This window comes from Ranitomeya variabilis, chromosome 1 (assembly GCF_051348905.1).
Source record: "Ranitomeya variabilis isolate aRanVar5 chromosome 1, aRanVar5.hap1, whole genome shotgun sequence".
NCBI lineage: Eukaryota > Metazoa > Chordata > Amphibia > Anura > Dendrobatidae > Ranitomeya > Ranitomeya variabilis.
This window is the reverse complement of record NC_135232.1, coordinates 595,880,852-596,025,030: the sequence shown is the minus strand read 5'-3', so window position 1 is coordinate 596,025,030 and position 144,179 is coordinate 595,880,852. Positions and strand designations below refer to the sequence as shown.

General features: G+C 46.0%; 1 protein-coding gene and 1 long non-coding RNA gene across 4 annotated transcripts; one reads left to right on the top strand and one right to left on the bottom strand.

Annotated features, from left to right (window-relative positions):
- Positions 1 to 33,195: 33,195 nt before the first annotated feature.
- LOC143807927 (uncharacterized) lies at positions 33,196 to 40,439 on the bottom strand. Its single transcript, XR_013221839.1, has 3 exons — positions 40,128 to 40,439; positions 39,358 to 39,481; positions 33,196 to 33,331 (listed from the first exon to the last, which is right to left on the bottom strand). It is a non-coding gene; the product is annotated as an uncharacterized LOC143807927 (long non-coding RNA).
- A 36,626-nt stretch (positions 40,440 to 77,065) lies between these two features.
- Positions 77,066 to 139,817, top strand: LOC143769864 (CD48 antigen-like). 3 transcript variants are annotated; one of them, XR_013214501.1, is made up of 7 exons: positions 77,080 to 77,232; positions 91,029 to 91,355; positions 102,988 to 103,266; positions 117,758 to 117,880; positions 119,952 to 120,436; positions 121,091 to 121,161; positions 135,086 to 135,143. XR_013214501.1 is itself a non-coding variant. In XM_077258874.1 (6 exons), exons 1-6 carry the CDS (start codon positions 77,181 to 77,183, stop codon positions 135,194 to 135,196), a joined length of 963 nt encoding a protein of 320 aa, XP_077114989.1. In that variant the 5' UTR covers positions 77,066 to 77,180; the 3' UTR covers positions 135,197 to 139,817. The 3 variants fall into 3 exon arrangements, 1 of the variants encoding a protein (XP_077114989.1); XM_077258874.1 differs by lacking the exon at positions 119,952 to 120,436 and having other exon boundaries at positions 77,066 to 77,232; positions 135,086 to 139,817; XR_013214500.1 differs by having other exon boundaries at positions 119,952 to 121,161; positions 135,086 to 135,163.
- The last annotated feature ends 4,362 nt before the right edge of the window (positions 139,818 to 144,179 follow it).

Below are 144,179 nucleotides of genomic sequence, written 5' to 3'. Positions count from 1 at the left end.
TGGTTCTTTTAAGAATCAGGTGCACTTGTCTAATCTGTTCTTGACCAATTACCAAGAGGCCTCCAGTATTTAGTGCAACTCCACCCAGTGGACTGGGCCTGTGCAATGTGTTAGCTCAGTTTGTGTTTAGTTTCTGAGTTGCCAGGCCTTGTTCTGTGTTACTTCCTCTCTAGAGGCTTTTCTCCTTGCCTTGCCTTGATCTTGTTTGTCTGCCCTCCAGGAGGCTGCATATCCTGGTCCCTGTCTCTTTGTTCTTGTTCCTTGTCTTGTTCCATTACCTTGTCTGAACTTTATCCTATCTCTGTCTCCTTGTCTGTGGCTTCCTTCCCTGCTGTGTCTTTCCTTGTGTTTCTCAGTCTGCTTATGCTCCTCACTCTTGCGGCTCTGCCTGCTCTGTACCCTTGTGACTTTGCCTGGGCTCCACAATCTTACAGCGCTGCCTCTGCTCTGCACTCCTGCGGTTCTGCTCCATTCTACTCTGCTCTGCTGCTGCAGAGACCTCTTGCTACAGCTCCTCTCCGCATTCCTTGCGGTTCCGCTCTGCTTAGCTTTTGCTGCTGCAGTAACCTCGTGCTGCAGCTCCACTCCACATTCCTGGCGGTTCCGCTCTGCTTAGCTTCTGTTTCTGCTCCATCTCCTGCTGCTCTACCATTCCTATCAGCAGCCTTGCGGTTCTCTTCCTGTGTGAAAAGGTCCCAACCTGTTCCTTCACACTCCATTCCTTCCTGCTTGTTTCCGTACCTGCATCTTCTGTGTGAACAGATCCCTACCTGTTCCTTCATACACCACACCTTCATACACCGCCAGCTTTGTGTCTCTGCCATTCCTGCCAGCCCTGTGTTCTCTGCCGTTCCTGCCAGCCCTGTGTTCTCTGCCGTTCCTGCCAGCCCTGTGTTCTCTGCCGTTCCTGCCAGCCCTGTGTTCTCTGCTGTTCCTGCCAGCCCTGTGTTCTCTGCCTTGCCTGCCAGTCCTGTGTTTTCTGCTGTGCCTGCCAGTCCTGTGTTCTCTGCCATTCCTACCAACCCTGTGTTCTCTGCCGTGCCTGCCAGCCCTGTGTTCTCTGCTGTGCCTGCCATCCCTGTGTTCTCTGCCGTGCCTGCCAGCCCTGTGTTCTCTGCCGTGCCTGCCAGCCCTGTGTTCTCTGCTGTGCCTGCCAGCCCTGTGTTCTCTGCCGTGCCTGCCAGCCCTGTGTTCTCTGCCGTGCCTGCCAGCCCTGTGTTCTCTGCTGTGCCTGCCAGCCCTGTGTTCTCTGCCGTGCCTGCCAGACCTGTGTTCTCTGCCGTGTCTCTGCCAGCCCTGTGTCTCAGCCATGCCAGCCTACTTGTTTGAGTTTCATTCATGCTCATCTGCTAGTCCTGCCTGATGCCCGCACCTGTCCCAGTGTTCCTGTTCTCCAAGTGGGATCAGCAGCCACAGCCAGACACCACCCTGGAGTAGCACCTGGCAGCTGCCTGCCACACAAGTCTGACCTCACCATTAGAGGCTCCAGCGAAAACCAAGGCAGCTGTCATAGTTACACCCCTTCCAGGGTAGTCTTGTTCGTGGCACAGTGGGGCCACAAACCTCCCGAGCTCACGCTCATCAGTCAGGGCATGAGCGTAACACCTACGGCTTTGGATTGGTGGTTTCTGCCTTTTTCTTCTGGCCCCCAGGTGCCTCCTCTGGTAAATCATCACCAAGATGGAAATTCTGAGGGCACACTGGGGACTTCAGGAGCTTAATCTCCACCATTAGCACTCCTCCCTGGCCGCTGTTATCACTGTCCTCCCCAGAGCCAGCAGAACTGCGACTAGATGTCAATGTCGCCTGTCCTGCAGGGATCTCGCTGCACGTGGCCTGAGGGTGACTGCGCAGGCAGCCAGGTGGGGCTGTCTGCTGGTCATCATTTTCCTAATCATCATCCACTTGGCTCTCAGGCTGCAGCCCCATCTACCTTTGCTCTCTGTTATCAGCCATTTCTCTGAATCGATCTTCATTCAGCAGTTTTTCTTTCAATGATCCACTTTTCTCTCTAATAAACGCTTCTCTTATTTCCAACTCATTAAGTTCAAGCTTAAGCCTCCTTATTAGGGTTGAGCGAAACGGATCGGTCATTTTCATAAGTCGCCGACTTTTGGCAAAGTCGTCGTCTCATGAAAACTGACCCGATCCCTGTGTGGGGTCGGCCATGCGGTACGCAACTTTCGCGCCAAAGTCGCGTTTTAATGACGCTAAAAGCGCCATTTCTCAGCCAATGAAGGTGGACGCAGAGTGTGGGCAGCGTGATGACATAGATCTCAGTCCCCACCATCTTAGAGAAGGGCATTGCAGTGATTGGCTTGCTTTCTGCGGTGTCACAGGGGCTATAAAGGGGCGTTCCCGCCGACCGCCATCTTACTGCTGCTGATCTGAGCGTAGGGAAAGGTTGCTGCCGCTTCGTCAGAAGCAGGGATAGTGTTAGGCAGGGTACATTCACCCCCAAACCGCTTGTGCTGTAGCGATTTCCACTGTCCAACACCACCTTTTGTTTGCAGGGACAGTGGAAGCTACATTTTTTTTTCCTCAGCGCTGTAGCTCATTGGGCTGCCCTAGAAGGCTCCCTGATAGCTGCGTTGCTGTGTGTGTACGCCGCTGTGCAAACCAACTGCTTTTTCAAAGCACAAATCCTGTTGTTCCTTCCTTTCTGCACAGCTATCTTGTTTGTTTGTCCACACTTTTGTGTGCAGCAGTCCTTTTTATAGCTGCCTGCCATACTTTTCTGAGATTACTGCAGGGAGATAAAGATTGGCAAGTCTGCCTGTGTGCCAGTGCTGTGTGTGGCATCTGTCTCTCATTGTGTGCCACAGAAAACCTAGTGTGTAATACTGGGCCATTTTTTTTTTTTTAATTCTCCCTGAAAAAAATAAATAAATAGTGGGAGATAAAGATTGGCAAGTCTGCCTCTGTGCCAGTGCTGTGTGTGGCATCTGTCTCTCATTGTGTGCCACAGAAAACCTAGTGTGTAATACTGGGCCATTTTTTATTTATTTTTTTATTCTCCCTGAAAAAAAAAAAAAATAGTGGGAGATAAAGATTGGCAAGTCTGCTTCTATGCCAGTGCTGTGTGTGGCATCTGTCTCTCACATTGTGTGCCACAGAAAATCTAGTGTGTAATACTGGGCCATTTTTTATTTTTTTTAATTCTCCCTGAAAAAAAAAAAAATAGTGGGAGATAAAGATTGGCAAGTCTGCCTGTGTGCCAGTGCTGTGTGTGGCATCTGTCTCTCATTGTGTGCCACAGAAAACCTAGTGTGTAATATTGGGCCATTTTTTTTTTTTATTATTCTCCCTGAAAAAAATAAATAAATAGTGGGAGATAAAGATTGGCAAGTCTGCCTCTGTGCCAGTGCTGTGTGTGGCATCTGTCTCTCATTGTGTGCCACAGAAAACCTAGTGTGTAATACTGGGCCATTTTTTTTTTTTAAATTATCCCTGAAAAAAAAAAAATAAATAGTGGGAGATAAAGATTGGCAAGTCTGCCTCTGTGCCAGTGCTGTGTGTGGCATCTGTCTCTCATTGTGTGCCACAGAAAACCTAGTGTGTAATACTGGGCCATTTTTTTTTTTTTATTATTCTCCCTGAAAAAAATAAACAAATAGTGGGAGATAAAGACTGGCAAGTCTGCCTCTGTGCCATTGCTGTGCGTGGCATCTGTCTCTCATTGTGTGCCACAGAAAACCTAATGTGTAATACTGGGCCATTTTTTTTTATTTTTTTATTCTCCCTGAAAAAAATAAATAAATAGTGGGAGATAAAGATTGGCAAGTCTGCTTGAGTGCCGGTCCTGTGTGTGCCATCTGTCTCAAATTATTGGGGCACAGAAAACCTAGTGTGTAACATTGGGCCTGGTTTTCCTTTCAGTGTCAGCCACCTATAAAGGTGTATATAAATCCTACAGAAGTTAGAGTTCACCTTATAAGTTGTTTTACAGTAACAAATACCGTTACTTTGGTTACGTTTTGCAAACAATGAGGAAGTCTGGTGGAAGAGGTCGTGGCCGTGGGCAGTCAATGTCAGCTGGTAATGATGGTAGTGGTGGTGGAGCATCAGGTGGTCGTGGTAAAAGCAGTACAGCACCTAAGTCTCGAGTTGTTGAGCCAGGTTCTTCGTCTGGCTACACAAGGCATCGAACGCTCCCTTTTCTGGGAGTAGGAAAACCGCTTTTAAAGCCGGAGCAGCAAGAACAAGTTTTGGCTTTCCTTGCTGACTCAGCCTCTAGCTCTTTTGCCTCCTCTTCTGAAAGTGCTAAATGTAAAAGCAGCGCGTCGTTAGTGGATGTTCACGGTCAGGGACAAGTCGCTTCCTTGTCTTCTTCACCCAGAACAAGAGAGAAGGATGCGTCAGGAGACACAACGGGTTACTCCATGGAGCTCTTTACACATACCGTTCCTGGGTTAGACAGTGAAACAGTTAACAGGCCATGCCCATTAGAAGTTGAATCGGACATGGAGTGCACTGATGCACAGCCACAGCCAGATTACTATGCTGTTCCTTTGACTCAGACCAGAACATTGCCCTCGCAGTGTACTGAGCCAGAATCAAACCCAGCTGAGACTTTGGTGCCCCGTCACGAACGCTATACCACCGGCTTACACAGTGACACAGACGAAGTTGCACACGAGATAGAAGAGGAGGTCATAGATGACCGAGTTGTTGACCCCGATTGGCAGCCATTGGGGGAACAGGGTGCAGGCAGCAGTAGTTCTGAAGTGGAGGAGGAGGAGGAGCCGCAGCAGGCATCAACATCACAACAGGTTCCATCTGCCGGGCCCGTATCTGGCCCAAAACACGTGGCAAAACCAAAACCAGTTGGAGGACAGCGTGGCCATCCGGTTAAAGAAGCTCAGTCTGCAATGCCTGAAAAGGTATTCGATAGTAGAAAGAGTGCAGTCTGGCATTTTTTTAAACAACATCCAAATGATCAGCGCAAAGTCATCTGTCAAAAATGTTCAACTACCTTAAGCAGAGGTCAGAATCTTAAAAGTCTAAATACAAGTTGCATGCATAGACATTTAACCACCATGCATTTGCAAGCCTGGACTAACTACCAAACGTGCCTAAAGGTTGCAGCACCCTCGGCCAATGAAGCTAGTCAGCAACGCTACATCCTTTCCCTCACTGTAAGCCCACCATTTCCCGCACCACCTGCAGTATCTGTGCAGCTTTTGTCTTCAGGCCAAAGCAGTCAGGGAATCACCAGGTTCGTAGTAGGAAACACTGCATGTAGGGCACCGGCAAGAATACCATCACCAACCCTCTCTCAATCTGCCATGTCCACCACCACCCCCGCTAGTTCCACGATCTCCAGCTCTCCAGTCCAGCTCACCCTACATGAGACTCTTGTTAGGAAAAGGAAGTACTGATCCTCGCATCCGCGTACACAGGGTTTGAACGCCCACATTGCTAGACTAATCTCATTAGAGATGATGCCCTACCGGTTAGTTGAAAGCGAAGCTTTCAAAGCGCTGATGGACTACGCTGTACCACGCTACGAGCTACCCAGTCGGCACTTCTTTTCTAGAAAAGCCATCCCAGCCCTCCAACAGCATGTTAAAGACCGCATCGTCCATGCACTCAGGCAGTCTGTGACTACAAAGGTGCACCTGACAACAGATGCATGGACCAGTAGGCATGGCCAGGGACATTACGTGTCCATCACGGCACACTGGGTGAATGTGGTGGATGCAGGGTCCACAGGGGACAGCAATATTGGGACAGTTCTGCCTAGCCCATGGTCAAGGAAACAGTTGGCTGTAGGCGTTCGCCCCCCCTCCTCCTCTTCCTCGTCCTCCTGCAGAAGCGAGAGCTCGTCCACAGACCGCAGTCGCACATCCACTCCATCCGCAGCTGCCACTGTTGCACACCAGGTGTGCCATTATGGGACAGCTAGTGGCAAGCATCAGCAGGCTGTATTGGCAATGAAGTGTTTGGGCGACAACAGACACACCACGGAAGTTCTGTCCGAGTTCTTGCAGAAAGAAACTCAGTCATGGCTGGGCACTGTACATCTTGAGGCAGGCAAGGTAGTGAGTGATAACGGAAGGAATTTCATGGCTGCCATAGCCCTTTCCCAACTGAAACACATTCCTTGCCTGGCTCACACCTTAAACCTGGTGGTGCAGTGCTTCCTGAAAAGTTATCCGGGGTTACCCGACCTGCTCCTCAAAGTGCGCAGACTTTGCTCGCATATCCGCCGTTCGCCGTACACTCCAGCCGTATGCAGAACTATCAGCGGTCTTTGAACCTTCCCCAGCATCGCCTAATCATCGACGTTGCAACAAGGTGGAACTCCACACTGCACATGCTTCAGAGACTGTGCGAACAGAGGCGTGCTGTTATGTATTTGTGGGAGGATACACGGGCAGGCAGTTGGATGGCAGACATGGAGTTGTCAGGTGTGCAGTGGTCGAAGCTACAAGACCTGTGTCAAGTCCTTCAGTGTTTTGAGGAATGCACACGGCTGGTTAGTGCAGACAACGCCATAATAAGCATGAGCATCCCCCTAATGCGTCTGCTGATGCAAAGTTTGACGCACATAAAGGAGCAGACGTCTGCAGCCGAGGAAGAGGAAAGCCTTGATGACAGTCAGCCATTGTCTGGTCAGGGCCGTGTAGAGGACGCGGTAGCGGGCGAAGAGGATGAGGAGGACGAGGAGGATGATGGGGATGTGTACTTTTTTAATGAGGAAGCTTCTCCTGGGCCAACAGAAATTAGTGGCGTTGCAAGGCCGGGTTCTGGTTTTTTAAGGGAGACAAGTGACGTAGATTTGCCTGTAACTGCCCCTCAAACCAGCACAACCGCAGATTTGACAACTGGAACTTTGGCCCACATGGCGGATTATGCCTTACGTATCCTCAAAAGGGACCCACGCATTATTAAAATGATGACCGATGACGATTACTGGTTGGTCTGCATCCTTGACCCTCGCTATAAAGGCAAATTGCAAAATATTATGCCACATAAGAACCTCGAACAAATATTAGCAACCAAACAAGCAACTCTTGTAGACCGTTTGATTCAGGCATTCCCAGCACACAGCGCCGGTGATGGTTCTCACACGAGCTGCAGGGGGCTACAGGGCAGAGGTGTTAGAGGTGCACAAATCAGAAGTGGCGTTGGACAGAGGGGTTTTCTGACCAGGTTGTGGAGTGATTTCGCAATGACCGCTGACAGGACAGGTACTGCAGCATCTATTCAAAGTGACAGGAGACAACATTTGTCCAGTATGGTTACTAACTATTTTTCATCCCTTATCGATGTTCTCCCTCAACCGTCATTCCCATTTGATTACTGGGCATCCAAATTAGACACCTGGCCTGAATTGGCAGAATATGCATTGCAGGAGCTTGCTTGCCCAGCAGCTAGTGTGCTATCAGAAAGAGTATTCAGTGCTGCTGGTTCAATATTAACCAAAAAAAGGACTCGTCTGGCTACCCAAAATGTGGATGATCTAACCTTCATTAAAATGAACCACTCCTGGATTTCAAATTATTTTGCCCCACCTTTCCCGGCTGACACCTAGCTTTCCTATAAAAAGGTCTTGCTTGTGGACTGGTCTTACTGAGTGTTCCAATCTCTTAATTTGCAGCAGCTGTTTGTCCAGCATACGACATGTTTACACCTCCCTCAATGGGAAAACTCCCCCCACGGGGCCGTGGTCTCGCCACTTGGCGCAAGCACCCGTTAGAGTGCCGTTTGTCTGAAGAGGTGGGTGTGCCCGCTTTTGGTCGACGGCACTGCCACTGGGTCCCTCATAGTACAATAAAGTGTCTCTGGCGGTGGTGGCGCGCACCCAACATCAGACAAACCGTTGTAACATGAGGGGCCCTGGGACGCTACCGCCGGCCACAAGAGAGTTCACCCCCCCCAGCTCAAACTGTGCTCTACCACGTGCAAAATTATCTCTCACAGCTCCACCAATGTTTAGTCTATGCGCTGACATCATTCAATGCCTGGCACTGACAATACCAATTTGTTGACATCTATGATGCTAGTTAAAATAGTCTGGGTCAGTGTCCTATATTGACACCAGTAAATACTTACTGCCAAATTACTATGTCAGAAACTCAGCAGATGAGCCCACCCCTGTACCTAAGTATGCCACACTTTTGTTTTTTTGTTTTGTTGTTTTGCGAGACATTAACATCTATTTATTTTTTGGGAGTACTAACTGTGTCAGACACTCCTTGCAATCGTCCTCCGCTGACCACACCAATGCTGCCTGTGTACCCATGTAACCTATTTAAAACTGCCTTGAGCCTATTTTTATTTATTTTAGGCCTAGTAAGCCTGTCTGCGGTCCCTCCTTGCAATCCTCCTCCACTGACCACAACAATGCTGCCTGTGTACCCATGTAACCTATTTAAAACTGCCTTGAGCCTATTTTTATTTATTTTAGGCCCAGTAAGCCTGTCTGCGGTCCCTCCTTGCAATCCTCCTCCACTGACCACAACAATGCTGCCTGTGTACCCATGTAACCTATTTAAAACTGCCTTGAGCCTATTTTTATTTATTTTAGGCCCAGTAAGCCTGTCTGCGGTCCCTCCTTGCAATCCTCCTCCACTGACCACAACAATGCTGCCTGTGTACCCATGTAACCTATTTAAAACTGCCTTGAGCCTATTTTAATTTATTTTAGGCCCAGTAAGCCTGTCTGCGGTCCCTCCTTGCAATCCTCCTCCACTGACCACAACAATGCTGCCTGTGTACCCATGTAACCTATTTAAAACTGCCTTGAGCCTATTTTTATTTATTTTAGGCCCAGTAAGCCTGTCTGCGGTCCCTCCTTGCAATCCTCCTCCACTGACCACAACAATGCTGCCTGTGTACCCATGTAACCTATTTAAAACTGCATAGAGCCTATTTTTATTTATTTTAGGCCCAGTAAGCCTGTCTGCGGTCCCTCCTTGCAATCCTCCTCCGCTGACCACACCAATGCTGCCTGTGTACCCCTGCGAGATAACTCTAAGTGCCTTGAGCCTATTTTTATTTATTTTAGGCCTAGTAAGCCTGTCTGCGGTCCCTCCTTGCAATCCTCCTCCACTGACCACAACAATGCTGCCTGTGTACCCATGTAACCTATTTAAAACTGCCTTGAGCCTATTTTTATTTATTTTAGGCCCAGTAAGCCTTTCTGCGGTCCCTCCTTGCAATCCTCCTCCGCTGACCACACCAATGCTGCCTGTGTACCCCTGCAAGATAACTCTAAGTGCCTTGAGCCTATTTTTATTTATTTTAGGCCTAGTAAGCCTGTCTGCCGCTCCCTGGTGTTGTCCTCCACTGTATAAATCTGAGCTTCAACCTTCTGGCTCTCATTAAGTATTTGTTGGTTAAAATTGGTGGTTGGGGCCTACTAATGGTGTCTGCCGCTCCCTGGTGTTGTCCTCCACTGTATAAATCTAAGCTTCAACCTTCTGGCTCTCATTAAGTATTTGTTGGTAAAAATTGGTGGTTGGGGCCTACTAACGGTGTCTGCCGCTCCATGGTGTTGTCCTCCACTGTATAAAGCTGAGCTTCAATCTTAAAGCTCTCGTTAAGTAGTTGTTTTTAAAATGTGTGGTTGGGCCCTTAAAACGGTGTCTGACACTACTGGGTTTTCTCCTGTTTTGTTGTCACGACCTTCAATGTTCAGGCTTTCGGCTTACATTTTAAATAATTAAACTGCAGTTGGCCTACTACTTTGGTTGGGCTTAGTAACGGTGTGTGCCGCACCTTGGTGTTGTCCTGTGTTATTTTCCTGACCTTTAATCTTCAGGCTTTCGGCCTTCATTTGTAATATTAAACTGCATAGGGCCTTCTAGTGTGGTTCGGCCCTACTAATGGTGTCTGTCTGCCGCTCCTGGGTTTTCTACTCCACTGAACTAAGCAATGCCACCTGGTTAGTCCTGTTACCAATTTTGACCTGCATTTTACCCACTTTATTATTTGTGCCTATATCAGTGTTTCCGCCTCATCCTGCTCATTGCCCAGCCGGTGCTAGATGAGTCTTGTGGTACTTTGACCCAGACCACTACATTCCCCTTGCACGCTACACAGCCACAATCTGACCCTGCTGAAAGTCAGGTTCCCCTTCCCGCATACTATACCACCTTACACAGGGACAAAGAGGAAGGTGCAGATGAAAGTGCAGGTTTCTTCAACAGGTAGGGGGGCATACTCATTGGCGACGTCACAGGCACAGGGCCCCTCAGAGTACGCAAAAGTGTCACTGCCGGTGGGAGGCGCCCCCGCCGTGCAAACACACCACCGTACTTTGAGGGGCCCTGTGCCAGTGCCAATGCGAACGAGTGGGCCTCCCTGCTTGCTCAGGATCACAACACTTGCAAAGTTGAAATACCTCTCACTGCTCCACCGCCGTGACGTATTCCACGTTTCCTGGGCCCACTAAAACCTTGAAGCAGCCCTACCCCCCACAACTTTTGCCAAATGACCCCCAATTTCCAATGCCCAACTATTATTATAAAGTTAATTAAGATTGACAAGCTTCAGAAACAAGAATGGATGTTTTTGGCATTAAAATGGGCACCGTAGGTGTTTTCCTGGCCTCCACTCACTGCCGACTATGCTTCCCCATTGATTTGCATTGGGTTTCATGTTTTGGTCGATACCCGACTTTTCGCGATAATCGGCCGACTTCACTCGACTCGACTTTGGACAAAGTGGGGTTTCGCAAAACCCGACTCGATCTTAAAAAAATGAAAGTCGCTCAACCCTACTCCTTATCTCTGCCTGGAGTTGCATCTTCCTCGGTTTGGAGGAGCCTGCAGCTTTGGTGCTTGTGCAGCACAGCTCTTAATGGTCTTACTCACCTCTTCATACTCACGGAGGTGGCTCATGACCCGGGAGCCATAGGTGAACACAGACTCCTGGGGTCTCTGCAGCCCCAACCTTCCTCAGTGAGCACTCACCTTTTCTCCGGAAGGACCGCCATCTCACACGTTTGCAGGCTTCTCTGAGTCACCGCAGACCAGGGGGAGTGGAAGAGGCATTGCTACGACTACTGGTGGAGCCTCTCATTCCCAAGTCCTCTGATGTGCAGGCTGGTTGCTGGTTTCTCCTGCCCCCCAGCGGCCTGGTCCAGGAAACAGAAGCCTGGGACTTGGCTCCGTCGCTCATCTTAGGAAACCCACTCCCTCCCTGGGTAGGAGAGAGAGCAGGTCCCCGGGTGGAGAGGTGTTCTCAGGAAAACACAGCAGGATCAGTAACGGCCACACCTCCAATCACCACAGTGAGCAACAGCTGAACAGAGCTGCATTCACTTTTCTGCTGGTGCAGTCACTGTGTAGGTACATTACATTACTGATCCTGTACTGATCCTGAGTTGCATAATGTAGATCTTTCATTATAAAAATGAAAAACATACCAATAATAATAATAACAGAAACAAAACAGAAATATCAGCCAGAAACCAGAACACTGGTCCAACAGCTCATTCTCTCCTCTCACACATATTATACATATATGCAGAATAATAACTAATAATAACTACTTTCATCTTCTGGTCCGGCCACAAAACAAAATAATAACAAACAAATAAAATAAACAATATCAAACAATACTATATACATAAACTTTTTCTTTTTTTTTTCCTTTTTTTTTATTTGTAATTTTTTTTTTATTATTATTATTTTTATTTTAAATAAAATAACCACAAACTAAACAAATATATACAATACTAAGCTAACCACCACGCAACACTCAAGGCCACCATTCCCCACCCCCACGCTGACCTGAGAGCTGGTCCTGCGTCTCATGCCTCAGTCCATGTCCAACGTCCATAGGCCAGATCAGGCAGTGCCAGTTTTCCCCCAAACACCCCAGTGTCCCATAGTCCCACAAGATAAACCCACCTCCCCCCTTTTCCCACCACCCAACCTAACACCTACACCCCAATCTATATCCCTATTTGCAATATATACAATATATACAGCAGCACACACTACAATAACCACAAATCACAAAGCCCAAGTTCGGCGCCTGCAGCCCTACATCACTGTATAATGGTCAAACAAATCAAAAATATAAAGTGTCAGCAGCAGCCCACCACAAGGAAAGGAGATGACCAGACTAGGGCACACTAAAAGAAAAGCCCCTCCAGAGGAGAGTGGCCCTAAGTGTGCCCAGTCTCCCATACTCCAGAGAGCGCACCTTCACTAGGTCACCGAGTATGATCCTAAACACATCGTCCACTGGGCGGGTTCTTCGTTGCGTCGATACTAAGCACCATGCATTCCACGTGTGATACCTAACCACTGCGCTAACTAGAAATAAGGTGCAGCGGTCCTGACCACCAAGGTCTCCGAATGCTCCATAGGCCCATTCCTCATAAGAGAGACCGGCCAGCCGAGTCCAGCCAATGGAGGCGACAACCCTGTTGTACACCTATATGTTGACAGAAAGTGGTCCATGCTTTCCAGCATGGTACCACAATGCCCCCCGAGGATAGTTCCTGTCCTCAGAACGCCTACAATTCAGCTTGTCCCTCACACACAGTTTACCATGGAAGAAGCGCCAAGTCCCAAAACTTCGAGGGGATCCTGATAGAATTCAAAAGATGCAAACCCACCCCAAGATCCCGACTTGGGCAATCCCTGAGCACCAGAGGCCTCTGGAAATGGGTCAACAGAACCCTATTTCCTTGGCAGAGTCCTGATCTCCTACATTCCCAGACCCCACCAAAGAATTACCTTCAGAACCAAGGTAGCGTAAGCCGGAAGATGTCCATGCGGTGTGCGAATATCCTTCATTTGCCCTCCTATCTCCCATTCCTGGAAGAAAGGTTGAAACCATCCCCTATAGGAGAATACCCATGGAGGAGCCCTCTATTTCCAGAGGTTTGCAATCTTGATCCGCAAGGAACACCACAGGGTTGACCATACCCAACCCTCCTAGTCTCCTCGTACGGTAAGTACCCTCCCTCTTGACCAGGTTTATTATATTCCCCCATAACAGTTGGAAGAACAAACTGTAGACTCGAGTCCAGAGAGATTCCAGCAAGATGCACACACTGCCCAGATAAATCAGTAAAGGGAGCCGTTAAGTTTTGATCAGGTTTACCCTTTCCCTTAGGGTCAAAGACAAACCCTTAGATTGGTTCATCTTCTGAGTGGCGATCTCTAGCCTGCTGTCCCAATTTTGTTTGGGGTCATCCCCCTGGCCAAATTCGATGCCAAGGACTTTTGCAGAGACTTTGGGTCCTGGAAGACTGTCCAGGAGATCAAAACAAGGAGCTTCCCTATAAGTTCTGACCTGGAGGTGGAGTTAGTTAGTCTGAGTCTGAGACAGGAGAGGAGGGAAGTCGAGGAGAACCTGGGGAGGGGAACTGTAACCAAGCTCATCCCAGAGCTGAGCGCCAGAAACCAGACACCGGAGTCCATAGTTGTTCGGGTACTGAAGTCCTGGCAGCTAAATCGGGAGGGCAGGAGACTGCAAGTCTCCTGGCCCAACTAAAACCCAGCAGCACAGCAGCATACCAGAGCCCAGAGCCGCCATGAAGGAGCTACACCCAAATAGGCTCAAGCGGCCTGCCATGCAGGTAGTTTTATTTTGAATGTCAGACAGTGAAAGGAACTTGAGCAGAGCTTAAAGCAGCAGGGACCTAACAGGACAGCGCAGTTGGGAAACCTCCGAACCTACCTGGCTAGGTGGATCCTAAATTGCTTTCAGGCTGCCCGGATCTCCATGACCACCTGTTACCTGTGCCATGGACTGCACCTTCAGCCATCAAGTAAAGGTAAAGAAAACTACATCCCTTGTGTGCTCCAGTCATTTCTCGCACCCTCAGTCCTGCACCCCGTCTACGATCACTTACACTTAAGTAGCGTTGGCCATCCATTGCCAAACACCACAGGTGGCGTCATATTAAGTCCCCTATAAACTTTTCCCTCATTTTATTGTGCGCCCAGGGCCACAGACCGTGTCACTGCTGCCGTAGCAACCCCCTGAAGAACTGCCCAACCTGGGCGGAGTACCGCACGGCCCTAGCGGGTATCGCAGCTGCACTCAGTATTCTCCTAATTGTCACTGTTGCATTATTGATCCTGTACAGATCCTGGATATCTGCAGATTTATGAACATCCATATAGTTGACCTTTTCTTCCTTGCATCCACATTTTTACCAGCAGTACAATCAGCAGAACAGTAAAAAAGGCTGAAGAGAGCTGACGTCCGTAAGGTAAATCTGTAAGAACAAGGAGAACATTATCTACATCTTGTGATATGTGCAGAGGTCACTGGGCAGAGACCGAGACAGAGACTGGAATACTGAGATTCTCCACACAAGCAGCTGGATCCAATCTTCCCTCTGGGTGGGACCTACCATTGAATCCCATTTTCTCTATGTTCCAGTCACAGTGGTCCAGGGAGCTGACATATATGTTATTTTGTGGGGTCCATACAGAAGCTTTTGAAGAATTAGTATTTTTCTCATTCTACAGAGCTGGTAATTTTCATAGTCAGGAGATGGACAGCACAAGTGACCACAGCGATGTCCCCATGTCGCTCACTTGCAGAGGGTCAGTTAAGAACTCCTCACCTCAACTTACTGGACCCCTGCAAAGATGTGATGTAGGGGATGTGCAGCACTGGGTTTTCACTGTAGTTACATCTCAATTTAAGGTTTTCCATTTGATTTAAATCTAATAGATCTCTCCATATATTACATGGGTTATCCGGCTGCTTTGACCCCCAGTGATCAGCTGTGATCGATGGTGGAATTTTTCCCAGCATCTGCTTAGTCGGATCTTAAGTTCTCAGGATCATCACTAATCTAATCTCTCATTTATAAAATAGTATTGTAATGATACTGGCAGCTTTATTTTAGCTCAACCCGATTCAAATAAATACAGTTGAGCTGCAATACTAAATGAAGCCTGTAAGCAAGAGTGGTGCTGTTTCTAGGAAAAAAATAAATAAAAACAGTACTTTTTCCTTATTTTATTCAACTTATTTTCAAAGGGTTGTTGTCTCAATAGGACTGGCGAGTAAACTGGGACCAGGGGCACCTTTAATGGCCCTATCACTAGGGGGCGCCCTAGCTCACCCTGTTCCCAGGAATACCTCAGATGGCCGGGGGCCTCCGCCCTTGCCCTGTCTCCCAGCTGCAGCCCTGCATCTGTCCCCCTCCCCCACTCGGGAGAAGAAAGGCGCTACCGTGTACAGCAGCACACTAACCCGACAGACAGGGGAACAAAGACAAGGGTAAAAGAAAATTCCACTCACACAAATTATACACTCACAAATAACAGGGGTATTTACCAGGGTGTGAAGAAAGGGGGAAGAAAATAAGGCAGGTAAGGATGAGGAATTTCCAAACATACAAACCAAGCAACAGTCGCACAACAAACTCCTCCAGCTCTCCAAAAGCCAGCTCCTCACTCTCCAGATCGATGTAGCAAGTGCTATCTCAGACAAGGACCTGCCCGGAAGGCCTAGCTTTTATAGGAGAGAGGAGTGGCTAACCGAGCACAGCTGAATGCAGCGATTTCCACATGGCCGATTAACCCCTATCCTGCTGAAAGACAAAAAACACATTTATACACCAGAGAATTGCTTCTTCTCAGCGGCGTAGCAGAAGCCATCAGGCGCTGTAGTCTTCTGGCACTGCTCTGTCGCGATAACTCCGTGACAGTTGTCCACTTCTAAGAAAAAACACAAAAGCATTAAAAGGGATGCTTACTCTTAGACCTTACGACTATTCCATTTCAAGTCTTCCCAAGTCCTCCAATTGTCCCTAGTTTCTGGTGTCTCTCGAAATACAGGAAATGACCATTCAGTTGATCCGTGGTCAAATTCTTAACCATCCTCAGACAGGGATTGTTTGCAGCTGGTCACATATTTTTTGGGACATGTGTGATGCAGTGACCCCTGTAACAGGTAGGGGGCGCTGCATGGTCTCCTCAGTATGCGCACGGAGGTGTATTGAGGCCGTGAGAGAGCATGGCAGTTGTAGGCATGGACGTGATAGTGAGGCAGTGTCCGGCATTCTGTTTAATGGGAGGTATGTATCCCAGGGATGGATGCTCCCTGCGATGCAACCCGGAGTATCTTGTCTTTAGAGCACGTAAGCACTGAAGATGTTGTTTAGTGAATCTGGGTCCGGGTTGCGGGTAGCTATGAGAGATGGGAGGGTTTGGCTACCCACATACCTCACCACTGGGTGAGGTCACTCACTGTACCTTTTTCCCTGCAGGAGTATGAGGACCTGCAGTGATGTCATGATCACGTGACCAGCCCATGGGATCCATACCTCACCTATGGGGTGTGGTTACAAGGTACATAATGTGACCAGGGTGTGGGTCACATGGCCCCTGTGTATGTTCCTGTAGGTCTGAGTGTGTAGACCTGAATGGTACAGGTGCAAGGAAGGTCCTGAGAGAAACCTCGGTGTTGGGTGTGCTAGCCCTGAAGAGCATGTGGTGGGACTTTGCTACTGTTGGCCTGGGTATTGGACGGTCCCAGCCGGGGATGGACATCCTGAATAGTACCCGGACAGGCCATCTGTGTGATCCCGAGTAACCTGGGTGTTGGGAGGCCCTGGGAGGAGGACTGGATCCCTGAACAGCATGAGGTGAGGACAGGGATCTGCAGAGACAGAAACAGGTCCCGTGTGGTACTGCCAGTGGAAAGCCTGCAGCACGGACAAGCAGGTAATACCAGACTGTGTGTTTGGCTCCAGAGCGAGCCTGAATATTGGACTCGACCAAGAGTGTATGGTCACAGTCCTGATGGAATAGAGTCACGCTGTGAACATTGTTACTTTGTTTTGCTGTGATATGAAGATTGTTGTTTTGTGCTTTCTGCCACTGGGGTTTATGGAGTAATAAACCCAGTTGAACTTTTGGAAGAAAATACGGACTTGTGTGTTAATACGCTGCCAAGCGAGTATTTCCCAAACCCGTAAGTAAGTGAAATCTTACATATGGTGCTCGAATGCGGGCAACGGTCCAGGAGGCACGTTCAGAGTTGTTTGCTGTTGCTCGGCGGGGCCACGAAGATTGTGTCTGGCTATAACTCAGTGGGGTTATGAAGCTGACAAGCGGCTTGCTGTGGATCGGCAGGTCCACGAAGGTGACAAGCAGCTGGCTGTGGATCGGCGGGTAAACGAAGTTTGCGGAGGAGCCGTGCAGAGCCTTGTGGAGCATAGCTGCAGTTGCAGCAAGAGGTTCCGCAGCAGGCGAAGCTGCAGTGGCGGTGGCTTGTGGTCGGCAGCCGGAGGTGCCGGTTGCATGTGACTGCAGCGGGAGCTGCGGCAGTACGAGCAGGAGCTGGTGAAGGGACATATAAAGAAAAAAAATATATATTTTTTTTCTCTCAAGTTGTGCAGACTCTTAAAGGGCCGGTACAAGCCCAGAGACATAGGGGTGTACTGTGCGAACTGAGGCCTGAGTGTCGTGGGGAAGTCCACAGGGAGTACCCCAGGGAAGGGGTGGTGTCCCTAAAAGGGGTGGTGTCCATAAAAGTGGGTGGTGACCCAAATGGGGATGATTGCCCAAAAGGGGGCGGAGTCCCAAAAAGGGGCGGTAGCCCGAAAAGCGGTACCGCAGACAAATGGGTGCCCAGGGCGTGTAAGTTATGTGTGTCCGGTATGTTGTGTGAACTATCCACCTGGTGAAAGTTTACGGGGGGGGGGTACCCTGCAGATGCATGATAAGGAAATGTGCGGACTGGTTGATTCTGGGAGCCCGGTGACTCTGGTGAGGGTTGCACCCAAGGGATTTGAAATACCCAGTAGGAAGGTCAGGGTCACCTGCATCCATGGCCACACTTTAATAAGGGCTATCCATTGGCCAGAGTGGTCCTCAAGACGGCCAAGGACAGTGCAATCCATGATGTGGCCATAGTCTCAACCTTACCCTGCCCAGTGATAATTGACCGGGACTCTGGGCTGTTCACAGACTTGTGGGAGAAGGGAGCTTCTTTACAGCAGGAGAATGGAGGGCTCTCAGCTGGTGGGGTTGCGTACCTTAAAACATGTATTCCTCCCAAAGTTGAAGGGTCAAATGTCGGTTTGACCAGTGGGGAGGGAGCGTCTGCCCAACTTACGGACATGTCACCTGATGTGTACCCCAAGAAGACTGTAAGTGACGTGGTTAATAAAGCCCCTGAAGCTGACACCCAGTTAGGGAGCAGCGGGAAGGTTCACCATGTTGTGGGGGCTGAGACTGACTCTGGGGGTGACTGTGACATGTCATGGCCAGTAACAAGCGCTAGAGCGGAGTATGACGCTGTGCTATCAGAGGTACTGACACAGAGAAATGACAGGGCTCCACAGGCTGAAGTCATGATAGCGGTGGCAGCCATTCCAGAAAATGTGACCTGTTTAGATGGGGAAGGCTGGTTCCTGGATGACCGATCGGGTGGTGGTGACTCCCATTCAGACGGTGACGAAAGCGGAAAAGAGGGCAGTAAGACTGACTCTGTTATAAATAGCAAAACTTCCTCCCGTCGCCGGAGACGTAAAAGAGGAAAAGGGGCTGAACAATTTGCACCCTCGGAGAAGAGTGTTAAAGAGGGGACAGGGACAGGTGCCAACAAAAATAATGTCCCTGAGATAGAATTTGCCAACTCCGCCCAGCTGGATCAGGTGCGTTACCTGAAGTCCGAGCTCTCAGCAGTCAATGGCTGGCTTGTAGCGAAGGAAGCACAGGGGTTCCAGGAACTCGCTAAAGGATTATCTCGTGAGAAGGAAAAGATGGCAGATCTACAGGCCAAAATAAAAACACTAAAAGGGCATGTTGAACGAGAAAAGGCACTGAGACAAATGGCAGAGCACAGGTTGGATGAGCTGGAGAAGGACATCTCTGAGCTCAGAAGTCACCTGACAGCGTGGCACAGTGAGAATAAGGCCTTAGGCGAAAATGTGGTAGTGCTACGAGAAGCAGTAAGAGATCTTCGGCCAGAGGAGAAGTTACGAGTCCGAGACGTACAGCTGTCAACCCCGAGTGATAACAAGGCGGAGCTGCCGATGCCTATCTTGGCAAAGGATGTTGAGAAGTTTAAAACTGAGGAAGAGCTCGCGCTAATGGCAGAACAAGACAGTCACCCGGTCGTGACAGATGTCTTGATGGAAGTTTCGGAGGTAAACCAGGAGCCATCTGTTCGTGAAGAAAATGAGACCTCATTCTTCAAGTGTGTGGTGGAGATACCCGAAGACATGCGAGAAGCATGCGCCAGGAAGGGTGTGCATGAGGCCTTTAGAAAGGCAGTAGAGGCATGTAGTTTGCACTGGGTGCCTGAGACTCAGCAATTGGTCATACTGTCGACTAGGGAAGTCACAGTGAAGCGGGTGGCTGTCCTGAGGGATATGCACCTACACTGCCTCCGTACAAAACAGAGGATCATTTTGAAGAATGATGAAGCCGTTCGACGTTTGGAGCATGAAAGGAAAGCTCTTAGTCGGCTGGGCTTAGTGGAAGACACAGTCCAAGTACCCAAAGTTCTGGTGGCGAAAGTCATTGGGAAACTTGGTAGAGTGATGCAGGAGATGGTGGATAAATCCGGTCTGAAGAGACTGAGGATACCGGCTGATGAAGAGGTCCAGGTCATGGGTGAAGATGGGATGGTTCCGTTCCTGGTTGTCGGATCCAGAGAGAGTCTTAGGAATATCCGCATGCTCCTGGAATATCGCATGGCATATCTAAGGGAGGAAGAGCAGCTGAGACTTGAGAGACTGCAAGCTAATAAACAGCTGCCAGAAAGGCGAAGAAGATGGCGGCCACTTTCAACCCGAAATGTGAACAAACAAAGGGGTGGAAGTACCCAGCCTGAAGGAAGAGTTAGAGGCAGTGTCTCCTCAGATAGCTCCGGGCTGAGTGACTTAGGGGGGAGACCCGGTGGCAGACGTGTTGACAGAGAGTCAGTTCAGACAGGTCGTATGGGTGCAAGGGGATTGCGACACCAGATTGACCATGATGCCTAAACCCAACTGAGAGAGCCATCTCGACTAGTAGGGCAAGGAGACTTGGGTACCCGGTCTCGAGTCCCCAGGTGTCTGACAGACGTTCAACCACACAAGTTTGAACAGAGGGGGGGATATGTGATGCAGTGACCCCTGTAACAGGTAGGGGGCATTGCATGGTCTCCTCAGTATGCACACGGAGGTGTATTGAGGCCGTGAGAGAGCATGGCAGTTGTAGGCATGGACGTGATAGTGAGACAGTGTCCGGCATTGTGGTTAATGGGAGGTATGTATCACAGGGATGGATGCTCCCTGCGATGCAACCCGGAGTATCTTGTCTTTAGAGCACGTAAGCACTGAAGATGTTGTTTAGTGAATCTGGGTCCGGGTTGCGGGTAGCTATGAGAGATGGGAGAGTCTGGCTACCCACATACCTCACCACTGGGTGAGGGCACTCACTGTACCTTTTTCCCTGCAGGAGTATGAGGACCTGCAGTGATGTCATGATCACGTGACCAGCCCATGGGATCCATACATCACCTATGGGGTGTGGTTACAAGGTACATAATGTGACCAGGGTGTGGGTCACATGGCCCCTGTGTATGTTCCTGTTTGGTTCCTGTAGGTCTGAGTGTGTAGACCTGAATGGTACAGGTGCAAGGTCCTGAGAGAAACCTCGGTGTTGGGTGTGCTAGCCCTGAAGAGCACGAGGTGGGACTTTGCTACTGTTGGCCTGGGTATTGGACGGTCCCAGCCGGGGATGGACGTCCTGAATAGTACCCGGACAGGCCATCTATGTGATCCCGAGTAACCTGGGTGTTGGGTGGTCCTGGGAGGAGGACTGGATCCCTGAACAGCACGAGGTGAGGACAGGGATCTGCAGAGCCAGAAACAGGTCCCATGTGGTACTGCTAGTGGAAATAACTGGTTGCAGTTGGTCACTTGTCCCTGTGTTGGGACATCATCAATGCCGTAGGAAGTAGAGATCAGCGAAAAATCACTTTTTTTTTTTAAGTGGACAACTTCTTTAACCCCTTAACGACCGCCGATACACCTTTTAACAGCGGCAGTTAAGGGTACTTAAACCACAGCGCCGTTAATTAACGGCGCTGTGGAAAAAGTGAATAGCGCCCCCCAGAGTTGGATTTTCTCTGGGGTCTCGGTTGCCGGGGGTAGCCGAGACCCCAGAGAACATGATTTGGGGGTTTTTTTACCGACCCCCGAGTTGCAATCGCCAGTAATTAACCGTTTACCGTCGGTCGCAAAAAAAAAAAAAAGCCATCTCCCTTTTAATTTCTCTGTCCTCCGATGTGATCGCACATCAGAGGACAGAGAAATGGGGTCCCCGATAGCCCCCCGATACTCACCTGTCTCCCCCGGTGCTCCTCGTGGCTCCCGATGGGCGCCGCCATCTTCTTCCGGCAAAAAAATGGCGGGCGCATGCGCAGTGCACCCGCCGGCTGGCACCCGGAAGATCTTTGGGGTCTCGGCTGCCGGGGGTAGCCGAGACCCCAAAGAACATGATCGGGGTCGGTTCTTACCGACCCCTGTTTTGCGATCGCCGGTAATTAACTGTTTACCGACGGTCGCAAAAAAATAAGCGATCAGTCATTCTATGTCCTCCCTGGGTCCTCCTGCGTCCCCTCCTGCCCGCCGGCTTCTTCCTATGGAAAGAAAATGGCGGGCGCATGCGCAGTGTGCCCGCTCTCTGCTGCCATCTACCGGCCGGCAGGAGATAGGAGTTGGTGCTAAAATTAGGGTTAGGGTTGGGGCTAAATTTAGGGTTAGGGTTAGGGTTGGGGCCAAATTTAGGGTTAGGGCTAGGGTTAGGGCTAGGGTTAGGCTTCTTTCACACTTGCGTCGGTACGGGGCCGTCGCAATGCGTCGGCCTGACGTACCGACGCACGTTGTGAAAATTGTGCACAACGTGGGCAGCGGATGCAGTTTCTCAATGCATGCGCTGCCCAGTCTATGTTCTGGGGAGGAGGGGGCAGAGTTACGGCCACGCATGAGCAGAAATGGCAGACGCGATGTACAAAAGAAAGGTTACATTGAACTTTTTTTTGTGACGACGGTCCGCCAAAACACAACGGTTCCAGTGCACGACGGACGCGACGTGTGGCCATCCATCGGCAATACAAGTCTATGGGCAAAAAAGGCATCCTGCGGGCACATTCTGCGGGCACATTTGCAGGATCTGTTTTTTGTCCAAAACAATGGATTGCGACGGATGCCACACGACGCAAGTGTGAAAGTAGCCTTAGGGCTAGGGTTAGGGTTGGGGCTAAAGTTAGGGCTAGGGTTAGGGTTAAATTTAGGGTTAGGGTTAGGGCTAAAGTTAGGGTTAGGGCTAGGGTTGGGGCTAAAATTAGGGTTAGGGTTGGGGCTAAAGTTAGGGTTAGCGCTTGGGTTGAGGCTAAAGTTAGGGTTAGGGCTAGGGTTAGGGTTGGAGTTAGTTAGGGCTAGGGTTGAGGCTAAAGTTAGGGTTAGAGTTGGGATTAGGGTTTGGATTAGGGTTGGTACTAGGGTTTGGGTTGGCATTAGGGTTACGTTTGGGATTAGGGTTAGGTTTGGGATTAGGGTTAAGGTTATGGTTGGGATTAGGGTTAGGGGTGTATTGGGATTAGGGTTAGGTTTGAGGTTAGGGTTGAGATTAGGATTAGGGGTGTGTTGGATTTAGGGTTTTGATTAGGGTTATGTTTAGGGTTGAGATTAGGGTTGTTTTGGGGTTAGGGTTGTGATTAGTGTTGTGAATTCCGTTCTCGGGCTCCCTCCTGTGGTCATGAGTGGTACTGTGTGAGTTTGTTCTTGGGCTCCCTCTGGTGGCCTTTAGCGATATGGCTGGTCTGTGGCTGGGTTCAGCTGCTTCATTTCCTGCTTTGCTGTTCCTATTTAACTCACCTGGACCTTCACTTGTTGCCTGCTGTCGTTGTATTCAGTCCTGATTCTGATCACTCCTGGATCTTCCTTGTAACCTGTCTCCTACTGGAGAAGCTAAGTCTTGCTTGTTCATTTTGCTCATTATTTCCTTGAAAAAGTTTCTCAGTATATGATGAGTTCAGTCCAGCTTGCTTTAATGTGATTTTTCGCTTGCTGGTTAGTTCTGGGGTGCAGAGTGCGCCCCTCACATCGTGAGTCGGTGTGGGGGTTCTTGTATTCTCTGCGTGGTTTGTTTTTGATAGTTTTTGTACTGACCGCACAGATTCCTAGCTATCTTCAGTCTGTCTAGTGTTAGCGGGCCTCATTTGCTAAACCTGTTTCATTTCTACGTTTGTATTTTCCCCTTATCTCACCGTTATTATTTGTGGGGGGGCTGTCTAAAACTTTGGGGTTATTTCTCTGAGGCAAGTGAGGTCTTTGCTTTCTCTCTAGGGGTAGCCAGTATCTCAGGCTGTGAAGAGGCGTCTAGGTTTTTAGGTAACGCTCCACGGCTGCCTTTAGTGTGTGTGGATAGGATCAGGATTGCGGTCAGTATAGCTTCCACATCCCCAGAACTTGTCCTAATATTCTGGTTTACAGGTCAGGTCAGTTTTGTGATCCTACCACCGGATCATAACAGTACAGCAGGCCCACAAAGTGTTCATGCAGCAGAAGAGGGAGAAGAGAAGTCCTGAGGTCATTTTTTTTTTTCCTCTGCACTGTGTTTAGCCTCTCTCCTCCCCTTAATCTCTGGGTGATTCTGAATTCAGCTGCAGATATGGACATTCAGAGTCTGTCTTCTAGTGTGGATCATCTCACTGCAAGGGTACAGGGCATTCAGGATTATGTAGTCCGCAGTCCTATGTCAGAGCCTAAAATACCAATTCCTGAGCTGTTCTCCGGAGATAGATCTAGGTTTTTGAACTTTAAGAATAATTGCAAGTTATTTCTTTCTCTGAGACCTCGCTCCTCTGGTGACTCTGTTCAGCAAGTTAAAATTGTTATTTCTTTGTTACGTGGTGACCCTCAAGATTGGGCATTCTCTCTGGCGCCAGGAGATCCTGCATTGCTAAATGTGGATGCGTTTTTTCTGGCACTTGGATTGCTTTATGAGGAACCTAATTTAGTAGACCAGGCAGAAAAGATTTTGCTGGCTCTCTCTCAGGGTCAGGATGAAGCAGAGGTTTACTGTCAGAAGTTTAGGAAGTGGTCTGTGCTCACTCAATGGAATGAGTGCGCCCTGGCAGCGATTTTCAGAAAGGGTCTTTCTGAAGCCCTTAAGGATGTTATGGTGGGGTTCCCCACGCCTGCTGGTCTGAATGAGTCAATGTTTTTGGCCATTCAGATTGATCGGCGTTTGCGGGAGCGCAAACCTGTGCACCATCTGGCGGTATTTTCTGAGCAGAAGCCTGAGCCTATGCAATGTGACAGGATTCTGACCAGAATTGAACGGCAAAATCACAGACGTCAGAATGGGTTGTGCTTTTACTGTGGTGATTCTGCTCATGTTATCTCAGAGTGTTCTAAGCGCACAAAAAGGTTCGCCAGGTCTGTCACCATTGGTACTGTACAACCAAAATTCATTTTGTCTGTTACTTTGATTTGCTCTCTGTCATCCTACTCAGTTATGGCTTTTGTGGAATCAGGTGCTGCCCTGAATTTGATGGATTTGTCATTTGCCAGGCGCTGTGGTTTTGTCTTGGAGCCTTTACAATTCCCTATCCCACTAAAGGGAATTGATGCTACGCCATTCGCCAAGAATAAGCCTCAGTACTGGACTCAATTGACCATGTGCATGGCTCCTGTACATCAGGAGGTGATTCGCTTTCTTGTGCTACATAATTTGCATGATGTTGTCGTGTTAGGTCTGCCATGGCTGCAGGCTCATAATCCAGTCCTGGATTGGAAAGCAATGTCTGTGTCAAGTTGGGGTTGCCAGGGGATTCATGGCGATGCTCCTTTGGTGTCAATTGCTTCTTCTACTCCTTCTGAAGTCCCTGAATTTTTGTCGGACTACCAGGATGTATTTGATGAGCCCAAATCCAGTGCACTACCTCCTCATAGGGATTGTGATTGTGCTATAAATTTGATTCCTGGTAGTAAGTTCCCTAAGGGACGACTTTTTTATTTATCTGTACCAGAACATTCCGCTATGCAGAGTTATATAAAGGAGTCTTTGGAGAAGGGGCATATTCGCCCATCCTCGTCCCCTTTGGGTGCGGGGTTCTTTTTTGTGGCCAAGAAGGATGCTTCTCTGAGACCCTGTATAGATTATCGCCTTCTAAATAAAATCACGGTCAAATTTCAGTACCCCTTGCCACTGTTGTCCGATCTGTTTGCCCGGATTAGGGGGGCCAGTTGGTTCACCAAGATAGATCTTCGAGGAGCGTATAATCTTGTGCGCATAAAGCAGGGCGATGAATGGAAAACAGCATTTAGTACGCCCGAAGGCCATTTTGAGTACTTGGTGATGCCTTTTGGGCTTTCTAATGCCCCCTCTGTGTTTCAGTCCTTCATGCACGACATCTTCCGAGAGTATCTGATAGATTTATGATTGTGTACCTGGACGATATTTTGGTCTTTTCTGATGATTGGGAATCTCATGTGAAGCAGGTCAGGCTGGTATTTCAGGTCCTGCGTGCCAATACCTTGTTTGTGAAGGGCTCTAAATGTCTCTTCGGAGTCCAGAAGGTTTCCTTTTTGGGCTTTATTTTTTCTCCTTCTACTATTGAGATGGATCCAGTCAAGGTCCAGGCTATTCATGACTGGACTCAACCTACATCTGTGAAGAGTCTTCAGAAGTTCTTGGGTTTTGCTAATTTTTACCGTCGCTTCATCACTAATTTTTCTAGTGTGGTTAAGCCTTTGACGGATTTGACCAAGAAGGGTTCTGATGTGACGAATTGGTCTCCTGCGGCCGTGGAGGCCTTTCAGGAGCTGAAACGTCGGTTTTCTTCGGCTCCTGTCTTGCGCCAGCCCGATGTCTCTCTTCCCTTTCAGGTCGAGGTTGATGCTTCTGAGATTGGAGCAGGGGCTGTCTTGTCGCAGAGAAGCTGTGATGGCTCTGTGATGAGACCATGTGCTTTCTTTTCAAGAAAGTTTTTGCCTGCTGAGCGGAATTATGATGTTGGTAATCGAGAGTTGTTGGCAATGAAGTGGGCATTTGAGGAGTGGCGACATTGGCTTGAGGGAGCCAAGCATCGTGTGGTGGTCTTGACGGATCACAAGAATTTGACTTATCTTGAGTCTGCCAAATGGTTAAATCCTAGACAGGCTCGATGGTCGCTGTTTTCCTCTCGTTTCGATTTCGTGGTTTCATATCTTCCGGGTTCGAAAAACGTGAAGGCTGATGCCCTTTCTAGGAGTTTTGTACCTGACTCCCCGGAAGTTTCTGAACCGGCTGGTGTCCTCAAAGAGGGGGTGATTTTGTCTGCCATCTCTCCTGATCTGCGACGGGTGTTGCAGGAGTTTCAGGCCAATAGACCTGACCGTTGTCCACCGGAGAGACTGTTTGTCCCGGACAGATGGACCAGTAGAGTTATTTCCGAGGTTCATTCTTCGGTGTTGGCGGGTCATCCTGGGATTTTTGGTACCAGGGATTTGGTGGCGAGGTCCTTTTGGTGGCCTTCCTTGTCGCGGGATGTGCGTTCCTTTGTGCAGTCCTGTGGGATTTGTGCTCGGGCCAAGCCTTGCTGTTCTCGTGCCAGTGGATTGCTTTTGCCTTTGCCTGTCCCGAAGAGGCCTTGGACGCATATTTCCATGGATTTTGTTTCGGATCTTCCTGTCTCTCAGAGGATGTCTGTCATCTGGGTGGTTTGTGATCGTTTTTCTAAAATGGTCCATTTGGTGCCCTTGCCTAAGCTGCCTTCCTCCTCCGATTTGGTGCCACTGTTTTTTCAGAATGTGGTTCGTTTGCATGGTATTCCGGAGAACATTGTGACTGACAGAGGATCCCAGTTTGTGTCCAGATTTTGGCGGTCCTTTTGTGCTAAGATGGGCATCAAATTGTCTTTTTCGTCTGCCTTCCATCCTCAGACGAATGGCCAAACCGAACGAACTAATCAGACCTTGAAAACTTATTTGAGATGTTTTGTTTCTGCTGATCAGGATGATTGGGTGACTTTTTTGCCATTGGCTGAGTTCGCCCTCAATAATCGGGCTAGTTCTGCTACTTTGGTTTCACCTTTCTTTTGCAATTCTGGTTTTCATCCTCGTTTTTCCTCGGGTCAGGTTGAGCCCTCTGACTGTCCTGGGGTGGATTCTGTGGTGGATAGGTTGCAGCAGATTTGGAACCACGTGGTGGACAATTTGACGTTGTCACAAGAGAAGGCTCAGCGCTTTGCTAACCGCCGTCGTTGTGTGGGTCCCCGACTTCGTGTGGGGGATTTGGTATGGTTGTCTTCTCGTTATGTCCCGATGAAGGTTCAAGCCTCGTTTCATATAAGATTTTGGAAATCCTCAACCCTGTGTCATTTCGTTTGGACCTCCCAACATCGTTTGCCATTCATAATGTGTTCCGTAGGTCATTGTTGCGGAGATATGTGGTGCCTGTGGTCCCTTCTGTTGATCCTCCTGCTCCGGTCTTGGTCGAGGGGGAGTTGGAGTATGTGGTGGAGAAGATCTTGGATTCTCGTATTTCGAGACGGAAGCTTCAGTACTTAGTTAAATGGAAGGGCTATGGTCAGGAGGATAATTCCTGGGTTGTCGCCTCCGATGTCCATGCGGCCGATTTGGTTCGTGCCTTTCATTCAGCTCGTCCTGATCGGCCTGGGAGCTCTGGTGAGGGTTCGGTGACCCCTCCTCAAGGGGGGGGGTACTGTTGTGAATTCCGTTCTCGGGCTCCCTCCTGTGGTCATGAGTGGTACTGTGTGAGTTTGTTCTTGGGCTCCCTCTGGTGGCCTTTAGCGATATGGCTGGTCTGTGGCTGGGTTCAGCTGCTTCATTTCCTGCTTTGCTGTTCCTATTTAACTCACCTGGACCTTCACTTGTTGCCTGCTGTCGTTGTATTCAGTCCTGATTCTGATCACTCCTGGATCTTCCTTGTGACCTGTCTCCTACTGGAGAAGCTAAGTCTTGCTTGTTCATTTTGCTCATTATTTCCTTGAAAACGTTTCTCAGTATATGATGAGTTCAGTCCAGCTTGCTTTAATGTGATTTTTCGCTTGCTGGTTAGTTCTGGGGTGCAGAGTGCGCCCCTCACATCGTGAGTCGGTGTGGGGGTTCTTGTATTCTCTGCGTGGTTTGTTTTTGATAGTTTTTGTACTGACCGCACAGATTCCTAGCTATCTTCAGTCTGTCTAGTGTTAGCGGGCCTCATTTGCTAAACCTGTTTCATTTCTACATTTGTATTTTCCCCTTATCTCACCGTTATTATTTGTGGGGGGCTGTCTAAAACTTTGGGGTTATTTCTCTGAGGCAAGTGAGGTCTTTGCTTTCTCTCTAGGGGTAGCCAGTTTCTCAGGCTGTGAAGAGGCGTCTAGGTTTTTAGGTAACGCTCCACGGCTGCCTTTAGTGTGTGTGGATAGGATCAGGATTGTGGTCAGTATAGCTTCCACATCCCCAGAACTTGTCCTAATATTCTGGTTTACAGGTCAGGTCAGTTTTGTGATCCTACCACCAGATCATAACAGATTAGGATTATGGATCGGGTTGGGATTACGGTTAGGGGTGTGTTGGGGTTAGGGTTGGAGTTAGAATTGGGGGGTTTCCACTGTTTAGGTACATCAGGGGGTCTCCAAACACGACAGCCAATTTTGCGCTCAAAAAGTCAAATGGTGCTCCCTCCCTTCTGAGCTCTGCCGTGCGCCCAAACAGTGGTTTACCCCCACATATGGGGTACCAGCGTACTCAAGACAAATTGGCAACAACTTTTGTGGTCCAATTTCTTTTGTTACCCTTGGGAAAATAAAAACTTGGGGGCTAAAAAATCTTTTTTGTGGAAAACAAAAATATTTTTTATTTTCACGACTCTGCATTATAAACTTCTGTGAAGCACATGGGCATTCAAAGTTCTCACCACATATCTAGATAAGTTCCTTGGGGGGTCTAGTTTCCAAAATCGTGTCACTTGTGGGGGGTTTCCACTGTTTAGGCACATCAGGGGCTCTCCAAACGCGACATGACGTCCGATCTCAATTCCAGCCAATTCTACATTGAAAAAGTAAAACGGCACTCCTTCTCTTCCAAGCTCTGCTGTGCGCACAAACCATGGTTTACCCCCACATATTGGGTATCGACGTACTCAGGAGAAATTGGACAACAAATTTTGTGGTCTAATTTTTCCTGTTACCCTTGTGAAAATAAGAATTTGTGGGCGAAAAGATCATTTTTGTGTAAACAAATGCGATTTTTTATTTTCACGGCTCTACGTTATAAACTTCTGTGAAGCACTTAGGAGTTCAAAGTGCTCAACACTCATCTAGATAAGTTCCTTAAGGGGTCTAGTTTCCAAAATGGTGTCACTTGTGGGGGGTTTCCACTGTTTAGGCACATCAGGGGCTCTCTAAACGTGACATGGCATCCAATCTCAATTCCAGCCAATTCTGCATTGAAAAAGTCAAACGGCGCTCATTCACTTCCAAGTTTTGCGGTGCGCTCAAACAGTGGTTTACCCCCACATATGGGGTATCGGCGTATTCAGGAGAAATTGCACAACAAAATTTATGGTTAAATTTCTGTTTTTACACTTGTGAAAATAAAAAAAAATGGTTCTGAAGTAAAATGTTTGCAAAAAAAAGTTCAATGTTCATTTTTTCCTTCCACATTGTTTCAGTTCCTGTGAAGCACGTAAAGGGTTAATAAACTTCTTGAATGTGATTTTGAGCACCTTGAGGGGTGCAGTTTTTAGAATGGTGTCACACTTGGTTATTTTCTATCATATAGACCCCTCAAAATGACTTTAAATGTGATGTGGTCTCAAAAAAAAATGGTGTTGTAAAATTGAGAAATTGCTGGTCAAGTTTTAACCCTTATAACTCCCTAACAAAAAAAAATTTTGTTTCCAAAATTGTGCTGATGTAAAGTAGACATGTGGGAAATGTTATTTATTAACTATTTTTCGTGACATATCTCTGTGATTTAAGGACATAAAAATAAAAATTTTGAAAATTGCAAAATTTTAAAAATTTTCGCCATATTTCTGTTTTTTTCATAAATAATCGCAAGTAATATCGAAGAAATGTTACCACTAACATGAAGTACAATATGTCACGAAAAAACAGTCTCAGAATCAGCGGGATCCGTTAAAGCGTTCCAGAGTTATAACCTCATAAAGTGACAGTGGTCAGAATTGTAAAAATTGGCTCGGTCATTAAGTACCAAATTTGCTCTGTCACTAAGGGGTTAACTAAAGTGAACTTGTCAGCAGTTTTGGCCGATATAAGATACGGCCACTGCCTTTCAGGGATTATCTTCAGCATTCTATAATGCTGTAGATAAGCCACTGATCCGACCTGCAAGATAAGAAAAAAAAGTTTTATTATGTTCACCTGAGGGGGGGCAGTCCAGTGTGGTCCGGTCCAGTCTCTCTGACCTTTCCCAGCATCTGCGCACTGCAGTACTTTGGTATGCTCTCAATAATCAGATAAGTGCGCCTGTGCAGGAGCTCGATGCCGGAGAGTGATGAAACAAGCAGGAGGGTGGCATCGCAAGAAGATGGGAGGCGCCGGACTTGGACCTGCGCCACCCATAAGATAGGACCGCACCAGACTGCCCCCCGGTTGAGTATAATAAAACTTATTTTTCTTATCTTGCAGGTCGGATCGGGGGCTTATCTACAGCATTATAGAATGCTATAGATAAGCCCTGAAAGGCAGTGGCTATATCTTATATCGACCAAAACTGCTGACAGTAGTTTTAGGTGTTTAGACAAGCCTGCTTGATGATAATTTCTAGATAATCGGCATCTTGAAACAAACAGCAGGGGATCATTTGGGTATGACTTTTTATGCAATTTAAATTTTTAATTTGTTGGACAGCCCTACCTTTGGCCTCTTTCACACGTCCAGATAATTCCGGTACTGGAGAAATCGGTACCGGAGTTATCCGTGTCCGTGTGTCCGTGTGCTCAAGTGGCACATCAGTGTGGCACACGTGTGGCATCCGTGTGCCGCCTGAGGACCACACGGACCATGCAGGAGAGACAGCGCTACACTAAGCGCTGTCTCTCCTGTGTGGTGCTGAAGGCAGCATTCATCTCTTCTCCCCCAGCGTTCGCTGGAGAGAAGAGATAAAAGATCATTTTTTTCTTCTTTTCTGTTAAAAAAAATATAGTGAATATTCCCTGACTGTAATGAGCGGTACCACGTGACCGCTCACACAGGAGAAGCTGCCAGCGCTGAGAGGAGAGAGGAGACATCGTGGGAGCTAGGTGAGTATTTTTCTGCATCTGCAAGGGGCCGGGCGGCGCACTGGGGAGGAAGGACACCAGCAAAGTTTTTTTTTAACAAAAAGGAAGAAAAAATGATCTTTTATCTCTTCTCTCCAGCGAACGCTGGGGAAGAAGAGATGAATTCTGCCTTCAGCACCACATGCGGGGGGGACAGCGCTTAGTGTAGCGCTGTCTCTCCTGCGGGCGGTACGTGCACATGGAGGAGAATGCACACTGTTCTCCGTGTGCACGTGTGCTGTCCGTATTGTGGTCCGTGCTGCCAGTAAAAAACGGACATGTAGACGTGTTTTCCACACGGACACACGGTCCGTGTGAAAACACGCACATGTGCAGAAACACATAGATTCTAATGGGTCTACGTGTGTCAGTGTCTCCGGTACGTGAGAAAACTGTCAATACACGTACTGGAGACACTGACGTCTGAAAGAGGCCTTAGGCCGGTTTCACACGTCAGTGATTCCGGTACGTGAGGTGACAGTTTCCTCACGTACCGGAGCCACTGACACACGTAGACCCATTAAAATCAATGCATCTGTGCAGATGTAATTGATTTTTTGCGGACCGTGTCTCCGTGTGCCAAACACGGAGACATGTCAGTGTTTGTGGGAGCGCACGGATTACACGGACCCAATAAAGTCAATGGGTCCATGTAAAACAGGGACCGCACACGGACGTTGTCCGTCTGCAGTCCGTGTGCCGTGCAGGAGACAGCGCTACAGTAAGCGCTGTCCCCCCCACATGGTGCTGAAGCCGCGATTCATATCTTCTGTGCAGCAGCGTTTGCTGCATAGAAGATATGAATAATAGTGTTTAAATGAAAGATCTATGTGTCCGCTGCCCCCCACCCCCTGTGCGCCCCCCCGCTGTTCAGAAAATACTCACCCGCGTCCCTCGTTGGCTGTCGCTGCTTCCTGTCCTGGCCGCGGCTTCTACTGTATGCGGTCACGTGGGGCCGCTCATTTACATTCATGAATAGTCGGCTCATCCCTATGGGAGGTGGAGCCGCCTATTCATGACTGTAAATGAGCGGCCCCACGTGACCGCATACAGTGGAAGCCGCGGCCAGGACAGGAAGCAGCGACAGCCAACGAGGGACGCCGGTGAGTATTTTCTGAACAGTGGGGGGGTGCACAGGGGGTGGGGGGGCAGCGGACACATAGATCTTTCATTTAAACACTATTATTCATATCTTCTATGCAGCAAACGCTGCTGCACAGAAGATATGAATTGCGGCTTCAGCACGATGCAGGGGACAGCGCTAAACTTTAGCGCTGTCTCCTGCACGCTCCGTGTGGTACCCACTCGCCACACGGGCGGCACACGTGTGCCGCACGTATGGCCTACGTGAGCTCACGGGCACACGGATAACTCCGGTACCGATGTTTTCTGGTACCGGAATTATCTGGACGTGTGGGACAGCCCTTATGTACTAAGAGAAGCCTGCTCGATGATAGTTTCCAAATAAGTTGATGCAGGTGGTCACCTGTCCCTTCGTTGGGACATGATGACTGCAAGAGAGCAATGGAGAACCAGGCAGTGTTGAAGCAAAAATGGTAGGAGGTTATTTAGTTACCAATTTTTTATGCCATTCTTATTTTTAATTTTTTGGGAGTGTCCTACATTATGTATTTAGACAGGCCTGATGATAGTTTCCAAATATTTGTCTGCAGTTGGTCCCATGTTGTTCTGCTGGGACATCATCACTACAGTAGTAAGTAGAGACCAGCAGGGAACCGGGTAGTGTTAAAACAGTATCAGTGGGGGATACTTCAATTAAGTATCACTTTATTAGATTCTGATCTCTATTTCTTAAGTTGACAACCCCTTTATTTATATAGGTAGGCCTATGCATTTAGAAAAGCCTCCTTGATTATGGTTTCCAAGTAAGTATAAAATAAGTGAATCAGCAAAAGTATAAAATAAGTGAAATAGCAATAAGTGATATCAGGGTGGTGTGTCCATCATTATTTAGCTTATATGTAGAGTCCTGGTGTCTGGATTTCCAGGCGTAGGAGAGATCTGATGTGTGTGATGGGACACAACAATGGAGGGTGATGTTACATCGCTCTGTGAGGTTTGCTTTCTCAGTAATATATGCAGGATGGGCGCTGTAATTAAAAAGGAACAAAAAAGAAAATTTATAATGGTGCAGTGTTAGTATTGTGATCCTAAAGTGACCATGCTTTGATAAACATGGGGCGGTATACTGACAGTGACGTCCATTAAGCATCCCAATCTCATCATACCCCACCCTCTTGTACAACTTATGTAGAGGTTAATACATTACACACAGACATTCATAGAACACCCATGCATATATAAAATATGCACAAACACATATAATATGAACATACATGTGAACATTTTCGGATGCAACTCCAGAAGAGTGTTTGGTTTTCATTTTCCCACAAAGTTAGAACATAAACAACCGGTAGGGACACATTGACGTGTGAACGCAACCCAAGTTTTGTGATGATGATCATAGCAGGAGCGCTGCTCATTCCATATTTTTTAATTTTCACGTGTTTCAGCTTATGATGCATTTTTTTGCCAATTTTTCTTCTTTTTTGCTACTTTTTCTTTTGCCTTTTTTTCTTACATTATTTCTGCCACGTGTTTTTGCAAATATCGTTTATTTTTGTGCTGTCAAAACTGGTAGTTGCTCTGTAATGTCTGAACGTAGACCTAATTTTATGGCAATCATAACAGGGGTGTTACACACTTTCAAGATTTTCCTGTGATCTCTTTTTTTGTAAATGTATATATTTTTGATTATTTTTTTTTTTAAATGTCATTCTGTCCCAATCAAAGTGAAAGCGCTGTGTGTTTTTGCAATTATTTTAGAAAAAAATTTAAATTTTATTTTTTCCTCTTTCACAGTGGAACTTCTACGTGTTTTACATTATTATTTTTTATTATTTTAATTATTATTTTATTTTTTATTTTTGCGCAGCCTAGACTTGGAACTGCAGAGCAGAGTGTGAATGCAGACTTAATTTTATGATAATCATAGGAAACATTTTATGCATACTATAGGCTGCAATTATCATGTGATACATTTAAAAAAAAATAATAGTAATTTGCCATCCAGGTGAAACCTCTGCATGTTGCGCCATTCTGACAATTGTGTAGGATGACTTAATAATATTATGTTTCCCTTTTTGCTCATGTTTTTATCATTATATGAGTATGTGGAATTGAATATAAACTATTTCCTTGTATTTGTCTTGACTATTATTCAACTCTCAAGGTCCGGCACTAAAATGGTTAATTAAATGCTACCTACACCCTACTGATGGAGACCGTGTGTGATCTTGTAGTTAAGGAAGAGGTTTGGTTATTTTGTGCATGTAGCATGTAGCAATGCCTGAGAAATGTTGGGTAATGCAGTGGTTTCTTTCTGAAATCCTTCCTATCTGGATTATAGTGTCTGATTTTTTTTAAACAAAGCTGCCAAAATAATTAGACTCTAGAGATGATCGATCTGCTGAGGTTTGAATTGTAATGTACCCACACATTACACACAGAAGGGGCCGCTCACTACAGGATAGACTGGTACATGGTCACTTTGTAAGGCCAAAGTCAGAGACCTGGTTAAAATCTAACATAAAGGGTTGTTTTGGCTGTGGGAATTGAGTACTGTGTCTATTTATCTAGAAATGTAAAACTTTTGATCAGGCCTTTGTTATCAGGGACTTTATAAACTGCCGGACTGAGGGAGTAATTTATAAAGGAATTTGCCAATGTGGACTTGAATGCATTGGGAAGACGAAAAGGGAACTTAGACAGAAAAGAGGGGAACACCTTGGGGACATCGAACATAAGAGGGGCACCCCTATTGCTAGACATGTAAATGAGGTTCATGGTGGTAACAAAGCAAAAATGAAGTTTGTAGGCATAGAGAAAGTAGGGAAACCCTTGAGAGGAGGTGACTGGGATCGACTCATCTTGCAGAGAGAGGCAAGATGGATTTTCCATCTAAATACAGTCACTCCAAATGGGATTAATGAGCAGCTAACTTTTGGCTGCTTCATGTCAAATAAGATGTACTCATTCTGTATCAAAAATCCCTTGGTAAAATACTATTTTTTCACCAACTAAAAAATGCTGGACATTAAGAAAAATCTTTCCCACCCCTTTAAATAAAGGGATATCTCCACCTTATATTCTCCTCCCACTAATTTGATCTCATCGTTCCATACCCTTCTAAATATATCTAAAATATCTTTGAAATATAGTATGATGGGATGGAATAGTCTATATTAAATATGGAGTACATATGAAAAATTAATTTAGCCCCCAATGATTCTTTATATAGAGTTCTAAAGATGATATGTTATGATAAAGATCAAAATACTTAAGTTATATACACCGCCGTTAGATGTGCGCTCCATAGAACGGAAATGATGTAATTGGAAAGCAAGGAGGCTAAGTGATCCGGAGATAGACATGGTGGATATGATGCAAGTACAGGTGGAATGCATACAAACAACCCGGAAGTGGTCCTGTTGAGTTCCATATGCCGGAAATGAGGTAAATGAAGCGCTCTTGCGGTCTGGCAAACCAGAAATGAATGCCCAAGACTCAGGGGGATCCATTACACGTGGATATTTGCTCTTCAAAGAATGGGATGGAGATTAGGGAAAAGGAACAGGTGAGAGATATCACTGGGACTAATCTTTATATGTCTGTATCCCTTTGCAAGAGAAGAATGAATCGGATTATGTGTTGATGAACCTACTGTGCTGCAGATCAGGTGTTTTAACTTTTTCACTAATGATATATGCTACTTAAGAGGAGGTGATGATTGATATGGATGCCATTGCCTCTTTGTTTGTCCCAGTTGAAGGGAGATGCTGCCCAGATACTCCTGATAAGGATTAATTTGCCAAATCCCCTAATGAATCACACTATTGAAGAAACGCGTCGGAAGGCACATAGGGTCAGTCCAGGGCTGGCTAGTGGCAGGGCTAGCTGTGGACTGCCCTTGTAAGGGCGGGAGTTTTGGGGTTCCAGGGTCAGCCAAAACTAGGGACTGACAGGGACTATACTGGGACCTAGAATCCTTGAATTGCGGTTAAAGGAGAAAAAAGAAAATAGAGAAAGGAAAGAAGCTATAATTGGTGAGATTGTTCCTTTTTATTCTCTAACATGAAAGAATTGATATGTGGCAGATAAATCTTTTTAATATAACAACAAATGTGAGCAATATAGATAAGAATAACTCATTTTGATTTCCCCATGGTGGGGCGCTGGGTTTTATATTGGTTCACAGAATCTATGTGATGTGAAAAATATCTATACCTACTCTTTATCTCTGACAGAGAATTGAGATTTGGATTTTTCCCCAAACAGGGAGATGAAACATTTAATTATACAAGGTGTGTGATGGTTTACTACTCACATTGATTTTATGGAGGTTATGGACCTCTTTTTAGAAGACTAACTAATAAAAGTTATGTTTTACAACCACATTTTTTTTCATTGCTAATATTTTTGAGGCTTGAATTCACTAAATTGCTCTGAATTTACAGAGAAATTTGCAGCCTAGTTTTACTCTGCCAATTGAATGTTCCTTTTATCATTCTCCAAGGCTCAGACCATAATAAGCAGTTGATGTAGAGGGAAAAAAAGGAAAAAAATTATTCACCTGTTGGCACAGTGCTGCACGGTCCTTGGCACCTCTTCTTTTTTGCCTTCCACTATCTTACACACTATCCACTATCTTCCACTATCTTAGGCCTATTAATTCAAATTCTGTGCACTGTATCATCTGTATCATCAGTTGGGTGATACATGTCGTAACGTCATGACGTGCGATAGGACACAGTGACATCCGAACTCCAGTCATGGCAGAAGACATGGCCAGAGTGAACAGGTGAAGAAAATGTACTTTGCAAGAACAAGAAAAAAGAAGTGGCGCCGAGGACTAGACAGCGGGATATGAAGATGGCTGGATAGATGAGAATGTGGTATTATTATTTTTTTTGCTTGTTTATCGTGAACTCTAAAGGAATCCTTCGGTACCCATTTTGCTGAATTTGTGAGAAACGAATTGCAAAACATCAGTATTCTACACTGTTTTAGGCCGGTTTCACACGTCAGTGGCTCCGGTACGTGAGGTGACAGTTTCCTCACGTACCGGAGACACTGACACACGTAGATCCATAAAAATCAATGCATCTGTTCAGATGTCATTGATTTTTTGCGGACCGTGTCTCCGTGTGCCAAACACGGAGACATGTCAATGTTCGTGGGAGCGCACGTATTACACGGACCCATTAAAGTCAATGGGTCCGTGTAAAACACTGACCTCACACGGACGTTCTCCGTCTGGGGTCCGTGTGCGTGCAGGAGACAGCGCTACAGTAAGCGCTGTCCCCCCCACATGGTGCTGAAGCCGCGATTCATATGTTCCCTGCAGCAGCGTTTGCTGCAGAGAAAATATGAATAATAGTGTTTAAAATAGAGATCTATGTGTCCGCCGCCCCCCCACCCCCTGTGCGCCCCCCCACTGTTCAGAAAATACTCACCCGGTCCCTCGTTGGCTGTCACTCCTTCCTCTCTGCCCCCATCTTCTCCTGTATGCGGTCACGTGGGGCCGATCATTTACAATCATGAATAGTCGGCTCCGCCCCTATGGGAGGTGGAGCCACATATTCATGACTGTAAATGATCGGCCCCACGTGACCGCATACACTAGAAGCTGCAGCCAGACCAGGAAGCAGCGAGGGAGGCGGGTAAGTATTTTCAGACCAGCGGGGGGGCGCACAGGGGGTGGGAGGGCGGCGGACACATAGATCTTTATTTTAAACACTATTATTCATATTTTCTCTGCAGCAAACGCTGCTGCAGGGAACATATGAATCGCGGCTTCAGCACGATGCAGGGTACCACACGCCATATGGGCAGCACACGTGTGCCGCACGTATGGCCTACGTGAGTTCCCAGGCACACGGACACGGATAACTCCGGTACCGATTTATTCCGGTACCGGAATTATCTGGACGTGTGGGACAGCCCTTCGTGGGAGCGCACGTATTACACGGACCCATTAAAGTCAATGGGTCCGTGTAAAACACTGACCTCACACGGACGTTCTCCGTCTGGAGTCCGTGTGCGTGCAGGAGACAGCACTACAGTAAGCGCTGTCCCCCCCACATGGTGCTGAAGCCGCGATTCATATGTTCCCTGCAGCAGCGTTTGCTGCAGAGAAAATATGAATAATAGTGTTTAAAATAGAGATCTATGTGTCCGCCGCCCCCCCACCCCCTGTGCGCCCCCCCGCTGTTCAGAAAATACTCACCCGGTCCCTCGTTGGCTGTCACTCCTTCCTCTCTGCCCCCATCTTCTCCTGTATGCGGTCACGTGGGGCCGATCATTTACAATCATGAATAGTCGGCTCCGCCCCTATGGGAGGTGGAGCCACATATTCATGACTGTAAATGATCGGCCCCACGTGACCGCATACACTAGAAGCCGCGGCCAGACCAGGAAGCAGCGAGGGAGGCGGGTAAGTATTTTCAGACCAGCGGGGGGGCGCACAGGGGGTGGGAGGGCGGCGGACACATAGATCTTTATTTTAAACACTATTATTCATATTTTCTCTGCAGCAAACGCTGCTGCAGGGAACATATGAATCGCGGCTTCAGCACGATGCAGGGTACCCACTCGCCATACGGGCGGCACACGTGTGCCGCACGTATGGCCTACGTGAGTTCCCAGGCACACGGACACGGATAACTCCGGTACCGATTTATTCCGGTACCGGAATTATCTGGATGTGTGGGACAGCCCTTATGAGCAAAATAAGTTGAGTGGAGTTGAAATTTACATAAAATGTGTATTCTCCAAATGTTTTTATCCATGTTGGCAGGACAATTCGCATTTGCTTCTACCACGTACAAGTCACCTATAAATTTCCCAGAGCGGTAACATCATCAAAGTGTAAGGCGAGTACTCCCTGTGCGAAACCTATAGGGGGTATACTACTACCAGCAATAAGGTAACTTAGGTACATAACAAGATGATACCTCCAATGCTAACGAATCATTAGTAAAATATTGCAGTCTTTTTCAGCCCTCTTACATAGAATTCTAAAGAAAACAATAACTGCACGATGTTGAACACTCACTGTGGATCGCTGCATCCAGAAAGGATCAAATTCCCGCCATACTATAGCAGAGGCATCTGTGAATCACTAGGACCCAGGTAACACAGTAGGTGGCACAGATGCAAACAATTGAGACCCAGTGCACCTGAAAAGTAGAAAAGTAGGACAACGCATGTGTAAAAAAATTGAAAATCTGTTGAACAAAACAGCACATTCCCCAAAAAATGGAGCTGGAGGAAAAGTGATTTTGGCATCTTAACTGGAAAGGGTTCCTTACAGATAGACTATGGAATACCCAACAACAAGAGGTAGTAATGGCAGATGCTATATCAACATTTATAAAGAGCTGGATGCTTTCATAGTAAGCAATGGCATTGTGGGTTATAAATAATAGAGCAAGATAATGTATAACTGGTCAAGAAGGTTTGAACTTGATGGACCAGTATCTTTTTTCAACCTAGTTTTTTAAAAAAACCTTAAGTTCCTATTCAAAGGTTTTAGTTCCTGAGTTACTTTCTTCCCACAACTTCGTCATCTAGTCCAGCATTGTCCATCCATGCAACGGTGGGGTGGAGCTGGCCGGTGAAACCACTGTCAGGGGCTTCGAACAGCACAACCTCATTTGTGAAGAAGCAGATTTATAAGCCAAATTTATGAATCTTCTACATTTATCTACAGTTTTGGAGACTGATGTCCATCCCTATCAAATTCTTATTTTATTAAAACAGGAATGGATCAAAACGAAAATGAGAAAAGCAAAATAAAGACACTGGATTAGTGCTAGCACGTACCTTACACTGTGACAATATAGGTTATATGATGTATTTGATTATTTGTGAAGGTAGCCTCTGCTGTGTAGACCACTGTGTTCTCCATCCTCCGGTTTTTGATACATAACTTAATCCCATCATTGGATACCTCCACACGATCACTAAACTGAGAGTAGATAGTAAATTGTTCTTGATGATACTTGACCATCTTTATGGTTTTCTCTTGAATGATACATTTCCAGATAACCTCTAGTACAGGAAGCGATAGATCCAAAGGATGTAACTCTACTGAATGGTCAAGAAGACTGGCCACTGGCTGACCACCACCAGCTTCTCCTCCTGGAAAACAAGATAAATTAGAATTAATCAAATATAGTTACCTAGCCTAGCGAGTATTGGGGTTAGCCATTTAAGAGGGGTTCAGTTTAGAATAGACATTTTCAAATGCAATGAAACCTTTACAAAGGATTTCATGAGAAGACATACATAGATACACAGTAGATGCCATCTGTGTTGTACAGGTAGCACCTGCCCCTAACTGCAATGATCAGAGTTTGCTCCGATTACTACCAACTTCACCTCTTAGATGAAGTGGTCAATGGTGACCCCAGCATGAAAGTGGTTAGAAAAAGGGAGTCATCTTCTGCCATACTATCACTCGTATGAAACATGATCATGGGATGCCGAGGGGCTGTCATGGAAGTTAGGGGTCTACTGAAAGCCCTGTACCTGCCCTCTTTGTACTCTTACTTTAACAGGATCCATAGAAGACCATTACACATATTATAGTAGACACAAAAAATTACCCTTATGGAATGATTACACTAATTTCAAGGTAACAACTTAGTAAACATTATTATGGACATGAGAAAAGCACAAGGACCCAGAGTATAATTAAACCATAATTAATCTTTATTATTAGGAAGACATAACTAGTGATGAGTGAGCACTAAAATGCTCGGGTGCTTGTTGCTCGGGTCGAGCAGATTGGATTGCAACTAGGTATATAGTAAAGAAGCTGTAGCAGCAGCAGACAGTAATGAAGCTTTGGGAGAGATGCAGTGAAAGCTATGTACGCACATACAGTGCCTGCAGGCCTTGCACTGATGTGGATATGCTGTGCCCTGCCAACCTAGCACTGCAATATTGGGACCCACGAATTAGCCCTAAAAAGGACTTTTGGTTTCTCAGGAGTTGTGGATTTAACAGTTGCAGACCTACACTAACTATAAAAACCACGATTCTCACCCTATCTCGGCAGCAGCTCTCCCTACTCTCACTGAATCCGGAGCTGAATGTAGTGAGCAGGGCGCCATCAGGTCTCTTATACTCGGGATGATGCTGTGCTGCCAAGCCAATCACTGCATGACCACAACAAAGATGGCTGCAGCGTTTCATGGCCTGGCAGACAATCCCTGCAGCGTGATTGGGTCTCTAAAGTCCGCCAAAAATGCTGGGTGAAGACACCAGTTACCGCCGAATAATCCTGGAAATGCTCGCTGCTCGGCGAGTACACAGAGCATAGTGATACTCGGGCGAGTAACGAGTAGTGGCGAGCATGTTCACTCTTCACTACTTATAGCAAAATTATCTTAAAAGAAAAAAAATAACACAATAGTTCAAATCACCTAATTTTCCCATTTTTCAAATATAAAAAAAGTTGGCAATGCTGTGTCCATCAAAGGTACACGTTTTAAAATATATAAAATTTTATTTTTTATTGTAAAAGCTACACAAATTTGATATCTCCATAATCATAATGATCTTAAGAATAAAGTGAACAGGTCATATTTACTGTAGAGTGAACACCATAAAATCAAAGCTTAAACAACAGTTGTGGAATTGTGTTATTTTTCACCACACACAACATTTTTTTTCCTATTTTTCAGTATGTTTTATGTTAAAGTGAAGGGAGCCAATGAAAACTTAAAAAAAAAGTCTGTTGCAAGTTGGGGAGGAAAAAGAAAAAGCACAGACAGGAAATTGGCACCGGAAGGAAGGGGATAAATCTAGAAATGTTTCAGCCACAAAGGACTCTTCACCAGACATGAAAAAAGTCAGCATAGTCTAATGACCCCGGGTGGAGTGTAGAGTATGATGGACCTTCCTTGTGTAAAAGTGATCAAGCTCTAAATTTACTGCTCTGAAACCACGGAAGAGAAAGATCATCGAAAAGATCATTTGAAGTCTCTGTTATGCACTTTTCTAGTGTATCAAAAAACCCTCAATGTGTTAGATGTTCAGTACAGTTATTTCTGTCACTGCCACTTCCTCCACCTCCTCAGCACTGACATACTCTTAAGTGGTCAGTACTGAAGACGAGCCCACACTGCCAAGGCATGTGGAACATTTCTATAGACTAGGACTAGAGGGGCTGAGATAAAGGATGTGAAAGAACTTTGACAGGTTGTGGGCATCTAGTCTGGACATCTGGGAGAGATGCCAGTTAAACCCTGGAGCTGTAGACATTCAATATGGCTATGAAGATGAAAATGGAAAAATTTGAAGGGATGAAGCTCATATATCATGTAGGTGGTCAGAAAGGGAGGTGGTCACTTCCTTTCTGGCTGATTATTACAGTCTATAATAAGAGATTTACATTAATTTCCCTTAGTGCAGAGTAACGAAGATGCTGCCATTAATGTTAACCCTGTTGACCTCTCCAGGTAAGAAGTAATTTATTCCAAAGGCTTTTGTTTGGATTTGACAACAAAGGTGGTCTCCTTTTTTGAGGACAGATATTCTGGTAGAGTATGTATCACGCGGAAGATCCAGATACAGTTATGACTCGAAAATGGTTTTTGTTTCTCAGTGGTTGCTATTCCGATGGTCGTGTATCAGCCAGTGGATGTCATGTATGTTGGTGTGGAGACCACTGCCGAACTCTCCTGTGAGTCCAGTGAGCCAATAGCGGCTGGAACTGCGATCTCCTGGTACCGAAAAAGTTGGGGAAATGGAGGAAACATTTCACTAGTAAAATCCTGTGCTAAGGATAATGGCCAGAATAAGTATGTCTGTAGTAATAGCCATAATATGGCTACACTGCTGATACGTAACACACAGACCAGCGACTCCGGAGATTACATCTGTGCATCTTACAACATCATTTTTGGAAATGTAACAGTCCTGGTTGTCGGAGGTAAGTGGAGCGCCCCCACACCGCCGCAGGGCCGAGGGGTACCCGGAGCCGGGCCTCTGGGATCTCAGTCCTGGGGTTGTCACGGTGGCTAGACCCGGTCCGTGGCCCTGTCTGTCAGTGGGGGACGTCCGGTGCAATAAGTGGTGTTGTAACGGTGCAGTTGTGGGGTGCAGGTCGCGATAAATAATGAGGACACCAGGTTGCAGTCTCTTTACCTCTTTACTGAAGATCTCTGGGTCCTCAATCCAGAATACGGCTCACCAGGCTGCGCAAGTCCGGCCGGTCCAATGACACTTCCAGAGTTCTCTTCACAGGAGGAAATCTGTGCCTTCCCCCTAGCGCTATGTGTTGTAGTCCTTCCCTGCTGTGCTTACGGAAAGTACCCCACAACTGTTGTGTCTGTTTCTGATGTTCCCTCACAACTCGACTAGATGATGTTCTGCTAATCCTCCGTCCCTCCCTGAGGTTCGGGTAGGAACGGCACCCGTTTGACGGGTAGGCCTGGAGTTCTTCCGGGACCCTAGAGACGCCCCTCTCCCACAATTGCCTCCCAAGACTTCATAGGTGATTTGAGTTAGACAGCCCGCCTGAGACTGACTGTCCTGCCGCTGTTTGGAGTATTGCTTGAAGCTGAATGTTGTTCTACTCCCTCGGTGTTCCGGCCACCGGTATTGCGCCTCAGTAGGATGTTGCTTCGGTCTTACAGCACGACTCCTACTGGTATTTCTCCTTTGCGTGATCCCGTTTCTCACTCAGCACAATCTATCTCTCTTCTAATCCTTTCTTGGGCACCGCCGCTACCCGGAGCAGGCACGGTCCCGTTACGTTCGTTCTCGTTGCCAAGCCTCTGTCAGGATCCCACCCCTGACAGAGACCCTACTGTATCTTCCCCTACAACACCCTCTGCCACAAGGTGTTGCCTGGTTCCAACCCAGTCAGCTTTCTGATCTAACTTCCTGCCTGACCCCCAGTTTACCCACTATGGTGGGGAGTGGCCTAATGAATAGCACCCTTAGCTCCCCCCGGAGGCCCGGCTGTGAAATGTATTGGTGTCTGTGATACCTGATCAGATGAACTCCTTCAGTGCCATCGGACGCACCATAGCTCCCCATAGTGGCGGAGCCACAGTACTGCAACGACCAGGACTCTGGGGCGCTGCACTCCCCCCTGGTTAAACACAGTACTTCGGGACTGGGAAGAAAACAACAATACAAGTTTAGCAAAAAGACATACAGTTTGGTTGAGTGCAATAACAATAAGTATACTTGAACAAGCTTCCCTTTATGGGAGGTGAGGACACTTGAACGTTACAAAACATTGTTAAATATCATAGCAACAGGCTATAATTAACTTTCCTTACCCAACCGGGTATTCTACTAAGTGCAAAAATTGTTGAACAATAATTTAACCTTGCCTTTAAGGACATACACTCTTAGTCCACTAAAGACCTTCCTATAATCACATTATAAGGTATTTTAACTTTTTCATTCTCCTTCTTTAAATCTGCAGGACCGCCTGTCCTATCGGCACCAGACCTACTGCCTCTCCTTTCTGTTACAGGACCGCCCCGTTCAGCCAGGGCCTACTGCCTTTTCAACTACTATACACAGTATAGAACATAACATTACTTTCAGTTTAAGAGCACTGAGCCATCTCTATATGACTCCTATGAGGACTCAGGGTTTACCTTCTATCCTAACTATCTATCAACATTATCAAGCATTTTCTTCTGAACATTAAGCCTTCTCATTATCTTTCTTTCTATCATGCATGCTGGACTCCACGTCTATCCCTACGGGTCCACTGCATCCTTCTTCTACCTTTCACCTTTTTACTTCTCAGAGCACATCATCAGTATTTCTTCACATTTAACTAATTAAACACATACAACTTTCTCGTACAACATTATCATCACTTTTCTCTCATCAAGACATTATTGCTATCCATTAATCTCAAAGCAATACGGTTCTTCAAATATACACGTGGATGTCCCCTTTAAGAAGGGACCAAGTCTTTAGGGGGTAGCATTTGTTCTCTAGCTACCAGTCCATACTCAGCAAAGGCTCCGGTGCGGTATCTTCGCAAAGAGTCTCTTTCTAAGTAAAACCAGTAGGAAGCGCCTTTAATAAGGTGCAAACTATATACAGGAAAAAGTTTGTATCATGCACGGTCCATGATTACTGCAGTTCTTTCAATCTTGTGCAAACTTGAAGAAAAGTAAACAAATCAACAAGGATCCCGGGTCAACAAAGGGATCCATAAAGAATTAACCCTGGACGGGTTTAGCAGCAAACAGTAAACAAACAGTTAAACAAAGAGAGAACTATTTACATTTTTAAAGCAATCATGCTTACTCTTTCTGCGCAGCAGGTGGTTTCCTTCCGGGCCTCACCAGGCCAACGGGCCGCGCTGCCTCACCAGGAAGTGGCTCTGGTCCTAGCAACGACAAGATCCCCCGCCGTGATGTTCTTCTCACCGAGGATCCTGCTCGCCCCCACGGCACATGGTGGGTCCGGGTTCTCTGCTGCTCCGCCGGGTCTTTGGCCTTTTCGGCGGGAGGTTCATCATCAGCTGTTTCAGCGGCGGCCTGGAGCGCAACGCATCGCTGGACGCCCCGTGCCATCTAGCCAGCTTCGCCTGTTGCTCTCCTCCACCGGGTGTAAGTCACGGCATCACCGGGCTCCAGGTCGCGAACAAACCTTCCTCCGCAGTGCTCGACCTCCTTCCGGTCCACGTGGACTTGTAGCGGCTCCCCGATCTCCTGGATAACCCCTCTTCCATATCGGGGGTTGAAGGAGACCACTACACCCCAGTGGGACGAGGGGATCTCCGCGACGGTGGTTAAATCGATCTGGGCTGCCGGTTGCGGTCGGTTCCACCATGCAGCCATCAAGCGCCGCAGGTGCTCGGCCTCTGGCATAATCTTCAGGCCTTGTGTTTGCAGCTCACCTTCAGCCGCGGCTGGGTCAGGAGGAGCAGGGGACACCGGAGTTAAACGGACCTCCGTGGGTTGGCCCAGCCGAGCAAGCACGCGGGCCTCGGCCTCCACGCGGCGCGCTAGCTGGCGGGCCTCGGCTGCAGTTACACACTCCGCCGACGGCGGCAAGGGGGATCGGCCCATCGGTAGCTCCGTAAGGGTCAGCTCCCGCAACGCTGGCGCATCTGGGGCTGTGTCGGGCGGTGCAGCCTCAGGCTGGATCGGGGCAGTCCCACGCGGTGCTCTCGATGTCGCCATCTTTTCTCCTCCTTCGGTGTCCTCTTCCCGCGGTCTCTTTCGTGGGCGGCCCCGTCTCCATGGTCTCCACCCTCCAAACAGGATCAGGAGGCGGACCTCGGCCGTTGACGGACACGTCCTCAGGACCAGGAAATGTTTAGACTGGGCGGCCATTGCCCTTCGCGCTCTCTAGCTTGTCTACGCCTACTCCACGCCCCTCTTCTCTTCCTGCGCTCTCCTCAGCGCTGTAATGGCGGCGGATTTTGGCGGCAAATGGCGCAGCACAGTCCTTGCAATAAAGTACAGTCCAAGCACAGTAAATCACAGTTCCAAGGCACACATGACCTGATTCTTCAGGCTTAAGTAGATCCTGTTCGTGACGCCAAGTTGGAGCGCCCCCACACCGCCGCAGGGCCGAGGGGTACCCGGAGCCGGGCCTCTGGGATCTCAGTCCTGGGGTTGTCACGGTGGCTAGACCCGGTCCGTGGCCCTGTCTGTCAGTGGGGGACGTCCGGTGCAATAAGTGGTGTTGTAACGGTGCAGTTGTGGGGTGCAGGTTGCGATAAATAATGAGGACACCAGGTTGCAGTCTCTTTACCTCTTTACTGAAGATCTCTGGGTCCTCAATCCAGAATACGGCTCACCAGGCTGCGCAAGTCCGGCCGGTCCAATGACACTTCCAGAGTTCTCTTCACAGGAGGAAATCTGTGCCTTCCCCCTAGCGCTATGTGTTGTAGTCCTTCCCTGCTGTGCTTACGGAAAGTACCCCACAACTGTTGTGTCTGTTTCTGATGTTCCCTCACAACTCGACTAGATGATGTTCTGCTAATCCTCCGTCCCTCCCTGAGGTTCGGGTAGGAACGGCACCCGTTTGACGGGTAGGCCTGGAGTTCTTCCGGGACCCTAGAGACGCCCCTCTCCCACAATTGCCTCCCAAGACTTCATAGGTGATTTGAGTTAGACAGCCCGCCTGAGACTGACTGTCCTGCCGCTGTTTGGAGTATTGCTTGAAGCTGAATGTTGTTCTACTCCCTCGGCGTTCCGGCCACCGGTATTGCGCCTCAGTAGGATGTTGCTTCGGTCTTACAGCACGACTCCTACTGGTATTTCTCCTTTGCGTGATCCCGTTTCTCACTCAGCACAATCTATCTCTCTTCTAATCCTTTCTTGGGCACCGCCGCTACCCGGAGCAGGCACGGTCCCGTTACGTTCGTTCTCGTTGCCAAGCCTCTGTCAGGATCCCACCCCTGACAGAGACCCTACTGTATCTTCCCCTACAACACCCTCTGCCACAAGGTGTTGCCTGGTTCCAACCCAGTCAGCTTTCTGATCTAACTTCCTGCCTGACCCCCAGTTTACCCACTATGGTGGGGAGTGGCCTAATGAATAGCACCCTTAGCTCCCCCCCGGAGGCCCGGCTGTGAAATGTATTGGTGTCTGTGATACCTGATCAGATGAACTCCTTCAGTGCCATCGGACGCACCATAGCTCCCCATAGTGGCGGAGCCACAGTACTGCAACGACCAGGACTCTGGGGCGCTGCATAAGACACATAAAAATATCACTTTGACTGTTAAAAAAAAGTCACAAAATCATCAATATATTGTTAGCAAGTACCAGCTGGGGTGATGGGGTGTTTGTTTTATTGTGTTTCAAAATGCATTTTACCCCATAGGCACCCAAATATTTTTCATTTTCATTCCTTTAATTTTTTTCCTCCTCATCTTCAAAAAGCACCAACCTTTTGTATTTTTCTTCCAATGTAGCCATGTAATTTTTTTTCTTCAGCAGGATGAAGGTTTCTGGAATTAGTATCAATTGTATATTATGAAACAGGAAAAATCAACATTTTTTATGTAATAGAATTGACAGAAACAGCAATTCTGACATTGTTTTTAAATTTTCTTTTTTTTTTTTTTACGAATGTTCATTCTGGTAAAAAAATAACAAATTAATAAATTAATTCCATAGGTTAGATTTAGAGCTGGGAGGATGGATTCACAGTATAGGATTGGGAGGGCCTTTAGCCTTTAGTGATGGACCTCTGTGAATCTTTTACTTTCCGGGATCCCCGAGCTGGTGCCATGCCATCTGTGCATCACATCGCAATGACATTGCGCCAGACCAACTAATCAAGAGCCTCATCGGATTGACATATTAAAATATCTGCACCCAAAATTAATGGGACTAGCCCGTAATATAAACGTGTAAGACCAAAAAGAGTTTCTTTTAAAACTCCTCTATGGAAAATTAACATCAAGTAATGCATAAACCACACGTGAGGAATTGGTGAAAAAATAGCAAAAAAGGACCACAATGTCCAAAAATATAAAGTTTATTAAAACATGAGCCATAACAAACAATATTATACAAGTAGGTAAGAAGTATGGCTGAAAACATATAAAGGGAGGGTAATCGTAATAACTTCAACAGAGAGGGGATCATATATTCCCTAAAATAAGAGGCAAGAAAAAGTCCGCTATTACTATTATTCATATTCAGCGTATGCATAATCCTCTGCAGTATACAATATGGATGATAAATTGATTAATATGTGATGCATTAAAGTCAGTGCAACAGAACATGCAAAATGGAATATCAGAAAAAATATATCTAGTGTTCATGAATAAAGGCATCGAAAGGCTCATAACCAAACAATTACAGCTCATAAAAGGCAGTCTCAGCAGTGATTATGAGAATAAAGGTCATATACTGATAATACCTTGAGACATGGTGTATAATTAGAGCCAGTAGGAGCACAGAAGGGGGCACACAGACACTTCTTCATGAGTTTCACCTTACTGGGCTTCATCAGGAGGTGTAGCTAATGTTAAAAGATGGGTACTATTTATATGATGAAGGTGCATTGTGAAGCAATGTGGAGTGCTTCCTGTCATGATGCAGGCCTGTACGCCGTGCATGATGGGAATGAGGATGTAGTCATCACACCCATCACCACGGCAAGGCAACAACTCGCGTCACCACGAGGACACAACAGTGCATGTGCAATGGCGCGTCTGCGCTAAAGTAGAGTGCTTGTAAAGCGCTGCAGAATATGTTGGCGCTTTATAAATAAAAATTATTATTAATATTATTATCTGTGGCGGTCGTTTTATGGAAAATGTCAGTACTGACGGTCCTGTCGGATGATTTAATGATCATGAGATCAAGAATGTCAGCCTGTAGTCTGTATTTCCAAGTAAACTTAATGTTCAAATCAGTAACATTAAAGATGGCCCTAGAAATCGCCTGACTGTGATGTGGACCCCTGCCAAATAAAGAGCACATCATCGATATAACGAGACCATGAGACAAAAGCTTCATGCCCAGGTGTTTTAAAAGACTGTTTCCCTCTACCACAGTCCCAGGGATAAATTGGCATACAAAGATGCACATGATGCCCCATAATTGTACCCTGGAGCTGTAGGAAGGAGCACTCCTGTAATAGAAAAAAATTAGGGTCAATATAAAATGTAATATTGTCAAGATGAAATCAAACAAACCCAGATCTAGATTGGTCAGACCTAAGAAATATTTGGCCAAATTTATCCCTTGGCCTTGGGTGATGGAGCTCTGCGAATCTTTAACCTTCTGGTATCCCTCATGTAGATTTAATTAGTCTGGCTGGTGTGATGCCATCTATGCGTCACGCCACATTGCGCCAGGTCAACTAATCAAAAGCCTCATCAGCCTGGAGTCCTGAAAATCGATCTGTTCAGCTCTAGTCAGATTGATTAAGTTGATGCCAAATTTAATTTTTTTTTTTCGATTTTACTATTTAAAAAAAAATTAAATTAAACTTTTATAAAACTTAAAGGAATCATATAGGAAACAATGTGAATGACCAAAGTGAAAAGGTAGTAGTAGGTAAAAAATAAACTTTTATTGATAATATTTAAAACCAGTAAAAATACAAAAGTTAGCCATGAGATGGCGCCACAAGGTGGTTAACAAATGAGTACAAAGATATCCTAAGTTAAAACACAAAGGTGCAAGAGTAAAGCTATAGCTAGTGACTACCAGTGAAATCCAAAAAAGAAATGGCACATAGTCCAGGCAATAATATGAAGTAAGGTGAAGTATAGCCAAATGGAGTGTCACAGATCAGAGGTAGACATGTAAGAACAAAGAATATATAAAGTGTTTACCAGAAATGCAGTGTGGTGCCAGGAGTCACTACCTACATTTTGGCACATGAGCCTTTTTCTGGGGGAGTAACTATCATGTGGGACCAGCAACGTTATATATCTGCAAGTGGCCAATAAGAATGAATGAACCAGAAAGGTTCATAGAGGGGATGTGTGCCACCAGTGTGGATTGGCGCATGCTTACGCCCACTCCCCGCCTATTGCTGCCATCCACCAGCATGTCACAGAGGCATCCATATCATGTGACTCGGAGCCCCACCCACGGGAGACACGTGAGCGGAATCCGGGCCAGAGGACAGCAACGCAGCCAATGAGACACGCCAAGGGATGAGAACGACGAGACGAGAAGGGGAAGTGGGCCCACACTCGCATCACTGGTGTGTGAAGGGTTGGAGCTGTTGCATATAGGTAACCATGGTGACCAGCAGTATATATAGAAATTAACATGATGGAACGCGTAGAAACCATGATTGTTTACATAGAAAGAGTGAAAATCCATAAGACAAAAACAATTATGAGTATTACTAGATGGTAGCCTGATTCTAATGCGTCGGGTATTCTAGAATATGTATGTAGTTTATTTATGAAGATTTTAGAATAATACATTGAATACACAGGTTTTGTCCAGACTGCACCTGTCGCTGATTGTTAGGGCGGCCATGTAGTATATAACAGCCACGTAGTAAATAGCACAGCCACGTAGTATATTGCACAGCCACGTAGTATATTGCACAGCCACGTAGTATATTGCACAGCCACGTAGTATATAGCACAGCCATGTAGTATATAACACAGCCCATGGAGTATATAGCACAGCCACGTAGTATATAGCACAGCCCACGGAGTGTATAACAGCCCACATAGCATATAACAGCCACGTAGTTTATAACAGCCCACGTAGCATATAACACAGCTCACATAGTATATAACAGCCCACGTATGCAGTATATAACACAGCCCACGTAGTGTATAACACAGGCCATGTAGTGTATACCACAGCCCATGTAGTGTATAACACAGCCCAGGTAGTGTATAACACAGCCCATGTAGTGTATAACACAGGCCACGTAGTGTATTGCACAGCCCACGTAGTATATTGCACAGCCCATGCAGTATATAGCACAGCCCACGTAGTACATTGCACAGCCCACATAGTACATTGCACAGCCCACGTAGTATATAGAACAGCCCACGTAGTATATTGCACAGCCCATGTAGTATATAACACAGCCCACGTAGTATATTGCACAGCTACGTAGTATATTGCCCAGCCCATGCAGTATATAGCACAGCCCAATGTAGTATATTGCCCAGCCCACGTAGTATATTGCACAGCCCATGTAGTACATAGCACAGCCCACGTAGTATATTGTACAGCCCACATAGTATATTGCACAGCCCATGTATTATATTGCACAGCCCACAAATTATATTGCACAGCCTACGTAGTATATAGCAATGTGGGCATCATATCCCTGTTAAAAAAAAGAATTAAAATAAAAAATAGTTATATACTCACCTTCCCTTGGCCCCGGATCCAGGCGAAGCGGTTACCGACACTCCTCGTGCGCTCCGGTCCCAAGAGTGCATTGCGGTCTCGCGAGATGATGACGTACCGTCTCGCAAGACCGCTACATCATCATCTCGCAGGACCGCAATGCATGGAGCGGTCACCGGAGTGTCGCGAGGAGCGGGAAAGGCCGGTTCTGGATCCGAGGGGCTGATGGACGGTGAGTATATAACGTTTTTTTATTTTTTTTATCATTTTTAACATTAGATCTTTTAACTATTGATGCCGAATAGGCAGCATCAATAGTAAAAAGTTGGTCACACAGGGTTAATAGCAGCAGTAATGGAGTGCGTTACCCGTGGCATAACGCGGTCCGTTACCACTGACATTAACCCTGTGTGAGCGCTGACTGGAGGGGATTATGGAGCGCGCACTGACTGCAGGGAGGAAGAAGCGGCCATTTTGCCGCCGGACTGTGCCCATCACTGATTGGTCGTGGCCGTTTTGCCGCGACCAATCAGCGACTTGGATTCCCATGACAGACAGAGGCCGCGACCAATGAATATCCATGACAGACAGACAGACAGAAAGACAGAAGGACAGACAGAAAGACGGAAGTGACCCTTAGACAATTATATAGTAGATAGATAAGAATACATAAAGTGCTTTACATATGCATGATTAAAAAACATGATAATTAATAATGACAAGATGTTGTAGAGGTGTTGGCCTGCAGACGAAGCAAACAGATCAGTAGACAAGGAAGCAGAAGAAGTACACAGTCCAGCGGTCAGAGCCACAGGAGCAGGCCGGTTTTCAGGGATATGGTTGAGCGGTGATCAGCGGAACGATGCTATGCACTCCGTACTGGTCATTGAACGGTGCAGAGGTCTCTCTGGGCTGTGTGTCTTCAGTCAGGACAAATTTGCTAACCGGGTATGATGGCACGGATTAGCTGGTGTGGGTAAGTCGAGAGGGAGTCCACTGTCTCTGTGCTCACACGCTGGTTCCCCGCCAAAAGCCCTATCTTCCCGCGCACACCGCTATTTAATTTGGACCCGCATGGGTAACATGATCAATGTTGGTGTAGGTAACACATTTTCCACAAGGGGAACAACCCCATTTCTGATAAGGTTTATTGGTAGAAAAAATTATGGGTTGATTATAGGGTACATAATAGGATCTCACTAAATGATCTCTAAGGCTACTTTCACACTAGCGTTAACTGCAATCCGTCACAATGCGTCGTTTTGCAGAAAAACGCATCCTGCAAAAGTGCTTGCAGGATGCGTTTTTTCCCCATAGACTAACATTAAGCGACGTATTGCGACGGATTGACACACGTTGCAACCGTCGTGCCACGGTTGCGCCGTGCTGTGGCGGACCGTCGGCACAAAAAAACGCTACATGTAACGTTTTTTGCCGCCGACGGTCCACTTTTTCCGACCGCGCATGCGCGGCCGGAACTCCGCCCCCACCTCCCCGCACTTCCCTGCACCTCACAATGGCCGAGCCCGACGCTAGTGTGAAAGTAGCCTTAGATTGCTGAGCTGAGCTCCCCACATGCAGTTCACTGGCAGGTCAGCTCATCAGAAGCTGCTGAAGGAAAACAGCAAAAGAGGAGGAGGGAGATGGGGGCAGGCACCGGGCTTGTAACAGCAACACAGGAGGCGGCGCACAGACGCAATAGGTGGATGATGGATGGCTGGGAGGCGGCTGAAACAGGGGGAGACACCATACCTGTGGGACACAATACAGGCATTGGGCGCAATTTATAAAAGTCAATATTTCAGTGTTACTAGGGATCAGAAACACAAGAGCCACCTTCACAGAATGCAGCCTTGGTGCTGCTGAACGTGGCTCTTTTACTTAAAAATGCCCTGGGGCGGGTGACAAGTTCCCTTTAAATCGTTCCTATTTAGGTCAAAGAAAAAAAAGATTTCAAATCCGCCTCATTCTCATGCCAAATTAGAAAAATATCATCAAAGAATCGGGTCCACAATGGGACCCGATCCAAAAATACCGTACATCTGATGAAAATACCATATAATGTACTGAAATACAGGTAAACCAACTCTAAGTAGAGAGAAATAGTGAAAAAAAAAAATCAATTTTATAGTGGGTTTTGTTTTGGTTTGTTTCGCCATTTTCTGAAATCCACACCTTTTCAATTTATTCTTTGAAGGAGCTCTGTGAGGGCTTGTTTTTTAGCACATCAAGCTTTTTATTTATTGGTACCATTTCGAGGTACATGCGACAAATTGATAATTTTTTTGCATTTCATGGGAAATGTGTGTTGAACAAAAAAAAGAAATTCTGGTGCTCCAATTTTTTTTTCTTTTTTCACTTTACAGATTTCACCGTAAAGGTTAAATAATTTTATATTTTCATAGATCGCACTGTTTACAGACACGAATAAATCAAATATGTTTACGGTATATGTTTTATTTTTGAATAAGGAAAAAGAACGTGATCACAATCCAAAAAAAAATTAACCATAATTTGTTACATACAAGACATAGGGTTTGAAGAACCAGCTGGCAACAACAAAAAAAACACGAAAAAATGTGAAAAACATCTTTCACTGCCAGAGATTTTGGGACATAGATAATAATTAAAGTATAACATTTTGAAAAACTGAATATCCCAAGCCCTTAGATTTTAAGAAAATGCCACCTAACAATTTACACTCATGATACGCCTGCAAACTTTTTTCATTTCTACATACTAAATAGTTGTTTTTATGTATATACAGTACTATTCTTTTCTACATATATTTCCAGAAAGGTCTACATGCAAAGGATCAGTCCATCTTCTTACCCCCATTCAGCAGCCTTTTCCCGTTAGGACGGTGCAATTGGCTTGTGTTGTACATGGGGTTCATCATGCCGTCCACATAACCTGGATCACCTCTGGGATACATTCCAAAGGAAAGATGACATCAATTCAGAGATCAGACGGAACATGGAATTTTATGAACATAATCTCTCTTCCCAGGGAAGAATGGAATCATGATGACTGGGTGATATGTAATGTCTGGCTCAGTTCCATCCGAGGCCTAGTCCATTTGGAAATACCAATTGAAGGTAACGTTCTTCATCTCCAATAGTTTCTAAATTTATGAAAACAATAAAATCTTCACACACGAGGTTGGGATTCTATCGAGTCCAAGGAAAATAATCAGATCACACAATCTCTGTATAACTACCTCTTTACTTACGACTGAGATTTGAGGTGAGGTTCTTCAGCTGGCCTAGGACTTATTGCCCTAGACTAGTTTGGGCATTGAGCCCATGGATAACAAGCAAGGATGGAACCAGAATACATGGAGAGAGTTTGAAGGTCTGGTTCGATGAGGAAAGATTGATTAACTGGAGTGCTGGGTTAAAGCAGGGGAAAAAAGGCTGGTCCCCCCCATTTTTGATAACCAGCCAAGTGAAAGCAGACAGCTGGAGGCTGGTATTCTCAGACTGGGAAGGGGGCATGGATATTGGCCCTCCCCAGTCTAAAAATAGCAGCCCGCAGCCACTCCAGAAAAGGCACATCTATTAGATGCCCCAATTCAGGCTCTTCCCAATTGCCATGGTGCGGTGGCAAGTGGAGTAATATGTTTGGGGTTGATGTCAGCTGTTTTATGGCTGCTGACATCAAGCCCAAGAGATAGTAAGAGAGAGGTGTTTATAATACGCCCCCATTACTAACCCCATAGTCAGATTGCAAAAAAATAACAGCCATAATAAAGTCATTTATCTGAAATCAAAACACCCACCCTCTTTTACCCATTTATTCACAAAAAATAAAAATAAAAAAGCAAAGTTTATACACACCATATTCCTCACCTGTTCGATGATAATCCATTAATGGCCATGTCCCATGACTATCTGGATAATTTGAAGAGCGGTTATGGAGTGCCCACCAGGGCCGGAGGGAAACTTGGTACCGGGCCGGTTTTTAAAGGGGAAGTATCATGGCAGCAGTGACCCGGTCCGTGGCCCTGGGCGTCCAATAAAAGGGGAATATAGGGGAATTAAAGTTTATGGGGTAAGTGTTCTTGACGCCACCTGTGGTATTCGTCAAATAAGAGATGTTAGCCGACGCTGCTTAAAGGGGTCCGCTGGGACTGATGGTGATGCAGCAGAGTTGGTACAGCTCTCCACAGGGGCGCACTCTGCACCCCAGAGCTACCAGCAAGCGAAAAATCACATATAAGCAACCTGGACTGAACACATCATATACTGAGAAACATTTTCAAGGAAACAATGAGCAAAAAGAACAAGCAAGACTTAGCTTCTCAGAAAAAGACAGGTCACCAGGGAAATCCAGGAGAGGTCAGAACCAGTACTGAATACAACGACAGCAGGCAACAAGCAAAGGTCCAGGTGGAGTCAAATAGGAACCAGCATAGCAGGAAATGAGGCAGCTGAGCCCAGCTCCAGACCCGCAGTATCGCTAAAGGCCACCAGAGGGAGCCCAGACGGAATTCACAACAGTACCCCCCCCTTGAGGAGGGGTCAACGAACCCTCACCAGAGCCCCCAGGCCGATCAGGACAAGCCGCATGAAAGGCACGAACCAAATCGGCCGCATGGACATCAGAGGCGACAACCCAGGAATTATCCTCCTGACCATAGCCCTTCCATTTAACCAAGTACTGAAGCTTACGTCTCGAAACACGAGAATCCAAGATCTTTTCCACCACATACTCCAATTCTCCCTCGACCAAGACCGGAGCAGGAGGATCAACAGAAGGAACCACAGGCACCACATATCTCCGCAACAATGACCTATGGAACACATTGTGAATGGCAAATGATGCTGGGAGGTCCAAACGAAATGACACAGGGTTGTGGATTTCCAAAATCTTATAAGGACCGATTAAACGAGGCTTGAACTTAGGAGAGGAAACCTTCATCGGAACATAACGAGAAGACAACCATACCAAATCCCCCACACGAAGTCGGGGACCCACATAGCGACGGCGGTTAGCAAAGCGCTGAGCCTTCTCTTGTGACAACGTCAAATTGTCCACCACATGGTTCCAAATCTGCTGCAACCTATCCACCACAGAATCCACCCCAGGACAGTCAGAAGGCTCAACCTGACCTGAGGAAAAACGAGGATGAAAACCAGAATTGCAAAAAAAAGGCGAAACCAAAGTAGCAGAACTAGCCCGATTATTGAGGGCGAACTCAGCCAATGGCAAAAAAGTCACCCAATCATCCTGATCAGCAGAAACAAAACATCTCAGATACGTCTCCAAGGTCTGATTAGTTCGTTCGGTTTGGCCATTCGTCTGAGGATGGAAGGCCGATGAAAAAGATAATTCAATGCCCATCTTAGCACAAAAGGACCGCCAAAATCTGGACACAAACTGGGATCCTCTGTCAGACACAATATTCTCAGGAATACCATGCAAACGAACCACATTCTGAAAAAACAGTGGAACCAAATCGGAGGAGGAAGGCAGCTTAGGCAAGGGCACCAAATGGACCATTTTAGAAAAACGATCACAAACCACCCAGATAACAGACATCTTCTGAGAGACTGGAAGATCTGAAATAAAATCCATGGAAATATGCGTCCAGGGCCTCTTTGGGACAGGCAAAGGCAAAAGCAATCCACTGGCACGAGAGCAGCAAGGTTGGCCCGAGCACAAATCCCACAGGACTGCACAAAGGAACGCACATCCCGCGACAAGGAAGGCCACCAAAAGGACCTAGCCACCAAATCCCTGGTACCAAAAATCCCAGGGTGACCCGCCAACACCGAAGAATGAACCTCGGAAATGACTCTACTGGTCCATCTATCCGGGACAAACAGTCTCTCCGGTGGACAACGATCAGGTCTATTGGCCTGAAATTCCTGCAGTACCCGTCGTAAATCAGGGGAGATGGCAGACAAAATCACCCCTTCTCTGAGGACACCAGCCGGTTCAGAAACTCCCGGAGAGTCAGGCACAAAGCTCCTAGAAAAAGCATCAGCCTTCACGTTCTTCGAACCCGGAAGGTATGAAACCACGAAATCGAAGCGGGAGAAAAACAGCGACCATCGAGCCTGTCTAGGATTTAGCCGCTTAGCAGACTCGAGATAAGTCAAATTCTTGTGATCCGTCAAGACCACCACACGATGTTTGGCTCCCTAAAGCCAATGTCTCCACTCCTCAAATGCCCACTTCATTGCCAATAACTCCCGATTACCAACATCATAATTCCGCTCGGCAGGCGAAAACTTTCTTGAAAAGAAAGCACATGGCCTCATCACAGAGCCATCAGAGCTTCTCTGTGACAAGACAGCCCCTGCTCCAATTTCAGAAGCATCAACCTCGACCTGGAAGGGCAGAGAGACATCCGGCTGACGCAAGACAGGAGCCGAAGAGAACCGACGTTTGAGCTCCTGAAAGGCCTCCACGGCCGCAGGAGACCAATTCGTCACATCAGAACCCTTCTTGGTCAAATCCGTCAAAGGCTTAACCACACTGGAAAAATTAGTGATGAAGCGACGGTAAAAATTAGCAAAACCCAAGAACTTCTGAAGACTCTTTACCAATGTAGGTTGAGTCTAGTCATAAATAGCCTGAACCTTGACTGGATCCATCTCAATGGTAGAAGGAGAAAAAATAAAGCCCAAAAAGGAAACCTTCTGGACTCCGAAGAGACATTTAGAGCCCTTCACAAACAAGGCATTGGCTCGCAGGACCTGAAATACCATCCTGACCTGCTTCACATGAGATTCCCAATCATCAGAAAAGACCAAAATATCATCCAGGTACACAATCATAAACCTATCCAGATACTCTCGGAAGATGTCGTGCATGAAGGACTGGAACACAGAAGGGGCATTAGAAAGCCCAAAAGGCATCACCAAGTACTCAAAATGGCCTTCGGGCGTATTAAATGCTGTTTTCCATTCATCGCCCTGCTTTATATGCATAAGATTATACGCTCCACGAAGATCTATCTTGGTGAACCAACTGGCCCCCCTAATCCGAGCAAACAGATCGGACAACAGTGCAAAGGATACTGAAATTTGACCGTGATGTTATTTAGAAGGCGATAATCTATACAGGGTCTCAGAGAACCATCCTTCTTGGCCACAAAAAAGAATCCCGCACCCAAAGGGGACGAGGACGGGCGAATATGCCCCTTCTCCAAAGACTCCTTGATATAACTCCGCATAGCGGCATGTTCTGGTACAGACAAATTAAAAAGTCGTCCCTTAGGGAACTTACTACCAGGAATCAAATTTATGGCGCAATCACAATCCCTATGAGGAGGTAGGGCACTGGACTTGGGCTCATCAAATACATCCTGGTAGTCCGACAAAAATTCAGGGACTTCAGAAGGAGTAGAAGAAGCAATTTACACCAAAGGAGCATCGCCATGAATCCCCTGGCAACCCCAACTTGACACAGACATTGCTTTCCAATCCAGTACTGGATTATGAGCCTGCAGCCATGGCAGACCTAACACGACCACATCATGCAAATTATGTAACACAAGAAAGCGAATCACCTCCTGATGTGCAGGAGTCATGCACATGGTCATTTGAGCCCAGTACTGAGGTTTATTCTTGGCCAATGGCGTGGCATCAATTTCCTTTAGTGGAATTGGGAATTGCAAAGGCTCCAAGATAAAACCACAGCGCCTGGCAAAAGACAAATCCATCAAATTCAGGGCAGCACCTGAATCCACAAAAGCCATAACTGAGTAGGATGACAGAGAGCAAATCAAAGTAACAGACAAAATGAATTTAGGCTGTACAGTACCAATGGTGACAGACTTAGCGAAGTTTTTTGTGCGCTTAGAACAATCTGAGATAACATGAGCAGAATCACCACAGTAAAAGCACAACCCATTCTGACGTCTGTGATTTTGCCGTTCAATTCTGGTCAGAATCCTGTCACATTGCATAGACTCAGGCTTCTGCTCAGAAAATACCGCCAGATGGTGCACTGGTTTGCGCTCCCGCAAACGCCGATCAATCTGAATGGCCAAAGACATAGACTCATTCAGACCCGCAGGCGTGGGGAACCCCACCATAACATCCTTAATGGCTTCAGAAAGACCCTTTCTGAAAATCGCTGCCAGGGCACACTCTCTCCATTGAGTGAGCACAGACCACTTCCTAAACTTCTGACTGTAAACCTCTGCTTCATCCTGACCCTGGGAGAGAGCCAGCAAAACCTTTTCTGCCTGGTCCACCAGATTAGGTTCCTCATAAAGCACTCCAAGCGCCAGAAAAAACGCATCCACATTTTGCAATGCAGGATCTCCTGGCGCCAGAGAGAATGCCCAATCTTGAGGGTCACCACGCAACAAAGAAATAATAATTTTAACTTGCTGAACCGGATCACCAGAGGAACAAGGTCTCAGAGAAAGGAATAATTTGCAATTATTTTTAAAGTTCAAAAACCTAGATCTGTCTCTGGAGAACAGCTCAGGAATAGGTATCTTAGGCTCTGACATAGGACTGTGGACTACATAATCCTGAATGCCTTGTACCCTTGTAGTGAGACGATCCACACTAGAAGACACACTCTGAAGGTCCATAGCTGCAGCTGAATTCTGAACCACCCAGAGATTAAGGGGAGGAGAGAGGCTAGACAGTAGACACACTGCAGAGGAAAAAAAAAAAAAAATGAACTCAAGATTTCTCTTATCCCTCTTTTGCGATGCATTAACTCTTTACCGGCCTGCTGTACTGTTATGATCCGGTGGTAGGATCACCAAACTGACCTGATAGGTAAACCTGAGTAGTAGGACAAGCTCCGGGGATGTGGGAACTATACCGACCGCAATCCTGATCCTATCCACACACCCACACACACTAAAGGCAGCCGTGGAGCGTTACCTAAAAACCTAGACGCCTCTTCACAGCCTGAGAAACTGGCTACCCCTAGAGAGAAAGTAAAGCCTCACTTGCCTCAGAGAAATAACCCCAAAGTTTAGACAGCCCCCCACAAATAATAACGGTGAGTTAAGGGGAAAATACAAACGTAGGAATGAAAAACAGGTTTAAGCAAATGAGGCCTGCTAACACTAAATAGACAGAAGATAGCGAGGGATCTGTGTGGTCGGTACAAAAACTATCCATGCAGAAAGTACAAGAACCCCCACACCGACTCACGATGTGAGGGGCGCACTCTGCACCCCAGAGCTACCAGCAAGCGAAAAATCACATATAAGCAAGCTGGACTGAACACATCATATACTGAGAAACATTTTCAAGGAAACAATGAGCAAAAAGAACAAGCAAGACTTAGCTTCTCAGAAAAAGACAGGTTACCAGGGAAATCCAGGAAAGGTCAGAACCAGTACTGAATACAACGACAGCAGGCAACAAGCAAAGGTCCAGGTGGAGTCAAATAGGAACCAGCATAGCAGGAAATGAGGCAGCTGAGCCCAGCTCCAGACCCGCAGTATCGCTAAAGGCCACCAGAGGGAGCCCAGACGGAATTCACAACAGACGCGACCGCGCACTACAGGTGCGCTATGTATTATAAACACTGCCAGTCCTCCAGCGGCCCTGTGCAGCTGCTTAGGCACCGGCCCGGGGGTCATATGCATTCCTGCCACCCAGCCCGCTCCTGGACACTGCACTGTCAGCAAGTGTCAGAACAGGGATTACAGGGAGAGTCGGCACCACGTGTTATGGCTGCCACTCTGCCGCCCCCTGTCTTTAAGGATGCTCCGCCGCTTGAGGCAAAGTATTCAACTTGCCTCATGATAGCAGCGCCACTGCCCATACCTCTAAAGCCAAGCCACCTGATCACCGCCACTTTACTGAAAAATCAATGTACTCAATGTGAAATTTTTAACCCGCTGTGCCCTGGCTACCTCCTCCCTCAATGCTACCACCTTCTCTTCTGGCAGCCGAAATTCCCATTTCAGTGAGTCAGTGACAATTCCCAAAAAACATATATTCATAGTCGGACCCTCAGTTTTACCCAGCGCTAAGGGGAACCCAAAACGCCCTGCCACCCACTCAATTGCCCTAAAAATGGTTTCACAACAAGTAGAATTACTGGGGCCGATACATAAAAAATTGTCCAGGTAATGGATGAGTGAATCCAGACCTGAAACATCACAAACAACCCACTTTAAAAAGGAACTGAATTCTTCAAATAATGCACAGGACATCAAACAGCCGAAACATCTGTCTACAAAAAATCAGCCCCCAATACTAGCACAGCAACTGGAAACTTTCTGGATGAACAAACAATAACAGAATCGCAGATTCGACGTCCATCTTGGCCATTAACACTCCATTCCCACAGCTCCTAGCTCAACACGCTTCTTCATCAAATGAAGGATAAACCACGGAACCAAGCTCCGGATCAATCCCGTCATTTACTCACATCCCCAGAGGATAAGAAAGATAGTGAATGAGCCGAAACCTATTTGACTCTTTCTTAGGTTCAATCCCCAATGGAGATATCACAAGATCAGCAAAAGGTGGTTCCTTAAATGGCCCAGACATATGCCCCAAAGCAACTTCTTTTCCCAACTTTTCAGAAACCGCCGCCTCATACTGGTCTGCCGATTTAAGATTCTTAAGAACATGTGGAATTTGAAATGAAGGAGGAAGAATCTTAAAACCACAAAACCAGATAACAACAACACAGCCTTTTCCCCAATCGAGAAATCTATTTGGATAAGGGAGCATCATAGTTAGTTTCACCAGTGTCTCCCCCATGGCTATTGGTAACTGACTTTGCACTGTGGGATGAACCACTGCAATGCGAGCAAATATGCTTGAATTTGCAGCTAGCCTCAAATTTACACTGGTTTCATTGAATTGCCACCATAAACCCAGCTTTTGTAGTCCCAGCTACCCTGACTGGCCTCTGGTCCCTTGCGTTTCTGACTGATTAACGGACTGGCTGGCAACACCGCCCCCCCGTGAAAGGAATAACTGTATCTTGTAGGAGTCATCACCCATGACCAAAGTCCGATGTCCTTTTGATCCCACAGTATGGACGAACGAGTAGCTTTCTGTTGACAGAACTGTGCATAATAGCAGAGCCACGCTTGTCCCCCATAAATGTTATGGGCCTCACCAATGGAGTCTTTATAGCAGAATAGGGGAGAACAGTTCTCCGGATCTTTTTCACCTATAACACTAGCCAAAATGGCAAATGCCTAAAACCAGTTAACAAATGTTTGAGTAATCAAGCACCATCTCAGCTTCTCCTCCTTCTTGTTATCTTCCTTTTTATTTTTATCTAGATTAAATTTTTTCAATGGCAAAAGGCAAAAAATTTCAAAGTATTTGTCAATCCTAATTTTTTCCCTTACTTGTTCTCTCAGGGGACCTTTGAAACAAAGGTAAACATCCCTATGCACCCTATCGACAAGATGAATCCTACACTCCTTCTTTTTGGTCTGCACTGACACCGACACTGGGTCAGAAACTCTACTCAAAACTATGGTCCCACTAGGCAACCCACTCTGCCAGCTAGCTTGAGGACTGACCCACACGGCTAAGTTTCCTGGAGTTGCCCTGCCCCCTTCCAAATGAATCCATAAATCTCTAACCCACTACTCCTGAAGACATAAAAATAGGAGGAAACAGACACAAAAAAGAATAATACTCACTGGGCTGCGAAGCAACTGTGATCCCTCCAGCTGAAAATCCCAAATCCAAGCGCCCATCCTCCTCTTCAAGTCTTCCTGCTGGACCCTCGGCTGCCTGAGCTTCGAACACTGGGGATGAGATGGACCCGGTCGCCTGAGCCCTAGAAGGCCGTACCACACTGGAGAGGACCAATTAAAAGTCTGAGATGGATCAGTAAGCTGCAGCTGGGCAGATGACTCCACAGTGAACAGCCCACCGTCTGATATACCCTCTGCGGAACGCTGACAGGAACCAGCATTAAGAATGGGGAAACTGTATAAGGGCTCCCCATATGGGCCAGTAACCCCTAGGAGATAACTACTGCCCATTTGCTGGACATCCAGCTGACATCAAGAGAGGAAGGGGCGGGCCAGTCAACAGGAGCATCGCCATGGCAACCCATTATGACGTCACTGGTCCCATGGGCTCAGGCCTGCTAACTGCTGCTGGACTCCTGGATGGATTCCTCTCAGGCCGGGGCTTACTCACAAGCTTCCTTCCAAGCAACTGGCCTGGAGTGTCCACGGAGGGGCTCTTGCACAGGCGCTGAGTCCGGTGAGCTTTGTCGGGCAACAGACTAGTTGGATGCATAGACTGATGGGAACGCCGCCCTGGCAGCGATGACCCCGCCACCGTCCCTACTACACCCCGCCGATGATGCATGCAACCTGCGCCTCAAGCCAGCTAGGTGGGTGAGACTCGGCTATGGAGACCATCATGAGGTGAGGTCTGGGAGTATACAGGGGGACTGTTCCTGACCCCTGAGAGCGGGAATAATGCTTGACCCCTCCCCTTCAAGTTCCTATAAATCCCCCAAAGTAGTGCCCACACCTGTCTAGCTGATAACCTCCCCTCCCTCCAACCCATTGTTATACCGGCCTCCGGCCATGCCAGGTGAGAGGAGTTGGCTGGGATCTGGCTTCTCATGGCTTTTGAACAAGCTTGATGGTCGTTCTCCTCTTGAGCACGCAGCACACAACATCCTTTGTCTCCCCCAAGAATGTCACATTTTTACTTATCCTATCACAGAAGAGTTTTCCATCTTGCCTCCATCCATTATAAATGAGCTTAGGCCCAGAAAAGACGGCAACCTTACTGGGTTGTGCTGATACTGTATATAGTTTGTTTTTTGCATGATACAGCTTTAACTTGCATTTGTAAATTCCAAAGCGAAACGTTTTCAGAGACAATAATTTCTGGAGCTACTCCTAATCCCATGCAGTTATTTGCAAGGCCAAAATATGCCTGTTCTTAACGCTATGCCTATTGAGCGACCATAGATCTCGGGGACATCAAATATTGACCTTCAGTCTTGTCTCTTGTGCATATGGATTTCTCTAGAATTTCTGAATCTTTTTACGATACTATGTCCTGTATATGGTGGGATATGCAACGTGTTTTCAACTTTATGCTGACAAACATATTTCTGAAATTGTCCCACAATTTTTAGGCGCAGTTGTTCACAGATTGGTGACCTCTGACCATCTTTGTTTCTGAGAGACTCTGCCCTCTCACATGCTCTTTTTATATAGTTATGTGACTTAGTTGAACTACTTTTTCATTACTACCATTTACTTTTTCAGCCTTTCGATATCCTTATCCCAAACTTTTTTGAGATGTGTTTCTGTCATCAATTTCTAAATTTCTAAATTTAATTTTGATAATGAAATGGAACAATGTCCAACGTTCACCTTCTGATCTGTGTTCTATGTTCTGTTTTGAATAAAATATGTTGAGAACAGTTTTAGAAATCATTGTGTTACTGTTTTCTTTACATTACGTCCCAACTTTTTTTGAGAATTCAGGTTGCATATACACATTACACACATATATAGACACATTATAAGTATATACATTTTACACATGTATATTCACATATAGACCTTTATTAGATCCATTGCTATCACACTTTTCCAGTGAGCACCATAGCTGGGCATGACAGAGATAGGGCAAAAGGGGTCACCCTCCCTTCATCAGCCCTGTAATACCATGAGTTAACTGTTCTCAAGCAAACTACTGACTTACAATGAGAAACCAGCTGCCTTCTTCACAATAATCTTCTGTTTTATCCCTGAGAATGCTATATAAGGTCTGACGTTGTTGGAATTTTCTACTTTGCCAGCTTTATTTATTAGGATTTGGCTCTGTTATACAGTAATTTCTCTGTTCAAGTACAGTATGTGTGGATATTTAATGGTGTAACAAAGCCATCCAAGTAGGAGAGAAAAGATAGTAGAAATCATAGAAGACCCATCTACAGCGATCATCAATTTTTTTTAGTGGACCAGTTATGGCCTCAGTATCTTCTGTCCACACGCGACTTTAATCTTGGTATAACTTCTAACCAGTAATCCCAGTGGCAAGTGAAAGAAGCTACCAAACAAAAAGATCCCACCAGTAGAAAACAATCCCAACTGTGGTGGCATGAGATGAACCTGGTCCCATGAACCCAAAACCATGACTTCCCCAATTGACCATGGCAACTTTCTACTGTGATCCCCATAAGCTTTGGCATACCCTGAAGTTCCTAAGATATCAAAGCAAACGCCAATTGACATTACCGTAAGTCTATTACTTGGGATTTGGCAGTGGAGTAAACACAGAAGAGCAGATATCTTCTTAAAAGTCTTTGCTAACTTTTCATAGGGCACAGTATACAATATTACTAAGCAAAATGTGAAAGTTTGACGTTTGTCCAATAATTCTGCTCCAAAGAATTAGGACTCCCTTGAGCTTCCTATTTCTTCCTATCTCTCTCTAGAGTAGCCATGCTCTCAACCAGGCCCGGATTAAGGGGGGGCTGAAGGGGCCCAGGCCCTGGGCCACTGTTGTGAATTTGGATTCTGGGCTCCCCCGGTGGCCGCTTGTGGAATTGGACTTGTCATCCTCTTTCCTGTTTCACCTGATTCCATCAGTAGTGGGTGTCGCTATTTAAGCTCATTTCTCTGGTGGTTTCTTGCCGGTCAACAATGTTATCTGATGCCTCTCAGTGCTTGTTCCTGCTTCTAGACAACTACTAGATAAGTTGGACTTTTGTCCATGTTTTGTTTTGCCTATTTGTTCCAGTTCACAGCTGAAGTTTTGTTACTGTGTCTGGAAAGCTCTCGTTGATCAGGGATTGCTACTCTGGCGTTATGAGTTAATGCCAGAGTTTAAGGTAATCTCTGGATGGTGTTTTGTTAGTGTTTTTCTGCTGACCATGAAAGTATACTATCTGTCTTCTGCTATCTAGTAAGCGGACCTCAAATTTGCTAAGACTATTTTCCTGCTGCGTTTGTTGTTTCATCTGAACTCACCGTCATTATATGTGGGGGGCTACTGTCTTCTTTGGAATATTTCTCTAGAGGTGAGCCAGGTCTTATATTTCCCTCTGCTAGCTATTTAGGTCTTAGGCCAGAGCTGGGCATCTAGCGATAAATAGGAAATGCTACCTGGCTATTTCTAGTTGCGCGGCAGGCTTAGTTCATGGTCAGTATAGTTCCATCTTCCGAGAGCTTGTCCCTCTATAGGCTTGCTATGATCTCTGCCTGCAGAGATCATGACAGTTTGACCGGCCAATAAAGTGTTAAAGACCCAGGTTGAGAAAGGGAGTTATAAGAAGTCTGCTGGAATTTTTTTTTTTTTTTTTTTCTCCTCCAGTCTGCCTTGCTGCAGTCTTTTTTCTCTCTCTCCTCCTAATCTCTGTATGCTCTGTGTGCACCTGACAATAATGGATCTCCAGAGTGTAACTGCGGGTTTGAATAATCTCATCACGAAAGTACAAAATTTACAAGATTTTGTGGTACATGCTCCGGTATCTGAGCCGAGAATTCCTTTGCCGGAGTTCTTCACAGGGAATAGAGCTAGCTTCCAGAATTTCCGAAATAATTGTAAGCTTTATTTGTCCCTGAAGTCTCGTTCAGCTGGAGACCCTGCTCAGCAGGTTAGGATTGTGATTTCCTTGCTCAGGGGTGACCCTCAAGATTGGGCCTTCTCATTGCCAGCAGGGGATCCTGCGTTACGCGATGTGGATGCGTTTTTTCTGGCCTTGGGCTTGCTTTATGAGGAACCTCATTTGGAACTTCAGGCAGAAAAAACTTTGATGGCACTATCTCAGGGGCAAGACGAAGCTGAAGTTTTCTGCCAAAAATTCCGTAAATGGTCTGTGCTTACTCAGTGGAATGAGTGCGCCTTGGCGGCAACTTTCAGAGAAGGTCTCTCTGATGCCGTTAAGGATGTTATGGTGGGGTTCCCTTTGCCTGCAGGTCTGAATGAGTCCATGACAATGGCTATTCAGATTGATAGGCGTCTGCGGGAGCGCAAACCGGTGCACCATCTGGCGGTGTCTATGGAAAAGACGCCAGAAAGTATGCAGTGTGATAGAATTCTGTCCAGGAGCGAGCGACAGAATTTTAGACGGAAGAATGGATTGTGTTTCTATTGTGGGGATTCTACTCATGTTATATCGGCATGCTCTAGGCGTACAAAGAAGCTTGATAAGTCTGTTTCCATTGGCACCATTCAGTCTAAGTTTATTTTGTCTGTAACCCTGATTTGCTCTTTATCATCCATTGCCACGGACGCCTATGTTGACTCTGGCGCCGCTCTGAGTCTTATGGATTGGTCCTTTGCCAATCGTTGTGGTTTTGATTTAGAGCCTTTGGAGACTCTTATTCCTCTGAAGGGGATTGACTCCACCCCATTGGCTAATAATAAACCACAATACTGGACACAAGTAACCATGCGTATCAATCCGGATCACCAGGAGACTATTCGTTTCCTGGTGCTGTATAATTTACATGACGATTTGGTACTGGGATTGCCATGGTTGCAGTCTCACAACCCAGTCTTGGACTGGAGAGCAATGTCTGTGTTGAGCTGGGGATGTAAGGGTATTCATGGGGACGTACCTTTGGTTTCTATTTCGTCGTCCATTCCCTCTGAAGTCCCTGAGTTCCTCTCTGATTATCAAGACGTCTTTGACGAACCCAAGCTTGGGTCGTTACCTCCGCACCGTGAGTGCGATTGTGCCATAGATTTGATACCGGGTTGTAAATATCCAAAGGGTCGTTTGTTTAATTTGTCTGTGCCGGAACATGCTGCTATGCGGGAATATATAAAGGAGTCTTTGGAAAAGGGACATATTCGTCCATCTTCTTCTCCCTTGGGAGCTGGGTTTTTCTTTGTCTCAAAAAAAGACGGCTCTTTGAGACCATGTATTGATTATCGGCTTCTGAATAAGATCACTGTTAAGTATCAATACCCATTGCCATTGCTTACTGATTTGTTTGCTCGTATAGAGGGTGCTAAGTGGTTCTCTAAAATTGATCTTCGTGGGGCGTATAATTTGGTGCGGATCAGGCAGGGGGATGAGTGGAAGACCGCATTTAATACGCCCGAGGGCCACTTTGAGTATTTGGTCATGCCTTTTGGTCTTTCTAATGCCCCTTCAGTTTTCCAGTCTTTTATGCATGATATTTTCCGCGATTTTCTGGATAAATTTATGATAATATATCTGGATGATATTCTGATTTTTTCTGATGACTGGGACTCTCATGTCCAGCAGGTCAGGAGAGTTTTTCAGGTTCTGCGGTCTAATTCTTTATGTGTGAAGGGGTCTAAGTGCGTTTTTGGGGTCCATAAAATTTCCTTTTTGGGGTATATTTTTTCTCCCTCTTCCATTGAGATGGATCCCGTCAAGGTGCAAGCTATTTGTGACTGGACTCAGCCCTCCTCTCTTAAGGGTCTTCAGAGATTTTTGGGCTTTGCCAACTTTTACCGCCGATTTATTGCTGGTTTTTCGGATGTCGTTAAACCACTGACTGATTTGACCAGACAAGGCGCTGATGTTGCTAATTGGTCCCCTCATGCTGTAAAGGCCTTTCAGGAGCTTAAGCGCCGTTTTGCCTCTGCCCCTGTGTTGCGTCAGCCTGATGTGAATCTGCCTTTTCAGGTTGAGGTTGACGCTTCGGAGATCGGAGCTGGGGCAGTGTTGTCGCAAAAAGGTTCCGACTGCTCCGTCATTAGGCCTTGTGCCTTCTTTTCTCGCAAATTTTCGCCCGCAGAGCGGAATTATGATGTTGGGAATCGGGAGCTTTTGGCCATGAAGTGGGCGTTTGAGGAGTGGCGCCATTGGCTCGAGGGGGCTAGGCATCAGGTGGTGGTATTGACTGACCACAAAAATTTGATTTATCTTGAGACTGCCAGACGCCTGAATCCTAGACAGGCGCGCTGGTCTTTATTTTTTTTCTCGCTTTAATTTTGTGGTGTCATACCTACCGGGTTCTAAGAATGTTAAGGCAGATGCCCTTTCTAGGAGTTTTGACCCGGACTCTCCTGGTAATTCTGAACCCACAGGTATCCTTAGGGAGGGAGTAATTTTGTCGGCCGTTTCTCCTGATCTGCGGCGGTCCTTGCAAGAGTTTCAGGCGGATAGACCGGATCGTTGTCCGCCTGATAGACTGTTTGTTCCGGATGATTGGACCAGCAGAGTCATCTCTGAGGTACATTCTTCTGCATTGGCAGGTCATCCCGGAATTTTTGGTACCAGGGATTTGGTGGCAAGATCCTTCTGGTGGCCTTCTCTGTCACGAGATGTGCGAGTCTTTGTGCAGTCATGTGACGTTTGTGCTCGGGCCAAGTCTTGTAGTTCTCGGGCTAGCGGACTGCTGTTGCCCTTGCCTATTCCTAAGAGGCCTTGGACACACATCTCGATGGATTTTATTTCAGATCTGCCTGTTTCCCAGAAGATGTCTGTCATCTGGGTGGTCTGTGACCGTTTCTCTAAAATGGTCCATTTGGTTCCTCTGCCCAAGTTGCCTTCTTCTTCTGAGTTGGTTCCTCTGTTTTTTCAGAATGTTGTCCGATTGCACGGTATTCCTGAGAATATTGTTTCTGACAGAGGTACCCAATTTGTGTCTAGATTTTGGCGGGCATTCTGTGCTAGGATGGGCATAGATTTGTCTTTTTCATCTGCTTTTCACCCTCAGACTAATGGCCAGACCGAGCGGACTAATCAGACCCTTGAGACTTATCTGAGGTGTTTTGTCTCTGCTGACCAGGATGATTGGGTTGCTTTTTTGCCATTGGCAGAGTTCGCCCTCAATAATCGGGCCAGTTCTTCCACCTTGGTGTCCCCGTTTTTCTGTAATTCGGGGTTTCACCCTCGATTTTCCTCCGGTCAGGTGGAATCCTCGGATTGTCCTGGAGTGGATGCGGTGGTGGAGAGATTGCATCACATCTGGGGGCAGGTTATGGACAATTTGAAGTTGTCCCAGGAGAAGACTCAGCGTTTTGCCAACCGTCATCGTCGTGTTGGTTCTCGGCTTTGTGTTGGAGATTTAGTGTGGTTGTCTTCTCGTTTTGTCCCTATGAGGGTCTCTTCTCCTAAGTTTAAACCTCGGTTCATCGGCCCTTATAGAATATTGGAGATTCTTAATCCTGTTTCTTTCCGTTTGGACCTCCCTGCGTCCTTTTCCATTCATAACGTTTTTCATCGGTCGTTATTGCGCAGGTATGAGGTACCTGTTGTACCTTCAGTTGAGCCTCCTGCTCCGGTGTTGGTTGAGGGTGAGTTGGAGTACGTTGTGGAGAAAATTTTGGACTCTCGTGTTTCCAGACGGAAACTCCAGTATCTGGTCAACTGGAAGGGTTACGGCCAGGAGGATAATTCTTGGGTCAATGCATCTGATGTTCATGCTTCTGATCTTGTTCGTGCCTTCCATAGGGCTCATCCTGGTCGCCCTGGTGGATCTGGTGAGGGTTCGGTGCCCCCTCCTTGAGGGGGGGGTACTGTTGTGAATTTGGATTCTGGGCTCCCCCGGTGGCCGCTTGTGGAATTGGACTTGTCATCCTCTTTCCTGTTTCACCTGATTCCATCAGTAGTGGGTGTCGCTATTTAAGCTCATTTCTCTGGTGGTTTCTTGCCGGTCAACAATGTTATCTGATGCCTCTCAGTGCTTGTTCCTGCTTCTAGACAACTACTAGATAAGTTGGACTTTTGTCCATGTTTTGTTTTGCCTATTTGTTCCAGTTCACAGCTGAAGTTTTGTTACTGTGTCTGGAAAGCTCTCGTTGATCAGGGATTGCTACTCTGGCGTTATGAGTTAATGCCAGAGTTTAAGGTAATCTCTGGATGGTGTTTTGTTAGTGTTTTTCTGCTGACCATGAAAGTATACTATCTGTCTTCTGCTATCTAGTAAGCGGACCTCAAATTTGCTAAGACTATTTTCCTGCTGCGTTTGTTGTTTCATCTGAACTCACCGTCATTATATGTGGGGGGCTACTGTCTTCTTTGGAATATTTCTCTAGAGGTGAGCCAGGTCTTATATTTCCCTCTGCTAGCTATTTAGGTCTTAGGCCAGAGCTGGGCATCTAGCGATAAATAGGAAATGCTACCTGGCTATTTCTAGTTGCGCGGCAGGCTTAGTTCATGGTCAGTATAGTTCCATCTTCCGAGAGCTTGTCCCTCTATAGGCTTGCTATGATCTCTGCCTGCAGAGATCATGACAGGCCACCCACCAAGCGGGGGCCTCCCACCAATATAGGGATAAATATCTCAAAACATGTAAAATACATGTCTCTTTGCTGTGAACCGTTTCCAATGAGAATAAACATTTAACAAAAGAGAAACTATTGAAAGTGTAGGGACCTGGCTACGGTCCTACATCTCAGTGTCTGGCGCAGAGCGGCAGAATCATGGCACCTGACCTGCGTCAGCATCCACTGACCTGGCTAGCCTAGCCAGACTTCTTTAGTACCCTCCCTGTACCTAATGCTTAGCTTATGGCATGCAGCAGCCTTCTCCGATCCCAACAGAAGCTTCTAGGCGCTACCTATTCAGCTATATGATCGCTCCCTCGGATTAGATCAGATGAGAGTTTGTTCAGCTACCTCCGGGGAAGGAGGCAGAGCCACGATGTTGGCGCAAGAAGAGGTTTCTCCACTGCGGAGCGTGGCAGGACTTCACTCTGGATCTTCAGTCACTGAAGATCCAGAGGTGAAGTGGTTCAGTCTTCAGTGTCGCGGTGGGTGAGTATGATCTCTGTTTGTCTGTGTGTGTCTGTCTATCTGTGTATCTTTCTTGCAGCTCCTGTCCTACACAGTACCATACTGTATATACAGGTCCACACTATATCCTGCATTACAGTGTGTCTGTGTATACTGTATGTACAGTGCTTTGCGAAAGTATTCGGCCCCAAGGAACTTTTCAACCTTTTCTCACATATCATGCTTCAAACAAAAAGATACCAAATGTAAATTTTTGGTGAAGAATCAACAACAAGTGGAACACAATAGTGAAGTTGAATGAAATTTATTGGTTATTTTAAAATTTTGTGGAAATTCAAAAACTGAAAAGTGGGGCGTGCAATATTATTCGGCCCCTTTACTTTCAGTGCAGCAAACTCACTCCAGAAGTTCATTGTGGATCTCTGAATGATCCAATGTTGTCCTAAATGCCTAATGATGATAAATATAATCCACCTGTGTGTAATCAAGTCTCCGTATAAATGCACCTGCTCTGTGATAGTCTCAGGGTTCTGTTTGAAGCACAGAGAGCATCATGAAGACTAAGGAACACAACAGGCAGGTCCATGATACTGTTGTGGAGAAGTTTAAAGCAGGATTTGGATACAAAATGATTTCAAAAACTTTAAACATCCCAAGGAGCACTGTGCAAGCGATCATATTGAAATGGAAGGAGTATCATACCACTGCAAATCTACCAAGACACGGCCGTCCCTCTAAACTTTCATCTCAAACAAGGAGAAGACTGATCAGAGATGCAGCCAAGAGGCCCGTGATCACTCTGGATGAACTGCAGAGATCTACAGCTGAGGTGGGACAGTCTGTCCATAGGACAACAATCTGTCGTACACTGCACAAATCTGGCCTTTATGGAAGAGTGGCAAGAAGAAAACCATTTCTCAAACATATCCATAAAAAGTGTCATTTAAAGTTTGCAACAAGCCACCTCGGAGACACACCAAACATGTGGAAGAAGGTGCTCTGGTCAGATGAAACCAAAATCGAACTTTTTGGCAACAATACCAAACGATATGTTTGGCTTAAAGGCAACACAGCTCATCACCCTGAACACACCATCCCCACTGTCAAACATGGTGGTGGCAACATGGTTTGGGCCTGCTTTTCTTCATCAGGGACAGGGAAGATGGTTAAAATTGATGGGAAGATGGATGGAGCCAAATACAGGACCATTCTTGAAGAAAACCTGTTGGAGTCTGCGAAAGACCTGAGACTTGGACGGAGATTTGTCTTCCAACAAGACAATGATCCCAAATATAAAGCAAAATCTACAATGGAATGGTTCACAAATAAACGTATCCAGGTGTTAGAATGGCCAAGTCAAAGTCCAGACCTCAATCCAATCGAGAATCTCTAGAAAGAGCTGAAAACTGCTGTTCACAAATGATCTCCATCAAACCTCACTGAGCTCGAGCAGTTTGCCTAGGAAAAATGGGCAAGAATTTCAGTCTCTCGATGTACAAAACTGATAGAGACATACTCCAAGCGACTTGTAGCTGTAAGCGCAGCAAAAGGTGGCGCAACAAAGTATTAAGTTAAAGGACCCAAATAATAATTTGATGGTAACAAACTGTAGTGGTAAGTGCTCCTTCTCAAAACTCAAATTAGTTGAAAACCGATTAAGGACATCCATGAAGCAGGAACGACTTGTAAATTTGGCTATCATGAGCATCGAGTCAGATCTACTGCGTGAATTGGACTTTAGTGACATCATTAGTGATTTTGCAGCACGAAAATCTAGGAAAGTGCCTGGATTGTAAAAAATGAATGATTTTACCTCAATTACTCTGCGTAAATTTTTTGTAAATAAGCTTGCGTTCGTTTCATTTTGTGCTTTTGCATTACATATTGCAACACCTTGAAAAATGGGCCTCCCTTCAAAATGGGCCCCGGGCCAACCACCTCATCCAGCCCTGCTCTCAACTCTGGTGCCTTTCATGCATTGCACCCATCAGACACTCCACTGGCACTCTTAACTCTCGCCACTCTTCTTGAAGCATCTTTTGCCACAGTCGCCTTTCTTGATAGCAACCCACTCTTACACACTCAGAAAAGGAGGCAAATCTCCTTCCTTTAGTATATTATAAGCTTCTATTGCACATCGGGGTATTCTGTTTGCTCGCAAATCTAGATGGCATCTTAACCTTTAGTGTTAGCTGCACCTACTTGGCTATAAGGTCTCACAATATAGCCCAGGGGAACCTCCTCTTGATTCTAAGAGTGGTTCTCTCCACTAAACCATTTTTGAGGAGCCCTCATTCTATTATTTCCCTGGTGAGGTGGATCCTTGAAGCCTTTGGTCCGGATGAGCAGACAGGATTCCGCACCACAGACTGATGCTACTGATGGAGAGGCATAAACAAATTAAAGCAATGGAGACTTTAGAGGCTGGATGATATCTGAGAGAACTGAAGAGTCTGTAGAAGCGGAATGGCAGTTGGAGGAATGAAAACTGAATGACAACTGGAAGAATTGAGGCTGTAAAGGCTGGAGACTCAGTGTAAGAAATCTACTGAAGCAGTCTCAAAGATGTAGCAGAGTGGAGACCTGACCTTCTCAAGAGAATCAAAGTAGTGATGGCACAAAATTGAGTTTTGATAGCTTACAAATCTATGAAATTCTATTAGCATGCAAAGTTATAAAAAGACATAAGCCATAATGGTAAAATGACAAAGACCGTACATTGCTGGCCAAGCGTCCAGAGCAACATATCATGCTGATATCTATATCACAGTCCACATAACAGTAATGAGATTGCAAACACGAGGGTGAATACAAAAAAATGGACAGTGACCATAGCTGCATAATAGCTAATTACATAGTAATGCATGACATACCAGTGTTGACACGCGTTTCACGTGTTTAAATGTTCTGCTTCTTCATGGAGGATGGTGTACAGTTATCCTAACAGTACCTTATATAACCCAGGTAATCGGTCACATGACCAGAGCGGTAGCCATTGAACATGACCGGTACAGCGCATGTGCACCCCGGGGAGCGTGGACGTGTCATTATGCACAAACACCACAGAGAATCTGCTGGATGAAGTGATGGAACAAAGTAGGTTACTGTAGCAGAGCCCAACTAAATAGCAGAGGTGGAAGTTACAGGAGACACCTACCTGAAGATAAATCAACTCCCCAGGAAGAAGCTATTAGCGAAACAGCACCCATCAGGTGTGAGGGGAACTCAGCACTCTGCCTTGTGACTCTTCTTCGGTAGGTAAACCATGGACATTTAGTCCAATATAGTTTTGGGTTAAGGATATGGGATGAAGCCACAGGTTCAATACTGAATTCCCTGCTGTGATGCCCTTCTTCATATGTACACTGCAGAGCCTATGAATGGACTGCACTGATGTATATCATTAAATAAGACTGATCCATTGATAGTGCCAGTATGTTTCTATTCCTTTTTTATTTTGTTGGCTTCCTACTTGCATTGGAATAGCATTGTATGAATATCGGGATCCCTATACTTCTACTTCTTTTGCCTCCCCGCCTTTTCCTTACATCTTCTAGCAATCATCTGCAGTGTTTCCCCTCCCTTTTTGAAGGCCTATTTTTTGCCGTCTTTTTAAATCATTTTAAAATTTTGTTAAATACATTGTTTAATTCTAATTTTGTTTGGATTCACTTCTTGTCACCTGGGGTGACCCCCTTACCTGATTGATTTGATTTATGAATTTTGAACTGCCTATCACTTCTTGTTTTTTGGACTTATGAGATTGACCTATTTGAAAATGTAGCAGAGACCAGTGATGTAGCAGAACTGTTTTTTGTCAGGAGACTCACTTAGTGAATGTAGCATAATCCAGAAGATATAGAAGAGCTGAACGTAGAAGAGTCCAGGAGTCACAGCATCGCTAGGTTGTCAGAAGGTTCCTATATAACAGGGAGGTGTGATATAGTAGAACCAAGCGGTAATAGCAGAACTGGCTTTGTCAGAGCCCCTTTAGGCATTGGGTACCAGGGCACAATGGAAACTGATACCTCTGCTGATTCCATAGCTATGTCCCAACTGCACAGCTCTGCTGCACCGCTGAGCTCTGCTGCACTTTTCAGCTCTGTTATTTTGCTCTTCTGCTTGACTTTTGCATTCTACTAGCCATGGATGGAGAGAAGACTAATGCATGACAAGGGGGTAATGGTTTGCCCCTGCTCTTGCGGCAGTGTAGGGCAGCTAATTTTAATGTCTTTATGTAGGGGCAATTCATTATTTGGAAGGTAAGAGATCCTGCAGCAGCAGCAGCCATTTCGTCAACAGACGTAGCAGTCTTAGAGGCGGAGAAGTAGGCAATGGAAGTAATGGGTGGAGACAGCATCTGCTTGTATGTGCAGATAAACTAGATCCTTTCCAGCTCTCTATGTGTGCAGGGTGTCTCTGCTCTTTTTCTCACTCTTTGTCCAGCAGAAATCATCACCATGAATCTGGAGATCCTTCTCCGTCTTGCTGCGCTGATTCTGTTTCCTTTAGGTAAGTTTCCCTGTATATATATATATATATATATATATATATATATATATATATATATATGCAGGAGGGATGTGTCTGGCATAAAGGCTGCAGCACACAGAGGTTGAAGATGTTGTTTCATATATGGAGATAATGCAAAAGTGGTGAAAGGTCTCCAGGTTTTTGAAGGTGAAGGCTCATATTTGTTTAGGATTATATGTACTGAAGATTTCCTTTCCAGGAGAAACAAAGACAACCTCCCGCATTTGTTAGGATATCCTGTATGATATTTTCTGGGACCCAAATGTTTAGAAATATAACTATATATACTATATATATATATATATATATATATATATATATATATATATACTGTATATACACTCTCCAAAGAACATCTTGTTTTCACAGCTCACTCTAATAACGTTATTCAGTTGTTTCTTTTTTTTTTAACCGAGAAGTTTATTTTAATTTCTTTTCATGTCCATTATATTGAATTTAAACTTTTCATTTTATTTATTTTAATGTTGTTTATTTCCCCCCAAATCACCAAATCTTACATTTCATAGTCTGAAATTTCGGTGTCATCATTCAAATGTGAAACAGATGTTGGACATGATTACAAAGCTTTAGAGGTTACATTATGCTCCAGGTTTTTTTCCCTAGAGAAACATACAGATAACGTCATACAAGCCCGTACAAGTATTATATAGGAACAAAACCTTAGTATACAGAATGCTTTTCGCTCTTGGTGCGGTCATATTCAGACTTTATCAGTAGAAAAAAACAGCATTTAATGTTCTGGACGATGTCCTTCAAAAATTCTTAAAAATTGCCCCGTCACATGATGTATTCTAAGGTTAGGGGGCAGACAGGGGACATCAGGCACAGGGGGCAACGCAGATGATTCCGCATCTGGGGTTTGTTAGCCCTTAATTCCGCTATACAATTAATTACATTTCTTCGAATTGCACTGTAGTTAGACTTTTTTTAACTCTTACATGGTCACTATGTGGTGGTATTATTTTTGCACTATATGATGTTGTAATGTGTCTCCACTTTGCCTTCCATATGCTTGAGATAAAAGTCGGCCTAGTCCACTTATTTTGGTGGGATTAGCCAACCACACTCCCAGCTCTTCCCTGAAAGATGATGTGACTCGGTCGATCATTTTGTTTAGTGGGAAGAGCAGAGAGAACACTGGAGCGCTCGGCTGAGAGTTCTTGTGCATGAGGGAGATGGAAGAGATCGCTGCTAACCAAATGATTGGGGCAGCAAGGTGTAATGTAATATTTTTGCAGTGAATGGTGGTGGTTAGAGTTGAGCGACTTTTGCTTTTTTAGGATCGAGTTGGGTTTTGTGAAACCCGACCTTCTCGAAAGTCGGATCGCGTGAAATCGGCCGATTCTACTGTAAAGTCGGGTTCCGGACCGGAACACGAAACCCAATGCAAGTCAATGTGGTCGTTTTCTCTCTTTCTCTCTCTCTCTCTCTCTCTCTCTCTCTCTCTCGTGTTTGACTACGGAAATCACTGCAGCCCAAACGGTAATATGGCTCTATGACGCCACAGAAACCAGGCCGGAACCTATGTCATCACGCTGCCCACACTCCTTAATTGGCTGAAAAAATGGCGGGGAAGGCGTCATACAAAACGCGACTTTGGCGCCAAGATCGCCGACCACGTGGCCGATCCCACACTGGAGTCGGGTCGGGTTTCACGAAACCCGACTTTGCCAAAAGTCGGCGACTTTTGAAAATGAATGATCCGTTTCGCTCAACCCTAGTGGTGGTACCAAATTTAATTTGTTTGTGATTTTTGCTAAATTAGGGTTTTGTTAGTGATACATTCCCATCTCGTCGGTGGTCTATAGGTTGGAAAACTGTGCAGAGTAAGTAGCTTTTTCACTAGCCTCAAGGAAAACCAAGAACTAGCGATATTCACATCACCAGTGCTACTTTCTTATGAGACATTTGTAGATAAATAGGCTATCCAGTTGAAAAAATTAGGCTTAGATGCATTCCTAAAGAAAAAATATAGATATTTCAAATATGTGTATTATGATTGTTAGGCGGGAGGTAGAAAATAACCTTTATTATTACAAATAGATTTGATAAATGGCAAAATAACTGCCTTTAATGCCGCTCTGATGCAACTGTTGCATTGCAAACTAATATCACATTTTAACATTCCCGGTATGTTTCACCAGAGACCCGGCTTTATCATGGCCTATGACACCTGATGAAGCCAGGTTTACAGGGAAACATATATTAGGAGAGCTTTGTCTGATTTGTTAATGAATTGAGCTGGTCCTGATGATTAATTGTATTATTGAACAGCTACATTGCTGTCAGTCAGGATAAAAGGATAAAAAACCTGGAACCTGAATATTTAAGAAATTAAAAATGAGGTTTTGTTTTTCTTAAGACAATATCTATGTGTGAGATGCAGCTGAGACTGGATGAAAAACAGCTAAAATATTGGGAAAGTGGTAGCATTAAAATAATTAAATTAATTAAAGTGGTTGTATGTGATTAGAAAATATGAAATAAAAATCACATTCTACCTCTGGTTTTGCAGTGTAAAACCATTTAAGTGAATAGGGAGGTGGTGGGATACCATCCTATGTAGAAAAGGGGTGCCATTAATGGAAGAAAAGCTATTTTCTAATTTCATACATCCCCTTTAACATTTAGGATTGTGAAAATTAACCATAATACTTGTGTAATCTATTCCATCTGTCCATCTGCTGGTTACTTTGGTTTCTCTCATGCTCCATAACATCATTTCACAGATGAAAAGAGTTGGGGAGTCATTGCGGTCACAGCGTTCTTCTTTAAACGGCTTGTTTTTCATTGGTTCCATGATTGATCTACAATCTGTATAATTACAGAATTAAGATGAAAGGATTTTACATAAGCATCTGGATATAGTGACTGGTATCCAGCTGAAAAGGAGATGGAGGGAGGAGTCTAGTAACTGAAGAAAATTATCCTTGCAGCTGATTGGCTAAGAGTAGCTGACTCATATTCTACACCCCCATATCCTTTCCGGTTGGATGCCGGAAAAAGAAAAAGCGTAATTTGGTATTATAACTAAAATTAAGTTTAAGGGGATTCCCTTTTCGGACATTTATGGCATATTCACATGAATGGCTCTTTCCGTTTACTTCTATGGGACCTCTGAAAATAGCTGATATGAGTCTACCACTTCAAAATGACCTGGAATGGTATAGTATATGAAAACTGCTTTTCTGCACCATGCACACATTTTTTGGGTTCTTTTATATAAAGAATGAGGTTTTTGGTTGTTTTTTTTTCTTGAGGAAATCCTGTTAAATGTCACAGGTAGAGGCAACCATCCCGTAGGCGTATTCAAAGCGAATAGGGTCAACGTCAATGAAACAATTGAAGGAAACTTATAGTAGAAAAACAACGGAAAGTATCCAAACAATAGACTAATGCGGTGGCAGCGGAAAATAACTTATTGTAAGCAAGTGAGCACAGTAGCTTTACATGTAATATATATATATATATATATATACAGTATCTATATATATATATATATATATATATATATATATATATATATATATTTACACTCACTGCTCAAAAAAATAAAGGGAAACTGAATGAAATATTCCAGTTGCAAATCTTTATTCATTACATAGTGGAATGTGTTGAGAACAATAAAACATAAAAATTATTAATATAAATTAAAATTCATATCCAAAGAAGTTCTGGATTTGGAATGATACTCAAAATCAAAGTGGAAAATCAAATTACAGGCTGATTCAACTTCAGTGAAAGTGATGCTCAGTAGTGTGTGTGGTCTCCACATGCATGTATGACCTCCCTACAAAGCCTGGGCATTGTACTGATGAGGCAGCAGATGTTGAGGGATCTACCCACAGACCAGAATTAAACTATAAGTCAACTCCTAGACAATATGTGGTGCAACGTGGCTTTGGTAGATGGGACGAGACCTGATGCCCAAATGTGATTGATTGGATTCAGGTCTGGAGAACGGACAGGCCAGTCCATAGCATCAATGCCTTCATCATGCAAATTGCCTCTTCAGAGAAAAAGAGGACTTGAACTTTATAGCGCCAAATGTTGGAAGTAGCGATCCTACAAGTCACAATCAACCCTTTAATGAGTCTTGGAATATGACTTAAGATAAAACCCAAATCAGTATCTCAATTCGCAGACACGGTGTTTCGGGCTGTCTGCGAATTGAGATACTGATTTGGCTTTTATCCTAAGTCATATTGCAAGATTCGTTAAAGGGTTGATTGTGACTTGTAGGATCGCTACTTCCAACAGGTGGCACTATAAAGTTCAAGTCCTCTTTTTCTCTGAAGAGGCAATTTGCATATTAAATTTCCCAGAGGAGCATTGCACGGCGAATAAGCCTCCTTACCATGACAAGCCAGAGCTGGTATGTCAAACCTTACCCCTTAGACCTTCATCGTGCAGGAACTGCTCACAGTTCAGTCACATGATGGCCCAGTGCACCTGCATATGGTCTCACAATGGATCTGAGGATCTGATTCAGGTACCAAATGGCAGTCAGGGTACCTGTGGTTAGCACATGGAGGGCTGAGCCCTCCAAAGAAATGCCTCTCCACACTATTACTGAGCCACTGCCAAACCGGTCATGCTGGAGGATGCTGCAAGCAGCAGAATGTTCTTCATTTCCAGACTCTGTCTTGTCTGTCACATGTGCTAAATGTGAATCTGTTCTCATCTGTGAAGAGTACAGGGCGCCAATGTTGAATCTGTCAATCTTGGTATTCTCTGGCAAATGACAATCGCCCTGCACGGTGTTGGGCTGCAAGCTGTTGTGAATGTCGGCCCACATATCATCTGCATGGAGTCTGACAGTTTGAGCAGACACATGAATGTTAGTGGCCTGCTGGAGATCATTTTGCAGGGCTCTGACACTGCTTCTCTTATTCCTCCTTGCACAAAGTAGGAGGTAGCGGCCATGCGGATAGGTTCTTGCCCTCCTATGGCCCCCTGCACATATCCTGGTGTACTGGCCTGTCTTCTAAAATCTGCTCCATGCTCTGGACACTGTGCTCACAGACACAGTTACCCTTCTTTCCACAGCTCACATTGATGTGCCATCCTGGATGAGCTGCACTACATGAGCAACTTCTGTGGTTGTAGACAGCGACTCATGCTACTGTACCTCTGGGGTAAGAGCATTTACACTACAGAGCATCATTTCCTTGTCTTGAGGTATTTCCACTGAAGTTGTATCAGCCCGTAATTAGATTTTCCACTTTGATTTTGAGTATCATTGCAAATCCAGACCTCCATGGGATATTCATTTTGAGTTACATTGATAATTGTTATGTTTTATTGTTATGAACACATTCCACTATGTAATGAATAAAGATTTGCGACTGGAATATTTCATACAGTGATATCTAGGATGTGGGATTTTAGTGTCTCCTTAATCCTGCAAAGGGGAGGTTATGGACGACAGCTTCACGGTACACATTCATGGTACAGTCTTAACACAGCAACAAGATCAAAGTAATTATTCTGCATCAGCAAGTTGTCTCCCAAGCAAAGACTTCAAAGCAGTCTGCGGTGTCCAAATGTGCTTTTCAAGCTTTTTTTGAAGAAGATGGGCAATGTTGCGGAGTGTAGACACAGTAGTCGGGCCCAAAGAAACTTAATGCAGCAAATAAAAGACAAATCATGCTTACTTCCAATGGAAATTGGAAGATGTCCAATAGTGCCATCAGCTCAGAACTGACAGCAGCCAAAGGCACCCAGCTACACCCATCAACTGCTCGGAGAAGTCTTGCCAGAAGTGGTCTTCCTCAAAGAATTATGCCCAAAAGCTAGACCTTCTACTTGGAAACAAGGCCAAACTCGGCTATGCATCAAAACTCTCCAAATCCTCCTCCAAATCTCAAAACTTCTCAAATACTATGAGTTTCCACTCAGTTTCAGAAAAAAGACTCTGTGTTCACTAGGCCTGAGTGAGATTTGTGTTGCCCCATAAACGTGACGCAAGAAGAGCGACAGTTCGTGTATATCACTGGCAAACTTGGTGCAATATAAAGTATCCACAGATATTACTTGCACTATCCATTGTATGATACAGCTGAATCCTTTACTTGCATTAACTGCCGGATTGTAGACTTCATCGTAGTGCCATGCCTGTGCCTTTTGGAGTGACTTAGTAGACTGGAAATGCTGGGGTGGCACTGCACTGTTTCTGCTTTAAAAATGTATTTTAGGTGGCCTTGGGCCCCCTGTAGAGCCTCTGCCTCCCACTGAAACGCTTCTTCGCTTCTATGCACTGTGACGACACAGCTGTCGGGTGACCCGGGACTAGGGGCTCCTTTCCTGGCCCTAACACTAGAGGTACCCTAGCTCGCCCTGTTCCCCGGGATACTTCAGATGACGAAGATGCCGGGACCTCTGCCCTCTGCCCTATCTGCTAAGTTAGCTCTCCATCTGTTCTCTTCCCCCACCCAGGGAAGAAGGGGCGCTACTGTGCACCACAGTACACCAACCTGACAAGCAGCGCAACAAAGGGAAGGGGGTAACTGAAAACTCCACACACAAAAAATATTCACTCACATATAACAGAGGAATCCACCGGGGTGTTCAGGAATGGGAAGAAACCAAAATAGGGAAGGATAAGGAATGCCAAGCGTACAAACTAAACAACAGTCATTTATAACTCCTCCTGCTCTCCTTCTCATACTAACTTCTCTCCCTCCTTTAGCCATGCAGCATAAAGCTAACTCTGACAAGGATTAGTAATAGAGCCCATATTATATAGGGAAAAGGAGTGGCTAACCGAGCACAGCTGAGAACAGGGATTTCCAACACGGTTAATAAGATGGAGAAGTGCTTCTTCTCAACGCCGGAGAACCAGATGATGCGGTCTTCTAGCTCCGCTTCATTGCAGTAACCCCGTGACATGCACACTGCTTTCTTGGACTACCGAGTTGTTCTTATGAGCAATTGCTGTTGCTGGTTTTGGTTCCTCTTACTCCTCTGGGACCGATTGCAGTCTCAATCTTTGCGACTATGATCCTTATGTCACCCATTGAGCCTGCTCAATAGACTATGGATACACTTGTACATAGTAATATGGCTCCAGGTCTGTTTAATGTCAAGGATCTGTAAATTTCAGAAGCAGAAGAGAATGTGAATCCATGCCACCAACTTTGGAGTGACAGTAGTAGCACTGGAGAAGAACAGCAACACACCCCCAAAAACAGAATGGTGGCCACAGACGCTACTGGCAGCATGAGGGTGTACCTGCAGCTCATTCCGGTTGCATAGGCAGTCTAGTTTCTCCAGAATGGCACATCCATATGTGCTGTCACTAAAAGGCTTTCTGTGTCTTCCAACACAGTCTGGAGAGCATGAAGCAGAAACCAGAACATGGGTTATTGCATGAGCAGAGCCAAATAGTGCCGTAGAAGGGCATCAACCCAACAGCCAGACGGGCATGAAACAGTGGGAGCACTGCCAGAGCCTTGCAAAAAAGAAATCTCCTGTTAATGTTTCTACATGTGGTTATATCCTGAAAAAGAAGTGTGTCAACTTCAAAGCTTGTCAAGAATAAAACCGCATTTAATGCAATCCTGTGTATCCTGGACCCTTTTATCAGTTTATCAGCATTGTGGAAAATCCACGTTTTTTCTCCACATTATTTCTAAAGGGTCTCATTCACTGCCTCATACCACCTCCTGACCCAGATCAGGTGAAAGGAAGTTGGGTAAATGTATGCAAGGAAAGATGAGTATCGGACATAGTTCTAAATTATGTCATGTTTTCACACAAGAATCTCCTAGTGGAATAAAGTAACCGAAATATTTCCAATCATGCTTTAACCATCCGAAACACACCAAACATGACTCTGATACAGCCATAATTTGGCTTAAAAATACATTTCTCAAGGCCAGAAATCCTGACTCTTGCAACCACAGATGTGATTATGTCCTATCTCATCTCTCAATTCCCACTCACATATATATCCGTGGATTGTGTTGACAGCAGATTATTATTGATATGGCATGAAATATTACATTTTCATTGTGCCATGTGATGTCACTGGTATAGACTGGAGACATTCAGTCCACCTTGGAGGCAATTATGTTTCCTGCATGTATTACCACCTCTTTGCTAAAGAGCAAACATGCAGAGAGACTTTGATCTCATTGTAGACTGCCTAACTCCTCGTTAATGGTAATTATCACAGAGGAGACACTGCCAGTTGTCCATTAATATTGGGTTTTAATTTATCTAATCAATAAGGCACATTAAACAGTCTGTAAATGCAATGTATTTTTTTAATACAACATTGCCCTCCGTGAGTGGCTTGGCCGTGGGTCAGTGAGTGATGGTCTAGAAAGAGGTCTTAGGGGTGAGGTTTCTCCTTGTGGAGAGTGACATACCAGCTCTGGCTTGTCAAGGTAAGGAGGCTTATTCTCCATGCAATGCTCCTCTGGGAAATTTAATATGCAAATTGGCTCTTCAGAGGGAAAGAAGACTTGAACTCTATAGCGCTGGAAACATATATATCCTTGGAGGCTCACACAAAACTCCCCGTGATATCCAGTGGTAGGTAGGCTATTGTTGAGTATAGTCAGTGCCATTGTCAAACTGTACACTGGTGCAGTAAGTTCTGGGTTCCTCCTGGTGCAAGACAATGCCCGGACTCATGTGACCAAAGTGTGTTTGCAATTCCTGGATGAGAAATACATTGATGCTATTAACTAGACCTTTTCAGTTTTCTTTTTTTTTTACTTGATTTTACATGTGAGCAGAGTATATGCTTTGTTGAATAAAAGTGACCACCATGTATTATTTCTTAACTTTCATTTTCTTGGTGGATGGACACCAATTCCATGGTTCATAGTGCTGTTCAAGACTCGTGCAGGAAATGAGCAGAGACCAATATTGGAAGCTCCATGCTGCATGTGACAATAGGCTATTGTACATAGTTATCTTATACCAGGTGGCCCATTGTGAAGTGAGTCAGGAGTGAGCAGGTGGTGAGGGACAGAAGGGTGGGGTAGGGTTGACTCCTATGATCAATTGAAGACGGAGCGAGGAACGTTTTTATGACTAGTGGCCAAGTTGTAGAAGCACACTATGACTACTGCTGTGGGACGGAGCTGCTTTGACCACATTGAGAGGAATTTGCTATAACTAATGTTATATTGAGTTGAAGACCACTATAAGAAGGCAAGCTGCTGTGACCGTTGTGAGGGTGAGGCTGCTGTGGCTACTGTGAAAAGGAGGTTGCTGAGACCACTTGAAAGGTGGGCTATTATGACCACTGTTAGAGGCTGCTATGACTACTGGTTTAGAGGTAAAACATCCCAAATTGCAAAGGACCATATCAAGAATTCTGTGTACCCTACACAAGCAAGGAATAACATGAAATTTCATCCCTGAAATCTGCAGAATTTTGTGTGCAGCTCTGGAATATAATAAATGCCATAACTAAAGAAAAACTGTCCCAAACAAATATATGTACAGTATTTGTGGTGATGAAATAATTTACCAACGTTCCCTACTTGTTCAGCATTTTTATGTGTTTGCATTTCGAGAAGTGTCATCTTCACAAGAGACACAAAGTAAGTAAAGGGGAACAAAAAGCAAATATAGTTCTCCTGTTAGGAAAATGGATCCTATGATTCAGACCGCAACACCATCTGTCAGGGAATTCATTTGGTTATACCCAAAACAAGGAGGGATGAGATATCCGCCTCGTAAACTCTTCTTTGTACTCAGGGCCTGCGCTGTACCTTCTATTGATGTTGCAATTATGCTTTACCATGTAGTGCCCAAACACAGTCACACGGTGTCTGAATAATACTGTGCTACTGGAGCGGTGAGAACTGGTACATCAATTCGGGTCCTACTGCTGAGTTCTCCACTGATGGCCAAAACTGGGGACTTCTCCTCCCTGTTCTCTCCTGGTTCTCCCCTGACCACAAAACTGACGTGTTAGATACGAAGATAGTCAAGCTCCGTCTCCAATGTGCGGCTCCATACATCTCCATCTACCTGTGGTCTTGCATCCAAAGGAGAGCTGGTTCAAAAGTCCCCCATTCTGATGAGCTTGATAATGGCACTTCCTGTGGATCGGATCAGTATCCTCTTTTAATAAGACACCTGTTGTAAATCTCTAACATGACTGTGTGTGTGCTTGACAGATCATATATATGCTGTTTTTCGCAAATATTTAAACCCAAGTAATGCCAAACAATAATAAATAAATCCATCATGCAATGCCCACACAATATTGCTATTGCTGAAACAACCCCAACCTATAGCGATAACCTCAGCACCCACAATGAGAAACGAAGATGGATTTGCTGCAAATGTGATTTTATTTTAATCCGGCACCAATGAAACAACAGATATTGTCCAATGTTTCGACCAGCTTGTGGTCTTTATCAGGGACATCTGTGTGGATAATGGCCGGGTGACTGTATATGTAGCACATCTAATTCATCTGGCTCTATATACAGTCACCCGGCCACTATCCACACAAATGTCCTTGATAAAGACCACAAGCTGGTTGAAACATTGAGCAATATCTGTTATTTCATTGGTGCCGGATCAAAATAAAATCACATTAGCAGCAAACACATCCTCGTTTTTCATTGTCGGTGCTGAGATTTTCGCTATATGTCTGCAGGACCATCATCCCTTCCACTAGCACGACCACTGTAATAAGCAGTGTTGCCGGCTTGACCTTACGTGAAGCAATACCAACCACCATACTATACCTAAGTACTATTTTTTTCCGGCACCCAAATGACACTACCCTATAGCACGCGTATAACTCTATGAATAATACTGCTATTCGGTGCCTAATGATTATTTCGGTGCACATCACTGCTCCAATAAGGAGAAGCTCTGCCACTTTCTATAAATGTGTGATGAGGGTAATGTAGAACCCTACGATAATGGTGACTACACAGAGCCCATGGTGTGACAATAGGAGAGAACACGTCCACCGCAGCGTTCCCTGATACATAACTTCCTTTATGAGTAATCGTGGTCTTGTTCTTTTGCCTTGGTCCTGACCAGAATTGAGCGATTTTCTACTTCTCAGTTCACAATCGACCTCCAGTAACCGTACGCTTTCTCACGACATGGTGTCTGAGGCCGTGTCTGGTGCTGCTGCTTATCCTCCTGTCATGCAGATAGGGCTGATCAGCGGCACCAGGTACAGTCACAAAGTATTGGAAGTTACACTGATCATTGTGGGTCTCACAGGTCAAGCCTTTATGGAAAACCCCATAACTATACTTAGATAATCCCTTAGATAATTCATATAGGGAACTTCTGTATTGTTCATTCCACTCCATAATCACTCTGTGTCAACAGGGTGTGAACATTTTTACTTCTCCATATAAAGGGTCAAAGAGTAAAAAAATGAATAATTCTTATATATGATTTGCCTGTTTCTGTCTTACGTCATATATTATTTTCGAATTTTGTATGAAATACGAAATATTGACAACGCACTGATTTTAATGGGAATGTAATACTACACTTCACCTTTGGAGGCGCTGTAGTAGAACTAAACACCTGCTGCTGGTTTCCTCTACAAAGGATCATTGGTGATTTTCATAGTTTGCATCTGTTGTGGATTTCCCAGGGGAAAGGGACATTCGGTACGTGGGCTTGTGCTGAACACAGAAGTCACACAGCACAAGCCGATCTGTAATACCAGGCACGGGGAAGGGTCCAGTTTTAGACACAGGGAAAAGTCCAGTTTTAGCCACAGGGAGGGGTTCAGTTTTCTAGAAGGCCCTGATGAAAATAGCAGGTTGCTGTTACTTACAGTGACACATTTGGCTTAGATCAGAAATATGCCAGTTTTGTATATCTCATATATAAACATTTATATGATGTGATCTTTCCTGTCTTAAATATTTATTCTTACATTCCTGCCCATGAGGAAACACGTTTCTCCCTACGTGATCGTTTTCAAGATTTCCTAACTTTAGAATCCAATTGCAGAAGACTCTGTGTAAGAATTGCGGAAAACCCTTCCTGTACCAGTGCACTCTGGGTACATGCCAGACATGCACCAATCATATCAAAGCAGCATACTGTACATGTGCCACCCACACCGGATACATGCCACGTGTGCACCACTTACACCGGACACATGCCACGTATGCACCACTCACACCGGACACATGCCACATATGCACCACTCACACTAGACACATGCCACGTGTGCACCTATCACACCCGGCACATGCCACATATGCACCACTCACACCGGACATGTGCCATGTATGAGCCTCTCACACCGGACACGTTCCACGTATGCACCTCACACTGGACACATGTCACGTATGTACCACTTACACCGGACACGTGCCACGTATGCACCACTTACACCGGACACATGCCACGTGTGCACCATTCACACTGGACACATGCCACATATGCACCACTCACACTAGGCACATGCCACGTGGGCACCTATCACACCGGACACATGCCACATATGCACCACTCACACTGGAAACGTGCCTTGCATGGACCTCTCACACCAGACACATGCCACGTATGCACCTCACACTGGACACATGCCAAGTATGTACCACTCACACCAGACACATGCCACGTATGCACCTATCACACCGAATACATGCCACGTATGCACCACTCACATCGGACACATGCCACATATGCACCACTCACACTAGACACATGCCACATATGCACCACTGTCATGTCGGACGCTGTTCAGACCAGGTCGTCCGACATACAGCGGCAATTCCGCTTTTGTCCACTATGCGCTCATTGGCGTCGGCTAGATTTTATCTAGCTGGTCCGGGGTTAATTTACCTGGTGCTCGGATTGGAAGCTGGGCCATGCCCACTGCCTTTAAATAGTTCTCTTGAACATTGGGCGTCGCCGATTATAGCTTCTGTCTAGTGCTTGGTTATCTCGGTCTGGAGTGGTGAGCTAGTAGTTGGAGTATCGTTGCTGGTGGTGTATTTTCCCTTTGTCTTATTTTCTCCTTCCCATATTTGTATTTGTTTTGCCCTTTGCATTTATAGTGTATTCCTGAGTGACTGCGGCGTTGTGCTTATTTTTCCGTTATCCTTGTCTGTGCCAACTGTGGATATTGGAGTGTGGTCTCTTCACTGGTGGGTGGTGGTTTCAGCCTAGGGTTGAAACAGGAGATAGGGCGAGGGTGGAGGCCCAGACATGCGCACCATCAGTGTAAACTCTGGGAGAGGGTCAGTCAGGGTTTCCCTAGTCTGAGGGAAATCGCAGGGGCCCGGGTTATTAGCTCTTTCCTACCTAGGTCTCCCGTGACAACCACTCACACCGGACACATGCCATGTATGGCCCTCTCACACCGGACTCGTTCCATGTATGCACCTCTCACACCGGACACATGCCACATATGCACCTCCAACACCAGACACATGCCACGTATGCACTGCTCACACCAGACACATGCCATCAGTAGATTTCTCCTTATTGGGTAGCCATAACTGTTCCTAGGGGTCCCTCATCTAAGATAGAGGATGTCTCATTACTCCAGAGAGGGCTTTTTCTGTTTTCAAAGTTGTCCAATAAATAGGACAGTAAAGAGGTGGAACTTGTAATGATTTGCATATAAAGGGGCGTTTCTAGGCACTTTAACAGGCTGGCTCAGGAAGAATATGAGCGGGACTTAAAGGGGATATTAAAGTGGATGGGAATCATTCTGGCTTACAGTCAGTAGATAGAATATCATGTATTATAACAGTGTCTGAAATGTTCGTTTTTGTCTATAGGAGGAGAAGCCAATATCCCGGTCCACCGTCCGGCTCTATTAAATGGCTCTGTCAGTATTTCTTGTTCTCCATCACAGAAGATGGGAACATTTAGGACAATTACCTGGAGGTTTGTTAAGAACGGAACAAGTATCACAATATTGGACACCTCAGCGAGGCCGTATTATATATATCCATCACAGTTCAGGAACCGTCTACTGATGTCTGAGGACTTATATACAATGACTATAATGGATCTCACCAAGGAGGATGGAGGGATTTACACTATTGATGTTACAGATACAAATGGAAGAACAGATTTCTATTCATTCAATGTCACTGTCTTTGGTATGTATTCATAGTTTCAGGCTGTGTTTCCACCAGAGGAAATGACCATGGAAGTTCTCCCACCATCTATAGAGGGCAGGACAGTGACACTTAGTTGCATTGTCCTCTTATTGCCCAGCCAAGACATATTATCAATGTAGCCATTAATACAGGTCATTTGTGAGTCACCCCAAATAGATCTTAGTGGCAAATTATTGGCTCCTCATGTAGATTTTGCCTACTTTTGTGCCAAATTCTTCACTGATTGACAAATTTTTTGCAAAATCAAAGTTAATCTTTCTTTGTCTTTTACCTTCTTTTAACCTTTTGAAGAAAAAAACTTTCACTTTAGGTTTTAATTGTGTAAAAAATTACTTAGATTTCCTCTAGTATACTGGAGTATAATCTTGCAAAAATGTAGGCACTTTTCAAAAAGTCGAAAAATTACATTTAGATAAGGAAAACCATGTCACTAACTAAGAACGTTAACGTAAAAAAAGGTGAAAATTAAATTGAAAAAAATTGCAAACAATAAAAAGTAACAATTAGAACCATTTTTACTCTGGAAAAAGGGCGCAAAGACAACGAGGAATCGGGGCCATGGTGCTAAGAGGTGACTTGAAGTGGAAATAGTTTAGGCTACTTGACGTTGGAGTATTTTTTTGGTCACATCTTGAGAATGTCCAATAGTCTTCATTGGAGCAAACACACAAAAAGAAGCAAAAACAATATAAGTTAACATATCGAAGCCAAAGGAGAAAAAGTAGTGGTCCAAAATTTTACAGATCTCAAAATTGAGATGTCTGCTGCTGTTTTATAGGTAAAGGGAGAAAAATTTGTGAAGATTTCCTCCACATTAGGTCAGTGGACAATTGTCATCCACAGACTACAGGAACACTACTCAATTCACCTTATGATCAAAAAGAGTAAGGAAAGCCCACATTGTGCTGACAGCGAAGTAGGCCATATTTCTGGGGGACCAATATAAGGATTTAATAAAAGGAACTTGAAAAAAGTGGTTTGGTAAAAGAGTTGAAAATATGTGATCAATTGTAATCTGCTTGTGCTGAGAAATCAAGCTGTTGGACCCGCATGCAAATTAGCCTGAAAGTGCACTGGGGGTGTGTACATGTATCCTAAGCACATCAGGCCACACCTATTGTGTTTCTAAGCAGAGAGGGTCAGTCTTCACCCATGTCAATAGACACCGCAATGCACTTTGATTTACATGTGGTTTTACAGCTCCATTTCTCAGCTCTGCCACATCGGATTATACCAAAGCAGGTATGGATTTTATTGTTGTTCTCTGAGCTGTGGAGCCAGAACAGTAATTAGATTAGTAATATCATCCTGATGGGCTCCCACTATGGTGGGATTATAGGCCAGGCTCATCTTTTCTCAGCTGCTAGAATAAACACCCCTATAACACATTGTTGTTCAACTGTAGTAACGGCAGCAGATGTCACACTCCGTGCAAGATAACGTCGCTTATCTGTTAGATTTGTTTGCTTGAGGACAGATGGGCTCTGAAAGTAAATGATTAGTAGAGGTTCATTTGTTAGGAAATATGAATTATGATCTGATCAATGCAGAGGATACTGTTCTGTTTGATGAATCCTGTCATGAATCACACTCTTTGAGTATCTCCAGGCTCTTTATTCACATCATGTCTCAACCTCCATTACATGAATCCCGTGTACAACAACATGTCACCCATGTCAATAGACACCGCAATGCACTTTGATTTACATGTGGTTTTACAGCTCCATTTCTCAGCTCTGCCACATCGGATTATACCAAAGCAGGTATGGATTTTATTGTTGTTCTCTGAGCTGTGGAGCCAGAACAGTAATTAGATTAGTAATATCATCCTGATGGGCTCCCACTATGGTGGGATTATAGGCCAGGCTCATCTTTTCTCAGCTGCTAGAATAAACACCCCTATAACACATTGTTGTTCAACTGTAGTAACGGCAGCAGATGTCACACTCCGTGCAAGATAACGTCGCTTATCTGTTAGATTTGTTTGCTTGAGGACAGATGGGCTCTGAAAGTAAATGATTAGTAGAGGTTCATTTGTTAGGAAATATGAATTATGATCTGATCAATGCAGAGGATACTGTTCTGTTTGATGAATCCTGTCATGAATCACACTCTTTGAGTATCTCCAGGCTCTTTATTCACATCATGTCTCAACCTCCATTACATGAATCCCGTGTACAACAACATCCAACAAGTTCCAAACAAAGAATATAGAACACACATAAAAGTAGTGAGACCCCTAGAGGCCACATGAACATATAACATATTGCTACATCCTTTCTCTTTTAACTGGAGGAACAATAAAAGATACTAAAGTATTCTATGATGCAGCGCCCCCACTGCCGCAGGGCCGAGGGGTACCCGGTACCGGGCCTCTGAGTCTCTGCTTTGGGGTTGTCACGGTGGCTAGACCCGGTCCGTGACCCTGCTGAGGGGCGCCCAATGAAAGGTGTGAATGGTGGTGGTGGTGCGGAGCGGTAAATAACGAGGACACCAGGTTGCAGTCTCTTTACCTCTTTACTGAAGGCTTCAGGGTCCTCAATCCGGAATACGGTTAACTGGGCTGCGCAAGCCTGGTCGGTCCGATGGCACCTCCAGAGTTCCCTTTGCAGGTGGAAATCTGTGCCTACCTGCTAGCGCTTGTGTGTTGTAGTCCTTCCCTGCTGAGCACCATGGGATAGTCCTCACAACTGTTGTGTCTGTTTCTCGTGTTCCCTCACAACTCTATTCTGATGTTCTTCCACGTCCCCCAGATCTTATGGTTAGGACGCACCCGTATGACGGGGAGGCTCGGAGCTTTTCCGGGACTCTAGCGTCGCCCCACTCCTGTTGTTACCCCCCTGTGTCTTCCTGGGTCAATTGGGTGAGACAGCCCGCCTATAACTGACTGTCCTGCCGTAGGTTTGAAGTTTGGCTTGGAGCTCTGTACTTCCTCGGCGTTCCGGCCACCGGTTATGCGCCTCAATAGGATGTTGCCTCGTCTTACAGCACGACTCCTACTGGTATTCCCCTTGTTGCGTTGATCTCGTTTCTCAGCACAATAAACCTCGCTTCTTGTCCTTTCTTGGGGTACCGCCGCTATATCATGCAGTTGCGGTCCCTTAACGTTCTCTCTGGTTGCTAGGCCTCTGTCAGGATCCCACCCCTGACAGGGACCCCTCCGAATCTTCCCCTACAACACCCTCTGCCACAAGGTGTTGCCTGGTTCCAACCCAGTCAGCTTTCTCTCTAACTTCCTGCCTAACCCCCAGTTTTACCAGATTGTGAGGAGTGGCCTAATGAATAGAACCCTTAGCTCCCCCTGGAGGCCAGACTGTGAAGTGTATTGGTGTCTGTGATACCTGGTCAGATGAACTCCTTCAGTGCCATCAGACGTACCATAGCCCCCCTTAGCGGCGGAGCCACAGTACTGCAACGACCAGGACTCTGGGGCGCTGCACTCCCCCCCCCCGGTTAAATCCAGTACTCCTGGACTGGGAAGAAAACAACAATACATGTCAGCAAAAAGACATACAATTTTTGAAAATGCAAGTACAAGTAAACTTTTTAACAGAGCTTCCCTTTATGGGAGGTGAGGACGCTTGAAAGTTACAAACATGGTTAAATATTTTAAATAACATACTATAAATAACTCTTCTTACCCAACCGGGTATTCTACTAAGTGCAAATTCTTTGAACAATAATTTAAATTGGCCCTTAAGGACGTACTCGCTGAATCCACTAAAGACCTTCTTATAACACATTATAAGGCTATTCAACGTTTATGCATTCTCCTTCTTCAAATCTGCAGGACCGCCTGTCCTAACTGCTCCAGACCTACTGCCTCTCCTTTCTGTTACAGGACCGCCCCTTTCCGCCCGGGCCTACTGTCTTTCTACTACTATACACAGTATAGAACATATCATTTTTCTTTCAGTTCAAGATCACTGAGCCATTTCTGTATGGCTCCTAGGAGGACTCACTACCTAGCCCCGTACGGGTTCACTTTCTGTCCTCGTTCTTCTATCAACATCATTAAACATTTCTTACAATCAACTAGTTAGCTACATTTAACTTTCACATATCAGCATTATTACTTTTTCTTTTAGAGCATCATCACTCTCTAAGTACTATCAATGAACATCCCCTTTAAGAGGGGACCGAGTCTCTATGAGGTAGTGCAACTTCTCAAGCTGCAAGTCTGTTCACAATAAGGACTCCAGTAATGTTTTCAAGATCAGTATCTTCACAAAGAGTCCTTTCTTCGTGTAAAACCAGTAGAGAGCACCTTTAAGAAGGTGCAAACTATTTACAACATCAGTTTTTGAATCATTCACCGTCCATGATTCGGCAGTCTCTTGATAACGGAGGCAACAAGTAGAAAACAAACAAAAGGCAATAGGGATCCCGGGTCAACAAAGGGATCCCTTTAAGAGTTAACCCTGGACGGGTTTTAGCAGCAAAACAGCAGAGAAAAACAATGAACTATTTACAATCAATAAAGCATTCTTGCTTACTTAGTCTTCTTGCAGTGCAGGGGGTGGTCTCTGATCCGCGGCTGATGCGGTGTCAGTACCGGTGGTTGATCTCTCAGGTGCCGTCAGATCACCCGGTGTCTGGATCTGAAGGCTAACCCTGTTTGCAAGTTCGGTAGCCGCCACAAGGCGGACGGTGGTGAGAGTAACAAGATCTGTCAAGCCCGGATCAGTCATGGTCGGGGCAACAGGCGACGCCCCTTCAGGCTCACAGCGTTGGACATTCCGAGCACACCACCCTTGCGCACTCCGGTGGCGGGTGTAGGTCACCTGATCCCCCCTTTGCAATGGGTCACCATATTGGTTACAGCAGGGAGTCTTCACGTTGTAACTAGTAACAAAGACGTCAGTCGGTAGTCCCGGTTCCTGTATCGAGCCCCAACCCCTCTTCGGGTGGAAGGCCAGCACAGTTCCCCGCTTTACCACGTCTTTCCTGCCGTGCGCAGACTTTCTGCGTTGCGTTTTTGGCGTGTCGGGTTGTTCCGTCTCATCTCGGTGTCTCCAATGCAGAATTAAACATTGTTTATACTGTTCCCAAGTGAGCACAGCAAGGGTGAGGCCGTCCTCCCAGGCTCCATCTGGCCCGGTCCAGGGGGTGTCCCACCCCGTCTGGGCCCACGTCTATGGGTTCTCCCATCTTGGTCGGTAGTGGAGGTACCAGCTTCCCCATCGCGTCGGGGGTGAGGATCACCCGCTCCACCGAGAGGAAACAGTTATTGCTGGGGTGAGGAGCGGTCACGGGAGCGGGATCGGTCAGGAGAGCTGGATCGGTCGGGGGAGCAGAATCGGCCGGGGGAGTAAGGGCGCCGTCCATGCCTGCGCCTGATGTGATTCCACCGATGTCAATCTGTTCCGTTGACGAGGACACTGGAATCGGCGGCAACCTGGACCGCGGCTCCTCCTCGGCAGCCTCCCGATGTGGCTCCGCTCTCCATGGTTCCGTGGTCGGGATAGGTAGGCTCGGCTCCTCCGTCGGCGGCTCCAGGGAGTTCAGATCCTTCACCGGCGGTGGACGCGAGTCCGCCTCTGATGGGTGAGGGCAGGCCGGGATCACCTAGCCGCTGCTCGGGCACTTGCTGATCGTCATCGCTGTCCGGCATTCGGCGGCAACGCATGCACCTGGCTCCGCCATTTCTCCGAGGTCGAGCTCCTTCTTCGCCTCGTTCCCGCCGTTGCAAATCAGGGGGCGGTTCTCCTCTGCTGCTGGGCAAGTTGTCATCTCGCAGCAGAAGCCGGAGGGGGCGGTCGCTACTTCTGGCGCTGCTTTGGTAGTCTCCTCCCATGGCACGCCCTCCTTCTTCCTCTGCGCTCCCTGTGGTGCTGCAATGGCGGCGGGTTTTGGCGGGAACTTTTGGCGGCAAATAGCAATACACAGTCTTTGCAATAAGTCACAGTCCAAGTATAATAAATCACAGTTCCAAGGCACACATGGCCCGATTCTTCAGGCTTAAGTAGATCCTGTTCGTGACGCCAAAATTGCAGCGCCCCCACTGCCGCAAGGCCGAGGGGTACCCGGTACCGGGCCTCTGAGTCTCTGCTTTGGGGTTGTCACGGTGGCTAGACCCGGTCCGTGACCCTGCTGAGGGGCGCCCAATGAAAGGTGTGAATGGTGGTGGTGGTGCGGTGCGGTAAATAACGAGGACACCAGGTTGCAGTCTCTTTACCTCTTTACTGAAGGCTTCAGGGTCCTCAATCCGGAATACGGTTAACTGGGCTGCGCAAGCCTGGTCGGTCCGATGGCACCTCCAGAGTTCCCTTTGCAGGTGGAAATCTGTGCCTACCTGCTAGCGCTTGTGTGTTGTAGTCCTTCCCTGCTGAGCACCACGGGATAGTCCTCACAACTGTTGTGTCTGTTTCTCGTGTTCCCTCACAACTCTATTCTGATGTTCTTCCACGTCCCCCAGATCTTATGGTTAGGACGCACCCGTATGACGGGGAGGCTCGGAGCTTTTCCGGGACTCTAGCGTCGCCCCACTCCTGTTGTTACCCCCATGTGTCTTCCTGGTTCAATTGGGTGAGACAGCCCGCCTATAACTGACTGTCCTGCCATAGGTTTGAAGTTTGGCTTGGAGCTCTGTACTTCCTCGGCGTTCCGGCCACCGGTTATGCGCCTCAATAGGATGTTGCCTCGTCTTACAGCACGACTCCTACTGGTATTCCCCTTGTTGCGTTGATCTCGTTTCTCACTCAGCACAATAAACCTCGCTTCTTGTCCTTTCTTGGGGTACCGCCGCTATATCGTGCAGGCGCGGTCCCTTAACGTTCTCTCTGGTTGCTAGGCCTCTGTCAGGATCCCACCCTTGACAGGGACCCCTCCGAATCTTCCCCTACAACACCCTCTGCCACAAGGTGTTGCCTGGTTCCAACCCAGTCAGCTTTCTCTCTAACTTCCTGCCTAACCCCCAGTTTTACCAGATTGTGAGGAGTGGCCTAATGAATAGAACCCTTAGCTCCCCCTGGAGGCCAGACTGTGAAATGTATTGGTGTCTGTGATACCTGGTCAGATGAACTCCTTCAGTGCCATCAGACGTACCATAGCCCCCCTTAGCGGCGGAGCCACAGTACTGCAACGACCAGGACTCTGGGGCGCTGCACTGACAAAGTTAGAAATTAACCTAGTACGTCCAGTTAGATATAATCTTTGAGGTGCGCCGGCTTTTTGCTAATTCTGCCAGCTCTGGTAATATAAGATGTGTCCCTTTCTACATCTGGTATATCTGGTAGCTCTTCTGATATTGTCTGTCTCTGGCCAGAGTTCTCACCCTGATGATCAGCTGTCACTGTTGGTGCCTGACTTGTACTTTCTGCCTCGTTGTCTTGGGTGTCTGGATACTGTTCAAAAGGCCATGAATCATCTCTTTCTCGCGTTTTCCTCAAATATCTCCGATTCCTCCTTAGTCTTCTTCCGTCATCTGTTAGAATTTCATAGGACCGAGGTCCCAGTTTCTGGACAACCTTTGCCTTTTGCCAGTGTGTGTCAAATGTGCTGCTTGGCTGCAGCCGAATGTTGTCATTTCTCTGGAGCTCAGGCAGATCCTTTGCAGATTTATTGTAATAGAAAGCTTGCCTCGCTTGATTCTTCTGTAATTTAGCTTTGATGTTTCCCAGCAGCTTTGGCTCTAACAGATGACACGCAGTTGGTACGAGTGTCTTTGTACGCCTACTCATGAGCCTCTGTGCCGGACTGCTGTCTAGGCCTTGGGTGGGTGTGTTTCTATGATCCAGTATAGACAGATATACATCAGCACCCGCCTGGTTTGCTTTCTGCATGAGTCTTTTGGCTGTTTTTACTGCTGACTCTGCTTTCCCATTACTCTGAGGATATCTCGGAGAAGACGTCTGGTGTTCAAATTCCCACTTCTTACTGAAAGTTTTGAATTCTTCCGACGTAAACTGTGCCGCATTGTCAGAGAAAACGATATCTGGAATGCCATACCTGGCAAAATGGGCCTTGAGTTTTTTAATCACTGTTCTCGCCCTTGTGTCCTGCACCAAATCAACCTCCCAGAAGTTAGAGAAATAGTCCACTGTAATCAGGTATTCTTTGTCATTCCATGTGAACAAGTCTGTTCCTATTTTTGACCAAGGCCTATGTGGAATTTCATGAGGTTGCAATGTCTCCTTTGGTTGCTTATCATTGCAGGATGCACATATTTCACATTGTGCTATGTAATTTTTTATGTGGTCATTCATTCCTGGCCAATAAACTGATTCTCGTGCACGACGTAGGCATCCTTCCATGCCTAAGTGAGAAGAGTGCAATGTTTTCAATATGTCTCTTCTGAGAACTTCAGGTATAACAGCCCTGTCTCCTTTAAAGATGATTCCTTGCTGCACTGACAATTCATCTCTTATGTGGAAGAATGGTGAGACTTCCCTCGGAGCATGCTGCTTGTATTTTGGCCAGCCCTGCAAGATGACAGTTTTTAAACTCTGGAGACTTTTATCCTTCTCTGTAAAAATCTGGATTTGCTTGACCTTTTCTTTTGACACTGCAAGGTAGTTACACATGTTGATGGTTTCAATGTCTTCCTCCTCATCCTTTGTGCTAGGAAGGTAAGCTCTGCTTAGCGTATCTGCAATCAGTAAGTCTCTTCCTGGACAGTACCCGATGTCAACATCATATTTCTGAAGTCACAACAGCATGCGCTGTAGTCTCTTTGGGGCATTTAGTAATGGTTTCTTTGTAATGCTCTCCAATGGTTTGTGATCCGACTGCACTGTTACCTGTCGACCATAGGTGTACTGGTGAAACTTCTCCATCCCAAATACCACAGCCAGTAGTTCCTTCTCAATCTGCGCATATCCCTGCTCTGTTGTTGTAAGGGCTCTGCTTGCAAATGTAATTGGCTGTTTGTTCTGCATTAATGTGGCTCCAAGGCCTTTTTCCGAAGCATCACATTGTACCACCACTTCTCGATCTGGATCGAAATACTTTAGGGTTGCTGTATCTGCAATGGCATTCTTTACTGCTCGGAAAGCAGTCTCCTGGCTTTCTGTCCATTCCCAGCGCACATCTTTGTGGGTTAGCTGTCTCAGTGGCTCACACATGTCTGACAGATGTCTGCAAAATTTTGAGAGATAATTCACCATGCCCAAAAATCGTTGTACTCCAGAAACATCAGTAGGGGTAGGCAAATCTTGTATTGCTCTCACCTTTTCAGGATCCACTCTGACCCCAGTTGAAGTCAGTCGATGACCAATATAGGCCACTTCTGTCATTTTCAATTTGAATTTGTCCAAATTCAGCTTTATGTTTTTTTCTCTGCATCTGACCAAAAATTGTATCATCTTCTGATCGTGATCCTTGATTGCAGATTCCATATTTTCACCTTCTCCCACTACCAGGATATCATCCGCTATTGTCTTCACTCCAGTAAGTCCTTCCAAAGCCTGCATCAATTTCTGCTGGAATATCTCTGGAGCAGGTTTTAGTCCCATGGGCATTTTCAGCCATTTAAAGCGTCCAAATGGTGAAGAAAATGTTGTCAATAAACTTGAATCTTCAGTCAGGGCCACATGCCAGAATCCATTTTTTACATCACATACAGAAAATATTTTAGCCTTTGATAAATCTGGTAGGACATCATCTAATGTTGGCATTGGGTAATGATTTTGTTTCAGCGCCTTGTTGAGTGGCTTAGGATCAATACATATTCTTAACTTTGCCCGATGGTTTCTGTACTATGACCAAACTGCTGATCCAATCTGTGCTCTTATGGACTGGTGCTATCATGCCTCTTCTCTATAGATCTTGCAGTTCTACTTTCAGCGGTTGCATTAAAGCTACAGGCACTCTTCTTGTGGGTAATCTGGTGGGCTGCACTGTGTTGTCAATTTCTAGCCTATATTTACCTTCAAAGCACCCATCACCTTCAAATACATCAGCATACTCTGCTTTTATTTTCTGCATGTCCAAGTTGTGCTCTGCATTTAGTTTTGGATTTTGTATATCCTGGGCAACTTCAACAGACATAATGTTCTGAGACTGTACTTTTATTAAGTCCATTGCCTGAACTGCTTTTACTCCCAGTAATGGTACATGGTTACCACCCCGTAACACGGTAAATTCAACTCTATAACTCTTTCTGTTACATGGGTTTCGTATCTTTAGCTTACATGTCCCCATTGGTTTCAGAACACTTTTGTTGTACATCACCAGTACCTTGTCCGTTGGCTCAATAGAAACCTGTTTGTTTAGCAGATCAAATGAAATTACATTGCAGCTTGCTCCACAATCCAGCTGAAATCTAATGGGCTTCTCATCCAACAAGAATGTTGCATAAAGCTGCTTGGCATCCTTCACTACTGACTGCCCAACTACATTGACTTTCTCTGTTGTAGACTGCATTTGTAGCCATGTAATGTCCTCTGCACTGTCAGTGTCTGGTGTCACAGCGTGGAGCTGTCTGTACTGTTTGCCTCTTCCCTGCCTGCAGACAGCAGTGTAATGATTCTTCTTGCCACATGACCTGCAGGTTTCCCCATATGCTGGACACTTGGTTTTGTCTCTCTCATGTCTTTTCCCACAATACTTGCAGTGGACAGTGTTTATAGGGTAGTCTGGTCCTGTCTTTCCTTTCATAGATACTGCATGTACCTTGTCATCATCATTCTCACTGGTGCCTGCCATCATCTTCAGGCTGTGCTGTGTGAGCTCAGCAGCCCTGCAGATTTGCATACATTTCTCTAAAGTCTTTCTTTGAGATGACTGTCCTTTATGCCACACACCATTCTGTCCTTGATTAGACTGTCCCTGATCTCTCCAAAGCCACATGTTTCTGCAAGTCTCCTCAGCTCTGTCAGATATCTGTCCACATTTTCACCATCCTCCTGATGTCTTGTGAAAAACTTATATCTTTCCACTGTCTCATTCTTCTTTGGGTCACAGTGTTTATCAAATGCCTGCACAATGTCTGCTAGGAGGAGGTTGTCTGTGTCTGGGAGCAAGGTGTGGGCTAATTCTCTGCCATTTTCCCCAATTAGGTCATAAAATAGCTTTACTTTCCGTTTGTCGTCAGTGGGGGCCACAGTCAGATCCACATACAGTGTAAACTCTTCCTTCCAATGTCTCCAGGTCTGGGACAGATTACATGAAGTGACATCCAGTCTCTGAGGGGGCTTCAGACCAGTCTCCATTTTGCTGTACTGTCAGGGAATCTGTACTTACAGTTGCAGTGATCTGTGCAGTTCCAGCCTCATATAAGCTCTGAGAATTTGCAGGTTCTGTGCCCGGCTGCCACCATGTTCTGTTTGATGAATCCTGTCATGAATCACACTCTTTGAGTATCTCCAGGCTCTTTATTCACATCATGTCTCAACCTCCATTACATGAATCCCGTGTACAACAACATCCAACAAGTTCCAAACAAAGAATATAGAACACACATAAAAGTAGTGAGACCCCTAGAGGCCACATGAACATATAACATATTGCTACAGATACGTTACTTAGAAATAGACTCAAATCTGTATCCAAAATGAAAAGGGGAACCAGCTGCCACGGTGACAGCACCTGGTGGCCGTAAGTGTGGCCTGGGCCTTCAACTTCTAAAGAAAAAGTCTGCAGAGGCTGATTATATTTTCTCTCATTGCAGAGCCTGCTCCCTGGCCGACCATAACGACTCATGTAAAGGAGAGAACCAGAGAACAATGTAATCTTACTCTTAATTGTTCTGTCCCAGCACACACATCAGATCTCTCCTACACCTGGAAATACAAACCTTGGGACTCTACATATCAGCTGTACAGTAATGGAAGCACCATCCAGATATCACTACCCCCAGACCACCAGGACATGGAGCTCCTGTGTATCGTCCAGAACCCAGCCGACCAGAAGAACGTCTCTACCAGAGTAACATCCTGCAGTAATACAGGTGGGGAGTCACACAAGTGTCATGTCTATATCTTGTGTCTGTGACTCACCGAGTACATACTGTAACGCCGGTGTCCCTGCATGCCTCAGCTCCGCCCTCCCAGAATGAACGTAGACTTACTCACCTCCCAGGCTGCCCTGTCGTGTCCCCTGCTCCTGCTCCCTCTTCCCAGTCTCGGCGCGCCGCACTTCTCTCATAGCGGTGCGCTTAGGATACATAGCATGCCCTCCCAGTCACTAAGGCTGGTTTCACACTTGCATTTTGATCTGCAGCGTTTTTTTAAAAAAACGCATGTGGTGAAAAAACGCATGTAAACGCGGCAAAACGCCGCATTTTTTAGACGCATGCGTTTTTGCATGCAGAAAAAAAACGCGGCGTTTTGCCGCGTTTACATTCGTTTTTTTCATGCGTTTGCGTTTTTTAAACGCATGCTGAGAAGTGTGTGACAGCTGCCAATCATCAAAATCAACTAGAAAACCCACTATAAATAGAAATAGCTAGGGTTAGGGTTATGGATAGGGTTAGGGTTAGGATCCCTAGGGTTAGGGTTAGTTTTTTATTAGAATGTCCTGGTCACCAGGTCACTGATAAGCCACCCCCCACCATCAAGGTGATAAAGGGATCCAAACCCTAACCCTAACCCTGACAAGCCACCATCCACCATCAAGGTGATAAGGGGATCCAAACCCTAACCCTAACCCTGACAAGCCACCCCCCACCATCAAGTTGATAAAGGGATCCAAACCCTAACCCTAACCCTGACAAGCCACCATCCACCATCAAGGTGATAAAGGGATCCAAACCTTAACCCTAACCCTGACAAGCCACCCCCCACCATCAAGTTGATAAAGGGATCCAAACCCTAACCCTGACAAGCCACCATCCACCATCAAGGTGATAAAGGGATCCAAACCCTAACCCTAACCCTGACAAGCCACCATCCACCATCAAGTTGATAAAGGGATCCTAACCCTAACCCTAGGGATCCATAGGAATTGGCTATTATGTTGACCTGGTGACCAGGACATTCTTCTAATAAAAAGCTTTGTTCAATGTGGACACCCCAAGATATACGGTATTGCTATAGAGTACTAAAAATATAAACTCGTAGAGTATGGACTGTCATATAGGGTTAGGGGTAGGGGTAGGGGTAGGGGTAGGGTTAGGGTTTGGATCCCTTTATCACCTTGATGGTGGGGGGTGGCTTTTCAGGGTTAGGGGTAGGGTTAGGGGTAGGGTTAGGGTTTTCTTGTTTTTTCTTGTGTTTAGGGTTAGGGTTAGGGTTTTCTTGTTTTTTCTTGTGTTTTCTTGTGTTTTTCTATAAAAACGCATGCGTTTTTAATGCAAGCAAACGCATGTGCTTAAAAACGCATGCATTTACATAGACAGCAATGCATTTTTTTGCCGCAAATAAACGCATGCGTTTTTTTGCGGCAAAAAAACGCCGCTAGAAATTACTACAGGTTGCATTTCTGCAAATGAACGCATGCGTTGCTGAAAACGCGTCAAAACGCATGCTAAAAAATGCATGCGTTTTTAATGTTAAGTATAGGAAAAAAAACGCATGCGTTTTTTAGCGCTAAAACGCTGTGGATCAAAACGCAAGTGTGAAACCAGCCTTAAAGAGACAGAGCGTGTAATCCTTTGTGTCCCCAGCAAATAGCTGGGAGGCACCTGTAAGGAGGTGCCTGAGCAACAATTGAGAACTCCAGTATGCTAGCTGCATGCCTGTTGTCAGGTTCCTGAACCTGCATCTGTTCTGTTACCTGTTCCAGTCTGATCTGATCTGTATCTGTATTTTGAACCTGAAATCGCACCTGTGGTACCTGTGCCTGAAACTGATATGGCGGTATGTGAGCCAGAAATCACTTTGGTGGTACCTGAATCCGAGACCGCTCTGGCGGTACGTGAACCTGAAACCGCATCTGCGATACCTGAGCCTAAAACCACACCGGTAGTATGTGAGCCTGAAACCTCCCCTGCGGTACCTGAGCCTGAAACTACTTCGGCTGCACATGATCCAAAAACCGCTCCGATGGCATCTGAACTCAAAATCACTTCAACTGTACCTGAACCCGTAACTGCTCCGGTGGTTGCTGAACCTGAAACCTCTCTGACAGCACATGAACCAGTGCATACTGCCCTATCCCATATGTGCTAGCACTACTACCTGTTCCACTATTCTTCGGTCCCCACCGAAAGGGGCTCTAGTGAAAACTCAAGTGGTCACCTAGTTACACCCCTCCAGGCTATCTCTGCCCCATGGCACAGTGAGTTCATGAATCACATGTGTTTCAGATACATTACTCATCCTGTATTGATCCAGAGTTATATCCTGTATTATATTCCAGAGTTAAACTCGCTATTCTGCTGGTGGGGTCACTCTCTACATAATTACATTTTTGATCATGTACTGTTCCTAAGTCATATCCTGTATTACACTCCATAGCTGTGTAGGGTATCATCCCCTGCTAAGAACTAAATTACACCGTGACTTTAAGAGACTATGCTTGTCTCTTCTTGTGTGTTGGTTTAGAACAAGAAGCAGAAAATGTGTTGGTTCAGGAAGTGAAGAGGGAGCCTTGTGCCTTTGAGAGACATGCAGGACAAAAAGTATGTTCTTACAATGAAAGACAGGTAAATGAACTTACGGCTTCAAGGGAGATGATAGTGCCTGCTTACCAAAGGATCAATCACGAGGACCATGTCAGAAAGAAAGAGTTGCATCACACAGCCAGTGTAGTTCTTCCTGAGCACCTGCAACCTGACAGAGAAAACAGAGCTGTGGTATCAGTAATCTCTCAACATTGAAAGTGGGAACAATACATGGCCAGATGCGGAAGAAGACGGATCAGTTAACCTGAAGTAAGAGCTCAACGTAACAAACTCAGCTCCACTACATCAGGACCAAGCAGCATCTATCAAATTTTCTCCTAAGCTCTGTGAATGTACATCTGTGTTCAACTGTGTTAGGGTACTGTCACACAGTGGCACTTTTGTCGCTACGACGGTATGATCTGTGACGTTCCAGCGATATCCATACGATATCGCTGTGTCTGACACGCAGCAGCGATCAGGGACCCTGCTGAGAATCGTACGTCGTAGCAGATCGTTTGGAACTTTCTTTCGTCGCTGGATCTCCCGCTGTCATCGTTGGATCGGTGTGTGTGACACCGATCCAACGATGCGTTCGCTTGTAACCAGGGTAAACATCGGGTTACTAAGCGCAGGGCCGCGCTTAGTAACCTGATGTTTACCCTGGTTACCATCGTAAAAGTAAAAAAAAAAAAACAGTACATACTCACATTCCGGTGTCCGTCAGGGTCCCTCGCAGTCTGCCTCCCGCTCTGACTGACTGCCGCCCGTAAAGTAAGCAGAGCGCAGCGGTGACGTCACCGCTGTGATCTGCTTTCACTTTACGGCGGCACTCAGTCAGAGCGGGAAGCAGACTGCAAGGGACCCTGACGGACACCGGAATGTGAGTATGTACTGTTTGTTTTTTTTTACTTTTACGACGGTAACCAGGGTAAACATCAGATGTTTACCCTGGTTACCCGGGGCCTTCGGCATCGTTGGTCGCTGGAGAGCGGTCTGTGTGACAGCTCCCCAGCGACCACACAACGACTTTCCAACGATCACGGCCAGGTCGTATCGCTGGTCGTGATCGTTGGAAAGTTGCAGAGTGTGACAGTACCCTTAGAGTGTAGAGCAGTCTTCTTTAGCTAGGACGCTGTAGCAGCACGGCCTGATTATCGGAAGCCAGGTAGGAAGTTAGAAAAAGAGTAGTTTGTAGAAATTGTTTATACTTTTTGTATTGAACTTTTCATTGCCATAGCTGGTGCGCAGCTTATGTGACATGCTCCAGTTATCTCTCCATGTATCTATTATTACTGTTATCATTACAATAACGGTCAGTCTTATTTTCCAGCATACAATCCTCTATCTTTCAGTAAAGCCAGAGTTTTGTTTCTACCTCCTTGTCTACTATACCATAACTGATTCCTGCCCAGCGATGTCGTTCGGGCAACACTACAGCTTCGCTGTGTACATACATTACAATACTTTTCCTGAGTTACATCCTGTATTATACTCCAGAGCTGCACTCACTATTCTGCTGGTGCAGTCACTGTGTACATACATTACTGATCCTGTACTGATCCTGAGTTACATCCTGTATTATACAGCAGAGCTGCACTCACTATTCTGCTGGTGCAGTCACTGTGTACATACATTACATTACTGATCCTGTACTGATCCTGAGTTACATCCTGTATTATACCCCAGAGCAGTACTCACTATTCTGCTGGTGCAGTCACTGTGTACATACATTACATTACTGATCTTGTACTGATCCTGAGTTACATCCTGTATTATACCCCAGAGCTGCACTCACTATTCTGCTGGCTCAGTCACTGTGTACATACATTACATTACTGATCTTGTACTGATCCTGAGTTACATCCTGTATTATACCCCAGAGGTGCACTCACTATTCTGCTGGTGCAGTCACTGTGTACATACATTACATTACTGATCCTGTACTGATCCTGAGTTACATCCTGTATTATACCCCAGAGGTGCACTCACTATTCTGCTGGTGCAGTCACTGTGTACATACATTACATTACTGATCCTGCTCTGATCCTGAGTTACGCCCTGTATTATACCCCAGACCTGTATTCACTCTTCTGCCGGTGCAGTCACTGTGTACATACCGTACATTTTATTATGGATCCTGCTCTGATCCTGAGTTGTGTCCTGTATTATACCCCAGAGCTGCACTCACTATTCTGCTGGTGGGGTCACTGTGTACATACATTACTGATCCTGTACTGATCCTGAGTTACATCCTGTATTATACAGCAGAGCTGCACTCACTATTCTGCTGGTGCAGTCACTGTGTACATACATTACATTACTGATCCTGCTCTGATCCTGAGTTACATCATGTATTATACCCCAGAGCTGTACTCACTCTTCTGCTGGTGCAGTCACTGTGTACATACATTACATTACTGATCCTGCTCTGATCCTGAGTTACGTCCTGTATTATACCCCAGAGCTGTACTCACTCTTCTGCTGGTGCAGTCACTGTGTACATACATTACATTACTGATCCTGCTCTGATCCTGAGTTGCGTCCTGTATTATACCCCAGAGCTGCACTCACTCTTCTGCTGGTGCAGTCACTGTGTACATACATTACATTACTGATCTTGTACTGATCCTGAGTTACATCCTGTATTATACAGCAGAGCTGCACTCACTATTCTGCCGGTACAGTCACTGTGTACTGTAACAAAACACTCCGGGATCGCCTTTGCTGGGGTCAAAGGTCACGTGGTTTGTGCATTGAATTCTGAGGCGACAGCAGGTTTCCGAGTTGGCTGACCTCAGGTCAGGTTTATTAAAGTGAAAGCAACATAAAGAAAACAAAACATAAAAATAAATCCTAGCCTGTCCGGCACTAACTAAACCAACACGTTGCTATCTTAACAACTGGGGGGGGGCTTCTCCCACCCAGCTAACAACACACAGTACTTGAGCACAGCTCTCACTCACGTTTGTCTCACACAGACAGGCAATCTGTGTGCCCCAGGCTGACGAAGGAAACCCCCAGCTGGTCATCCTTTATTCCTGCACTTATTAACCCCTCAGTATCCTGAAGATACTGAGCGGCCTAACTCACATAGGACAAGTACCTGGGCGAGATATATCTGCCCCCGACTACCAGACCGACATGACTCTTACATATCACCCCCCTTTGCTCAGACCGCTCCGGTCGAGCAAGAGCACTCCTGATACAGTGCACTCGGGACAGGGCATCAGCGTTCCCCATCTGCATCCCGGAGCGGTGCTCCACCGTAAAAGAGTACGCCTGCAGAGCAAGGAACCACCGGGTTACCCGACTATTACGGTCCTTGTGGAGGTGCATCCACTTGAGAGGGGCATGGTCCGTGACCAGCCTAAACTTCCTACCCGCCAGGTAATACTTGAGGGAGTCGAGAGCCCATTTAATGGCTAGGCACTCTTTTTCAACTACGGCATACCTCTGCTCATGTACATTCAGTTTCCGGCTGAGGTAGAGGACCGGGTGTTCCACTCCGTCCCTCACCTGTGAAAGTACAGCTCCGACACCAGTATCAGAGGCATCAGTTTGCACCACAAACTCGCTGCTGAAATCAGGAGCCACTAGCACTGGCTGAGAGCACAAAGCCCGTTTCAGGCTGTGGAAGGCCTCTTCAGCAGTCGAGGTCCATTTTACCATGACGGAACCCTTCCCTTTGGTAAGGTCCGTCAAAGGGGTAGCCATGGCTGCAAAATTGGGTATGAACCGACGATAATAGCCGGCAATCCCCAGGAAAGCTTGCACTTGTTTCTTGTTCACTGGTTGCGGCCAGCCCTGAATTGCCTGTATTTTGTCGATCTGTGGTTTAACCACTCCTCTGCCAATCACGTAGCCCAAGTAGCGGGCTTCTTCAAGTCCGATGTGGCATTTCTTGGGGTTCTCCATTAAGCCCGCGCCTCGTAGGTCATCAATCACTGCCTGTACCTTCCGGAGGTGAGTTTCCCAGTCCATGCTGTAAATTACGATGTCATCCAGGTAGGCCGAAGTGTACTGCCTGTGGGGCCTCAAGACTCGATCCATCAATCTCTGGAACGTTGCTGGAGCTCCGTGAAGTCCAAACGGCATGTAGACATACTGGAACTGACCTTCCGGTGTAGCAAATGCCGTCTTCTCTCTGGCCGCCTCCGCCAGAGGGATCTGCCAGTACCCCTTTGTTAGATCCAGGGTCGTAATGTATCGGGCTTTACCAAGCCGGTCGATTAACTCATCGACCCGGGGCATAGGGTACGCATCAAATTTAGAAACCGCATTCAGTTTCCTAAAGTCATTACAAAACCGGAGGGAGCCATCCGGCTTAGGTACCAACACGATTGGACTGGACCAGGCGCTGTGCGACTCCTCAATGACTCCTAAGTCCACCATTGCCATTACTTCCCAGGAGACGGCTTCACGGCGCGCTTCCGGGATCCGGTATGGCTTCGCATGAACTGTGACTCCAGGTTCTGTGACAATCTCATGTTTCACCAGCTTAGTCCGGCCAGGTTTTTCCGAGAAAAACTGTCGGTTCTGTAACAAAAACTGCTTAACCTCAGATTTTTGTCGTTCCGAGAGAGTCTCGGCAATCTGCACCTCCGGTACGGTAGGTGAGCAAACCGGATGGGGCAGATCCGCCGTTAGGGTAGAGCGGTCTTTCCAGGGCTTTATCAGATTTACATGAAAAATCTGTTCTGGTTTTCTCTTACCACGCTGGTATACTTTATAGTTCACTTCACCAACTCTACCTACGATCTCAAAGCGACCCTGCCATTTTGCCAGAAATTTACTATCCACCGTAGGGATCAGGATCAACACCCTATCCCCAGACGCAAATGTACGGACCTTAGCGCCTCTATCATAACTTTGCCTCTGGGCTCCCTGGGCCTGTAGCATATGGTCCTTAACAATGGGCATCACTGCGGCAATACGGTCCTGCATTTGCGTTACATGGTCGATCACCGTTTTAAAGGGAGTGACTTGTCCTTCCCAGGTCTCTTTTATGACGTCCAACAGTCCACGAGGACGACGGGCGTACAACAGCTCGAAAGGCGAAAAGCCTGTGGAAGACTGGGGAACTTCCCTAATGGCAAACAGCAAATAGGGTAACAAGTAATCCCAGTTCTCCCATCTTTGTCTATCGCCTTCCGGAGCATCTGTTTTAAGGTTTTGTTGAACCGCTCAACCAGGCCATCTGTTTGGGGGTGATAGACAGATGTACGCAACGGATCTATTTGTAAGAGTCGGCAGAGCTCCTTCATTACCCTCGACATAAAGGGAGTCCCCTGGTCGGTGAGTATCTGTTTTGGAATTCCCACCCGACTAAACACTTGTACCAATTCCTTGGCAATCGTCTTGGTAGCTGTGTTATGCAAAGGGATGGCTTCCGGGTAACGAGTGGCATAGTCCATGATGACGAGAATATGTTGGTGCCCACGTGCGGACCGGGGAAGGGGCCCAACCAAATCCATCCCAATCCTCTCAAATGGGACTTCTATGATAGGGAGGGGTACCAAAGGGCTACAGTACCGAGGTTTAGGCGCAGAGATTTGGCACTCTGGACAGGACTCACAATAGTTACGCACATCATTATGTATACCGGGCCACACAAAACAATGTGATATCCTTTCTATGGTTTTCTGTACCCCCAGATGTCCCCCCATTATATGCCCGTGGGCCAGGTCGAGTACCTTCCGCCGATAAGGTTTTGGTACCACTAACCGCTGTACAGTGTCTTCCCCTTTTTTTTCTACCTGGTAGAGCAAATCATTCTCAAGTACCATGTACGGGTATGCCAGCCTAGTGTCAGGTTCTACGGGTACCCCATCTATCATTTTTACATTTTTCCTAGCCGGAGACTGGGTAGGATCTTTCATTTGCTCGCTGTGGAAGTCATCCGACTAGACTTCCAAATCTGGCAGGCAGGGTGCTGGATGGCTGTCTGCCTCCGCCTCTCGCTGAGTTTCCTCAGTTTCCCCCGCCATAACTGAGAAGGGGAACTGAAAGTTAGATTTAATAACCTCCCCAGCAACGTCTTCCTGTGGGGCCTCCTCTAGGGGCTCGGGACCTCCCGAGGGCATGGGAGAAGATTCACGGGCACAGCTACCGTGAAGGAGCAACTGATTCTCCCACAACTGCCAGAAATGGGGAAAATCCCTGCCCAGGATTATATCCTGTAACAATGCGGGAACGAGTCCCACTTTGTGTTGCACAGACCCATAGGGAGTGGAAATCCATATGACTGCTGTTAGGTACGAGCAAGTGTCCCCATGCACACACGTTACAGAAAACTTGTCAGACGGACCAGATGGAAGTGCCACCAGACTGGCTCTCACCAGAGTCACCACACTTCCAGAATCTAGTAATGCCACAACATTCTTCCCATCAACAGATAATTCACACAGGTGCTTCGCTGTATCATTTTGACCCGCATTCACATTCACTAGTCCTGTAACCAAAGACATGCGTTTTTTAGAGTCTGTAACGTCGCACTGCATGGGTTCAGTGGTAACAGGACAGTTCGCAGAAACATGGCCCTTCTCATGGCAGCGGAAACACCTAACAGGCCCCCTACTGAGTCCACCGTCCAACACTCTCGGTCTCGGAGTGCGAGCAGTCCCGTGTTCCTCCCCCACAGTTTTAGGCGATTTTCCTTCACCCGTAGTCCCTGGAACAGTCTTACCGGTTCCACGAGGAGGAGGCACGGACCGGGTGCTAGCGGTTTCGTCCGGAAGTCCTTCTGCCACGGAATAACGCTCGACCAACTCCACAAGTTGATCCGCGGTCGTGGGATTTCCTTGGCTTACCCACCTTCTCAGCGCTGGTTGTAGTACCCTCAGGTATTTGTCCAGGACAATCCGCTGGATTATTTCTGGTGTTGTCAGTACCTCGGGTTGCAACCATTTCTTTGTTAAGTAGATCAGGTCGAACATCTGAGACCGCGGCGGTTTATCTGGCTGGTATGTCCACTGGTGTACCCTCTGTGCACGGACAGCCGTCGTCACCCCCAGCCGGGCCAGGACCTCAGCCTTCAGCTTCTCAAAGTCCTGAGTGTCTTCCGGGTCCAAGTCATGGTAAGCTTTTTGGGCCTCGCCGGAGAGAAACGGGGCAATCAAATCGGCCCAACGTGCCTTCGGCCACTTCTCCTTCAAGGCCGTCCGCTCAAATGTTGTCAGGTATGCCTCGACGTCATCTTCTGCAGTCAGCTTTTGCCAGTATCGACTCACATGGATCCTTCTGGACTCTGCTTCCGGGTCCACCTCAGGCATGCTCACCAGGCGCTGCGCCACCTGTTGGAGAAGCTGGCGGTCTGCACCCGTCATGTCCACTAACTCCTTCAGCTGTGCGGCCATCAAGCGATTAGCTTCATGCTGTGCGGCTGTGCGGCAGTGGCCTGCTGCTGTACGGCAGTGGACTGTACTAGGGCTTTCACCACGTCTTTCATACTGTCGCCTGTGCCACGTTAGTGCCCGCGTTCTCCACCACAATGTAACAAAACACTCCGGGATCGCCTTTGCTGGGGTCAAAGGTCACGTGGTTTGTGCATTGAATTCTGAGGCGACAGCAGGTTTCCGAGTTGGCTGACCTCAGGTCAGGTTTATTAAAGTGAAAGCAACATAAAGAAAACAAAACATAAAAATAAATCCTAGCCTGTCCGGCACTAACTAAACCAACACGTTGCTATCTTAACAACTGGGGGGGGGCTTCTCCCACCCAGCTAACAACACACAGTACTTGAGCACAGCTCTCACTCACGTTTGTCTCACACAGACAGGCAATCTGTGTGCCCCAGGCTGACGACGGAAACCCCCAGCTGGTCATCCTTTATTCCTGCACTTATTAACCCCTCAGTATCCTGAAGATACTGAGCGGCCTAACTCACATAGGACAAGTACCTGGGCGAGATATATCTGCCCCCGACTACCAGACCGACATGACTCTTACAGTACATACATTACATTAGTGATCCTGTACTGATCCTGAGTTACATCCTGTAGATCTTTTATTATAAAAATGAAAAACATAATAATAATAACAGAAACAAAACAGAAATATCAGCCAGAAAAATAATCAGTATAATGAACACTGGTCCAGCCGCTCAGTCTCTCCTCTCACACATATTATACATATATGCAGAATAATAACTAATAATAATACTTTCACATTCTGGTCCGGTCACCAAACAAAATAAAAAGAAACAAATAAAATAAACAATAGCAAACAAAAACTATATACATAAACTGTTTTTTTTTTAGTTTTTTAATTTTTTTACATTTTAAATAAAATAACCACAAACTATACAAATATATACAATACTAAGCTAACCACCACCCCACACTCAAGCCCACTATTCCCATCCTCCGCATTGACCTGAGAGCTGGTCCTGCGTCTCATGCCTCAGTCCATGTCCAGTGTCCATAGGCCAGATCAGGCAATGCCAGTTTTTCCCCCAAGCACCCCAGTGTCTCATAGTCCCAAAAGATAAACCCACCTTCCCCTTTTCCCACAACCCACCTAACACCTACACCCAAATCTATATCCCTATATACAATATATACAGCAGCACACACTAGAATAACCACAAATCACAAAGCCCAAGTTCGGCGCCCGCAGCCCAACATCACTGTATACCGATCAAACAAAACAAAAATCTACAGTGTCAGCAGCAGCCCACCACCAGGAAAGGAGACGACCAGACTAGGGCACACTAAAAGAAAAGCTCCTCCAGAAGAGAGCGGCCCTCCGTGTGCCCAGTCTCTCATACTCCAGAGAGCGCACCTTCACCAGGTCACCGAGTATGGTCCTAAGCACATAGTCCACTGGGAGGATTTTCTGTTGCATCAGTACTAAGCACCGTACGTTCCACGTGTGATACCTAACCACTGCACTAACTAGAAACAAGGTGCAGCGGTCCCGATCACCAAGGTCTCCGAATGCTCCATAGACCCATTCCGCATAGGAGAGACCGGCCAGCCGAGACCAGCCAATGGAGGTGCCCACCCTGTTGTACACCTCTATCTTGAAGGGACAACAAAGCAGGAAGTGGTCCATGCTTTCCAGCAAGGTACCACAATGCTACCGAGGACAGGTCCTGTCCCCAGAGCTCCTACACTTCAGATTGCCCCTCACACACAGTTTCACATGGAAGCAGCGCCAAGCCAAGTCCCAAAACTTCGAGGGGATCCTGATAGAATTCAAAAGATGCAAACCCACCCTAAGATCCCAACTCGGGCAATCTCTGAGCGCCAGAGGCCTCTGGAAATGGGTCAATAGAACCCTATTGTCAAGGAGTTTTCTTGGCAGAGTCCTGATCTCTCACATTCCCAGACCCCACCAGCGAATTACCTTCAGAACCAAGGTAGCGTAAGCCGGAAGATTTCCATGCGGTGTGCGAAGATCCTTTACTTGCACTCCTGTCTCCCATTCCTGGAAGAAAGGCTGAAACCATCCCCTACAGGAGAATACCCATGGAGGAACATTCTCTTTCCAGAGGTTGCAATATTGACATTAATGAAGGTATCCACAAGGAATACCACAGGGTGACCATACCCAAACCTCCTAGTTTCCTCGTATGGTAAGTAACCTCACTCTTGACCAGGTTCAGTCTATTCCACCATAACAGTTGGAAGAACAAACTGTAGACCCGAGTCCAGAAAGGCTCCGGCAAGATGCACACACTGCCCAGATAAATCAGCAAAGGGAGCAGGTAAGTTTTGATCAGATTTACCTTTTCCCTTAAGGTCAAAGACCAACCCTTCCATTGGTTCACCTTCTGAGTGGCCAAACTCGATGCTAAGGACCTTTGCAGAGACTTTGGGTCCTGGAAGGGTGTCTGGGAGATCAAAACCAGGATCTCCTCCTCCCAGCCAGAGACTCTTAAACTTATCCTGGTTGATCTTGGACCCGGATTCTTCCGAGTAGTGATCTACCTCTGACATCAGCCACCCTGCCTCCTCGTGAGAGGAAACAAAAACAGTGACATCATTGGCATACACCACTACCTTCAAAGTGGCTTCCGGTGCTGCCCGGTCCATCGCGATCCTGGCCAACGGTCCATGCTCCACCCTCCTAACTAGTGGGTCAATCGCAAACACGTACAGCAGCGGGCATAAGGAACAACCCTGTCGAACACCAGACCCAACCTCAACAGAGCTGCCAATCCAACCATTCACAAGCGGGAAACTCTCTGCTCTATTGTACAAGGTCTTAAGCCAATCAACAAACCCCCGGAAGGCCATATCTCAGAAGGACGGACCAGAGGTACTCGTGACTAACCCGATCAAATGCTTTTGCTTGGTCCAGTGACAGCATGTACCCCTTCCAGTGACCAGCCCTACCCTGCTCCACTGCCTCTTGGACACAGAGAACAGCACTAAATGTGCTGGGGCCTGGAACCGAGCAATACTGGGCTTCCGAAAGGAGTTGGGGTGCAAATTTCAGCAGCCGATTAAACAGCACCTTTGCCAGAACCTTCCTGTCTGCATTGAGAAGCACTATGGTCCGGACGCCAATTCTCAATGCAAAATGGGTCCTTACCCTTTGATAAGATGATCAGGGCAGACCTCCTCATTGACTTCGGCAGAGTGGAGTGCCCGAGGAAAGACACATTGAATACCTCAGTCAAGAGGGGAACCAAAGCGTCCTTTAAAGGTCTTATAGAATTCAGATGTTAAGCCATGTGGACCAGGTGATTTTTTGGGGGGCAAGCCCTTCAATCGCTAACTTAACTTCCTCTACCCTGATCATTTCTGTCAAACTGTCAAGAGAGGGGTCTACCCCTGGTTCGGGGCCGGCTTCAGCCAGGAATGCCGATACCTCATCCCAATCAAGATCCCTCTTCCCCAAGAGGTGCGAGTAGAAGGATCTGACCACCTCCAGGATCCCTTGATCTGGATTGCTTCACTCATCCCAGGAAACCCTCTCCCTCCCTGGGTAATAGAGAGAGCAGGTCCCCGGGCGGAGAGGTGGTGGTTCTCTGGCGCTAAGGAGCAGACAGCAGGATCAGCGGCGAACACAACGACAATTACCTCAATGAGCAACAGCTGAACAAAGCTGCACTCACTATTCTGCTGGCTGCTGTCATGTCGGACGCTGTTCACACTAGGGCGTCCGACAGACAGCGGTAATTCCACTTACGTCCACTACACGTTCAGTGGTGTTGGCTAGACTTTATCCAGCTTGCTCGGGGTAAATCTAGCTGGTAATTTGGTTGGAGGCTGGGTCACACCCTCGGCCTTTAAATAGTTGTGCTGGACTTTGGGGCGTCACCGATTATAGCTTGTGTCTTGTGCCTGGTGATCTCGGTCTGGAGTGGTGGTCTAGGAGAAGGAATATCGTATCTGGTGGTGTATTATCCTTTGTCATATTTCTCCTTCCTATATTTGTATTTGTTTTGCCCTGTGCACATTATAGTGTATTCCTGTGTGACTGCGGCGTGGTGCGTTTTTCAGTTTTCCTTGTCTGTGCTTTCTGTGGGGATTGGTGTGTGGTCTCTTCACTGCGTGGCGGGTGGTGGTTTCAGCTTAGGGCTGAAACAGGAGACAGGGTCAGGCCTGGCGGCCCAGACAGGCACACCTTTAGTGTAACTTCTGGGAGACGGACAGACAGGGTTTCCCTAGCCTGAGGGATATCACAGGGGCCCGGGTAACCAGCCTCAGTCTACCCAGTACTCCCGTGACAGCTACTCAGTAAAGATACTGCACTGCCTTTGTTTTCTCTTTGTGTTGTTACTTTCTATCAGTGTATATTATAATTATCTGTATGGATAATGAGGGCATTTCGGAATATTTCTGCTCGGTAACAGTATACATTTCTAGATTATATTGTACTTTGATGTTTGATGTAAATAGTAACATTTTATACTTTTTTCTATTCTTTTTCTTCCTTACAGGGGATAGAGTCTTTACTCCGATCTCCAGGAATCACCTTATCATTCTAATTTCAATCACAACACTAATCTTATTGATTACAATAGCAGTAATATTTATCAGGATGAAACACAAGGGAAGTAGCGGTAAGTAAGAATTGTCTGTATGACACTTGCATCCACTGTCACAAATGGTGGAGAATTCTGCATCCTATCATACTGATAGGATTACGCGGCTTCGCACGGGTCTTTTTCATCTGTTTGTCAGGTTAAATCTCTGCTTGCTGCAGATATGAAGCCAACATATCGGTCATAGAGAACGCTGAATCCTGGGGTAAAAGCTTCCGAAATGTCTCATTTACCAGAGTGACAAATTTGGGGCAGATTGGTCCAGGCATTTGGCCCAGTACCTGATTGAACGGCTTGCCAAATTTGGTGCTAATTGCTCCAATCGTTTGGCCGGGAATAAAGAGAAGACAACATTCAATATCTATAATATAACGCTGGGAGCGTCACTCTGTCCGAAGCCTTTATAGACTGCGCAAGCGCCGGCGCAGTCTGGACCCCACAGAGTGACGCTCCCAGGAGATCGCGGTATGCGTAAGCACTGAACGCACACCGCGATCTCCAACGGAGAAGCAGGGACGAGCCAGGAGAGTGAGTATGCTATATTTACCTGTCCCCCGTTCCACCGATGCGCGCTGCTCTGTCCTCCACATCCTCTGCCTATGACGTTCAGTTCAGAGGGCGCGATGACGCGCTTAATGCTCGCCGCCCTCTATGACGCGCTTAATGCTCGCCGCCCTCTGACTTAACAGTCACAGCCAGAGGACCCGGAAGACAGAGCGGCACGCAGCAGTGGAACGGGGGACAGATAAATATAGCAAGTGCCAGGGGCCTGAGCTAGCGGCGACTCTGGCAGCTGACCCCCACAGCGCGCCGGTGTCCCCGCCTGCTCAGGCCCCCAGCACTCGGCGCCCAGCACAGCCGCCCGCACTCTCAGCACCACCACGCACAGCCGCCCGCACTCACCACCGCCACGCACAGCCGCCCGCACTCACCACCGCCACGCACAGCCGCCCGCACTCACCACCGCCACGCACAGCCGCCCGCACTCAGCACCGCCACGCACAGCCGCCCGCACTCGGCACAGCCACGCACAGCCGCTCGCACTCACCACCGCCACGCACAGCCGCCCGCACTCACCACCGCCACGCACAGCCGCCCGCACTCGGCACAGCCACGCACAGCCGCTCGCACTCACCACCGCCACGCACAGCCGCCCGCACTCACCACTGCCACGCACAGCCACTCGCACTCACCACCGCCACGCACAGCCGCCCGCACTCACCACCGCCACTTATAAATGAGTTAAGAGCTCAGAAAAGTCAGATGAAGGAGGTACAAACTCTCCTGTCAGAACGCGCTCACTGACAGATTCTCATTTAGCTCCTTCTTCAGTACACAATAGACAGTGCAATACACTGGCACTCTCATCACTATGAGCTCATTGATGGGGTGTCCGTGATCTTGATACGCAGGTCTACACTTTGCAGGGCATTACAGAGACTATCCCTTCAGAACCAACTCACTGACAGTTTCTCAGTTAGCTCATTCTGCACCCTAGCAATAGATAGTGCTCAATTTATAATGAGCTCGCTAATGGATTCTTTGTAATTAATTCTGTAGCCTTTAGCAATAGACAGTGTAATGCACAAACTATAGAAAGCAAGTTTGCTTTGCTTTTACAGTCTTTTAGTTTTTCCGCATATTCATCTTTGTTGCATTGAAAAATAGACAGTGCAACACGGAGACTCTCCTGTCAGAGTGAGCTCACTCATTGATTCTCAGTTAGCTCATTTTGCAGACTGGAAATAGACAAAGACTCTCCCAGCTCATTGAACTCTCAGTTGACTCTTTCTGCAACTGAGCCATATAATAATCAAAATGAACTCACTGACAAAGTCTTAAGGTACCGTTACACTAAACGACTTACCAACGATCACGACCAGCGATACGACCTGGCTCCTTCTGCTAAGATGGAGATTATGGAGAAGGCAAACGGTGCAAAAATTTTTATTGAATTCCAATTGCAAAAAATGTTTTTAACCCTAAATACATGCATTTTAGTAAAAAAAAAATGTCCCCAAAGGCGGACAACCCATTTATAATAAATTTTGTAAATAAATAAATATTCTCCCTGCAATGTTCTTCCTAGGATCTTGAACAAAGACATCTGTGTGCAGAGTGACATTTTGCATTCATAGCTCCTTGCACTCCCTTCTGTTCGGTGTTTGATTCGCTGTCCTGTGTCCTTTCTTTTTCGATCTCTGACTAGAGCCAGACATTCCATACTGTCATTTTCAGGGTGATTTGTTTGCTTGGTTCTTTCTTGGGCTACAGACTCATTCCCCATTAGTGATTATCAAAATGCCACCAGGAAATAGCTAATTATTTACCATTCATCACTGGGGATCTATAACTAGTCTGTCCTTACTGTGATGGTATCTTCCCTGCTGGGCTGGTGGTGGGCTGGTGCTTATATGTAGGAGCCAATCAGAACAATCAGAGCTGCAGAACAAAACATAAAGAAGGCACCAAGGAGCCTCCGATCCAACAGGAGGTGGATATCAATTCAATTCCTACTTCAATAGGCCAAGTAAACACATTGGAGACACTGAGCCTAGCTGTTCCTAGATGAAGGTAAGCGAAACAGTAGTAGTCCGCTTAAAGTGTTATGATCCCACCTTTCTCATTTTGTCATTCATATTAGTGTATAACGCTTTCGATGAATATAACTTTAGAGGGAAAGAAGGGAAAAAAGATGACGCATTTCACCGCTCCCTAGAAGAAGCTAATACTGCTGGCGAAACATGCATAAATAATTAGTAAAAGTTACGGTTTATTCTCAAAATAAGCATACCCAATAGATGAGTCCATAATTGGGAAGTTTTAAAGAAATAAATCAGAATGTGGCCAATATTCCTGAGACGCTAGGAGGGGGCTTCTTCGTTTTACATGCTGCGTGCTTTATGTCATGTTGTTGCATCATTGTTCAGGATTCTGGTCATTTTTCTTGCTCTGAGCCAATTCAGACCTTTAGATAGTGGGGAACTGCAAGCATATGGAGGTATCTCATAAGCCTTATCTCTTCGGACCGCAACGTCCCACTAAAGTTCTACAGGACAGAACTTAGAACCAAGGGCATCTATAGTGATCAAAGCTCAGTTCCAAAGACCTGCAGTGGGTCCATGTGTTGTGGTCGATAGGAGGATATGTGTAGTCGGTGCTTCCTTTTCCACACTGATTGTGGTGTTTCTATAGTAACACTAAAAATATGTTTCTTTTTTTAACCAGAACCCAAAGGAAGCAGTAATGCAGAAATAAATTACATTGAGGTGACAACACAACGACGAGAAGACAATCAGGTGAGAGATTACCTTCTAAGGGTGCTAACCAGTCCAGATCATGTGTAAACAGATAGTAGCTGTTCTTCACGTCTGTGCTGTCAAAAATGATCAACAATGTTTATTCAGTGGTTTATACCTTCTTTTTGCTAACTTTAGTGTTGATCTTTGAGCTGTGATGTCCTATCAATTTCCAGATTCACCATAAGATGGCTGCTATATTCCCTGTCTTGGCTTTTATACAGGCTTTGGTAGTTCCACCTCTTCTATTAGTGCGTGGGTCAAAGATGTTGTGAGCAATGCAGTGTGGTTTTTAATGATATTACATAGCCTGATCGCCCAATGCAGATGGGGCATGAATTGCCCTTGAGATGGTGGCAGGTCTAGGTTGTGACTGAGAACCTCACTGATTGTTGAGCAGCGCACATGACAAGTGTTTTGAGGAGTATTTGGTGGGGCTTCTGGACCTGGAACCACACTGATCTGGGCATGCCTTGTCAAGTTAGAAAAACAAAAAAAAGTGTGGGTATCCTTGAGATACCCCATATGACCTAATGGATGATCTGGTAAGGGCATGACTCACAAGAGGAGAAGGAAGTGTAGTGGCCACAGAATGGAGGTATCCTAGCCCTTTGGGTCAATAACTATGTTGATAATTAGCCACCCTAAATATATACATAATTAATAATTACATCTTAAATCAATCAATATATAAAAATACAATTCTAAAATCTAAAAATGAAAAAGTAAACACATATTGACAACTCCAATATCCTGTGCACACGTACTCAATATGTTCTGCACTTATCCCCATAATAAGTGGCGAAAATAGAAATGCGAAACACTGGTGTGGTCACCTTGATAGGTGCGCTACAGAAGCCCAGATGGCTCTAAACGATGTGGAAAGTGTTGCTCATATAGAGGCCTCCACGCAGAGAAGATAGGGGGGTATAATGCTACTGTAATAGGAGTACATATATATATATATATATATATACAACCTACGATATCATGAGTCCATCTAGATACAAACGTTGTAGTTTTCATATAAAATAAGATTCTTCAGAGTTGAATATTTTCCTTCCATTCAATGATTGGCGGTTAATCTGTTCCAGAGGTGTCACCCCAACCAAATCTAAATTCTTATTATGTTTGATAGCGAGAAAGAGTTTGTTTCGGAAAACCATTCTTTGTATTGTGTCCATCCATTCGTGACTGTGAGTAGTCAACCACCCAATGGAGACCACCAAGAACATTTTGGCCTCCTTTGGGTGTCCACAAGACGCAAAGTCAAAAAAGCATTTTAGACCTAAATTTTAAATAGTAAATTAACTTTTTACTAGTTGGGGTCCGTATCTTGAGATACCACCGATTGCTAGTTTGAGTGATCGGTTGAGATATTTGGACTTGAAACCTCCACCTATAACCTCCACCTATAACAGATCTTAACATTTAGTGACCCGATAATGGACTGTGTTCTTTAGCTTTACTTTCGGCCTTATATGATGACCGATAGTGATGTAAACTTGTATATTACGGCTAGCATAAATCGGAAAGTTCCCTTTTTTTTACTTGTGTGAGTGATGGCAAACAATAAAACTGTGGCTTTCTTATCACGTGCCCACCTGTCAGCTATGGGAAAGCAGGGAAGAGCCTTCAGCAATATGACTCCTCTTCTCAATTTCAGATGATCACATTGACCAGTACATTAAATTACACACAATTCAATTTAGTTGTGAGCAAGTTACATTTTCCAGACAAGGAGCACAAGGAGACGAATGTCTTGGATCTATATCCTGCATGTGAGCACAGAGCGCTCCTTCCTGTCCATACGGGAACGCCACATTCCTGGAATTTTTGATCTTAGAGTACATAGAGGGGCCCAGTTTGGGAGAGCAGTACACGAGTGTTTCTAGATATATTTTACGCCTCTATTCTAGACTATTGATATAACTGTACAGACCCAAAACGCTGAGATTACACAAAAGGAACCCTAAGGTTATTAAACCTTAGGAGTCCGGGCGAAAGCGTCTGCCCCAACGCTTTCGCCCGGACTCCAGCCGTATCTTGGTATCCCTGCTATATAGGTAATGCTAATTGCCAATTATACGGCCCCTTATGTGAATTGTCAGCTATGATATGCGGGGGTATGTGTTCTAATTATACCAGCGTGTAGCGATAGGATAAGCAGTATATAGTGCAATATTAATATAATACATAGTAGCTACAGCTGGTGGTGGTCCAGGTATAGGACTGAACACATGTATATATAGATGCCATGATGTTTGGCTGTTGTGCCGGGTGACTGTGTCAGTCACCTATGTATCTCACAGAGTGTATATGTTGTTCCATGTTTGACTGTCTGTCCCAATGTGGTATGATGTGGTGTTTTAATCGGTGTTAATAAAGTTTATATTGATTTTTTTCTATAAAATTGACCATTTGCATCATCTTTTGTTCTGGAGGTACTCATATGTGATTTATGATGATGGGTTCAGTAGCCCTATTGGACACATGATCAGAGTTAATATATGTCAGATGATTTGGATCATGTGTCTAGGTCATGTTTGCTTTATATGGCTCCATCTTAATATGCAGCGCCCTTATGCACGAGGTCCAGGTACAACTGCTACATCAGCATCAAGGTCTAGCACAGCCATAGGTGGTGAAAACTGCTTTCACAACTTTCGAGACCCCCATGAGGACTCTATAAACACCATCCTACTGAACAGTTCCCTTAGGCTCCTTGAATTGTGTGCATTTACCAGAGAGTGGACCATCTCTTATGACATTCATCTAGTGTTGGTTGTTATAGACCCTCATCTTAATGAAAAGCTCCTTTAGGCACCATGTTCAGGTGCAACTATTACATAAACATCATGCTGGGATGTTGCCATTGGTGGTACAAACTATTTTCACAACCTTCTAAGTTTGGTAGCTATGGAGCCTATTAGGACTCTAAATATCATCCTACCGAACATCTCCCTTAGACTCCATGACCTAGGTGCATTGCCATAGGGTGAGCAACCTCTTATAACTTTCATCAAGCGCTGGTGGTAATAGACCCCCATTTTATTTAACAGCCCCATTAGGTACCAGAGCTTGACTGCAACTACGACATCTACTACATCACAATCAGGTGAGACTCTTGCCATAGGGGAGTGCAATCTCTTTTCCCAACCATCTAGGGCTTGGTAGTAATACTCCACATCAGGACTCTGAAGACCATTTTTATGAACTACGTCATCACCAAATTGGGGCGTAATTATATAGAGCACACGCTCTTTTAGCATCAAACTAATGTTGGGACTGATCCACCCCATTCAGATCCTTTGTAGTTCAGTTCCTGTAAATGATCGACTTAACAATTCGGCTTTTGAAGTGGTTGAATGCTTATAAAAGCAGCTTCAGATTCAAAGGAATGCCATTGTAGTTCCCATCTAAGCTTTGTGACAGCAGGAAATGTATCAACTTTCTTGAGCCCATGTAAGTGATCTGCCCTACGCAACTTCAAGGACTTAGGGTACTGTCACACAGTGAAATTTTCATCGCTACGACGGCACGATTCGTGACGTTCTAGCGATATCGTTACGATATCGCTGTGTCTGACACGCTACTGCGATCAGACATCACGCTGAGAATCGTACGTCGTAGCAGATCGTTTGGAACTTTCTTTCGTCGCTTGATCACCCGCTGACATCGCTGGATCGTTGTGTGTGACACCGATCCAGCGATGTGTTCGCTTGTAACCAGGGTAAACATCGGGTAACTAAGCGCAGGGCCGCGCTTAGTAACCCGATGTTTACCCTGGTTACCAGCGTAAACGTAAAAAAAACAAACAGTACATACTTACATTCCGGTGTCTGTCCTCCGGCGTCTCAGCTTCTCTGCACTGTGAGCGCCTGCCGGCCGGAAAGCGAGCACAGCGGTGACGTCACCGCTCTGCTTTCCGGCCGCTGTGCTTACACAGTGCAGAGAAGCAGAACGCCGGGGGACAGACACCGGAATGTGAGTATGTACTGTTTGTTTTTTTTACTTTTACGCTGGTAACCAGGGTAAACATCGGGTTACTAAGCGCGGCCCTGCGCTTAGTAACCCGATGTTTACCCTGGTTACCCGGGGACTTCGGCATTGCTCCAGCGCCGTGATTGCAAAGTGTGACCGCAGTCTACGACGCTGGAGCGATAATCATACGACGCTGCGACGTCACGGATCGTGCCGTTGTAGCGATGAAAATGGCACTGTGTGACGGTACCCTTAGGAGTGGGATATCCCAGGTCACACAGCACCATTGGGACACTATTTACAGTGCCTTGCAAAAGTAATTTTTGGTGAAGAATCAACAACAAGTGGAACACAATGGTGAAGTTGAACAAAATTTATTGGTCATTTAAAATTTTTGTGGAAAATCAAAAACTGAAAAGTGGGGCGTGCAATATTATTCGGCCCCTTTAACTTAATACTTTGTTGCGCCACCTTTTGCTGTGATTACAGCTGCAAGTCGCTTGGGGTGTGTCTCTATCAGTTTGGTACATCGAGAGACTGAAATTCTTGCCCATTCTTCCTTGGCAAACAGCTCAAGCTCAGTGAGGTTTGATGGAGATCGTTTGTGAACAGCAGTTTTCAGCTCTTCCACAGATTCTCGATTGGATTGATGTCTGGACTTTGACTTGGCCATTCTAACACCTGGATATCTTTATTTGTGAACCATTCCATTGTAGATTTTGCTTTATGTTTGGGATCATTGTCTTGCTGGAAGACAAATCTCCATCCCAGTCTCAGGTCTTCTGCAGACTCCAACAGGTTTTCTTCAAGAATGGTCCTGTATTTGGCTCCATCCATCTTCCCATCAATTTTAAACATCTTCCCTGTCCCCGCTGAAGAAAAGCAGGCCTGTCATGATCTCCATGGCCAGAGAACTAGCATAAGCCTCAATAGGAACAAGCTCTTGGAAGATGTAACTATACTGACCATGAACTAAACCTACCGCATCATCTAGAAGTAGCCAGGTAGCATGTCCTACTTTTTATCCCTATATGCCCAGCGCCGGCCGGAGAACTAAATAATGCTAGCAGAGGGAAATATAAGACCTGACTCACCTCTAGAGAAATGCCCAAAAAGGAGACAGAGGCCCCCCACATATATTGGCGGTGATATGAGATGAAACAACAAACGCAGCAGGAAAATAGTTTTAGCAAATTTGAGGTCCGCTTTCTAGATAGCAGAAGACAGAAAGCATACTTTCATGGTCAGTAGAAAACCCTAACAAAACACATCCAGAAATTACTTTAGGACTCTGGCATTAACTCATAATACCAGAGTGGCAATTCCTGATCAACAAGAGCTTTCCAGACACAGTAACGAAACTGCAGCTGTGAACTGGAACCAAAATACAAAAACAAAACATGGACGAATGTCCAACTTATCTAGTAGATGTCTGGGAGCAGGAACAAGCACAGAGAGGCTTCTGATAACATTGTTGACCGGCAAGCATCTAACAGAGAAGCCAGGTTATATAGCGACACCCAGATCTAATCAGAACAGGTGAACAGGGAAGATGATGTCACAAGTTCAATTCCACCAGTAGCCACCGGGGGAGCCCAGAATCCAAATTCACAACAGTACCCCCCCCTCAAGGAGGGGGCACCGAACCCTCACCAGAACCACCAGGGCGATCAGGATGGGCCCTATGAAAGGCACGAACCAGATCAGAGGCATGAACATCAGATGCAGTGACCCAAGAATTATCCTCCTGGCCGTATCCCTTCCACTTGACCAGATACTGGAGTCTCCGTCTGGAAACACGGGAGTCTAGGATTTTTTCCACAACGTACTCCAACTCACCCTCAACCAACACCGGAGCAGGAGGCTCAACGGAAGGCACAACCGGTGCCTCATACCTGCGCAATAACGACCGATGAAAAACGTTAAGAATAGAAAAGGATGCAGGGAGGTCCAAACGGAAGGAAACAGGGTTAAGAATCTCCAATATTTTATACGGACCGATGAACCGAGGCTTAAACTTAGGAGATGAGACCCTCATAGGGACAAAACGAGAAGACAACCACACCAAATCTCCAACACAAAGCCGAGGACCAACACGACGGTGACGGTTGGCAAAAAGCTGAGTCTTCTCCTGGGACAACTTTAAATTGTCCATCACCTGCCCCCAGATATGATGCAATCTCTCCACCACCGCATCCACTCCAGGACAATCCGAGGATTCCATCTGACCGGAGGAAAATCGAGGGTGGAACCCCGAATTACAGAAAAACGGGGACACCAAAGTGGCAGAGCTGGCCCGATTATTGAGGGCGAACTCCGCCAATGGCAAAAAAGCAACCCAATCATCCTGGTCAGCAGACACAAAACACCTCAGATATGTCTCCAGGGTCTGATTAGTCCGCTCGGTCTGGCCATTAGTCTGAGGGTGAAAAGCAGACGAAAAAGACAAATCTATGCCCATCCTAGCACAGAATGCCCGCCAAAATCTAGACACAAATTGGGTTCCTCTGTCAGAAACGATATTCTCAGGAATACCATGCAAACGAACAACATTTTGAAAAAACAGGGGCACCAACTCGGAAGAAGAAGGCAATTTGGGCAGGGGAACCAAATGGACCATCTTAGAAAAACGGTCACACACCACCCAGATGACAGACATCTTCTGAGAAACAGGCAGATCTGAAATAAAATCCATCGAGATGTGTGTCCAAGGCCTCTTAGGAATAGGCAAGGGCAACAATAATCCACTAGCCCGAGAACAACAAGGCTTGGCCCGAGCACAAACGTCACAAGACTGCACAAAGCCTCGCACATCTCGTGACAGGGAAGGCCACCAGAAGGATCTTGCCACCAAATCCCTGGTACCAAAAATTCCAGGATGACCTGCCAATGCAGAAGAATGTACCTCAGAGATGACTCTACTGGTCCAATCATCAGGAACAAACAACCTATCAGGCGGACAACGATCCGGTCTATCCGCCTGAAACTCCTGCAAGGCCCGCCGCAGGTCTGGAGAAACGGCTGACAAGATAACTCCCTCCTTAAGAATACCTGTGGGGTCAGAGTTGCCGGGTGAATCAGGCTCAAAACTCCTAGAAAGGGCATCCGCCTTAACATTCTTAGAACCCGGTAGGTACGATACCACAAAATTAAACCGAGAGAAAAATAATGACCAGCGCGCCTGTCTAGGATTCAGGCGCCTGGCGGTCTCAAGATAGATCAAATTTTTGTGGTCAGTCAATACCACCACCTGATGTCTGGCCCCCTCGAGCCAATGGCGCCACTCCTCAAACGCCCACTTCATGGCCAAAAGCTCCCGATTCCCAACATCATAATTCCGCTCAGCGGGCGAAAATTTACGGGAAAAGAAGGCACAAGGCCTCATCACGGCGCAGTCAGAACTTTTCTGCGACAACACTGCCCCAGCCCCGATCTCAGAAGCGTCGACCTCAACCTGAAAAGGAAGAGTCACATCAGGCTGACGCAACACAGGGGCAGAAGAAAAACGGCGCTTAAGCTCCTGAAAGGCTTCCACAGCATCAGGGGACCAATTAGCAACATCAGCACCCTGTCTAGTCAAATCGGTCAATGGCTTAACGACATCCGAAAAACCAGAAATAAATCGACGATAAAAGTTGGCAAAGCCCAAAAATTTCTGAAGACTTTTAAGAGAAGAGGGCTGCGTCCAATCACAAATAGCTTGAACCTTGACAGGATCCATCTCAATGGAAGAGGGAGAAAAAATATATCCCAAAAAGGAAATTCTCTGAACCCCAAAAACGCACTTAGAACCCTTGACACACAGAGAATTAGACCGCAAAACCTGAAAAACCCTCTTAACTTGCCGGACATGAGAGTCCCAATCATCCGAAAAAAATCAGAATATCATCCAGATACACTATCATAAATTTATCCAAAAAATCGCGGAAAATATCATGCATAAAGGACTGGAAGACTGAAGGGGCATTAGAAAGACCAAAAGGCATCACCAAATACTCAAAGTGGCCCTCGGGCGTATTAAATGCGGTTTTCCACTCATCCCCCTGCCTGATCCGCACCAAATTATACGCCCCACGGAGATCAATCTTAGAGAACCACTTGGCCCCCTTTATGCGAGCAAACAAATCAGTCAGCAACGGCAATGGGTATTGATATTTAACCGTGATTTTATTCAAAAGCCGATAATCAATACATGGTCTCAAAGAGCCGTCTTTTTTTGACACAAAGAAAAAACCGGCTCCTAAGGGAGATGACGATGGACGAATATGTCCCTTTTCCAAGGACTCCTTTATATATTCTCGCATAGCAGTATGTTCAGGCACAGACAGATTAAATAAACGACCCTTTGGGTATTTACTACCCGGAATTAAATCTATAGCACAATCGCACTCACGGTGCGGAGGTAATGAACCCAGCTTGGGTTCTTCAAAGACGTCACGATAATCAGACAGGAACTCAGGGATTTCAGAGGGAATAGATGATGAAATGGACACCAAAGGTACGTCCCCATGAGTCCCCTTACATCCCCAGCTCAACACAGACATAGCTCTCCAGTCAAGGACTGGGTTGTGAGACTGCAGCCATGGCAATCCCAGCACCAAATCATCATGTAGATTATACAGCACCAGAAAACGAATAGTCTCCTGGTGATCCGGATTAATACACATAGTCACTTGTGTCCAGTATTGTGGTTTATTATTAGCCAATGGGGTGGAGTCAATCCCCTTCAGAGGAATAAGAGTCTCCAAAGGCTCTAAATCATACCCACAACGATTGGCAAAGGACCAATCCATAAGACTCAAAGCGGCGCCAGAGTCGATATAGGCGTCCGTAGTAATAGATGACAAAGAGCAAATCAGGGTCACAGACAAAATAAATTTAGACTGTAAAGTGCCAATGGGAACGGATTTATCAAGCTTTTTAGTACGCTTAAAGCATGCTGATATAACATGAGTAGAATCCCCACAATAGAAACACAACCCATTTTTCCGTCTAAAATTCTGCCGCTCGCTTCTGGACAGAATTCTATCACACTGCATGTTTTCTGGCGTCTTCTCAGTGGACACCGCCAGATGGTGCACTGGTTTGCGCTCCCGCAGACGCCTATCGATCTGAATGGCCATTGTCATGGACTCATTCAGACTTGCAGGCACAGGGAACCCCACCATAACATCCTTAATGGCATCAGAAAGACCCTCTCTGAAAGTAGCCGCCAAGGCACACTCATTCCACTGAGTAAGCACAGACCATTTACGGAATTTTTGGCAGTAAATTTCAGCTTCATCTTGCCCCTGCGATAGGGACATCAAAGTTTTTTCTGCCTGAAGTTCCAAATGAGGTTCCTCATACAGCAAGCCCAAGGCCAGAAAAAACGCATCCACATTGCGCAACGCAGGATCCCCTGGTGCCAATGCAAAAGCCCAATCTTGAGGGTCGCCGCGGAGCAAGGAAATCACAATCCCAACCTGCTGTGCAGGGTCTCCAGCAGAACGAGATTTCAGGGACAAAAATAACTTACAATTATTTCTAAAATTCTGAAAGCTAGATCTATTCCCTGAGAAGAATTCCGGCAAAGGAATTCTCGGCTCTGATACCGGAGCATGAACAACAAAATCTTGCAAACTTTGTACTTTCGTGGCGAGATTATTCAAACCTGCAGTTACACTCTGTAGATCCATTATAGACAGGTGAACATAGAGCCATTCAAAGATTAGAAGGAGAGAGAAAAAAAAGAAAGACTGCAGCATAGACAGACTGGCAAGTGATCCAATTAAGAGCACACTAACTACTAGAGAAAAAAAAAAAAAATTTTCAGCAGACTTCTTATTTCTCTCCTTTCTCAGCCAAGGATTTTAACCCTTTAGTGGCCGGTCAAACTGTCATGATCTCCATGGCCAGAGAACTAGCATAAGCCTCAATAGGAACAAGCTCTTGGAAGATGTAACTATACTGACCATGAACTAAACCTACCGCATCATCTAGAAGTAGCCAGGTAGCATGTCCTACTTTTTATCCCTATATGCCCAGCGCCGGCCGGAGAACTAAATAATGCTAGCAGAGGGAAATATAAGACCTGACTCACCTCTAGAGAAATGCCCAAAAAGGAGACAGAGGCCCCCCACATATATTGGCGGTGATATGAGATGAAACAACAAACGCAGCAGGAAAATAGTTTTAGCAAATTTGAGGTCCGCTTTCTAGATAGCAGAAGACAGAAAGCATACTTTCATGGTCAGTAGAAAACCCTAACAAAACACATCCAGAAATTACTTTAGGACTCTGGCATTAACTCATAATACCAGAGTGGCAATTCCTGATCAACAAGAGCTTTCCAGACACAGTAACGAAACTGCAGCTGTGAACTGGAACCAAAATACAAAAACAAAACATGGACGAATGTCCAACTTATCTAGTAGATGTCTGGGAGCAGGAACAAGCACAGAGAGGCTTCTGATAACATTGTTGACCGGCAAGCATCTAACAGAGAAGCCAGGTTATATAGCGACACCCAGATCTAATCAGAACAGGTGAACAGGGAAGATGATGTCACAAGTTCAATTCCACCAGTAGCCACCGGGGGAGCCCAGAATCCAAATTCACAACACAGGCCCAAACCATGATGCTGCCACCACCATGTTTGACAGTGGGGATGGTGTGTTCAAGGTGATGAGCTGTGTTGCCTTTACGCCAAACATATCGTTTGGCATTGTTGCCAAATAGTTCGATTTTGGTTTCATCTGACCAGAGCACCTTCTTCCACATGTTTGGTGTGTCTCCCAGGTGGCTTGTTGCAAACTTTTAAGGACACTTTTTATGGATATCTTTTAGAAATGGATTTCTTCTTGCCACTCTTCCATAAAGGCCAGATTTGTGCAGTGTACGACTGATTGTTGTTCTATGGACAGACTGTCCCACCTCAGCTGTAGATCTCTGCAGTCCATCCAGAGTGATCATGGGCCTCTTGGCTGCATCTCTGATAAGTCTTCTTGTTTGAGATGAAAGTTTAGAGGGACGGCCAGGTCTTGGTAGATTTGCAGTGATATGATACTCCTTCCATTTCAATATGATCGCTTGCACAGAGCTCCTTGGGATGTTTAAAGTTTTGGAAATCATTTTCTATCCAAATCTGGCTTTAAACTTCTCCACAACAGTATCACGGACCTGCCTGTTGTGTTCCTTGGTCTTCATGATGCTCTCTGTGCTTCAAACAGAACCCTGAGACTATCACAGAGCAGGTGCATTTATACAGAGACTTGATTACACACAAGTGGGTTATATTTATCATCATTAGGCATTTAGGACAACATTGGATCATTCAGAAACTTTTCAGTTTTTGATTTTCCACAAAAATTTTAAATAACCAATAAATTTCATTCAACTTCACAATTGTGTTCCACTTGTTGATTCTTCACCAAAAAATTACATTTGGTATCTTTATGTTTGAAGCATGATATGTGGGAAAAGGTTGAAAAGTTCCAGGGAGCCAAATACTTTCGTAAGGCACTGTACATACATGAGAGGCTGCAGTCCGCTAGATAACATGTCCAACCGAAGTCAGAACTGCAGTTCACCATCCAGACTTGGAAACGCAAATCAAGAACTGCACAACATGTTATTTCCTAAAACAAAACAGTCCTCGCCTTGTTTACGGGAAAGGAGAAAGGACCACAAGGGAATGAACAATAGGAAATATCTGCAATCCTGCCAAACACTCTGGACTCAATAATATCTGACCACAGGGCCAGGAGACACATGCTAAACACAAATCCTGCAACTGTTCTGTACCTCCCTCACGGCACGTTGGGTCTCTCTACACTCTGGACAGTCCCTATCATGAATTGTGGATCCTGTGTTATTATTGTACAAGAGGAGCAGGAGGTGAGCTGTGACATCATCTATGATGAATGGTGGACCCTGTGTTGTCAGTCATTGTACAGGAGGAGGAGGTGAGCTGTGACAACATCTATCATGAATGATTGATCCTGTGTTGTCAGTCATTTTACAGGATGAGGAGGAAATGAGCTGTGGCATCACCTATTGTGAATGGTGGATCCTGTGTTGTCAATCATTGTACAGGAAGAGGAGGAGGTGAGCCGTGACATCACCTATTGTGAATGGTGGACCCTGTGTTTTTAGTCATGGAGGAGGAGATGAGCTGTGACATCACCTATTGTGAATGTTGGATCCTGTGTTGTTAGTCATTGTACAGGAAGAGGAGGAGGTTAGCTGTGACATCACCTATTGTGAATGGTGGACCCTGTGTTGTTAGTCATGGAGGAGGAGGAGATGAGCTGTGACATCACCTTTTGTGAATGGTAGAATCTGTGTTGTTATTCATTGAACAGGAGGAGGAGGTATGCTGTGACATCACCTGTTATGAATGGTGGACCCTGGGTTGTTAGTCATTGTACAGGAGGAGCACGTGAGCTGTGACATCACCTATTGTGAATGTTGGATCCTGTGTTGTTAGTCATTGTACAGGAAGAGGAGGAGGTGAGCTGTGACATCACCTATTGTGAATGGTGGACCCTGTGTTGTTAGTCATTGTACAGGAGGAGGAGGAGGACGTGAGCTGTGACATCACCTATCGTGAATGGTGGATCCTGTGTTGTCAGTCATTGTGCAGGAGAAGGAGGAGGTGAACTGTGACATCACCTATTGTGAATGGTGGACCCTGTGTTGTCAGTCATTGTACAGGAGGAGGAGGAGGAGGTGAGCTGTGGCATCTCCTATTATGGATGGTGGACCCTTTGTTGTCAGTTATTGTACAGGAAGAGGAGATGAGCTGTGACATCACCTATTGTGAATGATGGACCCTGTGTTGTTAGTCATTGTACAGGAGGAAGAGGTGAGCTGTGACATCACCTATTGTGAATGGTGGACACTGTGTTGTTAGTCATTGTACAGGAGGAGGAGGAGGTGAGCTGTGACATCACCTATCGTGAATTGTGGATCCTGTGTTGTCAGTCATTTTACAGGAGAAGGAGGAGGTGAGCTGTGACATCACCTATCGTGAATTGTGGATCCTGTGTTGTCAGTCATTGTACAGGAGGAAGCGGATGTGAGCTGTGACATCACGTATTGTGAATGGTGGATCCTGTGTTAACACCACTATATACAGTAAATAATACAGGATCCACCATTCACGATACGTGATATCACAGCTCACCTCCCCCACCTCATGTACAATGACTGATAACACCTCTATATACAGTAAATATAAGTCATTGTACATGAGGTGGAGGTGGTGAAGTGTGACATCACCTATTGTGGAAGGTGGATCCTGTGTTATCTACTGTATATAGAGGTGTTATCAGTCATTTTACAGGAGGAGGAGGTGAGCTGTGACCACCTATTGTGAATGGTTTATCCTGTGTTATCTACTGTATATAGAGGTGTCATCAGTCATTGTACAGGAGGGGGAGGAGGTGAGCTGTGACATCATATATTGTGGATACTGTGTTATCTACTGTATATAGAGGTGTTATTAGTCATTGTACAGGAGGAGGAGGTGAGCTGTGACATCACCTATTGTGAATGGTGGATCCTGTGTTATCTACTATATGTAGAGGTGTTATCAGTCATTGTAATCCGGTCTGTGATGATAATGAGACTTCTGAAAAGTCTCTTCTAAAGAACAGGAGGTATGAGTGAAAAATATCTCTAGTGACCAGTATGAAAATTGGAAGAATTGTATTTTTTTAAATACAGATTGTAATATGAAAAAAAAAGCCAACATTTTTTTTTTTTAAATGCATTTAACATAAAAACCTTTCTGATGATTTTTCCCCTTTAAAATAAGCTAATGGTGTCGTAACCAGCCTTGGCTGGCTGTTGTAATCTGAACATAGTGTCTTGTTTTCGGTAGGTGTAATATGTCACCCCCACTCTTCTACATGTTACTGATACTGAATCTTCTCCGGTTTTCTTTTTTCTTCAGAGAATCGAGATGGAAAATGATCACTACAATGGAATGCCTTCTCCGCAAAAGGTGAAAGTGGAGACGGTGTACACCACGCTGCAACATCCACAACCGAAGTACATGCGATAGCTGAGATGCACAAGAGTGTGGGAAATGAAGATGTAACATCACCTACTATGGAGAAACACAAGTCGTGTGCACACTCGTCACTTCTCCATGCTAGAGGCGGACTGGAGCTGCTCTGCCTGCGCCCCAGTAATCATATGTTATATCCACTGGCTTTACTGGGATGTCTCCTCCATCATATACCTGTAACTTGTATGTCACCCATCCCATATATCTACAAGCCCTGGAGATCAGGCAGCAATGCAGTGGTCAGAGACACGACATGGAGAACCCAAGGGGAACAAACGTTGGTACCATCTGGTTTCTGGATTTTAATGAGGAAGGTTAACTTTTATCTAGCGTTGGAAAAAGCCAAGAAGGGCTGCCCTTATCTTTGGAGGACCCGGCATGTTTATACATTTATACATTTCAATAGAAACTGTAATACCTCATTTCTCCACCGGTAGTGCTGTTGGGAAACTGAACACTTCTCACTACAGATTATAGGTGATCACCAGGGATTACAGCAGTGAGAGGTTTACTTTTGGGTTAGAAAATCCAAAAATGACCAACCCTTTCCAGACTTAGGTGAGTACGTGATGTGTATTTATTTAGCCCAACACCAGAATAGAGAGGTAGTGTCTCTTTAATCCTTACTGATTACTCAGGGGCTTTACTAATGAACTCACACAGTACCATACATCATGAGGTCATCATACTTAGCTCATCTATGGATTTTTTTCCTAATCACTCATCACCGATTCAATCACCTTCTATTTACTGGGAGTTTACAGGGTTTGGGCTGAAAGGTTACGTGTGATTAGAGACTTTAGATCATGATCCTTATTGGAGACAGTGATGTCTATAAAGCGCTGTGGTTATGGAGCTGAGCGACATCTGAGAACCCCTTTAACCATGACAGGTAGACGCTTGTATATAAAATTTCACCTTATTTATTATTTCCTGAGCAGTATTCCTAATTTCATCTGTATATACTGCCTGCCAGCCACGGAATAAAGCGTATTTCTTTCTGGGGTAGTTATTAAATATCCTGTGGATATAGGATAAATGCCTGATAATGGGGGTGCAAGTCTTCAGCAATCCCTCTTTGCCAGTGCAATGCTTCCCGACTGTCAGACGAATACTTCTGCTATTGCTTTATATTAAAGTTGAAGTATATTACAAAGTTTACCTTTTACTCTGCGCTTAGAAAAACATCTTCATAAAGGGGTTTTCCGGACTTATTGTTGACCTATCTTTGGAATAGATCATCAAGATTCGATCAGTGTGGATTTAAGTCAATAGGACCTGAGGTGTAGTACCAGAAATGGCCACTATGCAGTGCAGGGAGCCGTACTGCTTTGTTGGTTGGGACAACGTTTACAGACCCTGTAAATATTTTAGTTTTTGAATTTCAACTTTTATTTTATTGTATATAATTTTACTATTTTTTATTTCTTTTGTTGGTTTTTTATATCATTGTTTTAAAAATGTATTAAAAAAATGTTCTTCCCCAACCTAGGGGACTTTGAGGGTTTTTTACGGTGTTAGTATAATTTATTTTGATACCTGTGTATTACAAGTCATATTTGACAGGGCATTAAAAGATCATTACAGTGATTGCTACTCTGGAACCCAAAAAGAGGACTCTGCTGGACCCCGTCTTGAGTGGAGCATATGATCAGCCTCAGCTCCATTAATTGTCTATTGGACAGCTGTAGATAGCACACTACAGCGCTCCTTTATTTCCCGCAGTCCCATTGACAATGAATGGAGTGGAGGCCATGCATGCGCACTTCTGCTCTTATCAAGATGGGGTTCTGCAGAGCCCTGTTCTTGAGGGTTCTGAAGTCTCTGTCACAAATTTACTTGTCCCTGAGTCCCTGTGGTCAAAATCCTAGAGGTCAGCAAGGAATATGGAGTAACCTTTGATGTAAGGAAAAGGATGAGTGGAGTGGTAGTGCACATGTGTGACCACTGGTGTCCTACAAAGTGAATGGAGTAGAAGCTGTGAAAAAGCATTAGTTCTTTTACTCCACTTACTGACAGCAAGCAGAGATCTTGGAAATGGGGAGAAAGGGAAGTTCAAGGTAAAGTATTAAACTTGCAGAAATTTTCACTAAGGACCTGGGCGAATGCTCAGTTATCAGGATCTGTCACAGCATAATGAAGATTTGTGAATTATTAATGGTCCGTTGGCTGTTATGGAAAAACAAGCAGAGAAGATCCATTATGTCCACTGACGTCAGTGCCTGGAAACAGCAGATGCGATGAGTCAAGTGTTCTTCAGTAATACATCCTGCTTTCAGTTAATAGCTTTATCTCCGTGATGTCCTGCAGCAATCGATACAGATCCATTACATGAGGCAGAAGGATCCAGCAACAGATAGTCCACTGAGCCCCATCAGCACGTTGTCTAATATTACTGGGTCTTTACCAACATGTTTTATGGTAATGAACGGAAATTACTTTTTCCCTTAATAAAAAAGAATATTCCAGAGGAAATAGTTGAGTCGGGATCCTAGGGGGCGGAGCATGACACAGGGATTTTCTCATGGGTGTTTCCTGTGTCAAGCCCCGCCCCCACAGTGTACAATTGTCTAAATGCAAAATCCACCATAATCCACAATTCCTCATTTCTCTGTGGATAGAGACAGTCAGCAGAATACAGGTCTCTATTAACAACAAATATTTTACTAAAACTAAGTAGATCAGCTTTCAACTACTCACATTTATATTTCAATAATTAAAGGGGCATTACCATCTCCATGATCCTATTTCAGTATGTAGTAGGTATACTAATAATGATATTAGCAAATGCCTCCAATTAGAAATGTAGTATAGTTTGTCTGATTTGCTATGTCTCTTTCCTCATATGCAGGCATTGCAGGACCTTAGGTATCCATGATTGCAACGACTAGCAACTAGCTAACTAACTGTCACTATATCAGTGGTCATAACCATAGATACTTAAGGTCCTGCAGTGCCTGCACATGAGGAAAGCACCACAGCGAATAGTAGATGAATCTGGCAATGTGTTCTATTTCCCTGCAGTGCCTCCACAGGCAAAATTGAGTATTGCACATTTCAAATCTAAATCAATGATCAGTCCGCACCCTAAGGGTACCGTCACACAGTGGCATTTTCATCGCTACGACGGCACGATTCGTGACGTTGCAGCGTCGTATGATTATCGCTCCAGCGTCATAGACTGCGGTCACACGTTGCAATACACGGCGCTGGAGCGATAATTTCATGACGTATTTGCGATGTAGAAGCCGTTGGTTACTGTGCGCACATCGTATACAACCTGTGTCACACGATGCAATCATGCCGCCACAGCGGGACACTAGACGACGAAAGAAAGTTTCAAACGATCTGCTACGACGTACGATTCTCAGCGGGGATCCGGATCGCAGTAGCGTGTCAGACACTACGATATCGTAACGATATCGCTAGAACGTCACGAATCGTGCCGTCGTAGCGATGAAAATGCCACTGTGTGACGGTACCCTTACAGTAGTAGTTATCTAATCTTTTTTTTTTTTTTTTTTTTGAGATGTGATATGTGCATATGGATTAAGGCCCCGTCTCACATAGCGAGATCGCTGCTGAGTCACAAGTTTTGTGACGCAACAGCGACTTCAGTAGCGATCTCGCCATGTGTGACACGTACCAGCGATCAGGCCCCTGCTGTGAGATCGCTGGTCGTGTCGGAATGGCCTGGACCTTTTTTTGGTCGTTGAGGTCCCGCTGACATCGCTGAATCGGTGTGTGTGACACCGATCCAGCGAGGTCTTCACTGGTAACCAGGGTAAACATCGGGTTACTAAGCGTCAGGTCCCTTGCCGTCTGCTTCCTGCTCTGAGTGCTGCCGTACAGTGAGAGCACAGCACAGCAGTGACGTCACCGCTGTGATCTGCTCTCACTGTACGGCGGCACTGTCAGAGCAGGAAGCAGACGTCAAGGGACCTGACGGACATCAGATGGTGCGTATGTACTGTTTGTTATTTTTTACATTTACGCTGGTAACCAGGGTAAACATCGGGTTACTAAGCGCGGCCCTGCGCTTAGTAACCCGATGTTTACCCTGGTTACCCGGGTGCTGCAGGGGGACTTCGGCATCATTGAAGACAGTTTCAACGATGCCGAAGTCATTCCTCTGATCGTTGGTCGCTGGAGAGAGCTGTCTGTGTCACAGCTCCCCAGCGACCACACAACGACTTACCAACGATCACGGCCAGGTCGTATCGCTGGTCGTGATCGTTAGTAAATCGCTATGTGAGACGGGGCCTTAAGAGTGGTGTTATTTCTAAGAGTTCCAGGAGGAAAATTAAAGTGTTATCTCCTCAAACTAAATTCCTTATAGCTCACTGACATCTTTTCTTTATCCAAAAAGTGGGACCTGGCATCCATGCTTGTCAAGTAACACATTCAACTACACAGGTCTGCAAAAAATTTTTTTTCAAGGGCTGTTTTGGTTATTCCACGTAATCTTTATGTTTTTAAGTGCGCTGAATCCGAAAATGACCTCCGTTTTGTCATAGGACATCACGTTTTCTGACAATTTAAGTAACTATGTTAAATAAGACAATACCTCAAAATAAATGAAAATAGACTCATAAAATTAATTTTTTATTACAAATGTTTCATGAAAATCATTTTTTAACTGCAATGAGCTCACTAAGGCTAGTTTCACATTAGCGTTTTGAGGAGATGTGGAGGGCTGTGGACTTCCTCTGTGAAGCCCCGCCCTTGGCCGCACCATTCGACTCTAGCTCCGCCTACTTCTGCATGCGGCCTGCATGCGTCCTGCGTACCTATCTTTAACATTAGGTACGCAGGTCGTGCCGCTGTATGCGGATGCTTCAGCATGCGTCGTTTTGACAATGTGGAGAAAAAAATAAATTGCTACAAGCTGCGTCCTACGCTGGTCACCGCATTGTCAAAACGACCCATGCTGAAGCATCCACATACAGCAGCACAACCTGCGTACCTAATGTTAAAGATAGGTACGCAGGACGCATGCAGGCCGCATGCAGAAGTAGGCGGAGCTAGAGGCGGATGGTGCGGCCAAGGGCGGGGCTTCGCGGAGGAAGGCGGCAGCCCTCCGCAGCTCCTCAAAACACTAATGTGAAACCGGCCTAACACACACTAAAATTGATTCTTCGTCCCTGTGAGGCTTCTCTTGGTACATTTACGTTTGTGAGTAGCATCTGGAATGTCTCTCTGAAGCGTGCAACAGTAGTCTGCCATCTGTCTTACCGCTGTCTCTAACATCATGTCCTCCCTCTATCTGAAACTGAACCTGTCAAAAACTGAACTCCTCGTGTTCTCTCCCTCTACAAACCTACCTTTGCCCGACATTGCCATCTCTGTGTGCGGTTCCACCATTACTCCAAAGCAACATGCCCGCTGCCTTGGAGTCATCCTTGATTCCGAGCTTTCATTCACCCCCCACATCCGATCACTGGCTCGCTCTTCTTATCTGCATCTCAAAAACATTTCCAGAATTCGCCCTTTTCTTACTTTCGACTCTGCAAAAACTCTTACTGTCTCACTTATTCATTCTCGTCTGGACTATTGTAACTCTCTACTAATTGGCCTTCCTCTTACCAGACTCTCCCCGCTCCAATCTGTCCTGAATGCTGCTGCCAGGATCATATTCCTCGCCAACCATTACACCGATGCCTCTACCTTGTGCCAGTCATTACACTGGCTACCCATCCAATCCAGAATCCAGTACAAAACTACTACCCTCATCCACAAAGCACTCCATGGCTCAGCACCAACCTACATCTCCTCTCTGGTCTCAGTCTACCAACCTACCCGTGCCCTCCGCTCTGCTAATGACCTCAGGTTAGCATCCTCAATAATCAGAACCTCCCACTCCCGTCTCCAAGACTTTACACGTGCGGCGCCGATTCTTTGGAATGCACTACCTAGGTTAATACAATTAATCCCCAATCCCCACAGTTTTAAGCGTGCACTAAAAACTCATTTGTTCAGATTGGCCTACCGCCTCAACGCATTAACCTAATTATCCCTGTGTGGCCTATTAATAAAAAAACAACAACATAATCACGTTCCTACATCATGTTCTCATACACTTTATGCAGTTAATAGCCTCTGTGTCTGTACTGTTACATACTTAGGCAGTTAACTGGTTCATGCAGCTTTACATGAACACCCGAGCCTTACACTATGGCTGGTCCAAATAACTAAAGCAATTGTTACCATCCACCTCTCGTGTCTCCCCTTTTCCTCATAGATTGTAAGCTTGCGAGCAGGGCCCTCATTCCTACTGGTATCTGTTTTGAACTGTGATTTCTGTTATGCTGTAATGTCTATTGTCTGTATAAGTCCCCTCTATAAGTTGTAAAGCGCTGCGGAATATGTTGGCGCTATATAAATAAAATTATTATTATTATTATTATCATTGTAATGCTCCATCTTCCCTGGTATCTTCTTTCCATCTCTTTAATGTCCTGGTGGAATCATTCACCTTGCTCTTCACTCACAGCTCCCAAATTTTCAGGAAAGTTATCAAGGTGGGAATGGGGGAAATGCACTTTCAAACTCATCAGGCAACCTAAAGCTCGAAATGCTTTCAGCATTCGTCCGACGATTTTTTTGTAGTCAGGGTCTTTGTTATTGCCTAAAAATTTCTCTTTTTGAGGATGCGTCATGGTATTGATAAACTCTTGATCAGCTACAATCCTTCTAATGTCTGGTCCGACGAACACACCGTCCTTCAATTTTGCCTCCGAGAGGCCTGGAAACTTGGTGACCAAGTATTTGACGCATTCTCCATCTTGTGGGCAGCACGGTGGCGCAGTGGTTAGCACTGCAGCGCTGGATTCCTGGGTTCTAATCCCACCCAGGACAAAGAAGAAGTAGTAGTAGCATAGCTCCCAACCGTCCCGCATTGTGCGGGACTGTCCTGGTTTTCAGCCTGTGCCCCGCTGTCCAGCGCAGGACGCGCTGATCCCGGACCCGCAGACAGCAGGACCGACACGCCCCCTTGTGTTAAGCCATGCCCCGGGCCCTTACCCTTCCATGTTCCGTATGGCTGCCTGCTTTCTGTGCACAGGACCTGTGATGAGGTCACAGGAGGGGAGGAGTCAGGGGTCACATGATCGGGACCTCCGAAGTTGTGCTGGTTGCCAACTTGCCGCTGCAGGATGAGGTAAGTAATGGCTGTGTGTGGGGTCAGGAGGTGTACAGTGTGGATGTAGCAGAGCTGTGTGTGTGCGAGGTGTGGGGAGCGGAGCCGTGTGTGTGCGAGGTGTGCGGAGCGGAGCCGTGTGTGTGCGAGGTGTGGGGAGCGGAGCCGTGTGTGTGCGAGGTGTGCGGAGCGGAGCCGTGTGTGTGTGAGGTGTGCGGAGCGGAGCCGTGTGTGTGCGAGGTGTGCGGAGCGGAGCCGTGTGTGTGCGAGGTGTGCGGAGCGGAGCCGTGTGTGTGCGAGGTGTACGGAGCGGAGCCGTGTGTGTGCGAAGTGTACGGAGCGGAGCCGTGTGTGTGTGCGAGGTGTACGGAGCAGAGCCGTGTGTGTGTGCGAGGTGTACGGAGCAGAGCCGCGTGTGTGCGAGGTGTACGGAGCAGAGCCGTGTGTGTGTGCGAGGTGTACGGAGCGGAGCCGTGTGTATGAGGTGTACGGAGCGGAGCTGAATGTGTACGAGGTGTATGGAGCGGAGCGCGTGTGTACGGAGCGGAACCGTGTGTGCAAAGTGTACGGAGCACAGCCGCGTGTGTAGGAGTAGCTATGTGTGGCCATTATATGGTACGAAGTATCATGTGCGGCCAATATACAGTACGGAGCATCATGTGCGGTCATTATACAATATGGAGCATCATGTGCGGTCATTATACAATATGGAGCATCATGTGCGGTCATTATACAGTATGGAGCATCATGTGTGGCCATTATACAGTATGGAGCATCATGTGCGGTCATTATACAGTATGGAGCATCATGTGCGGTCATTATACAATATGGAGCATCATGTGCGGTCATTATACAGTATGGAGCATCATATGCGGTCATTATACAGTATGGAGCATCATGTGCAGCCAGTATACAGTATGGAGCCTCATGTGCAGCCAGTATACAGTATGAAGCATCATGTGCAGTCATTATACAGTATGGAGCATCATGTGCAGCCAGTATACAGTATGGAGCCTCATGTGCAGCCAGTATACAGTATGAAGCATCATGTGCAGTCATTATACAGTATGGAGCATCATGTGCGGTCATTATACAGTATGGAGCATCATGTGGGGTCATTATACAGTATTGAGCATCATGTGGGGTCATTATACAGTATGGAGCATCATGTGTGGTCATTATACAGTATGGAGCGTCGTGTGTGGTCATTATACAGTATGGAGCGTCGTGTGTGGTCATTATACAGTATGGAGCGTCGTGTGTGGCCATTGTACACTATGGAGCGTCATGTGTGGCCATTGTACAGCATGGAGCGTCGTGTGTGGCCATTGTACACTATGGAGCGTCGTGTGTGGCCATTGTACAGTATGGAGCGTCGTGTGTGGCCATTGTACACTATGGAGCGTCGTGTGTGGCCATTGTACACTATGGAGCGTCGTGTGTGGCCATTGTACACTATGGAGCATTGTGTGTGGCCACTGTACACTATGGAGCATTGTGTGTGGCCACTGTACAGCATGGAGCGTCGTGTGTGGCCATTGTACACTATGGAGCGTCGTGTGTGGCCGTTGTACAATATGGAGCGTCGTGTGTGGCCATATTTTTTTTGTTCATAATTATTTGCGAAACATTGTGATCAGAAGTGCTAAATGGGTGTGGTTGGGGCGTGGCTAGTTGTGAAATGGGTGTGGTCAGAGGTGTGGCCTAAAAATTGACTTTGTCCTTCTTTCCCTTCCTCAAAAGTTGGGAGGTATGGTAGTAGTAGCAGCAGCAGTATTCTCTCTGTGTTTGTGTGGGTTTCCTCCAGGTACTCTGGTTTCCTCCCACATTCTAAAGACA

What these genes read in the sequence shown, in the direction of transcription:
- LOC143769864 (XM_077258874.1), top strand. Translation starts at nt 77,181, where the DNA reads ATGAATCTGGAGATCCTTCTCCGTCTTGCTGCGCTGATTCTGTTTCCT. An exon ending in AACATCCTGCAGTAATACAG is followed by an intron (nt 103,267 to 117,757) that starts GTGGGGAGTCAC and finishes TCTTCCTTACAG; the next exon opens with GGGATAGAGTCTTTACTCCG. An exon ending in AACGACGAGAAGACAATCAG is followed by an intron (nt 121,162 to 135,085) that starts GTGAGAGATTAC and finishes TTTTTTCTTCAG; the next exon opens with AGAATCGAGATGGAAAATGA.